Here is a 144,179-nt window from a genome sequence, read left to right as displayed (position 1 = left end):
TTTCAATTATTGTACTATTTTCTTATAGCTACTTCCCATTTTGTGAAGCTCAACAACCTTTTGCCATACATCACAGGTATATTCCTTGGTCTTACCCATTGTTATGGATGACAGGGAATTTTTCCTATGTGTTACCTCATATTTATACCCCTGTGAAAGAGGAAGTCATGGTTGAACAATTTCCTGTTTCTAGACACCCAGGTGTACTAAAATGTATAATATCAATGGGGATGTACTTAAAATATATTTGTCTCATAGGAATTCATAGGGGTGCCAATAATTATAGCACACCTATATTCAACAAAAACCTTTTGTTGGCTAAACCTGTGTTGTGTTTGCAATTGTTTGATATCCATGAGAGCAGAGTATATTTGTGAATATTTTGAACAAAAGAACAAAAGTTTAAACAACAAAGACAATTTTTCACAGCCTTCTTTGCTCATATTTACCAAGGGTGCCAATATTAGTGGAGGGCTCTGTATTTACAGATGTACATGTAGCATTGCAGGAGTAATTTGGGAAGGTAGACATGCAACCTCTCTAAAGGATGCAGTTGGTAAAAATGAAATGGGTGGCAAAATATGGCACTAGGGACTTGGAGAAGAAAAGACAGAAAAATAAATACAATAAGAAAATAAGGAAAAACCGCCTATGCTATCCTGGTGAACATACCAGGGAAATACCCAAAGGACACACAGGTTCAACTTCTCAAAGAGGGACCTTGAGACTTGGATATCATTACTAAAAATGTATTTATTAGAGCAACAATAAATAGTTTCAGATAAAAATATTTTCAGATTAAGATAAAATGCAGAACTTCATGTCAATTACACTCAAGGACAATCAGCACGCTCACAATTTGCTACTGCCAAAGCAGGCATCAAACAAAAGGCACTTTAAACAAATTACAGGGCTCAGGTTTACCAGCAGTAGAGTGGACTTGGGTTATCTCCTGAAACAATGCATCACCCACACGTTCACACTTCACACCCACACGCACATGCATTCAGAAACGGTTTGCACGCAGCACGCCGTATAAAGAGAACCACCACAGAAGAGATGGTCTGGGGTTCACCTCCAATGAAACATAGTGCAGTAAGCATCAGGTGGCACTGCATACCGAGCAACATTTGGTTTAATTTGTCGCATTACGTACTGTTTCAATGACAGTTGGAAAAGGTTTATTGCAGTACAGACTGTAGGATGAAGGCCTTATTGATATTTAAAATAGCCTTTCATAGGACTGGAGCACTGTAATTAACTCACCTTTGACATACCATGCATTTAAAAAGCTCTGCTCTTCATTGCTAAAATGTGTGCGATCAACAGTTTGGATGTGTGTGCAAACCTGTGATTATTAACTCCACCCCCTCAACAAGCACAGAAATGGTTCTGGGTATGGACTCAAGTATTCAGGCCAAGTGTGAAATCGCCCTTAGTCCACTCAACTTTTTATTCAAGCTCCAGTCTAGTTTCTAGACTTAACTAATGCAACTCTCTACCTGCTGGTTTCATACGCAAAATCTCCTATTCAGAGCATTCAGAATGCTGCTGTTCACCTGGTTCATAACCCCTTGAAATTCTTTCATCTGACACTCACTGTTGAGGTCAATCGACTGTCTGCTTATGGCAGCAAGTATACATTCAGAACTCCACTTTGCATTCCAAGCATCAAAATGCTCTGCACCTTGTCTGTGCACCTTGGTACAAAACTACACACATATTTGACACCAATATAAAAAATGATGCAAAATTCATTAAAACTACAATTGTTTTGGAATTAGAAATGCAATTCTATAAAATGATAATGAGCTAATTATATCAAATTATTTAGCATACGTGTGCAGGCTATTGCTCCAGCTTATAGCACTGTCCTTTTGGTTTTTCTTATACAGTATATAGTTATCTGACTGTTACATCGTAACTTTACAGTGAATTATCTCCCTGTGTTTATTAAGTCTGAGAGGTTTTCATTTTTTTTAGCTTCTGTATGTTATTTCTTTTAAGCATTGAGGTTGAACTATTTTTGAATTAGTTAGCTACCTGACACATTTAACCTGAGCTGTTTTAAGTGGGATTTTCCATACAAAAATAATTTACAGAATACCTTTCTCTTACATTACCTAGGTTAAAATTGCTCTAATAATTGCTCAACACATGTGGAATTATCTGATTGCTTAGGCTATGTAACATGTATATTTTGTATGTGTTCTCCTATCATATTAATATCTTGAGTTTAGCAAAACTGAGGCAGTTTGGGTCACAGGCACATAATTGGTCCAGCAGCAAGTAGGTTTTTTATGGTTTTAAAGTGACTGGAATTATTTTAGGTCTTTACTCAGTAGAAATATTGTGTGCTGTACTTCTTTGTTTTTTTTTTTTTAGCTGAGTGTTATTTCTAGAGCATTAATGATTAAATTCTTTTAATTTTGGAAGCTAAGGTCAGTCTGCTGCAGCCATTTCTGAGGTGAGGAAAGAGTACATTGATTATGTTACATGTACAGTGGGGTTAATTTTAAACCTTAGCCCAGCAGTTCCCTGAATGAAGGTGCTAGCTTATGTCATTCTGAGTGCGATAACAGCATACACAGGTGTTGTTGGTAATTGGGGAAGGTGGCGGGTTGGGGGGGGCGGGGGGGGTTGATAAAACAGCTTGTTACACAAACAGGTAGCAGTTGAAACTTGCAAGGTCAAACTTGTAATTCAGTGAGAATAATTCTCTTTATAGATCTGATTCAAAGCCATAGTCTCACACATTCATGTCACCCCTGCTCCAGAGCCAGCTGTAGGAGCTAGGATGGATCCTCCAGGTGAAGATAATAGTGGTTGGATTAATGATAGAAAGGCTAGAAGGTGTGCCTTCAGAGGCTTCCTCCCTCAATCTGTACCATTACAGTGAGGCTGAGTGCCAGGAGCTACAGGAGGAGGCTACTTACTACTGTGACACAAACAGAGGTTCAATGGTGATTATGTTGTGAGGAATGTTAGGGTTAGTGGTAAGCTTGTGTCTTAGTATATATGTGCTGGGCATAAATAAAAAAGAAGAAATTAAACCTTGCTTAAAAGGCTTAATTTAATTCCAGTTTATAGTCATTATATGGTGTATTCGCGCTTGCAGTGAAACTTCTGTTGTTTATTATAACGGAAGTGATGTGTTAGTAACGAGCCCGCGTTGCTCCTCATGCACGATGTAGACGCGGTGATACAGAGTGTAGCACGAGTAAGATCTGTAATGTCTAATTAAATCACTATGATCAAAAGTAAAACATGTCTAAAGGCAGTGAGTAACAGAAACCACAAGGTGCAGTGAAAGGGAGTTTTTATTATTCATTTAGGACTGTAGTTTAATTCAGTGCTTTTTGTGCATCCCTAAAAAATAATGCTATCTATCTATCTATCTATCTATCTATCTATCTATCTATCTATCTATCTATCTATCTATCTATTTTTATATATATTTAGTTAGTTAGTTAGTTAATATTTATATTATATATAAGTACTTATGCATTTTTTAATTTTTTGGATTCACAAAAAGCACCGAATTAAACTACAACCCTAAATTAATAATATATATTCGTGTGTGTGTGTGTTGGGTTCTTTTCTGTTTTGGACAAGCAGTTGTGTAAAATTTTAGTCTGAATTTATATTTGTAACACTCAGTTTGTGGATTTTATTTGAAATAAACACAAAAAATGGCACTGAAAGTTTGCCCCGCCCCATCCGATTAATCGATTAACCAAAAAAATAATCGGCCAACTAATCGATTATGAAAATAGTTATTAGTTGCAGCCCTGGTTTGAAACATGACCAAATACATCAACCAACAATTTCCATGGGGTGTACTTATTTTGTCACATGACAAAATAAGTACCCCCTGATATCTTTCTAAGACCTTTGGAGAAAGTTGTTGCCCAACAGCTATGCTGTTTTCTAAGTAGTAATAGCAAGCACAATTTATTTCATCTGGATTTTGAAAGCATCATAACAGAGTCCGCACTAGCTAAAAGTGGTCAGTGGCATATTGATTGCCTAAGACTGTGGATATGCTTGTGTTTTAGTACTTTTGGACTTAAGCACAGCATTTGACACTAGTGACTATGACAGGCTTGAAGACACAGTTGGGTTAGACAGACAAGTTCTTACATTGAACCTAACCTCTGGAATAGTGTTTGAGAGAACATTTGAGAACAATGCTTGTTCTATAGGTAATGAATAAAAACATATCGGGGTGTAGTGTTACAGGAAAATAATCAATCAACACCTGGGTGGTGCTGAAAATTGCAAAATCCTCTTTCCTGAAGACTCTCCTGTGGCCAAAAACGTATGGAACGTTACAAAACACTGACACCCAAGACTATAATAGAAATCATCTTACAGAAAGTTTTGCCATATCAACGATTAGAGATGTGTTAAATTACATTTAATTTTTTTATCCATGTATTATTAGAAATACAAGTGAATGAGTTACTATAGAAATATTGATGTACTAGAATGACTATTATTATGAACGTGTGATCTGAATTACAGCCAGTACTACTACAAGAGCCGTGCTGAATCAGATTCAAGAATTAAACACCACTCTGGTATAACTGGTTTTAAAGTCCCAGTGAAGTGCTTTTAAAAGGTGCAGCATTTTTCAATGTATTGAGGTCATTTACACTGAAACAGGAAGTCAGGTCGGGACATATCGAGTGCCCCCCCCCTCCTTTGTAGATAGCCAATAGCATTTAGCTTACATCACAGCCCAGGCTAAGAGGTACTTGACAGTACCCGAGCAGTAAATTGAATGAATTCAAGCCATTTCCTTCTTAACCAATTTACAGTTGGAAAACAGAATAAAACATGCACGTTCGAAAAGCAAAAGACTCATTTACAACCCATGCTTGCTGATATGATTTCTCTTGCTCAACATCAACTTCGGCAACGTGATTTTTAGAATGTTGGCGGGGGGACACTTCATATTCTAGAAAGTATTTGACTGGACAGAAAATCTGATGAGAAGCTGAAGTGCAGAATGATGTCATCAAAATTGTTGATTGGTGGTAGAGAGAGACTATATATTTTGAATGCATATATCTTCTAAATGTGATTCTTGTCATTGTTTATGCACACTATCTTAAAAGCTACAAAACGTCAATTCCGACTTCATAAGGACTAAATCTAATAAAAAGTATACTTCTTTAACATCATCTTACCACCTATTCTTGGACTTGGGACTTACTATGTACAAATTCTCATGGTGCATTGTAATTCTCATAGACTATGTTATTTCATCGTGATTTACATTCATTCTTTAAACGTGCTTTATCATACAAAATGTTTTGATATTGTAATAATTTGTATGTAAAGCACTTTGAGAACTCATCATAAAAAAGATTATTAAGACTTACACCAACATGCCTAAAAGGGGAGCACTGCCACAAGCACTGCCACACACACACTCTAACCTTCTGTGAGGTTGACGCTGTACAGAAGGTCTTGTCTAAAGGGGCTTTTCAGGATGTCAGAGCAAAATGAGCTACGACGTGTTGAACATTTGGCAGATGGCTCCCTTCACATTGCCAGGCCCCTTCAGTGCTGCTCTCAATTAGCTGCTTGGTTGCTTTTTTCATGTATCATTATGGGACTGTGTTATACGTGAAAACGGAACAGGGAAGAATTTAAAGTCAAAGCTTTGTAAACTTTAAACCAGCCCACCAGAGAAGAAAAAGGGTTTCACTTAAAGAAGTCAGATCAAGCATGAACAGAGAACCAGCTTCTGTCCATAAACTGTAAAACTAGAACCAACTAAATATTTCAAAATTGCTGATTAATGCGTGTTCTATAAGCTTAGAGTAGTAAGACAAAGCTGCACAGACCTCCAGCATGACTAATCACCCAAAAACTGAGAGGGCATATAAGAGAGAATGATATATTTATGAGGGTTAATGATGTGTCTAGAGAACTGGAGAACTAAAGAGAGACAGACAGAGAGTGGGAGGGAAAGAGAGGACAGAGACAAGAAATGAAATAACAAGGAAAGTGAAAGAAAGCGTCAAAGAATGAGGGAGAGAGAAACCAGTTCATAAGGAGCTACTTTCAGACTCAGGATTCTTTGTAAATATGGCTTGTAACAGTGAAGCCAACTCATGCAGGGCTGGAACCTTGGTCTCCAGGGTTTGGAGGCAAGAACTCATTCAAGCAAATCATCCACAAATACAGATACAGGGCTCAAGTGCAGAGCAAGCCAAAGGCCAAAGGATTAACTAAAAGCTCAGGCTTATTAAAACCTGGGCTGAGAATTTTTTGGCCCCACTTTTTTTTTTTTTTTGGTGCATATTACCAAGATGCACCCAGGATTTTTTTTATTATTATTTATTTTTACCAGCATTACCAGCTAAGAATTGCACCACAAAGCAATGTTAAAACGAGACTAAGCACTGATTAAGTGGAGGGCTCTTCTTAAATACACCCAGGCACCGGTGGATCTGATTAAGACAGTGCTCTCTGCCTCAATATGGTGGCAGAAGACAGGCTAGCAATGTTTCTGGCAGCTCTCTGCCTCCCTCTAGAGATAGTACGAGGCAGAGCCAGCTGTCCATTTATAATGGCCCCTGGTCTCGTTCACTACAACAGTGTTAATCAAACTGGGGGCCTTGGCCCCCTTGGTTTGGGGGGTGGGGGGTTACCAGTCACATGCTGATAAAACCTAAGATAAAACCTAAGAGTGTTTAAAATGGATAAGTCTTTAGATAGAGGACATATTCTCTTCGCTGAGGCTCAGAATAGCCTAGTGTGAAAAAAAAAACACGAAATTTTGCCAAGATAACAGCTCTGAGTCTTCTTCTATAATCCTGATGAGGTTGGAGAATAATTGGAGAATACATGGTATGGGATCTGAGACCATTCCTCCATACAGAATCTCTCCAGATCCTTCACATTTCAAATTCCACGCTGGTGGGCTCTCCTCTTCAGTTCACCCCACAGGTTTTCTATGGGTTTCAGGTCAGGGGACTGGGATGGCCATACCAGGATCTTGGTTTTGTGGTCAGTAAACCAGTTTTGTGTTGATTTTGATGATGTTTTGGATCATTGTCCTGCTGGAAGATCCAACCACGGCCCATTTTAATCTTTCTGGCAGAGGCAGTCAGGTTTTCATTTAATATCTATTGATATTTGATAGAGTCCATGATGCCATGTATCCTAACAAAATGTCCAGGACCTCTGGCAGGAAAACATTAAAGAATCACCACCATATTTAATCATGGGTATGAGGTACTTTTCAATATGGCTACCTCTCTGTGTGCAGCAAACCCAACTCTGGTGTTTATTGCCAAAAAGCTCTATTTTGGTTTCATCTGACCATAGAACCCGACCCCATTTGAAGTTCCAGTAGTGTTTGGCAAACTGAAGATGTTTGAGTTTGTTTTTGGATGAGTGTAGAGGCTTTTTTCTTGAAACCCTTCCAAACAACTTGTGATGTAGGTGACTTCAGATTGTAGTTATGGAGTCTTTCTGACCCCCAAGACGCAAGTAACTCTGTGCTGTGATCCTTGGAGATTTTTTGGCCACTCGAACCAACCTCTTCACAGTGCATTGAGACGATATAGACACATTCAATTCCAGGTCGATTCATAACATTTCCAGTTGACAGGAACTTCTTAATTAATTACCCTGATGGTGAAATGGGCATTTTCAGTGCTTGTGCTATTTTCTCATAGCCACTTCCCATTTTGTGAAGCTCAACAACCTTTTGCTGCACATCACAGCTATATTCCTTGGTCTTACCAATTGTTATGAAGGACTAAGGGGATTTGGCCTATGTATTACAGTCATATTTATACCTTTGTGAAACAGGAAGTCATGGTGTACTAAAAACAAAGGGAATATACTGTACTTAAAATATATTTTTCTCATATGTATGCATAGGGGTGCCAATAATTGTTGCACACTTATATTTAACTTATATATATATATATATATATATAAATTTGTGTGTGTATGTATGCATGTATGTATGTATGTATATATATGTATATATAAAAAGAGATGCACTGATGCCACATTCCGATAGCGATAGTTCTGCCTTTTATGCCTTCTTTTAAATGAATAATAATTCATTCCATAATTCTAAAGGGAATGCAAATAAAAACTTTATTCTCTCCATTTCACCAAGTTGTTTCACAGTAACTGGTCTCATAAACAGAAAACACATTACTTTACATGAACACAAACTATATTCTGATGATTAAAGTAAGATTTGACCGAATTGACTGAATTGTAAAAATCCTCCTGTTAGTCTCACATTCACTCGCCACAAACACAAGCATTTCTATATCATTGACATCAAACTGGTCATATATAATATAAACTTTTTATATATATTAACTGGATATGAAATACACTACTCTACAAATATATTTTTTCTGTGCAATATATACTTTTATATCAACTCATCTTCATTTAAATCTTTCAATGTTGTACTGGTCCTTTAAATCAGCGTGGCAAAAAACAAAAAAACAAAAAATTTGACTCATCACCAAAACTTCCGCCTCACTGCTGCTCACTTCTGGTGTAAAATTTTAGCGGTGCAGAGATTACAGAGCTTACAAATTGCAGTTTTCTCATCATTCCACACAAGAGACATCTTCTTTACAAACGGCACGATATCTATGTGTTTTCCCGCCCTCTTTTGATTGACAGAATATAATCGGCCCTGAACATTGGATGTTTTTAAACGACCGATGGCGTGAAAAATTGCCTTTATCGGCTGATACATCGGTGCATTTCTCTCTCTCTCTCTATATATATATATATATGTAAAATTATATATTGGATAAACTCGTGTTTTGTTTGCAATTGTTTGATATCCATGAGAGCAGAGTATTTTTGTGAATTTTTTGAACAAAATATCAAAAGGTTAAACAATAAAGACAATTTTTCTTTGCTCATATTTACCCAGGGTGCCAATATTAGTGGACGGCCTGTATATGTATACAAATTGAGCAGTGCTTTTGCACAGCAGGTAGCCTTGCCACCTCACAGCTCTAGGGTCCCTGGTTCAATCCTGAGCTTGAGTGTTTGGAGTTTCTCATCTTTCCACATGTATGCATGGGTGTCCTACCAGCTCCCAAACACATTCCAGTAGGTATATTGGCTAGACTAACATAATAATTGAAATAATGTTCCTGTTTATAAATAATGGTCATGTTTTTGAATGCATTTTTTTGTTGCCAATGTGTACAAAGTGAGGCAAGAATGTGGAAAAAATGCTCTCCAGACTGTTTGGTAATGATCTTAAGAAAGTGGTAGTTATGTTTCAATGGTATTCATCAGGGAAGATGTCAAGACACACGACCATGTTCTTTTGTGCCTCACTACATTAATATCACACGGAGTTTAACATTCCTACTCAGACTAGTCAAAGCATGTCAAGAGTATGACAAAAAAGACAGAAATATGCCTATTGTTCCCCAAATTTGCCTGTCAAACCTCCATTCACACAATTTGTGCAACCGAAACAAAAAGATTGAGGGATATCATATAAATATTTTAATCTTCCTATGTCATAAAATTCATTTGTTAAAAAACATTTGAGACGTGACAAAATGTACCAGACTGTATTTACTTCATTAACACACTAGTACAAGAATAATAGTGGTTTGTCTATTCAGTAGATGGATTCCTGTTCTGTATTCCCTTCATTTAGAAGATGTTTTAAAAGTCATAGATCTTCATAGAAATGCTGAATAAAGTCAATGTATATATAATGTGGACATAAATGTCATGGAGTGTATTTGAAACATTATATTAGACAAAAAGGAGGGCTGCTAAGACAAATGACACCTGATTGAAGAGGTTAAACAACATGATCTGGACATTACCAAACGTTGAGGCTTAGAAAAATAGAATTTCAACAAGATTTCTTATCAGAAAATTCCCTTTTTGTGTTATCAAACAACTTTACATTATAAATTTTTTTTCTGTTATTTATATACCTACACTTATAAAATAATTAAATTCTTCATCATGTGTGGCACTTCATTAAACTCCTTCATTAAAATAACATGACTTCAGTGGAAGAGGGCTACTCAGCCTAGATGTCAGGACATTATTGATTAACTTGATTAAATGCTTCAGGGCATTATTTCGGTTGCTTGGGAGCAAACACACTGATCTGAGGAAATGAGAAAACAGATCTAACTGTTTGGCCTGGAATGACAAGTTACTCAAATACGAATTGTACTCAATAGTTAAAGAGAGTTTATCACTCTCAGTTAGAATGTTAACAGGCATAGAATGTCAGAAACAGGCATAAAACCAGAGGCCCATATACACAAAGCATGTCTGCACCTTTCTACTAAATGCTTTGTAAATAACATCTCAACTCTGAAATTAGCACCTGCTTTTAAACATCATTAATGCTAAAATGTGTTTAAAATGTGTTTGAGAAGTGAATCAATTTCCATAATAAGCAGTGTAAGTACATGTAGTGTGTAATCATTAATTTCACAGAACCCTGAACGAGATGCTCATTCAGGCTATATCCTAGTGTAGTGTTTTCCTTTGTGCATAGATACACAATTCTATGGAGACACGAGTTAACGGATTTAAGGTAGAGTAGGAGTTCTAAAAAGGTTCATCATACAAGCTGGACCATTGCTAAGCAGTGTTAATCATCATCCCCTGCATCCCCCGGAGCACGCGTGATTCTGCGGCCCCCCCTCTTCCCAGTGGGACCCTTGGGTTTGGCGAAGGCTTGTTTGTGCGCATGCTGCTTTGGGTGCACTTCTTCATACATGTAGTCACTGGTGAGTTCATCACCATTATCAATCTCCAACTATAGAAATGTAGAAATGGTTTTGAAATAGACAATACCCAAGGTGTATTTTTAAAATTGCTTGTGCATGCCATGTCTTTACCTTTTTAGCAATGTCAATCTGCAGTTTGTTTTCCACAGTGTCTATGAGGGGGTTTTTGCAGCTGGAGTACAACATCCTCTCCCGAATGCTGCATTTGTAACCAGGCATCGAGTATATAAACACTGCAAAAATGCACAATGCATGACTGGCATTAAAGAATGTCATTAATTACAGAGTGGGGAAAAACTAACACAAAAAAAAACACTACACATAAAAACAGTATTAGAAAACGGTATTATTCAAAACATAATTAACATGTTCTCCCTGATAATCACAAGTTCCTAATTTTACAGAACATATCTCAAGACCATTATCACAGAATCACACATTGGCCTTAGAAAATTAGGAAAATGTTGTCTTAATAGTTGTTGTTGGGGGGTAGAGGGAGGGGGGGTAGGGAGGCACAGACCTCCTAGAGCTGCATGCCTTTAAGTATTTCCTATGACTAGGACATGCTAGCTATTTCAGATGCTTGCAAGTTCAACACTGGTTCATGACTGTCGAATTCTGTGTGAAGCTGGCAGAATTAACTTATTCTTCTTTTTTGCGTATCCCAGAATGTTAGGAGGTTGGGGTTAGAGAGCAGCGTTAGCCATGATACGGCGCCCCTGGAGCAGAGAGGGTTAAGGGCCTTGCTCAAGGGCCCAACAGTGGCAGCTTGGCGGTGCTGGGTGCCTGAACCCCCGACCTTCTGATCAGTAACCCAGAGCCTAAACTGCCAAGCCACTTCCCCTGCTGAGTATGTATACATACATACTCAGCAAATATATATATATATATATATATATATATATATATATATATATATATATATATATATATATATATAAATTCTGTATAAATTTCATATATTTTATTTCGAGCAAATTTCTTATTTTGTAAATATTTGTTTTTATCATAAAAACATTCAACAACTGAGACATGAACTGAACAAGATTCTGATCTGATTGGTCAGATCTTGCTGTGAGATGTTACTCCACTCTTCCACCAAGGCATTTGCAAGTTCTCGATCACGTCTGGGGGGACACACGGTTACACGTAGTTTGCCACTGCAACGATGATCAGCCGTCCTTCCTGTCTCCCTGTAGCACTGTCTTAGGCGTCTTACATTACAGACATTACAGTTTATTGCTCTGGACACATCTGCAGGTCTATGGCATGTTCACGCAGGTGAGCAGGAACCCTAGGCATTTTCTTCTGGTGTTTTTCAGAGTCAGTAGAAAGGTCTCTTTAGTGTCCTAAGTTATTGTAACTGTGACCTTAATTGCCTACCACCTGTACACTGTTCGTATCTTAAGGACTGTTCCATAGTTGCATGTGCAATATTCTTTACAGTTCATTGAACAAGCATGAAAAAACATTGTTTAAACCTTTTTCAATAAAGATCTGTAAAGCTTATTTGGATTTTACAAAATTACCTTTAAAATACAGTCTCCTGAAAAAGGGACATTTGTTTTTTTACTGAGTATATTTGTAAATGAAGAGCAAATGTCTTACCTGTGGACTCGAGGTAGTCTCCTTCATGTGAGTGTTTGTAGAGGAAGAAGTGGTACCGTGCAGCATCTTTAGGGATTCGTTTAGGCAGGTCACGTAACTCTGTCGGAGCTGTGTTGGTTAACTTGATGCACTCTTTTGGAAAATCAATTTCCTGTACCAAGCAAATGCAAATTATAATATACACTATACAGTTGCAATCAAAATGATTCAACCCCTATTGCAAATCAGGTTTATTGTCAAAATTTACAGAATTTCAGCTGTTTGCAATGAACAAATCAAACAAAAGCAATTGGAATAGTTCAACACAACAAATGCTTCAAGTGGTTTCCCCAAATTCAACTGAAAATGCAACTTCTAATGACTTCTCCAGTTTCAAAATTAATCAAACCCCTGAATACAATCCCTCACAACAACAAAAATATGCAAAATAGGTGCTTTTTCTAATCAAGAGCTTCATTAGTTGCACCAGGTGTGCTTGAGCTGGAACACATGAAATACCTGAACGGGCTAGGGGCAGAAAATTCCTGAAATTATTGGACAGGACAGAAAAGGGAAGCTATCAATGGCTGCAACCAGATTTCTGAGAATATTACTGAACTGGAGGCCATTGCTCATGAGGAATGGGTTAAGATTCCTCAGGAACATTACCAGAAGCTTTGCATCTCATTTGCATCAGGTCATAACAGCAAAAGGGTGCTCTAAGAACCACACAGAAAATCTCTGGTGGGACAGCACGCAAACCCAAGAATATTACTGAACCGGAAGCCATTGCTCATGAGGAATGTGCTAAGGTTCCTCAGGAACGCTGCCAGTAGCTGGTGTCTGGCTATGCATCTCGTTTGCAGCAGGTCATAACAGCAAAATAGTGCTTTACTAAGGACTAAAGATGCTTTCCATGAAGGGGTTGAATAATTCTGAAACTGGAGAAATCATTCTTAGTTGCATTTTCAATTGAATTTGGGGAAACCACTAGAAGCATTTGCTTTTGTTTGATTTGTTCATTGCAAACAGCTGAAAGTTTGTCAATTTTGACAATAAACCTGATTTGCAATGGGAGTTGGATAATTTTGATTGCAACTGTAGTAAAAGGTTGTGCTTAAAGTTAATCACCCTCACAAGAAATTACTGTAAGAATTCACTAGAGGTCAGTGTTGGGCATCGATGACACCTGGAGACATTAGCATGCAACAGAAAACACTTCTGACAACACTGATATGTTCATGTGTTGAGTTTGTCAGCATCTCAAAGCAAATGATCAAATTACATTCTCAAATGCTCAGTTAAAGTGAAAGTCATTATATAGGTAGATATACGACAGTGGTACATTTGTGTAATAAGTAGGAGTTGCTTACGAGCTGAACATAGTTAATCCTTTTGTCTCTGAATTGCTCCAAGGCCTCAATGGCATCTCTTTGCATGGGGAAAGCTATGCCCTGCAAAGTCTGCTGCTTTGTGTCCAAGTGGATGTCTGTCTGCACCTGTAAGAGCATACAACACACACACATACGCATGCATGCACACACGCACACACAATTAATGATGATCACGCTGACTACAGTTGTGCTGGTATAAATTTTGAGTACAATTTCAACATCAAAATCTGCTCCTATTCCAAACACATGTAGGGAACAGTTTATATAATGACAAGTGCTTCCGCAAATTCCTCCATTCACTACACAATGCCTCCATCTGTATTTGTTTAGAACACATTATCTATTCATCCTGAATAAAGTATTCGTCTCTACCATACACACAACATACATTTTACAGAGGCTGCAGGAGATGGAACTGCTTTTATGTCCATCTACTTAGTAAAAGTGGCCTTACTCTGCCCCAAATATAGCTTACTGCACTGAGATCTGCCCTGTGAATCTCAATATAATGTTTTGAAAATGGCTGCCTGTTAAGGCTGTCCATCTAACATGGTCACTTAATGAAGACAAGCTGTATTTTTATTTGTCAGCATGTACGTTATGTGCTGCATGCTCCGAATTTGGCTCCAGGAGTTGGTGCGAACAAGAGAGCATCTACAGTCAGTTCCAGAATTACTGGCATCCATGGTAAACAATGTTTCTGTCATCAACTGCTGTTTTCCTTGGTCAACCTGTTCGATGTCTGGTTGTTAGTAGACCAGGGGTTTCTTTCTTTTTCAGGACATTCCAAATTGTTGTACTCGCTATACACAATGCTTGTGCATGTCCATGGCTCAAACCATCAGTAGACATTCAGTGTTATTAATTGTTTAAACAATATATCTAACAGGGCACACCTTGGCAACATATCAGTCACATGCTCCAGTATTTTTGATCACCTTAAAAATGGATGGGTTCAAACAAAATGTTGCCATGTTCTAAGTCTTTAACAAAACTAGATGTACAGTATCTCCCAAAAGTGAGTACACCCCTCACATTTTTGTAAATATTTGATTATATCTTTTCATGTGACAACACTGAAGAAATGACACTTTGCTACAATGTAAAGTAGTGAGTGTACAGCTCGTGTAACAGTGTAAATTTGCTGTCCCCTCAAAATAACTCAACACACAGCCATTAATGTCTAAACTGCTGGCAACAAAAGTGAGTACACCCCTAAGTGAAAATGTCCAAACTGGGCCCAATTAGCCATTTTCCCTCCCCGGTGTCATGTGACCTGTTAGTGTTATAAGGTCTCAGGTGTGAATGGGGAGCAGGTGTGTTAAATTTGGTGTCATCGCTCTCACACTCCCTCATACTGGTCACGGGAAGTTCAACATGACACCTCATGGTAAAGAACTCTCTGAGGATCTGAAAAAAAGAATTCTTGCTCTACGTAAAGATGGCCTAGGCTATAAGAAGATTGCCAAGACCCTGACACTGAGCTGCAGCACGGGGGCCAAGACCATACAGCGGTTTAACAGGACAGGTTCCACTCAGAACAGGCCTCGCCATGGTCGACCAAAGAAGTTGAGTGCACGTGCTCAGCGTCATATCCAGAGGTTGTGTTTGGGAAATAGACGTATGAGTGCTGCCAGCATTGCTGCAGAGGTTGAAGGGGTGGGGGGTCAGCTTGTCAGTGCTCAGACCATACGCCGCACACTGCATCAAATTGGTCTGTATGGCTGTCGTCCCAGAAGGAAGCCTCTTCTAAAGATGATACACAAGAAAGTCCACAAACAGTTTGCTGAAGACAAGCAGACTAAGAACATGGATTACTGGAACCATGTCCTGTGGTCTGAGGAGACCAAGATAAACTTATTTGGTTCAGATGGTGTCAAGCGTGTGTGGCGGCAACCAGGTGAGGAGTACAAAGGCAAGTGTGTCTTACCTACAGTCAAGCATGGTGGTGGGAGTGTCATGCTCTGGGGCTGCATGAGTGCTGCAGGCACTGGGGAGCTACGGTTCATTGAGGGAACCATGAATGCCAACATGTACTGTGACAAACTGAAGCAGAGCATAATCCCCTTCCTTCGGAGACTGGGCCGCAGTGCAGTATTCCAGCAGGATAACGACCCCAAACACACCTCCAAGAAGACCACTGCCTTGCTAAAGAAGCTGAGGGTGAAGGTGATGGACTAAACCCTATTGAGCATCGGTGGGGCATCCTCAAACGGAAGGTGGAGGAGCACAAGGTCTCTAACATCCACCAGCTCCGTGATGTCATGGAGGAGTGGAAGGGGACTCCAGTGGCAACCTGTGAAGCTCCGGTGAACTCCATGCCCAAGAGGGTTAAGGCAGTGCTGGAAAATAATGGTAGCCACACAAAATATTGACAGTTTGGGCCCAATTTGGACATTTTCACTTACGGGTGTACTCACTTTTGTTGCCAGCGGTTTAGACATTAAGGGCTATGTGTTGAGTTATTTTGAGGGGACTCACTACTTTACACTGTCTCATTTCTTCAGTGTTGTCACATGAAAAGATATAATCAAATATTTACAATAATGTGAGGGGTGTACTCACTTTTGTGAGATACTATATATATCAAGAAATGAAAGCTGAGACTCCTATTGTCTCATATTCATCTTTTGATCTCAAACCCACATGTCTTCAGTGAAAAGCAAAGACAAAAGCATTGGCATTGCCGTTCGAGGGGATTGTACAGTATATAGCCATTGCCTGATTTATGAAGGCCAACACACTCTTATCTCATTTCATATGTGCATTCTCTAATCTTCCCCATGTTAATAAATGACTAAGGAAATTTGGCCATAGTTACCTCAGATTTATACCCTGCTGAAACCTGAAGTCATGGATGACCTTGCAAGAGTTCCTAAACACTTTTTTATTATTATTTTTTTTAATCAATTTGTTGATAATATTTCTACTGGTGAAAATACCTGATATGATGGTTTTGTTAAAAATAAATTTATATATATATATTTTTTTTCATAAACCTTTTCATAATCCTTCACATCTTTACCAGGGGTGCCAATAATTTCTGCCTGCATGTATTTTCAGGCACGCGAAACACAACACTGAAACGTGCTAGGAGTATGAGCATCACCGCTGGTTGCCATAGCTGTAACATGCAGGCACGGGAGATATGGAGACAGATGGGACCATCCACAGCTGAGAGAATAAAACAATGATCAAGGCCAGATCTAAACCAGCGAGCGATCTATTCAACATGCAGTGCAAAATCAATGGTCACATGTTCGCTCCCAGCCACCATTTTGAAGGACAACGTTTACTCAGTAAAGCCCGTGTGTGTCTGTAACTTGTAGAAATCATAAAGTTGAATCAATATAATTGGTGCGCTTATTTTACTTGAGCCTATTAGTACACTGTAAGCGATGACTTTATTTATTTTAGGCCGACAAAATTAAGTTCTGTGCATCTAGGTCTTACTAGCTGTCATGCAGCGGTACCTCACTGAGTTTGATTTGCCTCAGTTCCTCCTCAGCAGCAGTCAGTGGGAGTGGAGCAGCCTGGGACGCCAAGTACCTTTTATAGCCGTTTAGTGATACATCATCCTGCACAGAGACAGGGCTGTTAGTATTCTTTTTCCTCTTCTTATTATTATCATCAGCAACAACATACTATAAAAGCAACAATAACAACTTGTTTATTATGCCAAAGTCTTAGAGGATACAAATCTAAATAAAATAAAAGTCACAAAGTTCTCACATTATATACACACACACACACACACACTCAACAAGCACTTTATTAGGAACACTATACTTATACTGGGTAGGGCCTCCACTTGCTCTCAATTCAGCCTCAATACTTTGTGGCATTATTCCTTAATCTCTCTCTCTCTGTCTCTCTCTCTCATATACATTATATATACATACATATTATATAAGATTAAGGAATAATACACTACTAATAACATAAGGAATTACATACTAATTGAGCATTTACAGACAATCAAAGTTAAATAGGTAAAAGGTAGCTGCTTGATGTCTTCATCTTTGATTTTATATGACACTCTATGAAGACATATAATAGAGCACTAGCCTCTCTGTCAAGATTAAAATGAATTGCACTTTGCACTGCTCTTGCATAGTGAAATATGACATTAGTACATGGAGCTCACACTTTGGATTAGTTGAGTTTTCATAACTGTTATTACTGTATTATATACACATATAATACACCTGTAGTCACAAATCACTTTAAAATCACGATCTTGATTAATTTCTCACTGCAATTAGATTCAAGAGCTCCCTCATTCTCCCCTCAATGACCTTTAGCATTGCACCATATGATAATAACCTAAAGTATCGTTAGGATATGAAAAAAAAAAAAAAAAAAGAAGTGGAGAAACAATCCTGGAAAGCTAAACTATGACTGACTTTTGTGTAGTGTAGTGAGAATGAACTCATTTTTCCTAAACAGAAATGTAATAATATGTAGGGGATATTAAATTCCCAATTAATAAGCAAACAACATATAAACGTATGAAAAAAAATGAACGGGGCGAGTGACGTGATACACATAACCTACAAGATACTTATGATTTGCTATCAGCAATAGAATAGAAAGAAATTATGACTTTGGGAGAACACTGCGCTCTTGGCATCTTAATTCAAATTTTGTTCTCAATAGCAGTTACTGTTGTCTTTTTGCTCTTTAGGCTGCTCCAGTACAAATGTGCAGTACATCAATAATTCAAAATGTAAACAAATTGTATTCACGAACATCTGCTAGGAGAATACCATGCTCTGCTGCAGTGAGAATTTAATAAATAGCAATTCTAAGCCAAAAAAAAAAAAATCATGATCCTTATATCATCAAGAGCCGAAATGGGAATATTTAACATTTTGTCTGCATGTCCACTTTAATCTGTATTACTGCTGTCCCCATTCCTATCCACAATAGTGGCTAAGCAGGGATATTGTGTAATTTGTTTCACATTGTAAAATGTCCTCATGCATGTGAATTCAAAGGTTTTATAATAACTACACAGACGCAATCTGCCTCCCTTAGACAGTACCTTTACTGTGCCGAAGAGCTCCTCTTTTATGTGGCTGCCACCAAATTCCTTTTTCAGTGTGGCCCTAGTAGCAGCATACAGCATCTTCTGACGAACCTGACAACACCATTACAATGGGCAAAACAAATCGAAAATTAGTTGAAGAATAAGTAATATTATAATAATAATAATAATAATAATAAGAAGAAGAATTTAGAATCTATATCCTGAATTTATATGTTTCTGTAAAGCTGCTTTGGGACAATGTCCATTGTTAAATGCGCTGTACAAAAAAAACAATTGAATTGAATTGAAAATAAATGTAAATATAATACATATACTAACTGAAGCATGTGCAGGAAATGTTTTAGTTTCACAGTGATGTGTGTTTTTGGTTTTTGGAACTTGCTATCTTCCTGCTGGCTGTGAAATACAACTGGGTTATTGAAACCCGGCGGGAGAAAAATTAGAATTGCAAATTTTCTATGCAAAGCAGGATGAAATCACAACAATCTATTTTCTGTGTCTGACCCCGCATCTATATGAATAATACTTCAACATTATCAGCTACATCATAAAGTTTTGGAGCAATGTAATGTTTAGTTATTAATAGATAATACTGCGTGCCAAAGAGTTGAAACTGAAGTGGTTCTCAAACAGAATTCAGGCCTGCGGAGTTCATTTGTAATTACTACGGTGCCAAAGCACCATGTGTGGTCTTTAATAGCTACTCTTAGGAGAAAACTTTTCCAGCCCGAGACACTGCCCACAACAAAAACCATGGAGCCTGCTGCATCTGTATAAGTATATATTTGTAATTATATGTCTAACTCTCCACATCCACAAGGCAGTTATACTTCTATTTTTAATGTAACCAGTGAGTAGTTGGGCGTTATGTTCTTATATACACAATTTACTGTTTTAATGTTAAAAAATGTGTGAAATATTTAGCTTATTTTTAATAATGTTATCATTATACACTGAATGACTGTTGATATTTGGAAAGCCTGTTTCTACAGACGGGTGTCAAAATAAAAAAATAAAAAACAGCCCTGTTATGCTGTGTTTTTTGTTTCTTGCTTGCATGGTTTGGGTTGACTCAAAGGGAAGCATCAGTGTCAATCAATACAAAGTTACTCTGACTGATCACCTTTATCTTATGATGAAACCTTTTTGTTCTGTTTTGTTCCAGGATCAATGGCCCCATCTACATGCATCAATGAATCATTTGATCTTGCTGTGACCTAGGCCCTGATTGGATCAATTCCAAAATCTAATCAGCTCATCCTCTGGTTACAATTATAAATACATATGAATCATACAAACATTCAATTTTATTCGACAAATGGATAAATGAACAACCTGAAAACAAAATGCCTCAGCTACCTACTGCCGTGGGCTAATAATAAAAATTATGTAAATAATACGCTATGGCCTTCGCAGTCATGAGATCTCAACCCAGTTGAACAACTACAGGAGATGTTGACAATGCTAGACAATGATCTTCAACACCATCATCATCATCAATATCAAAACACCAGTTGAAGGAATATCTTTTGAAAGAATAGTTAGTACAGTCAGAGAGACTTGTAGAACTCTGGCAAATGTGTATTGCAGCTGTTCTAGTGGACCTGTAGTGACCAAAAAACTCAACAACACACACTATATAGCTTTTTCCATCTGTATATTTTACATTCAACATGGGTCTTTCAAAGTATAGGTTTCTAGCCAAGCTACAATGCTTTTATGGCACAGATTTTGGATGTACAGGGGGTAAGTAAGTAAGTAAATAAATAAATAAATAAATAAATAAATAACATAAAGGCAGCTATTTTGCCCTGGTTCACAATAATGAATCCTTGAGGACACATTTAACCTGTACCTCAGGGAACAAAAACAGTGTCTTATGTACTGATAAGTGTACCATAACCGTTTTTTTCCTCAGAGAGGACTCCATTCAAAGATGAATGTGTTTCAGCTTGTTAAGTTTAACTAAACATATAAAATCTTGTCCTGTATCTTCCTGGGGACACTATATTTACACTACGTTATACTCACGGCAGAATGATCCGGGGACCATGCTAGGAAGATCCACTCATAGCCCTGATTATTGGTGCTGTCCAGCCTGTAGAGGACATACGAAGGCATGTCATCCTCCAAGAGAGGCAGGATGTAACTGTCCCATTCCAGCTCCCATTTTTGCGCTGCAGTTCTGGTTCCTCCCAACACAAGCTGTTCTGAAGAACACAGCAGAACTGTAGGCTCAACACGGAGATCTCTCTTCACCTTATATGGATTCTAATAGTCACAAACCAAACCACAGAGCTTAGAGTCAGCCTTCAAACCTACCGTTTTCAATGACCACCTTAATGAGTCTGTACTCTCCATTCCGTGCCTTGGTGAAGATCTCCTTCACCTCTGCTGTGGCTGTTGATACAGAGCAAAAACAACAAAACAATCTGACCACTTGTACATAAGAAAGTATTAATGAGATCAATAAGTTGACTGATTGATCGTTTTTGGCGATTAATCAGCACCAATAAGTGATTTCAAAATCCAAACAGTTTTTACTGGTTGTCTCTGTTGTGGGAGAGATGGAGAAGGGTCTGCTGTCATTATACAGTATTAGAGCAGCCTCTAGAGGCAAAATAAAAACTAGCAAATTTTGTTGTGTTATTTGAAGTGTCTTTTTTTTTATTCATTTTGAATGTCTCCATTTTTATTTGTTATTTGGAGTGTATATGTGTAGTGTATATATAGTGTAGTGTAGTTATATATATATAACTATTTATACATTTATTTAATTTTAAAAACTACAGTACATTTTCTTGGTACAGTCAGGACTTTTTATTTTTGTAATAAAGTTCAGCAATATTTTTAGGGATGCACCAAATGTTCGGCAACCTAAATTATTCGGCCGAAAACAGCAAAAAAAAAGCATTTTCGGTGTTCGGCCAAATAAGTGAAAAGGCTGAATAAATTAGACCGAACAATGACGTGTTTGATGACGCACCAAATAGCCTAGCAACCAGAGTGAGACGCACAAATTTCACGACCTCCACTTCCGGCAGCGCGCTTGGAGCGATGAGGGGGCACGCGCATGCACAAGCTACGTGCACGAGCGCATGCTCTTCGGATGTTAACAACCGTGACATTGTTTACTGTGGACACGTGCGTTTGTTTTGTTTCTGTTCCGGAGTATCCTGTGACGTTGCGAGACGTAAGAGAGTAGAGTACGGAAGCAGGTAAAGACCTATTTATTTAAGGGAACATAACATTAACAACACATCTAACTATACTATATCCACTATAATACTCTGCGAGGTGTACAGGGATGCGAGCGGTATATATCCCCAATATAATCAGCCGTATAGAACCAAATAGAACCATTTTCTGCACTCTTGTCAATGCACTTTTTAATGCACTTTTTTGTTGTAGGCTACAGAGTGTTCCATTCTTTCAGCAGTCAGTTATAGGCCTAACACCGGCTATTCAAGGGGGGATCAAAGATGACCACATCAAAATATTTTTATTTTACTCATTTATTTATTTAAAGTTATATTGTGCCTTGTTGGTAGCCTATGCCTGCTGGAATGGAAAAAAAATGTTCAGTGTTAAATAAATACTTTGAAATTGTAGTTTTTGTAATTGATTTTTTTCTTTGAAAAGCAAGACAAAATAGTAAAAAGCACATTTTGACTATTTAATTTATGCAATAGTGAAAAAAATGGTATAATAAATGGAAAAAACGCGGAAAAACGTGTTCGGTATTCGGCCGTTATTCATTATATTCGGCTTCGGCCAAGAATTTTCATTTCGGTGCAGCCCTATATATTTTACTTTGAGTGTTATGTTTTCATTCAGTGTCAATTTTAAAAAATATCAATTGATTAATCGGTTATCGGCAGGTACTGCCCAGCTTAGTTACCTGTATGAGTCAAATCCACTATCGGTCCACCTCTAGATAATTCTCTCACACACATAATAGAGTTAAGAAGTAAAGTAGAAACCTCTGAAGGGCCACTGTTTATACATTTGTATCCCAGATTTTGCATTCTAGTGGTTCATAACATCCAAAAACAAACGATTTTTGATTTTGCAGTCAGTGTGCCTCATGAAATAAAAAAAAAGAAAGAAAAGAAAAAGTTAAAAAGTAATATCCTGTTATCTAAAAGACTGCGACCATTCTAGAAATAAACAATAATATGATTTCCTAAAAAGGATGCCAGGCAGTTAAAGAAGTCCAGAGTCCAGTGCATTATTATCATTATTATTATTATTATTATTAAAGAAAAAAACCTTTGACCGCTCGGGGAAACGAGCTGTTGATGCAGCTGCACTGACGACCAAACAATCTTTCATTTGCATGGCTATATATGAGCAATAAAACTTGGATGACACTTGGCAGAGATTGCTCTGTCCATGGATCTGGTCCTGGTTAGTGTTTAACACTCTCTCCCAATGAAACGTTAACTGACGCCCGTGCGCAGCAGCGGATACTCCACAACCCACAATACAGCGAATTAAGTCGCTTGAAGCGGCTCCTAACAGAAACTTTTTTCATAAGAACTGATGAAAGAGTTTACCTTGGATGCCGGTCTGATGAGACATTTTACCGCTTCCTCAGCCTTTCGCAATTAAAAGCAGAAGAAACGCGGAAGTGAAGAACTACACTCGACTTAGCCCAAGAGAACCGGCCTCTGTCGTGACGTCACCGCGTAGGGCGTCCCTCAGTCACGTGACGTGGCAGAACGTCGTTGACAGATTTTCCCCACCAGATAAGCTAACTATGCAAAACAGGCTACATCCCGACCTGGCCGGAATTACCAAATAAAAAAAAATTGTAAAACAAAAAACAAAAAAGAGTGACTAATTTAATAGCGCTTGTAATAGTGTAAAGGAAAGGCGTTATGTAAATGAAAAAATCTCTAGTGTGTACAGTGCCTTTCATAAATATTGACCTCTCCTGGTCGAAAAGCTGTCTCACATTTTGTAGTGTTAGAACCTGGAATTTAAATTTAACTGGGATTTTATTTTACCATTTCATTTACACATCATGCCGAACATTTGAAGATGCATAGCCTAGTGTCTTTTTTGCTATGTAGGCCAGTTTCAATTCATGAATGCACATACCATAGCTGCATTATCACATGTTGTTGTCATATGATGCCAATGCTTTTTACTGTTAAATTTTACTATTTAACAAAATACTCAATATTATTTATAAATAATTACAACTTGTTCAAATTACAAAAAGAGAGAGAGAGAGAGAGAAATGCTAACTTATTTCAGATAGTGTTTCAATTTAAAGTAGGTTGGCCTATATATATTAAATAATCACATTTTGAGAGCCCTCTACGGATGACCTTCACGTTTGTTACGTTAGTCATGCGAACCAGCGCTACTGCACATGCGCACGAACTCATTAAGTGTGTCCTTTAACTCCCTAGCAGAACTAGAACTTCATCTCATTTGAAAAGGCATGTTGAGTTAGTTAATGGGTTATTTACATGATATAACTTCTGATAAATTCATTAGTAAACTATGTAGCATTAGTCAAGCATATGACCAACAAAGCTACAGACACTTTGATGTTTTCAGGCAAAATTGTATAGCCTAGTTGCTTTATACTAAATATCATCTTCTAACAGTTTTAGATAAGTAATAATTAACTTCGTAAAACGCACAAGAGTTTCTTTTTAACATTTGAGTATATTTAAAACTCCGGTACCCTTAGTCCAACGACATACACTGTAGTCTGATTGGCATCTCCAAGTTGGTATGTGTATGTATGTATGTATTTGTGTGTGGCCTGTGATGGGCTGGCGTACACTGACCTGAGAGAGGTCGACTGTAAAGCCTGCCCACGGATAAAGATAAGATAATACTGTATTAATCCCCAGATGGAGAAATTAGGGAAAAACTTATCGTTCTAGTTATCAGAAAAGAGACCAATCAGGATACGCGCTCTATCACACTCTCTTTCTCTCTCTCTCTACCTCATGTCACTTGCTCTCTCGAGAGCCAGTCTTAAATGTATTTATTTTTATTTTTAGTAGTTTTTCTTATTTATCATAACAAATCATAACAATCATAACAAAAGCAACAAAAAAACAAGCCATATATCACGTAACCAATACAAATAAAACCAAGAGCCAGAAGGGAAGAAAAAAAAAGAAATATTTTTTTCTAAATTTCTACATTATTTAAAAGTGCCCCTCTCGACGTTAATGATAATGATAGAGTCTTTATTTAATCAAATATACATATGCACAGTGAAATTCTTTTCTTCGCATACCCCAGCATGTCCAAAAAAGAAGAAGAAGAAGAAGAAAATACATTAAATTACATAAAATGTTGAGGTGAGATTAAAAGTTAACAGGTGTCATTCGTTCAAATAATTTAAACACTAAAGACAGCATGTGATACTTTGGTGGCATTTGTATTCCTCCTACACAGTGTTAGCTCAATAAGACAGAAATTTTTCCCATATCATTCCTTGAGCCAGACAAAGAATATTCCCAACTTGCTGACCATAGAGATGTTATCATAGGTGCATATTTCTCAAGTTAAATTAATGGTTTAATTAAAGACCAAAGACTCTTCATTTTTATCTTGTTTATCTTGTGGTTAGCTACAGAGTGAAATTTAAATGAACACTGGCCTGAAATCAGGCTCCAATTAAGATAATGGTGTAATTATAAGTGAAAATATCTACTAATGTTCAGTAGTTTTATAGTAATATTTTGCCTGAATTCAATAGTTTAATAGTTTAAGCAGGCTGTGTTTCCTAAAAAAAGATTGTATGAATTCATTCATAGTAAAAATAACATGAAAGTGTAAGATAGATATCTATTTTCTACTGAATCACTGAAAATTATTAAATCAGTTTATGGATTAGTTGTCTTTTTAAGAAGATTCCTCCACAGTTAGAATATTAGTTATGATAAAGTAGGTGGAGCATCTATGGGAAAACCTCAGCCACAACAATAAAAGACAAAAACACATATATCATAATCATAACAATTGTATTAATATTCGCTATATTATGCATTCTAGCTAACTTATTACATTAAATGTATAGTTAACAGTCTGGAGGTCTGGACAGGGGTCAGCATGGACAGTCTGACCTGTCTGTGGCTACACAGCCCCATACACAGCAAGCTGTGATGCACTGCGTTCTGACACCTTTCTATCATATCCAGCATTAACTTTTACAGCAATTTGAGCTACAGTAGCTATTCTGTGGGATCGGAGCAGACGGGCTAGTCTCCTCTCCCCACCTGCATCAGTGAGTCTTGCGTGCCCATGAGCCTGTCGCTGGGTTTGCTGGTTGTCCTTCCTTGGACCACTTCTGGTAGGTATTAACCACTGCATACCGGGAGCACCCCTCAAGACGTGCTGTTTTGGAAATACTCTAACCCAGTCATCTAACCCCTTGACAGGTGTAATTGTAATGAGATAATCAATGTTATTCATTTCAACCTGTCAGTGGTTTATATGTTATGTATTATTTTTAAATTTGTACTTGAGTTAGTTTCAGTATTCTAAAAATGGCTCCATATATTAGATGGACTGCGTAAAACAAAAGAGTTCCTCTAATGAAAGATTTTATATAAGCTTTTACTCAAAAAGAAAGAATAATTACTGAATTATTCCCAGGACAAGGTTATCAGAGGCTGTGTTCAGCATTTTAAGCAAAGTGGCCCATGAGGTATGTATATTGTAGTCTACACAGACCATGAAGTGCAGGGTGTGGGACTGTGCACTCCACCCTACATCTGGCTATATAAATACGTTGTTTCACTTTAGTGTTGGTTTTCATCTGCACTGCCCATCTGTCTGTCTGTCTGTCTCTGTCTCTCTCTCTCTCTCTCTCTCTCTCTCTCTCTTCCTGTGTGTATACCACAAAGAGGAGGAAGGGGTGGTAGGATAGCAATGAATGTTGTGGATTAGAGGTTTCTACAGTATCTCCACACCCAGTCTGTAGAACAGAAGTAGAATAGACTCAACACCCTGTGAGTGTCCCAGTCAGCATAATGGCGTAATTACTACAGTACAGACTTAACAAGTTTGGTATTTTATTCTAATTTAATTTTAGCCAAGTTTACAGGCCACTTGTGTAGTGGACTTTGAAGTCAAATCTTTTTTTCAAACTTTTAAAACATGACTCAGAACAGCTCAACATAGCTGTGTACTTGTGCAGTTTTGTATGTACACCCACCGCAGACTTTATTAGGAGCACCTGTACACCTATTAATTCATAGAAATATCCAATCAGGCAGTCATGTGACAGCAGCTCAATACATAAAATCTTGCAGATAGAAGTTAAGAGCTTCAAATTAAACATCAGAATAGGGACATATTGTGAGCTCAGTGTTTGCTGGTACCAGATGACTTGTTTTGAGTATTTCAGAAACTGCTGATCTCCTTTCACGCACAACAGATGGTAGCGTTTACACAGAATGATGAGGACAACCCAACACATCCAGTGAGTCACAGTTCTGTGGGTGCAAATGCCTTTTTGATGAGAGAGTTCAGATGAGAATTGCCAGACATGCTCGAGCTGTCAGGAAGGATGCATTAATGTATAGTTAACAGTCTGGAGGCCTGGACAGGGGTCAGCATGGACAGTCTGACCTGTCTGTGGCTACACAGCCCCATACGCAGCAAGTTGTGATGCTCTGCGTTCTGACACCTTTCTATCATATCCAGCATTAACTTTTACAGCAATTTGAGCTATAGTAGCTCAAAGGATGCATTAACACAAATAACCACTCTTTATAACTGTGATGAGTAGAAAAGCATCATGGAAAGTACAATATGCTGAAACTTGAGGAAGGTGTGCAACAACAGCAGAAAACCGCATCATGTTCCACTCCTGTCAGCCAAGAAGACAGAACAGCCAGAAACCTTGGGGTGACTTTCGATGACCACTTGAACTTTACAGACCACATTTCAACAACTACATGGTCCTGTAGGTTCATTCTGTATAAGATTAAAAAAAATAATAATAAATCAGACCCTATCTCACTGATCATGTCACACAGCTAGTAGTCCATGTTCTTGTTATTTCAAAACTAGACTACTGCAACGCACTATTCACGCCTCCCAGCCAGCTCCAAACCCCTTCAGACGATTCAGAATGCAGCAGCACACCTTGTCTTTAACCAGCCCAAAAGAACCCATGTCACACCCCTCTTCATCTCCCTCCACTGGCTTCCTGTAGCTGTCTGAATTCAAGGCCTTGATGCTCACATACAAGACCTTGTCTGGTACAGCACCCCCCTACCTCAACACTCTCCTTGAGGTTTATATTCCCTCGTGCAACCTGTGATCAGAACCAATGCCTGGTAGTGCCAACTCAGCGAGGCATGAGGTCCCTGTCCAGAACCTTTAAACTGACTGTCCCTCAGTGGTGGAATGAATTTCCAACCTCAGTGCAGACAGCAGAATCCATCACAATATTCAAAAAACAGCGTAAGACCCATCTTTTTTACATGAACACTTAACTATCCACTAACTTGTCCTATCTCAAAATAATAAATAAATCTGCTCTTACACCTCTACTCTTGTGCACTTTTCTCCTGTAGAACTCAATTAACAATCTTGTATGGTAGCACTATTTCTACTGCTCTCTGCTTGATATATCGCTTGCTTGTATTTCCTTATTTGTAAGTCTCTTTGGATAAGAGCATCTGCTAAATGAATAAATGTAATTGTAAGAAGAGGAATCTGAGGCTACAGTGGGCACAGGTTCACTGAAACTGCAAAGTTAAAGATTGGAAAAACATCTCCTGGGCAATTTAGAACTGCTGCAGGAATGCGTTTAGATAATTCACACACCACACAGGTAAATGTCTTCTGAATACATCTTCAAAATATGTTTTAATATTTTGTACTAAAGCAATTACACTACTCATTACACTTTAGACGCACACACTATATATGTACACACACACACACCAATGGTAGCAGAGCTGCCATGCAAGACATTAACTTGCCATCAGGAGCAACTTGGGGTTCAGTGTCTTGCCCAGGGACACTTCAGCATGTGGAGTCATGTGGGCCGGGAATCGAACCGCCAACCCTACGATTAGTGGACAACCCGCTCTACTGCCCCCATGGTGTGTGTGTGTGTGTGTGTGTGTATACTATAGAAAAGCCAGTCAGTAAGTCAAATTAAAAAATTTTTTTAGCTCTCCTAGACACTCATGATGAGTGAAATCATCTCTGCCTATTCGTAGATCCTCAACAAAGGGTTTACATGAGATAACCACTAGATGTCAACATTTTCCAAATAATTTATGGGGAGCACTTCAATAAATTGGTATCAGCCCATGGATGAACAGCTCCTGTTTAAAAAAGTGAAAACAGAAAGAATAATAAAGAATCTTCCTTTTAATATAGAGAGAATGTATAGCACTGACGTTTACTCTGACCAATGACTGTTCATGACTATGTACCTTTAAAATAGCACTCAATCAATAAACTTTAAATCAATGACTTTAAGAAAACACACACACACACACACACACACACACACACACACAACACAAATTAGTCAAAACAGGGCATCAGGTGTTTATGAAGGAGTGTGTTTGTGTGTGTGTCTGTGTGTGTTTGTGTGTCTATGTGTGTGTGAGAGAGACAGATAGTTACTACTAAATATTTGAAATGCACTACAATAGATCATGTAACAAGACATGTTTTAAACGCGGCATGTATTGTAAACACATACAGCACAGTAAATGATATACATATTTGAAATGTGCAAGCTAACCCAAAGAGACATCATGTTTATATAAAGCACCTAAAAAGGCAAAATCATTGATGCATAAAATGGTTGGCTTGGTATTATGTCTTTGGAAAAGCTGTGAACGTGCTTGTGTCCATCTGTCACCGCTTTTACATTGGCCCTGCTTTTAGAATAAGCTGCAGGGTTGCCAGATTGGATGAGTGTTACCAGGCCATTGATGGTTTACAACACACACACACACACACACACACACACACACACACACACACATCAGGTAATCAAAAGCCATAAAAATAATATTGGAATATTATATACACAAGCCCAAGGCCATTTTTGTTTGTTGAATTGTGTGGATGTGTCCATGGATGCATTCTAATGAGAGCGAATACCTGAATCAGTCTGTTCCTCTATTAGAGCAAACTGCACCTTGCAGTTTTTCAGAATGAAATGAGACACAAAGAACACAATAAATCATCAGTCATATCAGAAAAAAAAAACTGTGTACTTTGTATTTTGCACTGTGGTACATGTGATATGTGTTATATGTGTGTGATATGATGTATATTAAGTCACAACACTAGGTGTCAATCTGGGAATTGTTACTATACAATAACAGGCAGACGATATCAAACGACTATTGCTGCTATTAAAAAGTCCCAAAAGACTCCATACACAGGGGACTATGTTTGCCAGCACCACGTCGGTTGTGCTTTCGTCAGTGGATGTTGGTGGACGTCCACTTCTTGGTTGGACTGCAACACTTCCAGTCTTTTTGAATTTTTTAATCAGTCTGGCAACAGTGTCGCGTGTGATATGCTCGCCATGTTTCCTGTTAAAACCCATCACAACCTTACGACAGCTTCCTGATCCAGCCATGAGAATGATTTCAGTACGTTTTTCTTTTGTCAAAGGCGTTCTTAAAGACTATCTGAAAAGAATTATATATAAATATAAACTAAGTGTGAAAAAATCTGGAAGACATTTAGCTAAAAACTGTTAATTTTGTTTGGAGAATTTTGGGACATCCTGTATAAAGAAATCAGCCCCAGTATCTGCTTCATACAATTCTGTGTATTTTTACTTACAACCATTGATGGAGATGTTGTGCTTGGTTCTACAAAAGTACAACATATTCTACTTTATTTATTTGTGTTAAGAGTAAATAATACAATGTGGATGCGAATCACTGAGTCTAGTATTTATATATTTTCTCCTTGAAGGCCCTCTGGTCCTTTTAATGACAAATGAGAAGCGTGCCACTTTAAAATGTACAAATCTGAATTTTTATGGCTTCAGTTGAATTTGTGAAGTTTGGGAGTTGAATTACATCAAATTGAAATTGTATTCCACAATTATTTAAAAAAAACAAAAACAAAAACAAACAAACAAAAAAAACAGGTGCAGAAAAGAAGAGGAGCATAGTTTTGATCATCACCATTTCAGCCAATAAGCATTGAAAGAAGATTCATGGCAAGGATAACCAAGCATCTCAAAGAGTATTAGCATGTATTATCATTACAGTTGTGTAGTATATAGCAGCCACTAGCTGTTAGCTAACGTAATCACAAACAATAATCACAAGCCTAAACAACAGGCATTGTAAGATATCATTACTCAAATTAAATTCACATTGTAGTGGGACTGTTCTCATTCCATGTATTGCTATCTTTGAAGTGAAACTGTAAGAAGTCATTTTTATATACTGTATACAGTATATATCTTCATTTTTATCCTGTTGAGGGTGGCAGTGGATCCAGAGTTTATCCTGGAACCATATATACCCAGAAATATACCCAGGACATGGTGCCAGTCATTGCAGGGCACCATATATACAGTCAAACATAATTTAAGCAATTTAGAACAGCCAGTTTCACCAACTACATATTTTTGGGAAGTGACAGGAAACCAGAGTGCCTGAAGGAAACCCATGCAGAGATGGGGAAAAAAAAACATGCAAAACTCTGGATGGCACCCTGGAGCTATGAGGCACAGACATTTCCTGCTGCATCACTGTGGCAAGCCAAGTTGTAAGCAGACACCAAAATATACCAACAGCATTTATTTTGAGTAATTCTGTTCTCATACTGTGAATTTTCTTATTTTCACGCAACCCTGTTGGTGAAGTGTACCAAGATTGAGAGGATTACTGTAGAGTTGCAGTTTTTAGCTTCAAATAAAACAATAGCTAACCTACTATTTTCAGAAGAATTCTCTCTCTCCTCTATCTTCTGTCTCTATTCTCATAGTGTTGTAAAATGAACAATCCCTCACTCTCAGTGTGCTCTTGTGAAGTACGGCAGTATAGTTGAACTCCCTACAGTATTTAAGTTATCCCTGTATGAGTGATGCTGGAATTCTGGCACAATGCACCACAGCCTGTGTTATTATACTCATATATTTCAGCAGCATCCATTCCAGAAATGGATGGTAGTGCACATGTTTAGTTCCGCTCGTGGAGGAAGAGGTGATTTTTCTTGTCCCTTTTCTTATCATTTTTCTTTTTTCTTGGGGGAGGGGGTGGGGGTGGATATGTGGATGCATAATCACCTCATCTGTCATGCTGGTCACCATGGAGTCAGATTCATTCGTCACAAGAAATAGTCAGGCTGTCCTACGGGACCTAAAGTGATAAACTGCTATTCAGTGCACACTTGTGTGCTAACTCATGGCTGCCATTGTTAGCATGTTCCCGAGTGTTAATATGCCAGTAAACCACAATTCAATTTAGATATGTGGAATACAAAAAAAAAAAAAAAAAAAAATTGTGCAACCATTTTATTGTAAGTTTTTTATTCATCACTTGAATATTGTTAGTTGCTGTATCTCATTAAAGGTGGAAAAATATCTGGCATGATTTATCTTGGTTTCATTTTTTTTACATCACAAGAACCTGCATGTTTGCCTCACACCTCCAGGGTTGGTGTCCTCCCCATGCTTTGGGGATTTCCTCCGGGTACTTGGGTTTTTTCCCCTAGTCCAAAGACATGCATTGTCGGCTGAGTGGCATCTCTAAATTGTCTGTAGTGTTTGAATGGGTGTGTGAGTGTGTGTGCAACTGCCCTGCGATGGGCTGGCACCTCATCCAGGATGTCCCCTGCCTTGTGCCACGAGTCCCATGGGATAGGCTCCAAGCTCCCCTGCAACCTTGTATAGGATATGTAGTATGGAAAATGGATGGATGGTTTTCTACACAATTAAATTTGATACCTAATTCACACAGTCATGCAAGTAACAAATCTCTGTCACATTTGAAGAAAAAGATCGGATTTGGACCACTTTTGCCTGCTGTGTGAATGTAGCCAAGGAAACAGAAGGGCTAAAATAGAAAACTGATCAGAAAGTAATACAAAAAAGGAGAGAACATGCAATATACAATAGGGCAATAAACCAATAAACCTTTGGTGACTTCAACATTCATCATGACTTTCTTGTTCTCTTTCCCACATTTGACCTCAAACAGTTCACCACACCAGCAACCTACAAAGCCGGCAAACAGCTCGACCTCATCCTCACACCTAATTTCACCACACCCAATCTTCTCATTACTCCTCTCCACACCTCTGACCATTTCTTCAACCAGTTCTCTATTTCTCTCCCTTCACCCCTTCACTGTCTGCACATTCTATCTCTTTTCGTCGCAATCTTCGCTTCCTTTCCCCCCTCACATTTCTCCTCCATTGTCACAACCTTACTTCCCTCTGATAGCCACCTCTCCTCACTGGACTTAAACACTAAAACTGACATGCTATGTTCCACCCTAACATCTTCTCTTGGCAGCATCTGCCCCCTAATCTCTGCTCGCACATCACCCTCTAGCCCTTGGCTTTCAGAAGCTCTGTGTAACAACCGGGCCAAACTAAGAGCATCTGAAAGGAAATGGCTTAAATCTAACAATCCAACTGACCTAACCAATTACCAAACACTTCTCTCCTCTTTTTCCAGTAGCATCTCCACTGCTAGCCACATACTACCAAGAGAAGATTGGCAGTTCTCCCAACACCCATACTCTTTTCAAAACCTTTTCCTCTCTTCTCTGTCCCCCTCCTCCCCTTTCCCCTACCTCTCTCACTGCAGATGACTTTGCCAATTTCTTTTCCAACAAGGTTACATCAATCAGGAACCAGTTCTCAACCCCAGACATGCATAGACCGGCTCCTCCTCCATGTAACTTCCAACTGACTTACTTCTCTCCCCTCTCAGAGACTGATGTCTCTAAACTCCTCCTCTCTAGCTGTCCCACAACCTGTCCTCTTGACCCAATCCCTTCTCACCTTCTTCAGTCCATCTCTCCCACACTATTACCTGCACTCACACACATCTTTAACACATCCCTCTCTACTGGCACATACCCTACCTCATTTAAGCAGGCCTGGGTTACCCCACTGCTTAAAAAACCATCACTTAACCCTGCTGTGGTTGACAAATACAGACCTGTTTCCCTCCTCCCTTTTCTTTCCAAAACTCTTGAAAGAGCCATTTTTAATCAACTCTCCAATTTTCTCACACAGAACAACCTCCTGGACACCAAGCAGTCTGGCTTCAAGAGCAATCACTCCACGGAGACTGCTCTGCTTTCCATCACTGAAGCCTTACGTCTAGCAAGAGCAACCTCTAGATCATCTGTCCTCATCCTACTCGACCTCTCTGCTGCTTTCGACACTGTGAACCATCAGATCCTCCTGTCAACTCTCTCCAGCCTTGGCATCACCGGGACGGCTCTGCGTTGGGTGGAATCCTATCTCTCAGACAGATCCTTTAAGGTATCATGGAGGGGAGGTATTTCTGAAACTCAGCAACTCACAACTGGTGCTCCACAGGGGTCAGTTCTGGGTCCACTGCTCTTTTCTATCTACACTACATCTCTAGGGCAGGTGATTGAGTCACATGGCTTCTCATATCATTGCTATACTGATGACACCCAGCTCTATTTGTCCTTCCAGCCTGACGATCCATTAGTCTCTGCATGTATCTCTGCTTGCCTGTCAGATGAGGGAACACCATCTTAAGCTCAACCTGGCAAAATCTGAGCTTCCTGTCATCCCAGCCTATCCCTCAATCGACCACCACCTCACTGTACAGCTTGGCTCAACCACACTCAAGCCAACCAGGATGGCCAGGAACCTTGGGGTGATTCTCGATGACAGCTTGAACTTAACAGACCACATCTCAACAACTGCATGGTCCTGTAGTTTCATCCTGTACAACATCAAGAAAATCAGACCCTACCTCACCGAACAGGCTACACAGCTACTAGTCCAGGCTCTTGTCATCTCAAAACTGGACTACTGCAACTCACTACTCTCGGGCCTCCTGGCCAGCTCCATCAAACCCTTTCAAATGATTCAAAATGCAGCAGCACGCCTCGTCTTCAACCAGCCCAAGAGAACCCATGTCACACCCCTCTTCATCCCCCTCCACTGGCTTCCTGTAGCTGCCCGCATCAAATTCAAGGCCTTGATGCTCACCTACAAGACCTTGTGTATAACAGCACCCTTCTACCTCAACTCTCTCCTGAAGGCTTAAGTTCTCTCACGCAATCTGCGATCAATCACCGACCGATGCTTAGTAGTGCCTACTCAACGTGGCTCAAGGTCCTTTCAAGAACATTCACACTAACTGTCCCTCAGTGGTGGAATGAACTTCCAACCTCAATCGAGACCGCAGAATCTCTCACCAGCTTCAAAAAACAGCTAAATCCCACCTCTTTCGTGAACACCTAACCAACCCATAAAAAAAAATAATAATAAATAAATAAATTACTCTGGCACTTACACCTCTACTCTGCGCACTTTGCTTCTTCTGGAACTCAATTAATGGATCTTGTATGGTAGCACTACTTATATTGTTCTCTGCTTGATATATCACTTTGCTTGTATTTTCTCATTTGTAAGTCGCTTTGGGTAAAAGCGTCTGCTAAATGAATAAATGTAAATATAAATGTAAAATGTAAAGGACTTGAATCAAAACCAAATGCACAGGAGCAGTGAACAAATCAAAACAAATGGAAGTGTGTTTGTTTGCACTAAGGGGGAATTACATGACTTCCAGTGTGCAAACAATACCTTAAATAGGTGTTGGTCCTAATGTTCCTATTATTTAATGGTGGATTGTTTTTGTAAGACAATTTACCATAAAACAATGAAATATTAAAATGTCATAACATCCTTAAAGACAACCAGAGTCACAACTTGGCTTTGAGGTGCTCAATAAAGAATCTCAGTGTCATCAATTATTACTTTTTTTCTTCTTGAGTTTGTACTCTGTCTGTCTGCAGCCCCACCCCTTAAATGGCTCTCTGCAGCAGACCCCTTGATATTATATCGCATATTTACCGAGTAAATTATGCTGCACCGTAGAACTCCCATCCAGTCTCTCCTCAAGAAGTGCTGCTTTCAGCATAAATCATGCTTTAATCCCCCACACACGTTTAATGAACATCAGCCCATTTGCACACAGCACATTCATCACTCACTGTTTCTAAACTCTGCATGTTTAAGCAATAGAACACAGCGTGAGGATATATTTCAGTATGTGTATGATGTATGTATGACGAGATCTTTGGGGGATGATGTATGCATTGCCATGGGGGGGGGGGGGGGGGGGGTCTGGGCTGGGTTAAGAGCAATTTCTACACATTTATTTTCAATATCGCTGCTGATAATAATCTCTCATACTCATCAATCTGCTCTTGTCCTCTTCTTTTATTCTCAATCCTCATCTTGTTCTTACAGACCTATATTAAAACTGCCTTCCTAAGCTTAACAAGCCATTTAAATCGCAAACCTCAGCATAATGTGGGTTTGCAATTTAGTAATTTAGCGCTATAATTTGGAAAATTACAGTGAAATGATATTATATTGTTTATGAAAACTGTTTGAAGGGCAACTTTCATTCACTTCATAGATTTCCATGTTTGTTTCCTTAATAATCTATGCAATTCCACCTTTAACTTGGAGTCTCCTCTACAATTTCTCAGACTTTGCACTTAAAATCAGGCCAATTTATTTCTACTCCAAGCAGGGGGTACATTGTGTATTCTGGCCCAGGCTTACACAGAGTCAGGAAACGTGGCACTAATGAAGACCCCAGAGGGTCTGCCTACTGAGTGATGCATGACATCATATGAACAGGCCCATTCCGTTCACAAGGGGAGGCTGGAGGAACTGCTGAGAAACAATTAGAGAGTTGGAAACGTAATACTACACCAAGTTAATGGAGATTTTACAAGCTGGCCTGTAGGGAAACAGGGATCTTTCCTTGCAGATATTGAGCTTGTCCTCCATTCAAGATTGAGGGGAGTAGAGGACGCTTAATAAATGAGAGCGACTGCTGTCTGTGACAGCTTTATATTCTCTCTGTGGAGAGAGTAGGTCATACATACTAAGCAGGGTGGTTTAGTAACAGCATCTCCAAGCATCTGCAATATTGAGTGCTGGTAAATGACCACAGACCTGGTGCAGTCCATTGGGTTTTATCCTTGACCAGTGGTTTGGAATACTTATAAATTTTTTAATGAATGAACATTGTTAAATCAGTCCTGCACATCTGAAGCTGTAGCCTATTCGTGAGCACATCATGTTACTCCAGGGTATATGATTTGTCCAACAGATAAGTGGTCATTTCTCAGACTGCACTTGATGAATGAACTGCCACAGAATAAAATCATATTTAATCACAAACTGATTTTGCTGGGCATCAATGAATGGTCTCCATGAATTACAGAATGCCCCCTGTTGCCCTTATTGAATTACCATGTTAATTCAACCCTGCAGGAGCTCTTTGGAAAAGCCTGTGTGAGTTTAAGTGAATAATATGGACCTGAGATCATTGATGAATTGCCATGGTGAAATATATCTACTTGGATAGATATTAAAAAGCAAAGTTGAAAAGGCTGCTATGTATAAATGTAAACTCAATGATATAATTGTATAGACAATTTAAATGAACATCACCTTGAACTCTTTGACAGGTTCCTCAAAGCAATCCTGAACAATATTTGTAGTGTGGCAAGGCGCATTATCCTGCTGAAAGAGGCCACTGTCATTATGGAATACCGTTGCCATGAAGGGGTGTGATTGGTCTGCAACAATGTTTAGGTAGGTGTGCCAAGGTAACATCCACATAAATGCCAGGACCCAAGGTTTCCCAGTAGAACATTGCCCAGGACATCACACTGCCTCCGTCGGCTGATCTTCTTCCCATAGTGCATCCTGGTGTCATCTTTTCCCCAAGTAAGCGACACACATGCTTTTGGTCTGCATACCAGGAACACCCCACAAAACCTGCCATTTTGGAGATGCTCTGACCCAATCATCTAGCGATCTGCGATGGATCTGAGTGACCTCACCGAAGTTACTCAGATAATTTATGCTTGTCCATTTGCCCTGCTTCCAACACATTAACTTTGAGAACTAACTGTTCACACGCTGCCTAATATATCCCACCCCTTGACAGGTGCCATCGTAACGAGGCAATCAATGTTATTCACTTCACCTGTTAGTTATTTTAACGTTATCGCTAATCAATGCTGATGTGTGGAGTGTATGAGAATGTATGAGGCTTGTCTTGATTTGAATTAAACATGGAAACCTGCATAAGTGGGGCAACTACATGAAAGAAAGACACCTGCGCGAAAGTTTCCCTTCAGCCAGTGCCGGCTCATTAATGTTTCAGCCGCAGCAATAAAAGAAGAAACATTCACAATTAGGCCAGTCTGGAGGAACAGGTTACAACTGACACATTTTGCACTTTGAGTCCAGCGTTCTTCACACTAGGCTAAGGAATTTTTTTTCTAAAGAATTTTGTAATCATTTGAAATGTAAGCTTTTCATGCAGGAACACCAAGAGAAGCATCAAAATATAGAAAGAAATCACAGGCAGACATTAATGTGATAAATGTCTGGCCTCTCTAGAGGCCCAAGACAGACACCAGTACTGTATTAGATGCCTCTGTGTTGATCATCTCAGAGAGGCAGTGGATGGAACAGACGTTTCATTTGCAGAATGCTCAGTGATGACATAGTTCACTCGCCCGGTGGATCTACAACCCAGTTTGGAGTAGGGCTGCACAATTAATTGAATATCGATCGCGATTACGATTTTGACTGCACACGATTAATTGAACATGATCGACTGCGATATTAATGTTTAAACTTTGTCCTCCACTAATAGAAAACTCTGCTGCAGATCAAATCAAGCGCTTCCTACAATTACAGCCAATCACCATAGAGCGGCGCAGGGATGACGTCATTTTGTAGTGTCAAAACCCCGAAACGGAGTTAGCATTTTAGCCCTCGGGCTGCCAGCTATGCTTCGAGCTCCAGTACTTTGCGAGAGGGGAAATCATGACATTAACATGATGCTAAATGGCACTACAGCGGTTGTGGGGGACATTAGACGTCATCACGCCGAACGGAAAAAAACTTTGCAGATAAAGTCAGGGCTCTACAGTGAGCCCATTTCACTCGCATTTGTGATGGAAAAGTATTTTGTGCGACTGTGAATAAATATTTATTCGCACTTGTGCGAATGACCTGTTCGGAGTTGTATAATACAATCGGGATAAAAACTACAACTCCAAAATGCATCTACACCTCGCAACAGTTACTTTCACACTGCTTTTCAGCACCTCGGTCAACCGAATAAGTGTGGAAATACTGCAAAGAAGCCATTATTATGACAAGTAACTGTGTACATCATCTGCTTCAACTTCCCAATCATTTCTTGATCCCGCAAAATGATCTGAACTTGCACCTGCTCGTGTAGACACAGCAGCTTCGCGCGGAGTAAATTAATAATAACACTAACGCTACAAGGTGGGTTAATTCAAACTTCTTTATTAAAAAAAATCCTCACCAATCATAATCAAGAGTAGCTATTGTTCAGTCTGTAAATATAAAGTACACTGCTGCTCTCCTTCACTAACTCTAATTCACTTCATTTAAACTCACGGTTGCCAGGTATGAGTAGAAAAGTAAACTCCAGTTTCCATGTTTTGATTTAATCCCCCCAATACACAATATTATCAGCAGACATGGACACTGTACTGGGGAACCGATCTAAAACTGATAAACAAACAAAAATAAAACTACTAAAATGTAAAGACAGAAAATGTGCTTAGTCATAAATAAATCATTTGATATAAAAAATAGATATTATAATAACTTCATAAAATATAAATAAAATAATGTTTAATTAATATGGGTTGCATTTAATATAAATTTGATATTAAGATTAGTTTGCTATTTCCTTAGAAAGCTATTAGCCTTTTTCCTAAATGGTAAATGGCACACTTATATAGCACTTTTATCCAAAGCGCTTTACAGTGTGTTTCATTCACACACACACACACACCAACAAGGCACTAACTTGCCATCGGGAGCAACTTGGGGTTCAGTGTCTTGCCCAAGGACACTTCGGCATGTGGAGTCACCCAGGCCAGGAATCGAACCACCAACCCTACGATTAGTGGACAACCCGCTCTACCCTAGAGTCCTAAATAAATACTTTTATTTAGGACTCTCTATTTTTTTAAAGATATTTAAAAATAAATATTGTATGCTTGTTTATATATCAATTAACCAACAGTATCTCATTGCTATGATTTAATCTTAATTAACAGTGACCATGAGCAGACAGCTTACATTTAACTGTTTATGATAGACCTCCTGATTAAAGTTTAAACAAAAAAAGATTGGTATCTGGATCGGTATCGGTCGTAAAAATCCTGATCGGAGCATCAGTAATGAACACCATTAACCTAAAGCGCTTCCCATCTGATGGGTAAATGAACTCATCCGATCACATCCTATATGAGATTATTCAGATATATATACAATATACACAGAGCGGTTCGAGAACTGACTCCAGCCCAGAACCATGACAGCGGAAAATGTATAATAGTGTAGCTTTAAATATATTTAAGAGGAGCAGACTTCAAACACTGAACACTGATGTTTATTGTATTTGTTTACAAGGTGGAACAGGTTAACGGTTGTTGTTTTTTTTCCCATACAGTCTGTATAATTAACTGAAAATATTAAATTTAGTTTATCAGCAGGTAAATTAATTTGTCATCGCTCACACTATGTTCCTAAATTCTGTCATAATTGACCAGCTCAAGTTTTCTCATGCCTACTTGTATGTTATATTGTGGCATGAGAAAACTTAATAAATGAGAAAGTGCAATAAAAATATGTTGTCACTAAAATCAGTGAATAATCGTGATAAATAATCGAGATCTCAATATTGATCAAAGTAATCGGGATTATCATTTTGGCCATAATCGTACAGCACTAGTTTGGAGTCAGAAAAGACCTGAGCACCACAGCCCTGGGAGGCTGCTAGGCACAAACGGGCAACAATGACGACAAGAGCAGGCCAAAACCCAAAAGTAAGCTCGGAGCAGGTGGATGTCAGTTAGGAGGGGTGAAATAGCATGTAAGGTTATGCAGGTATCTGGAGTTCACAGAACATGGTTACTTGCATAACCTAACATTAAGGTGCACAAGGACAGACAATAAATGCTAGTCTCTAAATGCTGTTTTATTATTGTTTTATTGCTATTCATCTGAAACATGCACATAGGATGTCATGAAGGACATTTTACCTACATGTTATATACCTTTTATCTTCAAATTACATACATATTTGTAATTGTAATATCACTGGGAAATTCTGTAAATGACACCCTAATCATGGAATCATCCATTTAATGTTTGATAGATTGAATATATTTATGTCTGCTTTTCTCAATCTCTGCCTCCATTTATTTTATCTTATTTTAATTTATTTGAATAATGGAGACCAAAGCAGGAAGAATGGCAGCAGGAGAGAGATAAAACTGAAAGCTATAAAAGGAAAAATGGCAGAGAAATCCATGATAAAGTGTTTCATCAATAAAAAAAAAAGCACACTGCACTGGCACAGAGAATGGTGTAATGCGTGTGTGGGCTATAGTCAGCTGCTGCTCCCTGGGGGGAAAATGGCACACAGAAAACAGCATTTTGATTCAATAACTTGTCCATTTTTCACACTTGTCAAGTCAAAGCTGAAATAGTATGCAGTCTGAGAAAGTGGAATGATACATTTGCATTTATTTTGTGTTCTATGATAAAAGTTCATGTTTTGAAACCTGTTTCTCTAATCGTAGGGCAGCAATGAGGGTCCAGGCTTGCCAACTTTGGTATATTTGCATGAAACTGCTACCCAAGCATAAATGGTTGGTCCATTACAGACACACACACACACACACACACACACACGCGCACAGACAGCATTTTGATACACTGTCTGTCTCCTTCTTAGCAGGAGAAGCAGTGGGGGAACTCTCATAATGTTCCATTTCTGGCAGACCAATGCCTAGTACCACTAGCCTAACTAAACATGCCCAATATTTAAACAAACCTTGATTAAAAGTGAAACAATATGAAAGGTTTATGCTCTAGTAACTATATAACTGTGTGGTGGCTTAGTGGTTAGAATGTCTGCCTTGCACCTCCGGGGTTAGGGGCTCAAATCCAACCTCCCTATGTGCATGGAGTTTGCATGATCTCCCTGTGCTTTGGGGGTTTCCTCTGGGTACTCCAGTTTCCTCCCCAAGTCCAAAGACATGCATTGTAGGTCGACTGGCATTTCTAAATTCATAGTGTGTGAATGTGTGTGTGATTGTACCCTGCGATGAGTTGGCAGGGTGTCCCCCACCTTGTGACCTGGGATAGGCACCAGGCTCCCCCGCAACTCTGTGTAGGATAAGTGGGATGGATGGAAGACATATTGTATAGTTTTAAGCATGTTTATTTTCAAACATAAACAAGCAATTTTTTCTACAAAACCCAGATTTAAAAATGATAATTTTTACCATAAATATTTTGTGTTGCCTGGAGAGAATAACAGCACTGAGTCTCTAATGTCTAACAGACTAGTAGATTCTGGTACAGTTCTCCATGCAGCTCCATTGGATTCAGACCACAGATATTCATTAGTGTTCCAATCTGGAGACTGAGATGACTGTTGCAAGGATGGATTTCTTTCCTGTAATTCTTCCAAGCAGTCGTGATTTGACAACAAGGATCAACTAAACTGAGAACTCCTTCACCACTGTCCACACAGTGAACAGTATATATAGTACTGTACACTTTGGTTCCAATTCCTGGGACGGGAATAACTGCTTATGAATTTTAATTTTCCTTACCTGTAATGTCCACTTTCCTTGCACAGCTGATGATGTCATGTTTCACTGTAAACATTGGTATGTTTTTAGAGAGATATCTAAAAATCATATCTAAGATGTCTAAGAACACAGCCTTGTCTAATACAGTGGACAAGAAAAAGATTAAGAAATTACATTACAACACTGAAACATTTACATTGTGCTTGTTAGATGTGAGGTATTGTATCAAAACATTCATATGTGTAAAATGAAGAAGAAAAAAAGATGTTCTGCTTAATAAATTATATTAATTTATATACTATATTGTGTTGTTTGCTCTGAGAATCAGGGCAGGATGGCACATGGAGGCATTGTGGAACCTGATAGCAGTGGGTAGAAAATATGCCCCAATATATCGATTAACCTTACTCCTAGAGACCATGCTATTGGCATTAGATAGACAGAAATGTTCAGAACGTTTCCCAAAACTGTTATCCTCCTCTTCTCTATGCCTCTTCTCTATGCCTTCAGTTAGTTCAGAGTTACATTTTATCAACCTACCTATTCTGTATTCATACCGATGTCATAAAGTGGTTTAGCTTGCATTTTAATGGTGTGGAAACTAATGGAATTGCTTTTGTCTGGTTAAGTATTTGAGCTTGTGAGAGAACATGGTGCAGTTTGATAGGCACATTCGTTATGTAACAGTTCTGGCTTGGGTTAATGCAGTCTGCTGTCCCTGGTAGTGGGATGGAAGTGTGTGCCGGTGATTATCTCAGTCCTACACATACACGCACTCGCACACACACACACACACACACACACACACACACACACACACACACACATTCACTGTCACACTTAGCTATGGCAACTGCCTCTCACTGATAAATCCCTTTCTAATTGGGCTGTCTTGAGCATTTTCCCTAACTTTTTCTCCTGCTTGTTCCTTGTTGATGACCAATATCAACAACTGCATCTACATCTATACGTCAGCGGCTTTAGTGGCAATAATAACATTATAATAGTAACAAAATTTCACCTATAACATGAAGGAAACCCATTCCTTTATAAGCTAGTTTACTTCAAAGGGCCTCTCAAGATAAAGGTTAGCTAAATGGCAAACCATTTATCCAAAAGACACATGTAAGGAATTTCAGTGTTTGCCAGAAAGGTGGGTTTTGATCTGCTGCAGTCAGAATTTGTACACTCTGAGTTCCTCTCTCACACATGGTACAGCTCATAAATCATTACAGCAAATGTCCCAATCATCACAGTCACAAAGAAAAGTCCTCACATCCAGCCTTATATTCATACTTACTTCAAGAAGGTATGCAAATCATAGCATGGGAACAGAAGCAGAATAAAAAAGGAGGCCAAATATTTCACATACAGGTGATCATTCCTGCTCAGGACACTCAAGATACCAAGATACCATACTGTATGGTAAAAGTTTTTGATGGGCAGGGTTCAGACTGACGCAGTTGACTCCTAGGTGCTTTTCACACGTGCTTCACTCCTGCTGTTACTGGAATAAAGATTTTCACCAAGAAGTTATTTTTTCCTTACAGATAGGACACAATCCAAAGATACATCTGAGCGTAGTTTGTTTCATTTATATGCCTCTTGTGTTTGATGAAGTCTTGCTTGTGATTTTCAGTTCTAAGCTTTGCTTCTAGTTCATCATTTAAATTATCATTTTTAACATGAGTGTAAATTAATAGCCTGAGTGACAATGGTAAAACCAGGAATTGTGTACAAATCGTTTCACAGGTTCCTGTTGTGTATCAGTGTAGAGAAACTGTTGCAGAAACAAAGAGGTGCAAAGAGAACACTACACGCAATACTCTGCAGTGATGGTTGATAAACTCTCACTATACCCCTACCCCTGTCTGTGGACTTATTGCAACTGTGCAACCGCACTAATGTGAAACACTGTAAGTGTGACCGATGTGAAACTGATGCCACAGATTTATCAGTAGTGGTTTCAGGAGATGGTAGGCAGACCTGCTGATAAAGCACTTGGAGCTGTCAGCTACAAATTGGTCTGGTCCCTGAAAATGCACTCTCTCAGAATGGCACGTCACACGACATCATCCAGCTCAGCGAGGTAAGCCATACTGCATTCATTACCATGCTGACTTTGTTAATCTTTTCTTTAATAGGATTAAATCGTAACTAGAAACAGCTATTTACTTAGCAATAATTACATCTAAGCAAAAAGCAGTAATTGATTTTCACAGATAATTCAAATGAATAGTTGTCAAGACCCATGATTAAACAAGCTCCTTTGCAAAGTGCTTCTGAGTTACGGCAGTTTACTTGTGGATTAATTTTTTTTTAATGGCTAAATGCTTTGCATATGTATGGATAAAGCTGTGTATAAATATATGCACAAATCTATGCAAACTTGATCAATTTTTTTTGTTTGCACACACAACATATATGCAGATTTGTGCTTTCCACAATCACCACATTAATAAACAGTGGCCTTGATCTTTTCAAATCTGATTTGAGCCACCTTCATATGGAGTTTCAAATACATAGCTGATGCAACCTGTTGTCATAATTTGGTATTGGCACTATGTCAACATCAGCAAGGAAGGATTTCCATTAATACATGCACAAACTATATACTCAGCCTACACAAAATACAGCATAATCTCAGTATGAGCTCAATTACATTCAAATTTAAATGACTACAATGCAGTGTGACTCTTCTTTGTCTTATTTCCTTCTGTTTTAAAAGACAGCAGCTAGATTACTTCCAGCATGTAAAACATTGAATACATTCTTTCAGTTCTTGTTTTTGACCATGATCTCACAGTACACTTTCAAATTTGATTTAAGGTTGTATTATTTGTTTTTTTAAAAGTGCATTAGCTAAAATCAGGGCTCTAGCAGTTACAAGGTGAAGTACAAAAACATCAGAATGATTGGTTTATTTCCTGATCCCAGCTGCATCCTTGCCCATGTATTGTACACAAAAGTACTGTACTGTCCTACTACTGTACTATGGTGATTGATGGCGTTCAGTTTAGATTAGTTCAGTTTGATGGTTAGAAAATAAGGCATTTTCATCAACAACTGGGGTTAAAAAATTGGGTCTTACTTGGACAAACTTTTTGACATAATTCCAAAAGATATATTTGTCACAAAAACAAGACAGTTTACAATCCACAGAACAACATACATGTTGCATGGTGGTGGCAGCATCATGCTATGGGCTGCTTCTCTTCAGCTTGGACTGGGGCTCTAGTCAAGATAGAGGGAATAAATACCAATCCATTCTTGATACAAAACCTGTAGGCCTCTGTTAGACAGGTGAAGATGGAGAAAATTTGACCTTCCAGCATGATAATGATCCAAAGCAAAAATCGAAGGCAACAAAGAAATGACTCTAGAAAAAGAAGATCAAATTTTTGGAATGGCCAAATCAGAGCCAACATCTAAATTCTATTGAAAACCTATGGAATGACTTGAAGAAGGTGGTGTAGAGGAGATCCTCTCACAATTTCAAAGACATGGAGCATTTTTGCAAGAAATAATGGAATAAAAATTGGCAAATCAAGACGTACTAAATCGGTAGACTCATACCTAAAAAGACTGAGCACTGTAAAAGTGCTTTAACAAAGTATAATTAACCAGATTTGTCTTCTTTGTTTTTTCTTCTTTTTTCCCTTGAAACATTTCTATTAGTTTTTCACTTGAATTTTATTCATTGCTATACACATCACATATCACATTAAACGTGGAAAAAGTTCTGACTTGATTTATCTTGCTTTAATTTTTTTTAGATAAAAAAAAAGAACCCTGCAATTTTAATAGGGATGTGTAGACTTTTTATATCCACTGTATTTCTTTTGTTCGTTTCTTTATCTACATGCCTGTGGCCTGGAGGAGCTGTGACCACTGTTTCTGAATGTAGAGACTCACAGTTCTTATAAAGATGCATATAGCTGCATCCTCCCCCAGTTAAACTGCCTACAGTGAAGCAACACATGCTATTTCTAGAGTCCCACACACATGCTTGCCCACTAACATCAAACTACACCCCCACTCACAGTGCCCCAAACGTAGGCTGATTATACTCCTTCTTCATAGCATGGCTGTCCCACACTCTTGACAGATCACTGTGTGGTGTTCAGATGCCTCCCTTTTACTTCTCCCCTTCCCACTACTTTTGTCAATATTTATTACTCCTTACCTCCACCATGTTTCTAACTCTATTGATAAAAGGCACAATGACATCAACACTCTCCCGTTCAAGAGCTGCTTTAGCAGTCCGACTCTGATGACTCTAGAAGTAAATAGCCAATTTCTGTGTTGCTATACTGTGATTTTAACCAAGGCTGAGACATCGAGTCAGATGCCTGTTGAATACAAATGTACCACTGGTTCTACCTCTGGTAATATATCTGAGTCATTCCACTCAATTTAAGCACTTAATTTAAGCCCTATTCTCAGTTCTAGCTATAAGAAGCATAGAACACCTTCACCTTTTCTAACACTCATCAAAACACCAATAATCAGGTAAAGCAAAATCTAATGTATTCTATTCTAATCTAATCTAATCACTTGGGCATATCATTAAATTAATCTAGAAATCACTTCCAATCTTGAACATTAGCTATGATACATACATTATTACACTGGAGAATCATAAAATCATAATCAAAACATAACAAATACTTCTAAGTACCCTTTTCACCTTTTGACCAGAGTGACCCTTCCTTATTATTTGCCTCAGTGCATTTCCAAGTATGTGTGCATACATTTGTCTATCTAGGTATGGCCTCGTTTCTTTTAATGTTACCATTTGAGGTGATTGATGACCTGTCTTGCTTGCTCGTTGACTGTATCATTCATAGTGTTATTGACTGCATAGTGATTCATTCTGTAGCTCTCCTGAGTATTAGCAAAATCTAGCATGTGCTCCTGTCTTCATACATATATATAAATATAAAATCACAAAAGGTAGAGAGGCAGAGCTGTAAATAAACCATGATCTCTGACCTCAGAGTGACGCTTTGCAGCACCATAGTGCAGCTCAACGATGAAAGGTCTTCAGAGGAAGAGAGAAAAAAAGTAGAGATAAAGAAATGGAGAGTGAGGCTGCTTGTAAGATGGCTAGAGATAATGATGGGTTTGGGCTATGTTTGACACGAAAGCACTCTGACAGTTTTAAACTTCCATTTAAAACTGCCCTTTCCTCCTCTAGACGCAGAGACTGGAACCATCTGTCAATATTCCTTCTGCTGCAATCTTCCAGCAGAAAGAAAGTTCTGACAGCGCAGTGTTAAACCTGCATTAGCATTCAGAGTGCACAGAGAGGGAGAGAAGTGTGCACTTTGTATGTTAGGGCAAGTCATAGTGTTAAATCCTGTCGACGAGACATGGTGACATTATTCAATTTCCACATTAGACAAATGTGTGATTTTGTGTTTTTTGTGCTTATTAAAATGCACCATCCTGCAACTGAAACACAGAATTAATTGCCATATAAGTGATAAAAAAGAAGTGCAGATTAGTTATATCAGTAATGTAACACCAGTTTGTGACATCATACAAAAGTGAATTGTTTATTCTGGACATAAAATTCTTAATTAGTAAAATTGGTTCTATGACATCTGTCTCAAATGGTCTTGTCAGTGATTCCTGATTTCACAGATAATTTGGGTCAAAAGGCATTGATTGGTATTATTTTATGTCGTACTTTCACATTCAAAACGTCTATTTTTATAAAAAATAAAATAGAATAGTTCAATCAAATATGCTAACGTTTCCAAGATTATGACCCATGACCCTTGGCTAATCAAACCACAGTGTATCTTTTTTATTATTATTATTATTATTATTATTATTATTACACACACACACACACACATATATATATATATATATATATATATATATATATATATATATATATATATATATATATATATATATGTGTGTATATATATATATATATATATATATATATATATGTGTGTGTGTGTGTGTGTGTGTCTAATAATAATAATAATAATAATAATAATAATAAAATTTACAATTTTAGATGTTTCTAAATGTTTTTGTTTTATATTTCAGCTCCAAAATACTATAGGTCTTGAATGCATAAGTGTTTCTCCACATTATGCGAATACCACAAGTTGTCAGAGAACCAACACTAACATTAAGTTATCTATAAGCTTCATAAAACATGGTTTTCTTATATATGGTATCTTGTTAATTATATAATGTAGCTTGTGATGCAAATTACAAAACGTGCTTCATAACTACCTATAGAAACATATTTCGTCAAGCATGATGGGGGGTGGGAGAGGGGTCTTTGTCTCTCTAAGAGGAACCATTAAGGAACCTATGTATAACCTTAAGAAAAACAATGCATTATAATACTGGGGAAGAAACAGAGTTATGGTGCACTAGTGACATGAGGTATGCATATATGAATTAATAAACAAGCAAGTATACTTCAAACATGACATTTATGATAGGGACCCATAGATTAGATGGCAGACTGACGCTTGAAAAATGAAGAACATTACATTATGCAAATTGCATTATGTTAATCAGTGGCTACTATGTTCCTTGTTGCAGTCAGCCGCAATTATCATGCTTGGTGAATTTCTTCAAAGCTGAAATGTCTTTTCTTATGCTCTAGTTCATCTGCACATAACGGTTAATGTCCAGTGAAGACATCCTCTCAAAACAATTATACTTTAATTTGAACCAAAGAATCAACGCCTAATCTCTGAAAACTAAATCACATGTCTGAAAATCTGCATTTCACATTGTGATGACAGGAGAAAAGAGAAAAGGTTAAAAACAAGCAGTAAGGGAGATGCTGACAGCCTCCATGAAAGACTCTCTAGAATAAATTATTATTCTGAGTTCAACATATCTATTCTATTACCAATACGATACCAATTCTATTCATGAATTCCTAAGCATGAGTATGAATAAATGTATGATGCACACAAAAAACTCTGAAGTTTATACTTTACACCCGACGGACCTTGGGAAATGTATAAGTTTGAACTTCTACGGCCCTGTCCCAAATGGCAGACTTCATGTGGACTTGTGGTCTCGTGGCCTTCAGTTGCGCACGCTCACGAAGTCTACGAGTCCATATCGTGTCCCATGTGAGGGTTCTCGCGAGCTCCCCGTTTGTGCCCTCGATGCGCTCTTCATTGATGCCCACACTGCTGCATGCTCATCACTGTCCCCTACCCAGTGCTAACAGTGCTTGCCACAGACCAATCAGAAAGCAGAGGAGGAATTTTGTTGACATGGGAAGCAGAGGAGGAGTTTCAATTGGAGGTTTTAGCCAACACGACAGACACATTTTTTAAAATAATTAACAATGATTTACAATGTAATTGTACTGTAACTGTAGCTTTTATTAATATTTCATTATATAGTTTGAAGATTAAAAACGTGAAATTATAGTCAATTAAAATGGATGGAACTTCAGGCTGTGACCATTGTCAGTGGTTATAAAAACACTGCTGATGTCTCTGCATAGCAAGCCATCTGGCTAGTACCACAGTGAAAACAACAACAACCGGCAACATCTTCCTCTTTCCTGTCACAACGTTGCGTCCACAAGCCATCTATTAATAGCCCCATCGTCCTTGTGGACTCGCAACGTAGCGCCCCATAGGTCTGCGTTAGCTGACATCACCCAAGTGTGGACTCGGAGGAGGGCCACAAGGGTGGAGTGTGCCATTTGGGACAGGGACTATATATAGACAAAGACTAGCTGAGCATTATGGTATTATGGCTGTTTTACATCTTCATTTTCTGACCCGAGAGAGAGAGAGAGAGAGAAAGAGAGAGAGAGAGAGAGAGAGAGAGAGAGAGAGAGAGAGAGAGAGAGAGAGAGAGAGAGAGAGAGAGATACTGACTGACTGACTGACTAATATGATTTTGGACCTCACCAGTACATGCTATCCTTAAGCTAAACTGCACCCATTAAGACATTTATGTTTCTGTTTATTATTATCTTTATGCTTTCATGCATAAAGAAGTACTTAGACACTTGTTTTTGTTAGATATTATACTTCCAGTGCATATATCCACTTCATTTACTCACAGTGTCTTTTGACTTTGCACTTATAAATATGAACAAAAGCAAATGTATTCATAAGGATAACAATGATACACTATATGGCCAAAGGTCTGTGGACACCTGAACATCACACCCATATGTGCTTTTTAAACATCTGGGAAGGCTTTCCACTAGATTTTGGAGTGTGGCTGTGGGGCGTTGTGGTTATTCAGCCACAAGAGCATTAGCAAGATCAGGCATTGATGTTAGGTGAGGAGGCCTGGGGTGCAGTTGGTGTTCCAGTTCATCTCAAAGGTGTTCAGTGGGGTTAAAATCAGGGCTCTATGCAGGACACTCAAGTTTTTCCATTCCATCCTTGGCACACCATGTCTTCATTGAGCTCACATTGTGCACAGGGGTAGCGTAAAGCTGGAACAGCCTCTTTGGGCCTCTTAGTTCCAGTGAAAGGAAATTGTAATGCACAGAATACAAAGACATCCTATAGAATTGTGTGCAGCTATACAACTTTGCAGTTTGGAGAAGAACCACATAAGGGTGTGGTCAGGTGTTTACAAACCTTTGGCCACATAGTGTAAGAACAAAATTTGTAGGTATTCAGACACCACAAATTACCAACATTAGTACAGTTGTTGGCAGTTACAGCTTTGAGACGTCTATGGTAAGAAGTTATAAGCTTTTTTCAGCACTGTGGTTAAATTTTTGCCCATTTCTCTAGCCAAAGCATCTTCAGTTCTCCAAGGTTACAAGGGTCTGACTGATGGACTCACATTTTCAAAATACTCCACAAAGTTTTTAATAGGATTCAAGTCAGGAGAGTGACTAGTGACCTACAAGCCTTCTTGAATTATTTTGGCTGAATGTTTGGGGTCAATGTCTTGTTGAAACCTACAATAAAATCTTGGCTAATGAAATATAACATGTCCCAATTGTTCCATTCATGTTTCCTTCAATGATGTGTAAAGCCAGAGTACTGTTTGCGAGAACCAGCCCCATATCATGATGCGTCCATCTCTGTACTTTACTCTGGGTATGATGTTCTTACTATTATACGCACAGGCTGTGCATATGATCTCAAGAACATCATTCTTTCTCCAAAGATTTTTGCAAATAATTCTGTTTTTGTTTTGTCTGACCAGAAGATTTTATTTCAAAAGTGTTCTGATTTGGACAAATTCTTTGAAATGTGCATCTCTGTGTTTCTTTTTTTTCTTTAGCAGAGGAAGGTGTAGGCATAGAGATGAGTGCAGTGCAGTTCATTGCTGATCGTTCCTTGTGTAACTGTTGTTCCTGCTGCTTTCATGTCATTCTGCAACTCTTTTTAAGTGACTGCTGGCTTCTCTTTTACCTTCTTTACTATTAATCCTGTGTGGTGCACCTATCCGGGGTTGATAATTGTTGTTTCCATTAACTTTCCACTCGCATATTACCAAACCAAGTGTTGTGACAGTGTGTCTGTGAATTTCCAACAACAATAATAATAATAATCATAATAATAATAATAATAATAATAATAATTTGATATATCAATATGGCTATACTGTTGACTGGTTTGAATTCTTTGATTAATCATGCTTGAAATTTTGAATGCAAGCCGACTGCGCTTGACACAACTGATAGCACCAAGCTTTCCATCCAAACTCAACCTTATCCTAACAAAATTTGGTCCGAACCCAAACATGACCACCGGTAAAACAGTTCCCATATGTGTATTGTCGCAGCACCACATTACATGTTTAAGCAGGTTTGCACAAGGTTTGCAGTGGACAGAAATAATTATTAATGTGCCAAAAATAATCCTTTGTGCTTTATTTTTTTATTTTTAATAAATTTGCAAAGATTTCAAACAAGCTTCTTTCGTTATGGGGTATTGTTTGGAGAATTTTGAGGAAAATACTGAATTGAATCCATTCTGGAATAAGGCTGTAGCATAACAAAATGTGGACAAAGTGAGGCACTGTGAATACTTTCCAGATGCACTGTACATAGAGTAACTTGCCCCGTGTTAACTAATATGGCAAATTTAGTCCTGTAGCCTAAGTGATATGAAAAATTGTGATATAAAAAGACAGTTCAGCAAGCAATGCTGCTGTCAAATGAAATTAATAGTTTTACTGACTTGCAGACATTACTGTGATCACACACAGTCTGTTTACAATGTCTACCAGGTTGATAAGAATATGTAGTTGAATTAAAGTTAGTAAAGTAGTAAAGTAGTCAAATTAGCTATTTGGTGATATGCCCCCCCCCCCTTTTTTTTTTTTTTTTTTTTTTTTTTTTTTACATTTGAGCCCCTGCCCTTGAGGTACTCTCTGCACGTGCACATCCTGCTTAATAACTGAACTGAATTAGGCTACTCCCTAACCTCACTCATATTCACTCCTAATGTGACTGTCGGAAGTGCAGGCTAGAAACCATATCAGTACTCTAAGATACTTTTTTTTTTAGACCAAAGTTTAAATATATATATATATATATATATATATATATATATATATATATATTAGTTATGTCTGTCAAATATCATGCTTTCATTATAAGGTTTGTGCTTGGATGTCTGGATGACTGTGAAATTGGCAGCAGCATACTGAAGAGTTGTCACATGCGTCAGGCCAAGGGAACACATTATACTGGCATACATTAGCCGTATTCTGCAACTGATTTACATTTAAATATCTTCCTTTATTTCTGTTATTGTCATTTTAGCTAAGTTTTATCTGAGAAACAGTTGCACAGCACACCACGCTCTCACACCTGCGTCCTGAGTCCTTACTTTTCCCAACCTCATCAAATGTCACAGCGGATTATTAGACAGTGACTTTTATTTTATATCATTTACTAATGAAAAAATGTGAACAGTAAGTTTCAACTGCTCCACACACCAAATGCTCACTGAAACAATTTTCTACCATATTTCAAACATATTAACATGAAAGAATATTGTCATTTGCGCTCATTACTGCATAAAGATTATTCATGTCTCTGTCAATATTAGCCTCCTCTGCAACCCCAAACCACAATTCCCATAATCCCCCATATGTCAACAAATGCTAAACCACATCACATGTCACATATTGCTTTTCGCTGGACTTCTGATCACGCCATAAATAGCCCAGGCTTTCACATAATCATTGTCTTGCTCTTGCAATAGTGTTACTAAGCTTTTTGTCTTGTGTTCCTAGATTTATGACTTGCATTTTCATTCAAACCTGTGTCTGAAGCAGTTTTTATAGTGATACTCTCACTGCACAAGGTCCTCCATGCCTTTACCATTTCATATATACTGCTTTCATCTCCTCTCCCCCCTGAACTCTGCACTCCACCATCTTCATTCCTTCTCCCTTACTTTCACCCAGGGATAATTTTTCAGTAAAACCTGGCCATTTCCTGTTCTCAGACTAGACCTGCAGACAGATATTATGCCAAGAAGCTCTGCTGGCACTAAAGGATAGCGTCAGTGACATGTTTTTGGCAGGAACCCAACTCACTACTTTAGCAGGACTCCATACTGTGCTGAAAATGTCAAAATGATTAAAGGAAGTTTACTTAGCCAGAAAATGAAAAAAGAGAAGAAATCATGAGCAGGCAGCTACAGCGAACACTGACACCCAGTTAAAAAATGTTACATCAGACAAGTTTCCAGATAAAAACTGCTTAGACTTCTGTTCACAATAACCTTAAACCTGATTTGGAATTGAATACACTCGATGTTAAACCTGATTTGGAATTGAATGCACTCAATGTTAAAAAACATTTTTAAAAATAAACAAGAAACCAGATTATGACGTAGATATGTACACACGCACATACTGTGTGTAACACATTTGTCAGCTTGGTGGTGTAAAGTGAGGTGTGCGTGTTCAGTGGATTTTCTATGCCTGGCTTAGTATTTTTGTAGTATACTCAAATAAAAATAAACTAATGGGTAAATATGTGAGAGACAGAATCTACTGGATGATTTATACACTGTAGTGTATCCCATCTTTGATGGGTTCAATGTCCAACTTTAGCTTCTATACAGATCGGTACACATTATTCCATTATACTGCTTATGTTTAGAAGCACATGCGGAACATACAGTACAGAAGTCCAGAAAAAACATGCATTGTTATTTTTTCCTTGTGATCTCAAGATAACAAAAGCTGTTTTATTGAGATCACAACACATTTTTCTATGTTGAAATGCATTATTTGACATACATAGTATGCATCAGGCTGTACCTTAATGGAAAGTAGCTGGTGCCATGGTAGAGTTATGGCTTTACAGCTTTAAGGTTGTGGGCTCAAGCCTGGGCTTAGGTGACCATGTAGTGTCTGACTATATTTTTCACTTTGGGATTAATAAAGTGCATCCATCCATCCATCGATCTATCCATCTAACCATGATGTCCCGGTCCATCAAACTGACTGGCAATGAAACTGAGCACCTGTTCAGGATCATTAAAGTGTGGTATAATTGCAGATTTCTACGTTGCCATCTCAAGTGAGGGACACTAATTTGGAAATAGTCTAGCACTGACTAACATAAGGCTAGTTGGATAGACAGATCGATAGATGTACTTTATTGATGAAGAAGTTATAACAGCTAAATGGCATAATCATTGGCATATTCTATATGATATATATTACAAATATCCTGTAATGATCACATTTTTCATACATTTTTGTTTTTAAAGTCTTTTACGTCAATAGTGTAATATGTTACTGCAAGTTTGGGGTGAGATTGATTGTCACAGGAATATAACAAAAAATACATTATTCTTCATGAGTATGGTACATCATAACATCATATAAATCTACATCCAGATTTCTGTAAAGTCTATTTTGAAAAGCCCTGTGGAAATAAAACTGAATTAAATTGAATTCAGTAACATTATTACAATAAGCATGTTGGTTGTCTACTGAAATGAACAAATAGTTAACATGAAGTTGTAAAATATTTTAGTGAGTCATTAGTGAAAGATTTATAATTAATGTCTGAAGTTTTCTGTATTCAGAGTTACTTTAATATTTATGCTGGAAGTTATGCATATTCAGGGTCTGGTTATTCACCAATTTTCTTGGCACCAGAATATTAAAATCGCCTGCATGTAGTTTATGCCTCTTCGGTTGCCAGATTTTTTTTTTTTTTCAGTAGATGTGCCAGAGAAAGAATTTTTAAATAGCATTTAGATCATGGCCTTTAAACACAAGCACTTGCCTTACATCCTCTCAAAACCTCAAGGTAAAAAATATGGGCCGAAAAAGCAGATCACTTTTTTCTTCTTTGCTGACACATGTAATATGATGCATCAAAAAAGCAAGAGACAATGATATAAGATGAATGAGAAGATGGCAAGCGTTAAAATAAACATCTAGATTGTAGTCTATAGTTACATGTGAGGTCCGAATGAGTGTGCATGTACGTGAGTATAACACATCTCGGGCCTTTGTAATTACGGTAATTAAATTCTATATGCTGTTCACTTGTTAACGAAACATTTAGTGTAGGAACTAAATCAAGTCAGCATTTCCTTTAACGTTAGCTAAAAGAGTTTTGTGTGTAGGAAATTAGTAAAAAAAACTGTCCATTAAGATCAACACTTGCATCTTTGAGGATACATTTAAATTGTTTGTATCTTGGGAAATAAAAATGTGCCGTACTTTTTACTGGCCCTAAAGCCAGTATAATAATAACAAGGCCAACATCTCTGGGAATTGAGTTAATAATGAGCTAAATGATGAGATGCCAAATTAATGATAATCAAGGTTATTCTTTCAATGGAAATCTTTATTTCACTATTACACAATACCAAGCCACTGAATTAATTAAACCTCAGTTCAAGAAAAAATACAACATAAAACAAAAATGTAGGCTTCAGGTTTAAGAAAAAGTAAAAACTCAAGCAAGATAACACACCAAAGTCTTTTATGTTCTCTTAGAAATGGATAGCTCAGCAATACTGCAGAATGGCTAATGCTGGATTGAGTCATGCCCATGGAGTGATGAAAGTGGTTATTTTACAGTGGAATGCATGGACTTCTGGATTTCTGATCATTACGCTTAAAGCCTTTTTCTCCATGCATTAAGAATCTCAGGATAGTGTCTTGTAGTCCAAGTAATTCAATCTGAGTATCAAAAGCTGTTCACAATGTAGCTTGGTTCTGATACATGTGATCCATTGCTGTAATCAGTAGCAGAATCTTGTGAAATCTGTTATGTCTTTTTGATGCAGTACATGTAAGAGAGTAAAATAAATAAATAAATAAATAAATAAATAAATAAATAAATAATCTGAAAGCGTACATAAAGGCAAGAGCAGAGAGACAGAAACAGGGAGATACAGAGGAAGCAAGGAGCAGAGAGACAAAGAAATTAGAGGGGACAGAAAAAGAGAAAAGGGCAGTGAGATAGACAGTTGCCTTTTGAATGGCACTAGAGGCACAAAGGATCCACAGAGCAACAGACATGCCCATTCTGTAAAACAGAGAGAGAGAGAGTGAGAGAGAGAGAGAGAGAGAGAGAGAGAGAGAGAGAGGGAGGGAGAGCAAAGAAGTCAAACAGAAAATATCAGTATAGAAAACTTAACAAAGTTAAAACATTTTCATGCCCTCTAGCAAATTATGTTATATCTTTGCTTGCTATAGCAATGTGTAGGTGTGCGTAGGACTGTAAAAGCCAAGACAGTCTAAATAAGAAGATCAATATGCTTTTGACTCTGGAGACCTGAGACCTCTGCACCATTAAATATGGTTTCATAACTGCACCTTTCAGAGTCTTGGGTCAACTTGCTGCTTCTAATCATAAAGCTTGGACTTGAAATAAATAGACTGTCATGAAGAACGCGTATTCATTTAAAATCCTTTTTTTTTTTTTATCATCTTTGCGACTAGACTGCTTTTTCACACTGAGAATCTCTCCATCTCTTGGTAGTTTTCAGCAGAGTAACACATACAGAATGTTCAAAAAAAGGGTTCAAAAGCCCTGAGTAACGAAGGTCTCAAAGAAAGAATGATAATTTGTGTGTGCAATCTGAAAAACTGTGCCTGCAAACATTTAAAGCTGGCAGAGAAGACGATGTTTAAAGAAGGTTTTTTGCATGACTGGTTGTTCTTGATAGCCATGGTGACTCCTGGAAGACTAAAAATGAAACCTGCCATGCATTTACATAATTGCATATGAATCCATTGCTATTGTAGGTGCGAGCATGCAACCAATCCCAAATATACATGTACAATTAACTTTAATACATAATGAATAAATAAATAACATGAAGTCATCATTTAGAAAAATCATATGATTATTTTGAGAGATATTGATTTAAAGTGCATTTTTTGTGCAAAATGAATGTATTTGTAGTCATCACCCTGTATATATATATATCATGATTTTTAACTGGAAAAAAAACAAAAAAACAACTTGGTTGTTATTTAACAGTATAGAGATGATCATGCTTAATGTGTACCGCAACTGTGCGGTGTTTGTTTCAGTATGAGATTTTACCCATTAAGAGACAAGAATAGTTAATGGTAGGTGTTAGATGCTCATGTGTCTTACCACTAGGATGAACGACATGACCAACAATATAAGGTGAATGGCGATAACATGATATATTTATTTAAATATTGTATACATTTTATATGCAACCAGGTCCATAAATATTTGGACACTGACCAATTTATTATTATTTTAGTTGCTATTTTTGTTTTACATGGTGAACTGTGTAGGAATTACAGCACTTTTTATATATCCTTTGCAGTCAATGACTGTCTGAAGTCTGGAACCCATAGACATAACTAGACGCTGGGTTTCTTCACAGGTGATGCTCTGCCAAGTCTTTGCTGCAGCTGTCTTCAGTTCCTGCTTGTTCTTAGAGCAAATTGCCGTTAGCAAGTGAAATGCAGCACAGTTGGATTCAGGTCAGGTGACTGCCTTGGCCATTGCAAAACATTGTCTATCACTGCCCATCTGCAGTGTGAAGCAATGTCCACTAAAAAGTTCTAAAGAATTTGGCTGAATCTGATTAGATATTATAGACCGGTGCACTTCGGAGATAATCCTGCTGCTTTTGTCAGCAGTCACATGATCAATAAATCTTCCAAATGCCACATTTGAAATCGTCTCTGGACCTTTTATCTGCTTACTTGCAAATAAAACGTGGTAAATGGAATACTTATATAGTGCTTTTATCCAAAGCACTTTACACCGTGTCTCATTCACCCATACACACCAATGGTAGCAGAGCTGCCATGCAAGGCGCCAACTTGCCATTGGGAGCAACTTGGGGTTCAGTGTCTTGCCCAAGGACACTTCGGCATGTGGAGTCACGTGGGCCAGGAATCGAACCGCCAACCCTACGATTAGTGGACATCCCGCTCTACCACCTGAGCCACAGCCGCCACATGAGGGTTATGAGGGAATAACACACACCTGGTGTTACGGAACAGCTGAACAGGCAATTTTCCAATTACTATTAGTCCCTTAAATAGGAGGGGTTCACATATATATATATAAAAAAAGTGCTATAATTATTACACCGCTCACCCAATTTGGATGTAAACACCCTGAAAAGCTCATATTCATTACATAATTTGAACGCCAGTATCTTGTGGTAGTCAACTGTAATAGTAATAACTTTGTCAATGTCCAAATATTAATGTACCTGACTATATATATATATATATATATATATATATATATATATATATATATATATATATATATATATATATATATTTTATAGATATTTCAGTTCCATAGGACAATCTTGATTATACATCAAACATGAGTAAATTACTCTTGGCATCAATTACTCTTGGTATTGGGAAACTGGACTCTACAACATCAGCTCTAAGAAAAAATTCCAATCAACTCCTGTTAGTTCATACTGGTAACTGTATTTATTAGGATATGTAAAGAATATGAAAAAAAAAATGAAAATAGATGCAGTAGTGAATAATTGTAAAGCTGTATGTAATTGTGTGTGTCTTACCTTGCACTGGCAGATGGAGCACTCGGTGGCATGTTTATTCCAGGTAGAGCCACTTAAGCGTGTGGCACCGTGTTCATCCACACATGTTTTGGTGACGTCATTGAACAATGTGTCTGCCTGACATGGGTCAGAAATGCAACGGGGGCAGCACTCGCCGTCAGGCACTGCCACAAATTCACAGTCGGTCAATGGAGCGCAGGGCATCGGCCAGCAGTCCACCTCGCCATGCTGCAACAGAAAGATATGTACAAATAGCACCAAACACACACCTGTTTAGGAATCAGAAATCATATACCATAATTAAAACATCGCCTGGTCTTTTTCCAATCTTGGTTTAGTGAGCCTCTTCCTACTGTAGCCCCAGATTCCTGTTCTTAGCTGCTCAAATCACACACACAAGCACATATTTCTCATGTCCAGGAAACGTGTGAATTCATTTGGCTATTGAGTCTCCAGGGCTCCAAGTTACTAAACAGCACCACATACAATAGTATGTCTATTCGCGGTAGCACACTGCATCTACAGTGGTTTGTTATAGCGCTCTTGGGACAAACTCCTCATTCAAATATCATTACAGGTTTACAAGGAGGAAAAAAAGCTCATTATTTTAGTTCCCTGAAGGAACTGTGCAATAGGATTCTTAAAGACAAAGACATTAAGTGTTTTATCCTGTTACTAGTTTTATGGAGATCAATGTAAAAGACTGTAGCGCAAAGATGCCCTCAAAAATAATAAAAATTAAATGTTTCTCCATTAAAACATATATTTAAAGAGCAGTAAACAGTAATAAATGAAACAAAGGCAATATTTGGTGTGACGACCCTTTGCTTTTAAAAAAAAAAAAAAAAAAAAAAAAAAAGTAGTCTCAGGTACAATTTGTGCAGTTTTATAAGGAAATGAGTTGTAAGTTTTATTGAGCATCTTGCATAACCAGCTACGGTTCTTCTGGAGACTTTGACTGTTGCACTTGCTTCTTATTTTTGCAGTAAAATCCAGCAGCCTTCATTGTGTTTTGTTTGTTTGTTTTTTTGGTCTGAAAAGTGTCTCTTACCACTTAATATGCTGGTTTCTTTAATGACACACAAACATTTTTCGGTAAACTTTTAATTTTGTGCTAGAAAACTAATGTTTGGAAATCTAACATGTTTTTATATATGTTTGTATATTTTTTTAAATTTTCAGTTTAATCTCTCATTTCTTAGTTATCCCTTTCCTATTAGACAGCGCACTAACTCCTGCAAAGTTTCTGGTTATAATGTACATGATGTAATGTTTTTCTTCCCCTTCCTCATTTGTCTGCCACTTCTGGCGCAGCGTCTTTATTCTTTTATTCCATACACACGCAAACATAGACCTTCTCATGACACTTTTCATCTTTCATTTCGCTTTGTCTCTCATCATCGGCATTCTTTCAAGTTCTTTATTTCATCTTTATTCTACTTCGGAGGGAGAGATATTAAACAATCTAATAAGCAACATGGCTGAGAGATTCTTTCAAATCAGATCTTTCTGTGACTTCAACTAGAACAGAGTGGCATGTTGTGACACTTGAAAAATTAACAAACACGACAAAAGAACACAGAATGAGAAATGAATAATTGAAAAAAGAAGAAGAACATGATTCAAATATTTATGAATCGGTGAATTAAAGCAAGATCAAATTAGTATTTAAAATAGAGCTGCAACAATTAACCGATAAAATCGATAATAATCGATTATGAAAATCGTTGTCAACGAATCTCATTATGCATTAGTTGGTCTGCGCGCAGCACGGGGGAGATTTACTCATTACATAACTTCTGTACTGAAAACACGCTTCGGAGAGTAAATACTAAAGTTGTGTCCCAAATGATGTCCTGTACACTTACACTGTGCACTCTGCACTACCGTCTAGTGTGTGTGGATTTTAGAAAGGTAATATCATCTCAAATGGAGCGGGTTTTTACTAACCAGAAGTATATGCCGCTTCCTACATGACGTCACACGCACGTAATGCGACGGCGCTAGCTTTGGCCTAATACCCAGAGTCACCGTATATGACTTTCTTTTCTCTCAATGACCATCGAAAGGAGGAGAAATCGTCAAGTGACTGAGGAAGAAAATGTGCGACCTCCAAGTCCTCTAAGGCAGTGAAGCATTTTATATTAAACACCGCAGAGAAGATTTATAAACTTTATAAAGTGGGGTTTGTGTATCACCAGCACGACAGTGATACGGTCGCGAGATGCTTAAAAGGTTTAGTTTAATTTAAGTTTATTGACATTATATGCTGATTCGTTGTAACTTATGTTCTTTATTATAACGGTAGTGATCTACTAGTAACGAGGCCACGTTGCTCCTCACGCGCGGTGTAGACGCGCTGATACAGAGAGGGCGCGCGAGTAAGATCTGTAATGTCTAATTAAATCTAAATATTTATGCATTTTTTTATGGCACTGAATTAAACTACAGTCCTAAATTAATAATATATATTCTGATGTGTGTCTGTGTGTATTGAGTTCTTTTCGGTCTTATATAATTAGACAAACAGTTGTGTAAAGTTTATTTATTTATACAAATATTAATATATTCGTAACACTCAGTTTGTGGGTTTAATTTTTAATAAACGGGGAGAAAAAATGGTACTGAAACTTGCCCCGCCCCCATCCGATTAATCGAAAAAATAATCGGCCAACTAATCGATTATGAAAATAATCGTTAGTTGCAGCCCTAATTTAAAACCAGAAAGCATTACCAGGATTTGCACAGATGATATCTGAGGCTAAAATCCTGTGAGCTGGCAGAGCAGAGAGTGAGCTGAAAAGAAAGATGGTGTTGTAATGCCTTGGCAACCTCGAAACCATTAAGTACGTTGGGATATGATAAAACCAAAAGCAAGAAAAGCAAAGAAAGCAAGAGAGTAACCTGTATCTGTGCCCAGATCGATATAACACTTGAGATTTACTGTCTATGATCAAGCTGAACTTTATGATTCAATCTCGCATGGAGAGGCAGAGGCTTTGTGAACAAAAAGAAAAAGACAAATCCCCAGGGGAGGCCGAGGCTGAGCTGGAGCAGTGGCATTATCTGGAAGATCTGAGCCTGTGATTTGATGCACAAACTCCCTACACCTACATTTATTTCTGCCAGACAGCCCTCATTTTAAAGAGCTTGTACAGTTATTGCTTTATCCTCACTTGCTGTTCCATGTTAAACGTAGCAGAGTGATTCTTAAGGAACTGTGTATTAAATGACAACACATGGCTGTGAGATAAAGGCTGGCAATAAAGCTTGTCTTGACTTGAAATACAGTGTTTCACACAAATAAAGTAGCCGATACGTAGTATAGTGACGACAACTCAAGTATATATATATATATATATATATATATATATATATATATATATATATATATATATATATATATATATATATAATTATTTATCAATCCACTCCAAGAATGCTCATTGTTTCCAGTTTGGAGGTGAATGTAACTTGGGGGAAGAGAATGAGAGAGAGAATGAGGGAGAGAAAGAGAGAATGCAGTGAAGTGAGAGAATGCAGTCAACATAACTAATGAGAGAAGAAAGAGATGGAGCTAGTCAGCATTCTCCTTTCCTATTAATGCTTTAATGTTAATTACTCTATTGCTTGATTGCTATAGCCATTAATATAATCTAGCAAACTGACAAATAAAACATTCTACATATTCCCCACTGTCATTCCCCTGACCCTCACGAAAGTATACTCCAGTGAAACACTGAAATATGTTAACCTTGCCCATCCAATGGCAATTAATAAATCTAGACTTCTAAATCTAGAATTAATAGTACTTTCACAATTTGTTTCACAATCACTAATCAGGTGATGTTATAGTCTACCACATCCATTCACTATAAAATTACTACCAGTAAAAGTAAGAAGTATTTATTTTATTCAAGACTACCCTAAATATTTCATAAATGCCAAAAATAATGACTACCTTAAATAATTATTAAATCAGATACTTATTGACAGACCTATAAAATGTTATAGATTAGAGTAATTACGAACTAAAGTCCTGCAGCAGATTAAAATCCCGAAGATGCCACAGTCATCCATGGCAAGGAGTCAAGGGAGAATAATTGGCCGTACTTTCTGGGTGGGAAGGGATAACATTACTCTCAACACTACTCTCACAATCTGTGAGCTCATGTATGCAGAAGAGAGTAGATAGTGTTTCCTCTGAGTGTGTTATGCTGCCATGTGACGCAGCAGATCTAAAACACACAGAGGTTGGCTTCAGCTGTCTTGGAGGAAGCACATGTTTGCCCCAACTTCCCTTGGTCGGTGTTGGGGGATAGAGAGAGGTAGCTGGTAGGTGGGAATTGGTAATACCAAATGGAAAATCCCAATGGCAATATGACAAATGCCAATACTCAGTTCTGCTCATTTTTGGGGGCTTAATTTTATTTATAGTCTTAATATATCCATTCATATATGACAGACTAATGTTATGCAAATATTATACAATATCTTTGTATTTGCGGTTCCAAACACCTTAGCAGTTTCAGCATATTTTTAATATCATAACAGCATATCAAATGCAGCCTTGAGGCAGAAATATCTGGAACTGATACATTTCAAATAATTGGATTTAAACACTCCATAAACAACGGAACTTTATAATCTAATTTTAGAGAAATTATCAGAATGGAACTTCCCAATCTAATTTTATAGGGAAAAATACTCACAATGAAGGCTCGGTACTCTAATCTCTGTTCATGATCTGGCACAATATTGCCTAGTTGTAGTTTTGCACCTATTTTGTTACTCTTATTCTGATGCTATCCTTCTGCACCTTGGATTTTCTACCTGTATTTTTGCACATAATTACTGATGCCTCGCTGCGCCGTGCTAATTGTTAATATATGTTGACTGTTATACCTTTGTCTAGTACTTCAATGACAGTTGCTGCTGTACAGATTAATTAAAACCTGTTTTTTTGTTCCATTTTATTCATTAAGCCTGCCTTTTATCATGCAAATGAACCATAAAACTCTTTATGTCCTTTTTGCAAGAAGATTCTCCAAAACGTGAAGCCGACTAACAATTTGTATAGAACCATTTCACAACGCTTCACCTTGATTTACTCGAAGGAAGTGATATGTGTATATTCTGCCTAACTTATGTATTTAGAAATATAATAACAGCAAATGTTTGTTTATCCTTGTTTATAATTTGCAAGTTTACGTGTGGTAATTTACATGCATCCGAAACCCTTTTCCGTGCATTTTAATGTTTTAATTAGTGTGTGAAATGAGCAGAGAAGCAGTGAGGCAGTGCAGTTAATGTACGAATGCTGACAGAGGGAGACTAATGGAGACATATAAGAGACACACTGTCCTTAGAGAATGTGTGAGATGTTCTTATATGTTCTTAGCCTTATACAGAAAAACAAACAAAAAAACCTGCTAAACAGCCTTCAACATGATTCACACGTATTAAAACTTTAGTTCCTCAATCTCAAAGTCTACCTTATTGATAGAGCACGACGTGGCTTTGGTGTAGTATCTAAATTATGTATGATGACATCTAAAATGACCATGATGTGTCTTTGGTGTAGCAAATAAAACTAATAAAAATGTAGCAAATGCATTAGGATGTGTTATAGAATTAGCATGCTGTGGCTTTGGTAAAGGTTGTTAGCATTCTAATTGGCTCACTATGCATTGGCACTGCTGGCACTTCTCCACCCAAGTGTCACCGCTGTTGTAAGTCAGAAGACCACTGTAGAGCACACACTGAGAGCTGAGACGAGGGTCACACTCTGGACAGCAGGAGACGTCCACTGTCGGGTTCTCGCAGTCACACACCATCCGCCTACACATCACCAAGCCTGACTATGGAGAGAAATTAAACAAATACATCCGTTTCATAAATCCTATAACTGATACACTGATTAAACACTGATTAAAGTTCTCCATCACCATCATGGATTTCCATCTTATTGTATTACTGTGAATTCAAAGAATGTTCATAAAACAGTGGTCTTCACATAATTAGTGGACATTACACAGTACTAAAATGGTATCAGACTTATCTGAAGTTATTTTTGCAAATCTCTGGAGGACCGATAAGACATTTGTGTGTGGTAGTTTTCATTTTCTAGTGTGATATGGAAAGGTGAAAATCTTGTTTGAAAAATGTTCAGATATTTTAAACATTATATTTCATAATGTCAGTGCCACTGCACAAAGAGCAAATCCATCCATCCATCCATTTTCTGTACCACTTATCCTACACAGGGTCACGGAGGAGCCTGGAGCCTATCCCAGGGGATTCAGGGCACAAGGCAAGGAACATCATGGACAGGGTGCCAAGCCATTGCAGGGCACAATCGCACACATACACATTCATACACCATGGACAATTTGGAAATGCCAATCAGCCTACAATGCATGTACTTTATACTGTGGAGGAAACTGGAGTACACGGAGAAAAACTGCCGAAGCACAGAGAGAACATCAAACTCTGTGCACACAGGGTGGTGGCGGGATTCAAACCTCACCCCGGAGGAGTGAGGCAAATGTACTAACCACTAAATCACAGCGTCCCCAAGAGTAAATCTATTTCTAAATTGACGAAAGACCTAATAATATGATCCGATTATGTTAGAAACATTTACGCAGTGCCAAATGACAATACACATTGTTAATCTAAGTTTAATTGATATCTTTAATGTCAATATAGAATGTTTCGAATCCTTCTTTTCTTCCTTCTTTGGTTCATTCATTTATTCATTTTCAGCAACTGATTTATCCTGGTCATGGTTGCAGTAGATCCTGAGCCTATCCCAGGAATGCTGGGCATGAGGTGAGAATACATCTTGGAGGGAATACAAGTTCATCAAAGGGCACATTGCAAAAAAACAAACCAATCTACCTACTGGCATGTTTTAGTTGTTGGGAGTAAATCGGAGAACCTGGAGGAAATCCAGACGGACATGGGGAGAACATGTGAAACTCTACACAGACATTAATTCGAGCTCAAGTTCAAACCAGGGAAATTTAATCTGTGATGAAGCAACGCCACTAACTGCACCAACAAGCTGCCCATTTTACAATATGTCATGATATTCTATATAGCATAAATAAACCCTGACAGGTTTATACATTTTGTACATGACTATGTGGCTGCAACTAACTAAAATAAAAGTCAGTAGTCACTAATAGATCTATAACCTAATAAACATTTAAACAGACTAGAGAAAGAAAACGTAAGACTAAGATCACTCCATCATGCTTACACTGTGTGCACTTGTGCTTACCTGGCAGGAACAGACAGCGCACCTGTCCTCTTCCAGCACCCAAATCTGCCTGTTGTGCTTCACCTTTCCATCATGAAAACAATCGCCTGTGCAGTTTTTCCCATGAGGACATCTGCAGTCATAGCCTCCATCCATGTTAAAGCACACTGTGTCATTAGCACAGCTGTGCCTCCCTGCCTCACATTCATCAATATCTGCAAAACAGCCAACAAACAGGGGCTGCTGTTAGCTCAAATCTGTGTGTGATAAACAGCGGTTATAGAAGGGCCTAATTTTTCTAATGAATACTAAATTATATTTTAAATAATACATGAAAAGCAGTAGATATCATGTTCAGGGACTCTGACTTAAGAATAACGAGAAAAAAAAAATACAGGTCTTAAACCATTTTTTTGTACAATCTCTAACATTTGAAGATTTTTACTGTGATAAGGTTAATTAGTTGAAAAGGCAGACATTTGCATAATTGTTCACGGCCCTTCCCCTTTCCCCCAGGCCAACACTTGGTGGAATCACCTACAGCTGTAATTACAGCTTAAAGTCTTCTGGGATATGTGTTAATTAGCGTTCTGTTTGCTGCATTCAAGCTGTCCGATTGAATGGAGACATTTGCTGAACAGCAAGCCTTGCAACAGATTCTCAGTCAAACTGAGGTCTGCACCTCAGCTAGGTCTTATTCAGGTTCAAGGTTTTGAACCACTCCAGTCCAGCTTCGGCAGACCTGTTGTCCTATTGGAAAGGGAATTTTTAATCTTTGTTCAGACTGGAGCAGGTTTTCTTTTAGGATTGCCCTGTTTTTTTTAACTCCATCCGTCTTGCTGTCAACCCTGACCAGGTTCACAGTCCCTTTTGAAAAGAAAAAAAAAAACATCCCCACAACATGATGTTGCCACCACCATGCTTCAATGCTTCAGTATTCTTAGTGAAGTGAAGCATTGGGTTTCTGCCAAATGTAGCACTGTGTGCCAAAGCCAAAATGATAAATTTTGGTCTCATCAGATCAGAGAAACTTTTTTCACATGTTTGAGGAATCTCCTAAATTGGAATTTCATATGACTTTTGTGCCCTGGCTCTGGTTGTTCTGTGAACATCTTCTCTTTAGACCTGTGGATCTCCGCAACTCTCCAGTTACAAAAAATGTAATAATTCATCAGTACATATTGTACATTGCAAATTAGCAAACAAAACATGACAGTAAAGCAGGAATGGTAGTAATTAAAGTCAAGGTTATGTACAGTGTTGTGAAAATGTATTTGCCCCCATCCTGATTTCTTCTGTTTCTGTGTATATCTCATACCTCTTATAGTTTTAGATCTTCAAACGAAATACAACATAAAACAAAGGCAACCTGAGTAAACACACAAATACAGTTTTTATTTATTTATTTATTGAAGCAAAAAAAGTTATCCAACATCTATCACCAATGTGAAAAACTAATATTGCCCCTTAAAATTAAAATCTTGTTGTGCCACCTTTAACAGCAATAACTGCAACCAAATGCTTCAGATAACTGGAGATCAGTCTTTTACTTGCGTCTAGGACTAGGATTTACTCATACGCTTTGGAACATTGTCTTGCTGCATAATCCCGGTGCGCTTGAGTTTCAACTTATGGACTGAAGACCGGACATTCTCCTTTAGGATTTTTCTGGTACTGAGCAGAGTTCATGTTTGCATCAATTATGGGCAAGTTTCCCAGGCCCTGAAGCAGCAGTGCATCCCCATACCATCACACTTCCACCACCATGATTGACCGTAGGTATGATGTTCTTTTTGTGGAATTTGGTGTTTGGTATATGCCAGATGTAAAGGGACCCCTGTCTTCCAAACAGTTCCACTTTCAACTCATCAGTCCACAGAACATTCTCCCAAAAGGTTTGTGGATCATCAAGGCTTGTGTTGGTAAAATTCAGACGAGCCTTGATGTTCTGCTGTGTTAGCAATGGTTTTCACTTCGCCTCTCTTCCATGGATGCCATTTTTGCCCAGTGTCTTTCTGATGGTGGAGTCATGAACAGTGACCTTTTATTTATGCAAGAGAGGACTGTAAGTCCTTTGTTGTTGTGTTTGGCCCAGAGCCTTTTAAATAGCTTCGTAACCCTTCCCAGACTGATGTATTTCAATCACCTTCCTCCTCATCATTTCTGGACTTTCTTTTCATTTTAGCACAGTGTGTTACTGGGTAAGACTTTTTAACCAACTTCTAAATAGAAAAACTTCTATTTAATTGTTGATGTGATTGAACAGGGTTTGCAGTAATCAGGCCTGGTTGTGTCTAGTCCAGCTGAACCCCATTATGAATGCAGTTTCGTAGATTTGGGGAATTTGTAACAGTTGGTGTTGGATAACATTTTACTTCAATAAAAAACATTATATTTTAAAAACTGTATTTTGTGTTTACTCAGACTGCCTTTATTTTATCTTAGATTTTGTTTTCATTTCTGAAACAATTTACTATGAGATATACACAAAAACAGAAGCAATGAGGTTAGGGGCAAATACTTTTTTCACAGCACTGTATAGTATACATCTGGCCTTTAGAAGAAAGATGTCCAAGATAAAAACTAGAGAGATCAAGAAAATCGTTTGGATCATCCTACCTTCACAAGACTCCCCATTTGATAAAAACATTCCATTATCATGGTAGCCATCACGACATTCACAGTGATACCAGCCTGGAAGGTTCACACACGTGGCTCGACTGTCGCACTCCACAAAACCGTTCAAACACTCGTCAATGTCTGTCGCACGTCAAAGAACAAACAAAGGGACAAAAGTGAGACAAAATTTCTATAAATTTAATTTCTGTCCTTTAGATTTTAATATAGTCACTTCATTAATAGAATATAATGCCTACCATTTGAAAGGTTTTTTTTTTCTTTTGCTCAGATAGGAAATAATTTAATTAGCTGCTGAAATCCCAATTCTGCAAAATGCCAGTTCATCGCATTTGCCATTGCAAGTGTTAAGTCCAGTGTGCCAATCTGGCATTGAAAACAGTAGCCCAAATACACCGTCACTGCAGCAGAATCTGAGACTAAAGCTACTATCTCCACCCAAACTACTTGATTCACCTCCACACAAATGGAAAAAAAAAATCAAGGCCATCCTGCCTGCAGTCACCACCACTGAGCTCAGTGGAGTCTCCTACTAACACGTATTCAAGTAGCTTTTCTTTTATCCTCTATGTCCTTGAATCTTGCAATTATAAAGGACTATTATTAATGGCCTTGATGGAATGTATCAATTCAGCTGCCAAACTATTCAGTTAAGAGGAATAGAGTGGTTACTGGACATACCTGGAGTTTACCATTGGGCATAATACTGCTTTTGAATTTGTCTTGGTTATCGCAGATAATATACCTCTGGGGCTTATTTAAATTGTAAGGTGTGTGGTTTTTAATGAACAATGAGAGTTTGCAATCATGACTTGTCTCCAAATAGCAAACATGGCAAACAGAAAAGCTGCGCTTCCAGTTAGCTGTTTTGCTAAGTGAAAAATTATTATTCTTTCGTTTGTTTTTTTTTTGTTTGTACTTTCACTGGACAATAATTTCTTAGTTTATTTACTTCTAGTTTCTCCAAATACATTTTGAAAAATCAGTGCTTGAGAAAGAAATCAATGCAATGTAGGGGTGTTTCACTAAGTTTAATCACTTTTATCAACAGCTACATAAAGTTACAGTCTGGGCTAGAATAAAAAATCAGTCCCAGCCTCTTGGTTTCACAGAAAATAAAAATGATCTACTTTCAGCATTCAGTTTAAGCATACATCCATCCATCCATTTTCCAGACCGCTTATCCTACACAGAGTTGCGGGGGAGCCTGGAGCCTATCCCAGGGAACTTGGGGCACAAGGCGGGGGACACGCTGGACAGGATACCAACTCATCATCAGGTACAATCACACACATTCACACACTACAGACAATTTGGAAATGCCAATAAGCTTACAACGAATGTCTTTGGACTGGGGGAGGAAACCAGAGTCCCCCGAGGAAACCCCACTCACACAGGGCAGAGGTGGGATTTGAACTCCCAACCCTGGAGATGTGTGGCAAATGTGTACATAGTAAATACTCAACAGTGTCATAATTACATGACATAAGTGTTACCCATTTCTGCTTATAAGATTTTTCTTTATACCTAGAGCATTGAGCTCTTCAACTCTAAATTAGCCATGATGCTTGCCATGTCACATCATGACCATTATGTGATTGAAATACCAGAAGCTATAATACTCTAAGTTATTAAGCCTGTTCTCATTAGGTTCTAATTTAAATTAGCCCCGAATGTGTCATAACAGCCTTATGTAAACAAAAATCGACATCTCTTGAGACAATTGGTCAATATTGGTTTATCTTAAGATGTCAGGTGTTGGTGTTTTCTGTTTCCCAACCTCATTCATCAGTATATGGTCTACTCTGATCAATATATTCATTTGCTTAGATTTTTTTTTTTAGAATACAGTTTACCACTGTATATACCACCACACTTCCTCTGAATCCTGCTTCTGTATATCCAAACCTTCTACCATGATTGGTAATTTTCCAACCCTGAAGTCTCACATATGACAAGTGGGTACACCACACTGTACTGTGGCTGGGTGGTGTTAGTCCTGAGTATCCTTAGCATACATTCTGTTTACACCTCTGTCACATTCGCTGTCACTGTGAAATTGTAGCTCACGGGCTATGACATCTGTATGCCCCTTTTTATTAGACATCATCATTACTTTAATCGCTCCTCAAGATACGCATCTGAAATACACACTGCTCTTTGTCCAGTATAATTGAGCTATCTTGCTTGGTCTTGCACACTTATTATTCTAGGACATGTGCTTCAGACACACCAGTCTCCTAAGACTTCTAACTAAAGACAAAAGTTAAATCAGGAATTTTTAAGCAACCACATAAATCACAGTTCCCCCATTTACAGTAGGGGAAATATGGATTGAATGCATCAACATTTTTTTCAGTAAATATATTTCCAATGAGGTTATTCACATGAAATTTTCACCAGACATCAGTATTAACTCAAGAAATCCGCAGATATAAAGAATTCACAACATTAAAGTCCATAAATAAAGTTATGTGTAATAAAGTGGAATGACACAGAATAAACCTATTGAACATGCTAAGAAAAAGCAGTTCTCCAAGGCAAGGTAAAGCGAGGAACCAGCTGAAATCCGTAAGTAATTATACCCCTTATCTATGCAAATTAATATCAGCTGGGTTAGTAAATTGATGGTCTATAAAAAGGCTTTCTGTTACCAAGGTCACAAGAAGCATCTCATAATGGGTGAAAGCAAAAAGCTCTCCAAATACCTTCGCAACATTATTCTTTTGAAACATATTGATGGAATCGGATACAGACGTATTTCAAAACTTCTGAATCATCCAGTAAGCACCATTGGGGCCGTTATCCTCAAGTGGAAGCGACATCACTCCGTCATCAACCGGCCACGCACAGGAGCTCCTCGCAAGAGTTCTGACCAGGAAGTCAGAAGAATAGTCAGAAGAGTAGCTCAAGAGCCAAGGACCACTCAGAAAGAGCTCCAGAAACACTTGGATGCAGCAGGTGCCATCATCACAGAGAAAACAATAGGCAATGCACTTGACTGTTCATGCTCACACTGCAAGACTCCATTACTAAAGAAAAGGCATGTCGAAGCTCGTTTAAAGTTTGCTACAACTCATTTGAACAAGACTATGAAATACTGCAAGAGTGTAGTCTGGTCAGACGAGAGCAAAATTGAACTTTTTGGCTGTCATACTACACACCATGTTTGGAGAAGAAATGGCACTGCACATCATCCTAAAAACACTACACCAACAGTGAAGTTTGGAGGTGAAGCATCATGGTGTGGGGCTGTTTTTCATCACATGGTACTGGCAGACTTCATATAATTGAAGGAATGATGAATGGAGCCCTTTACCAGGAGATACTTGACAAGTTTCAGCTGCCATCCACCAGGATGATGAAGATGAGATGTGGGTGGACCTTCCAGCAGGACAACAATCCAAAGCATACAGCGAAGGAAACTCTCAATTGGTTTCAGACAACAAAAAAAAAATCAAGCTGTTATAATGACCCAGTCAATCACCTGACTTGAATCCAATTGAACAAGATTTAAAGACAATATGTTTAGATGAATGGGCCAAAATCACACCTGAATACTGCGGCTGATTAATTTCTTCATACAGGAAGCGTCTTGAAACTGTCACTACAAACAAAGGCTACTCCACTAAGTATTAAATAAATTTCAGTTAGCGTGTTCAATAATTTTTAATACAATTTTCCTGTCATTCCTCTTTATTACACATAACTTCATTTATGGACTGGTGAAAAGTCTGGTGAAAATTTCCTGTGAATAGCCTCACTGGAAATATATTTACTGCTTATTTCCCCCACTGTAGCTTTCTGTTGGCTCCAAAGCCTAAGGTACATGAGTTCACAGGTCAGCGTTCACTTAAATAAATTTGGCGCAAAGCAGAAGTATCCGCTACTAAAAGCAAAAGCATGTCTTTCTTATCTTGCATCCTTTCCCCTTGACTGAATTGGCTTTTCTGCTTGGTGAATTTTATTATACTACTACTATTAGTTGAGAGCAAAAGGTCAAAAACTGTAAATGCTACAGCTAAACCACAGATGCTGGCACCTCTATTTCTCTAGTCTTTAATAGTCTCTATGAGTCTTTTAGTGTGTTTATTATTTCATCCATTTCACCTTGACATGAGTGCTCTCCTTAGTGCTCTAAACATTATTCTCTTGGATCTTGGCTCTGATTTAAATACTGCCACAACACAGTTCTTTCCCACCTCTCAGCTATTGGTTCCTCTGGCACACCTTTCTCCAGCTTTACAACAGTTTATTTCTATTCCCAATCAGAAATCCTCTCTTGCTCTGCTTACTTGAATTGTCCTGCTTTCCTTTACGATTTACATGCTTCCATTTGGTTAATTAATTTGGTGCCAAGCCATTAGTTTTCATTGCTATGTAGTTCTACCACAGCCATATCCACAATATAAAATCCATTATCTGAAACAATTAATGTCTTCCAATTTTATTACAAAACAGATGTTATGATCATTTGTATCTGAAACCTGTCTCTATTCTGTTGGATCATGCAAAAGATATCGACAGAACTCTAGTCAAGCCCTCCCATTTACAGAAGCTTCCAATGTGAGGTTCACTTCTACTCTGCATAAACTGAACAAGCTTCACAGATATTTGATGAACAGAAACTAATGTGTCCCTGAATGGGGGGGGGTCAATATTAAACGTAACAGTCAGTATGTGGTGGTCACCCGCTGCTTTAAGTACTACAGTGCATCTCATCCTCATGGACTGCACCAGATTTGACAGTTCTTGCTATGAGACGTTACTCCACTCTTCCACCATGGCATTTGCAAATTCTCAATCATGTCTGGGGGGACATGGTTACACGTGGTTTGTCACTGCAAGGACGATCAGCTGTCCTTCCTGTCTCCCTGTACCACTGTCTTAGGCATCGTACATTACAGACATTGCAATTTATTGCTCTGGACACATCTGCAGTCCTCATGCCTCCCTGCAGCAGGCCTATTGCATGTTCACGCAGGTGAGCAGGAACCCTAGGCAGCGTTATTCTGGTGTTTTTCAGAGTCAGTAGAAATGCCTCTTTAGTGTCCTAAGTTATTGTAACTGTGACCTTAATTGCCTACGACCTGTAAACTGGTCGTGTCTTAAGGATTGTTCCACAGGTGCATTGAACTTTCACTGAACAAACATGAAAAACATTGTTTAAACCCTTTCCGATAAAGATCTGTAACGCTTATTTGGATTTTCAAAATTATCTTTAAAATGCAGTCTCCTGAAAAGGAACATTTCTTCTTTTGCTGAGTATATATATTTCACACATTTGGTCTCAAAAATGCCGAAACTTGTATTCATTCCTTCAGAGTAGGCCTTCAGTTGTAATGCTTTATTTATCAGTCATAATGCTAAAATGACTGATAGACTTCAGCATATTCAAAATCCAAATTTCTCAAGCAGAGACCATGTAGTGAGAACTGTTGGGCAATGTCGGGCAATGTCATGGTTAGACGGCCCTACAGTATGCCTAATTTCTGTCTTATTTTCCCACAAAGAAAATGAAACTTAATGGCCTAATATCATTGGTGAAACCATTATTTTCAGTGAAAAAGACCACAGAAAAATGTATTAATGTATACAAATAAGTGGATGTTAGTGGAAGATAAATATGCAAACACTACATAATGATAACCATGCATACCATTATCAAGTGTTACAATAAAGAGGATAAAGTGTCCTCATTTATCATATATAAAGTGTCCTCAATTATTTGTATACATTTCTAGGCTAAAGATTTGTTTATTTATTTGTTTTATCTTGGGCATTATCATGGTCATAGTGGATCCAGAGAAACACTGTGAAAGAGGCCGAAATAAACCCTGCATCAGTATCCACCACAGGGTACCATATACACTGTATACCTTCGCACACTCATCCGTGCTTAGGAGCAATTTAGTATAGTCAAACCAACTACCCGCTTGTTGTTTGGGGACACCAGAGAACCCAGAGGAAACCCATACAAATATGCTGAGAACATGTAAAACAGTAACCTGAGCTCCTGACCAAACCATGGACTGTGCAGCAGAACTGTTTTGTAGTGACTACACGGTCCTTTCTGAACAATGTACTGTAAGTGTAACAAATTAAAATTCTCTGAGGCTGTTTTTCAGTATTCGAATGAAAATAGAATAACATTTGGATTCACTATGCAGTTCAAATGTACCAAGGCCATGAAAAGCATGGAAATGGGTAATGAATAACAGCTTATCTGCAAATACTTTTCATTTCAAAGCCAAGGTGTTAAGGCGCTATTGAAATATTTCCTAGTTACACATTTTTCCTTAATTTTTTTTTCCATTCAGAAAAAGTATTTGCTTTCATTCCTTAGTGTCACAACTCACATCAAAGACTAATGTTCCCTGTGGATGCATATCTTCCTCTGAGTCTTCTCAGTGAAATATGCTGCATTGTTCCAAGATGCACCAAAGGTTGTGCACTCTCCGAAAAAAATTTACTGCTACAATTATAATATAGAATTCAAACGCTTGCCTCAAGGGTACACTTTTATAGCTTTAAATGAAGGAACTAGAGGATTTACTGTGCCTTTCAAAGATATATAGCTCAAGCATACAGGCATTGGTGTACCTTTGAAATAATTTTTTAGAACCTAATTAAAGGGTATTTCAGCCATTCATGCTTCTATACACATGATTGTTGCTGTATTTGTAGTTAGTTTAACAAAAATATGTATTTGGTAATAAACCTATCATAGCTCTTGCTCCCTATACAGGGTGAAAATTCAGTTTGGCTGAACCTGTCATTCTGTTGTAGATTGTAAATGATTAAAACATCTCCACAATGTGTTTTAACAGAGAAATGCTAAGTCTGAAGGCAGCATGAGAGGTTTTTTAAAATTCATTAACTGTAATAGGAAACATGGTTAGCGTTAGTACTCAATAACGCGCACAAAAGAGGAAAAGCGCTCCTCCTGCAACTGACACTGTGGTGCTGAAAGAACAGCTGCGCTTCAGCACCACTAATGTTTTGGACAGCCTGAGAGCGCATGGCTGCAAGACGGGGACGCATAAACACACACGGCTGGCGGCTAATGATCAGCGCAGCAGCTCTCCACCATTCAGCAGCCGACGGGAGCATATAAAAGGGTCTTCTTCCTCTAACAAAGGGAGCGGCCGTCTCAAACACCCTACTTATGCATTTATCTTTGTATTCCACAGAAGATACCGCCTCAGAGGAAGACCATGCTCTCCGGCTGCCTCCCCAGAGCTCCCAGACCTCCAGAAAAGGTCTCAAGCCCCCTGGGAGACCACACCATGCCACCTACACCAACGAGGAAGACACCAACCCCTGAGCACCTCATTCCACCTCCCCATTTCCCACCTTCAAACACTTTTTTGAATAAAAAAACCTCCTCCAAGTTCTGCACCTAAGTGGCCTCCTATGTGTTTGTGCTCAAACTGCCACAGCCTAGGCTCACTACACAGTCCTGAATAGTACACAAGCATACAATTTGAGACACAATGCTAGTTTGTTTAGTGGAGGTAGATGGACAGGGATATTGGTCCATTTTTATTGCTAAACTATGCTAGTGCAGCTTGTCAGAACAGTGAAAAAGACTACAATAACTTAACATGTACCCTATTCATTTAAACATGGCTTGTCTCAATGTGACTCCTAGTAACATTTCAAAATATTAGCACATAAAATCTGTCTTCAATATTGTTAATATTCACTTGCAAACGATTGAAGAGATTTTGAGTTGTCCTAACAATCCCATTTGTAGACCAAACGATCCACATGAGGTCGTGATCCCTGGTTTGGGAACCCCAGTCTTATGCTCTTCATGATTAAGTTTTATTCTCTTCAACACATTTGGACTGAGCATTTGTCATGTTGAGGATTAGATAGAAGCTTTATTCCTCTCTCTCGTCTGTTTTATGACCGAGTCATTTCTATAAACAGTTATTTGCAGGGTGCGTCGCTATTTTTTCCATGTGCATAATCGGTATTACAAATACAGCAGCGAACGTAACTAAACCAAAAAACTGGCTTCATTCCATATAGCTCCCTACTTCCTACACAAGTGCATTAGTATGAACTTAGCATAAATGATGGCTTCCACAGTGCATGTAGTGTACCATAAAAAGCTATTTGGGATTCAGTCTGTCCTCAGATTCAGTTTCAAATTTAGATATGTAACTATTTAAACAGCCACGCTTGCATTTAGGTGTAATCAGGAAATGGAATTTGATGTATAGACACTAAGACCCTTTTCAGATAATCACCACATGCTGAAGTATACTGTACATCCACATGGTGGGAGATTTGGTCATAGAGGACCAAAAAAAATATTTATTTATTAGTTATTTTAGGGCCTATGTATGAAAAAAGATGGTAATTCTGGTGATCCTGTCTCCACACACACACACGTTGTGTAACAGCTTTATTCTTTAATCTTCAGAAAATACAGAAACTAGCAAAAGTCAAGGCTAGACATATTCTTTAACTCTAAGACTGAGGAATACAAATGAATGCAGGAAGAACACACACAGAAACACCACAAAGAAACACTGCGAGCTCAGGATTGAAACAGAGACCCTTGAGATGTGAGGTGGCAACACATCCCACTGCACTAAGACAAAAGATCAAAACAATCAGCTTGTATTAAAATCATGACGATGCTCCCATCGATTTATAGCGACATCCCTTGTACAGTAGCTTGCTAATCAATTATAATTACTACAGATGTCCTCCATTACATTTAACATATGTTATTGCGGGATGGTGCAACAATTAAGGACTTGTGAAGTAACAGAATTATGCACCAATAATGGGACTGTGCAATAACTGTGGGGCTGTGCAATAATTATGGGGCTGTGCAATAATTATGGGGCTGTGCAATAACAACAATTGTTGTGTAACAATAACAGGCATGTGCTAACCAGCAGGGTGGCTTTGTAGGCTGGCTCGCTGTGAAACACTGTTGTTTTAACTCAAATGATGACAATAGTACATGTAATGTTGATGTATCTACGTATGTGAATGTGTGATTGAATATGCTGTGTGTACAATTGCGAATGTTGTCACTCAAAGGATTGCGTCTAAGAAAAAATTCCCTAAGTATTATCCCTAATAATACTTAGTCTCATAATCAAAGGCTTGCTTTACTGGTATTAAATATGAGAACAGACAACAGACTCCAGATACTTCAAATTCTACCTCCAGACCTTTAGTTGTACTGCTATGGATAAATTGATGCAACAACATCTTTTGGTCCGTAAAAAAGTGCACTATTTATAAAAATGCCACTATGACACAAATTATGACACTGTCCAAGGGTAATTATTATAGTTAGAATAAAATTGCCTTGTATAAAAATAACAATTATATATATATATATATATATATATATATATATATATATATATATATATATATATATATATATATATATATATATATATATATATATATATATAATACTATTAAATCAGCCACTTATTATCTTTCTGCATATAAACCATTATCACCTAAGGGGCCTCATAAGGGACCGTCTTAATTACACAGGGAGCTCTTGCTTCCAAATACATAGATACCACTAGCTTTATAGCGCTGCATTATGAACAAATGGCCCTTAAACGCTGCATCATTAAAAGAAATGACCATGGAATCGTTGAAGGGCTCCAGAGTCTCGAGTACGAAGATTAAAACACAGTAGTCATGTCTAGTGGCATTATATCTAATTTAGAGTAAATACAAGGTTAAACAAGGAAGTTCAGGGCTATTACCCCAAAAACAACATTGCTGTGTAAAACATTCATTATGTGAGGATCTTATTAGCACTATTTTTCAAGACACTGCTACAAAATATTATTTGTATATTTTTGTTTACTCTATTTTCCTAATAAAAGTGTATTAGTTTGTAGCAAACACTGTTCTCATTGTAAAACATCACTTCTTGGTTTCAACAGAAGTAAAATAAATACATCAATTATTTAGATAGATAGATAGAGATAGATAGATCGATAGATACATAGATAGATAGTTAGATACTACCTTTTCTTATACCTATTCTACCTATTCTTACTCTGGCTAGGGTGTCTATGGCAGCCCATAGAACCATCCGGTGAAAAGATTTTTCCAGTGCTAGAAATTTAGCACTCTGATTGGGGAGGAACATTCTGAACAAATTTGGGCCAAGTGCTGCCAACACTCTAGCGCCACCATTCAGAAGTTTGTTTATGGTCATGACTTTTGAACCGTGTGTCCAAAGTTCAAAAGCCAGGCATCCCTGAATAATTCGATTTTTGACCATCTTAGATTTTGTCAAAAAAATATTTTTCATCACCAATCATCACCAAATTCAGCAGACATCATCTTCAGAGTAAGCCTCACAAATGTCAAAAAGAATTTTGAATACTCTAAACGATTTGGGCCAATGAAACTGACAGCAACACCACCAAACAGGAAGTGAGGCTGTATCTCAGCAACAACTTTGCGGATGACATAGGTCATTGCAACAAATTTCATGCCAGCACCACCGGGCAATATTAACAATTACATGCTAAACATTCTTACATCTAACTGCCTTTTTAGCTACTCCCATCCAAATTTTGTCCACTCTTCACCAAATTTGGCTCCTATCATCTTCAGACCTGCCTGAACAAAAGTCATCAAAGCAATATTGATATTCAAAACTGCTAATTACTTTTAATTACTGTTAAATACTTTTATTTTTGCTTTTATTATTTATTTTTACTTTTATTTTCAATTTTTACTTGAGCATGGCACACTTGCTCAACCACTCATTCCTAGTACGTTCCTTTACACTTGTTATTCCCTAACCCTAACCCTAATTTTTTCATGATTTTCTTTCTTTCTGCCTTTCTAAATGCTAAATCCCACCATAGGAAATGTTAATTCATTCGTAGATATGAGTTTATCAGTGAGATGTGAGAGTATGAGATTCAATATATAAGTTATCCAACTCCTGAAGCTCCCTGAGTTGGAGAAATATCTGAAACTTGCATCAAATATCTGAAAATTTGATTATGAAAGAATTTAGTGAGATTGAGTCACCAGCATTTTCAGGTAGGCCTGCTATCATCTAATTTTATATCTGTCCTCTATCGACAAAGCCTTTAGGCCGGCTTTACTATACAGTCTTATCTAAAACAGACTAAAATGTGATTAGCTTTGCTCTTGCTAACAACATCAAAATTCTGTGTTCTGCTACATGACGCTAAGTTACATTTTAATTCAATCACCTATCTGTCAAGTCCTGTCCTGTCTTAGAACAACAGATTTAATCTCAGTAAGTGCATGAAGTGTTGAACTGAATGTGCCGGAGTAGATTTGGAAATATTTATATAGGTTTAGTCAGGCATCCTGCCCTTGTGACACATCTGCCAATCTGCACCAGTTAAAAAAGCAATTTCCACTCACTTGCTCTCATCTCCTACAGCCTCATAATAAGAGATAATAAGAAAGAGAGAGAGAGAGAGAGAGAGAGAGAGAGAGAGAGAGAGAGAGAGAGAGAGAGAGAGAGAGAGAGGTTTACTCCTGTGGAGGAAACATTCATTAAGTTTCTCTGCTTGACTGTGCAGCTAGAACATTACATGGTGGTGTAGCTTTTCATTAAGGACACATGCTGCATGCTGAATAACTATATTTATTATTATTATTATTATTATTATTATTATTATTATTATTGTACAAGACCTATTAAAATGAATAGATTGTTTTCCTCTAATCTGAGCAAGCACATATTGTCAATAAACAGAAATCTTCTAGAATTAACAAACAAGGTTCACTGCCAAAGGATGAAGATTATTAATGGGAAGTCTTTGAGTTGACAGAATAAGATGAGCATGCCCCTGAATGAGCATGCCCCTGAATATTTGAATAATATATATTACTGTCTAATCTACTTATGGAAAAACAGCATTAACATCACATTTTGCAGAATTAGAAGTCCATTTCAAGTCTCAAGTCTCTGAGGTGGAGTCCAAGTCAAGTCTCAAGTCTCTGAGGTGGAGTCCAAGTCAAGTCTCAAGTCCCTGAGGTCCAAGTCCAAGTCAAGTCTCAAGTCTCTGAGGTGGAGTCCAAGTCAAGTCTCAAGTCTCTGAGGTGGAGTCCAAGTCAAGTCTCAAGTCCCTGAGGTCCAAGTCCAAGTCAAGTCTCAAGTCTCTGAGGTGGAGTCCAAGTCAAGTCTCAAGTCCCTGAGGTCCAAGTCCAAGTCAAGTCTCAAGTCTCTGAGGTGGAGTCCAAGTCAAGTCTCTGAGGTGGAGTCAAAGTCAAGTCCCAAGTCCCTGAGGTCCAAGTCCTAGTCAAGTCTCAAGTCTTTCTTCTATTTTTACACCCTGGACAGGGTGCCAGTTACTTCTACAGTCTTTTTCATTTATTCAAAATTGCACACAAGGTTTTGCTTAAATCATTCATTATTTTTTTATACACAATCAAAATACTAACACTTTCAAACTATTAATAATGGTCACTTGGAACTCAATTTTTAAGTCAGTTTTATTGGAAATTCAGTTTGAAGCAATCTTACAGCATGACTAGCTTGATTACTCTCCCTTCAAAGTGCCCTTCAGAGGGTGATTTATACCATTTGGAACACAGAGACTGTGTATTTTGAGCTATTTGAGTTGCCGTAGTTTGCTGTAGTTTTCAAGCAGTAATGGGTAAGGTAGTCTTCCAGTGAGCGCTACCAAAACCCCCATGTATAGATGCAATTTAAGTTAGTAAACTTATATAATATATGCATATGGTAGCTAATACTTGGGGGGGAAAAAACATGAAGAGGACGTGGAAACATTTATACTTCTTGAAAATGGACAGCAAGCAAGCCCCTGACAGCTATTTAACACCACAGCTTCCCTTTGGATTAATTGATTGCTTTTCAAATTAAATGACACGAAGATTATCAAGAGGTGATAGACTTGGCTATATTGTTATTGTTTGTTGTTCATTTATATTACAACAAGGTTTTAGACATCTTTAGGCTGACCACTTAAAGGCATTTAAACACAACATGATCTTTGCAAGCAGATAGCCTAATGATTTTGTCCTCTTTTTTTTTTTTTTTTTAAAATATAAATGTCAAAGTGCTGTATACTATTGGGAGAAAAACTCATTTTTGGTCAAAAAAACTTTTTTTTTTTTATCTTTCTTAATTTTCCAGAATTCATCCCTACCAACTAACTACAGATTTTCCCAAACCGTCTCACATGTATTATCATCCTGGGAACTAGAAACAGAGCAGAAACAAATGCACTCAGTACATACTTTAACAACTGACATATTCACATGCACACTCATCTGTCAAGAGAGAAATAAAAGATAACTGTCAATTTATGAGTGTCATTGTCAGTGCTCTCCAAGAACACCAGAATTACACACCCAGAGAATGCCAGCAAATTTCACTCACACACATCCTGGCTGCTCTCACACCATGAACTTTTCAGTCTTTCTCTCTAGCTTTCTCTCTCTTTCTCTTTTTCTCTCCATGTGTCCAATCTCTCTCTCATGGCTCTGTCCCTCACACATAAGTGTGTAGGTGTTGTGTTGCCACTCTTTATGCTGGTGAACACTCCAGCCACATGTCCTGCTGTGACAAAGTTACGCAATAAGCAGTGACATTACCTAACCTGTTTTGGCACAGCTGTGGGTCCCTTAAATTTTCTACACGCACCCTTAAATAATGAACAAAAAATTGTAATCTGTTTAGTCATTGTGATGGATTTCAATGAGTTTGATTACAAGAAGAAGAATTTGTAAATTGCATTCTTCAGTAGTACTGGAAAAGGCTCCAGCTGATCGGCCAATCAGTCATGTTGTGAATGCTCCAGCTGGCCATTTTCTTTCAGTATTACTATAAATATCTTTGGGTTTGTGTGTGTGCATATGTGCGTATGTATGAGAGAACGTTTTGGGTCTTGGTATGTGGGGTAACTCGGTGTATTCAATTTGTATGCTGTTAACTCTTAGATCCATTTTTTTGTTTTGTTATTTAATGTAACACTTGGCAGTGGTAGCTCAGTAGTTAAGACATTGGACGACTGATTGGAAGTTTGTGTAAAGTTGTATAAATGTGATCTATATTCATCTATAAATGTAAGTCGCCCTGGATAAAGGCATCTGCCAAATGCCGTAAACATAATTTTAGAAGGATTTCTGTGCAAATTCTTAGCTTTACATATATATATATTTTTTTTTTTTAGCGCTTCATTAATATTAAACTAGGTGCCACTGGGCGATTAAGAAAACAAGTTCTCTAAAGAAAAAGTCTCCCAGAAAAGTCAATGTTGTTTTATCTTCAAGTATAAAGCTAATTAAAGGTGGTGAGACATGTCAGAAATACAGTGTAACTGTATAAAGCAGGAAGACACAAGATAGCATTTTGTTAATAAGGTAAATACTGTATGAATGAGAACCCTTTCAAAGACCCTGTTTACATGCTGTTGGAATATAATGAGAAAGTGGCAGACACAGTGATGTGAAAAAGTATTTGTCCCATTCTGATTTATTCTTTTTTTGTGTGTGTATTTCTCTACTAAATTGTTTCAGGAATTAAAATAAAATCTAAGATTAAACGAAGGCAACCTGAGTAAACACAAAATGTAGTTTTTAAATGATAATGTTATTTATTGAAGCAAAAACAGTTATCCAATACCATCTGAGCCTGTGTGAAAATGTATTTGACCCCATAGTTACCAATTCCCCAAATCTATGAAACTGCATTCATAATGGGGTTCAGCTGGACTAGACACAGCCAGGCCTGATTACTGCAAACCCTGTTCAATCACATCTACACTTAAATAGAACTTCTTCAACAGCATGAAAAGGTCTTACCCAGTAACACACTATGCCAAAGTTGGGGACTCCAAAGAACCACAGTGAGAGCCATTATCTCCAAATGGAAAAAAAAAAGCTCGGCACAGGAGTGAACCTTCTCAGAAGTGTCCGACCTTCCAAAATTCCTCCAAGAGCACAGCAACTACTCATCCAGGAAGTCACAAAAGAGCCAAGGACAACATCAAAGGACCTACAGTCCTCTCTTGCATCAATAAAGTTCACTGTTCATGACTCCACTATCACAAAGACACTGGGCAAAAATGGCATCCATGAAAGAGTGGCGAGGTGAAAACCACTGCTAACCCAGAAGAACATTAAGGTTCGTCTGAATTTTGCCAAAACACACCTTTTGGGAGAATATTCTGTGATTGATGAGTCAAAAGTGGAACAGTTTGGAAGACAGGGGTCCTATTACATCTGGCGTAAACCAAACACAGAATTCTACAAAAAGAACATCATACCTATGGTCAAGCATGGTGGTGGAAGTGTGATGGTGTGGGGATGCACTGCTGCTTCAGGGCCTGGGAAACTTACAATAATTGAGGCAAACATGAATTTTGCTCACTATCAGAAAATCCTAAAGGAATGTCCTCTCTTTAGTCCGTAAGTTGAAACTCAAGTGCAACTGTAATATGTAACAAGACAATGATCCAAAGCATAGGAGTCAATCCTAGTCCTAGAAGTAAGTGAAACACTGATCTCCAGTTATCTGAAGTATTTGTTTGCAGTTATTGTTGCTAAAGGTGGCACAAGCAGATTTTAAGTTTAAGGGGGCAATTAGTTTTTCACATTGGTGTTGGATAACTTTTTTTGCTTCCATAAAAAAATAAAAATAAAATAAAAACTGTACTGAGTGTTTACTCAGGTTGCTTTTGTTTTGTGTTGTATTTTGTTTGAAGATCTAAAACTATACTGTAATCAAAAAAACAAAACAAAAAAAAAGAAAACATCCCAAATGTTGTTCTAAAAAAACATTTTTTTGAGGGTGTTGTCAAGTCTGTAAATGATACATACAGTACATAATCATTTAGTAAATCAGTGCCTAAGGGTTCTAGGGCTAAAGATTCCTAAAAATAAGGCAGGATTTCTCCCATACAACTAAATACTTCACTGGCTATTTCAAAATTGTGAATAATACAGTCTTGATATTCAGGACTGTGAAAGGAATAGGTGTAATACCATAGCATTTGAATTACTGTAGATTTCTTAGGGTTCTTTCATATATGCAGTGTTTAGTCCATTTGAATCGAACCCTGGTGCATTTTAATCTTTGGGGTGGTTCATTTGTGCAGGTGAGAACACAGCAATTGGATTCAGGTACGGACCAAAACAAGTGATCCGAGACCTTCTTGATGTAGTTCCAATCCGTTTGATTAGAGTGAAAAAGCATTTTGATCTTGAATCGACCCAAATATATTACGTGAACCAAACACGCCATGTGTTTTGGGTTGCGATGACAATTTTCTGTAGACGTGAGCTGCTAAACTGAGCCGCGAGCCACAAACCAGAGCCAGAAGACTGAGCTGAGTGCTGCGGAAATGTGATGTGACGTGAGATTCGAACATATGAACAAAAAGAGAAAATAAACAGTGGATGTGATACACATGTTATAAACTAGTAACTAGTATAGAGTGCAGCTCTGCTGGGGTGATTTTTAGGATTTCCCAGCACATTTGGCAGAAGTTTGTTTACTTTTTTCCATTAGTGTTTTCCTGAACAATGAATGACCAATAAACTCTTCAGCAACACTTTATTTTTTTGCTTTTTGATTTGTGTAATTGCTTACAGTAAGAAAACAAACCAAAGCAAACAAACCAAAAGTATCAATTTCACTCTGACTCGGATGCAGGAACTTAACTGAACAGATGTGAAAGCACCCTTATTTTAATGTTGGTACAATGTTTTTTTAACAGCTCTGCTATATTAGCTTGTGTTTTTTCATTTGATCTCATCGGTAATGTTGAAAACGTATGTCAATTTATTTATTTTTATTTTTTTACATTTTTATTTCACATAGATTTAGAGGCTGTAATTTTCCAGTATAGGAACCCCTATTTAGACAAATGACCAGAGGTCTAGAGATATTAAACAACACAGACAGCATCCTACACGATAAAAGAGTGGCAGTAAGAGCTTCTACCTCATTCTGCTGCCCCAGAATGCACTGTATAAATTGTGTGTCAGATTCTACCTCAAAAGTGTTTTCCAGTATCATGCAATATCTAATATCATGCAAAGAACCTTACAAATGCTAATGGAAGTTCTGATCATTTTTAGAGTCTCTGTCAGGCTCCTCCACATCTCATCACATCTATGTGAGCTGAGTTCAACCTAGCATTTGGTCACACAAACTCACCTGTTTCACATCTCTTCCCAGTAAAGCCCTGTAGGCAGACGCATGTGTCTGGAGCCACGCAGGAGCCTCCGTTGTGGCACAATCCATCACACTGTGCTGCAGCAACAAAGACCAACATATACACGTACTTAGGACCAACCCAATTAAGAGAAATCAATTAAAAAATATACATCTTTAAGGATGTTCTAATAATTTATGAAGGTTTACAACATTAAAATGGTAACAGTTGGTAATAATGACAATGATAAATTGTGACAGCTAGTGATACATGTAATGAAAGAGAATTCAGTGCCACTGTAGTGTCAGGCCACCATGAGCCGCCAGAATAAAGTGGTTCTTGAAAGTGGTAGTTAGAATGTTCTATATTTCTGAATAAATATGACCTAAAACATAATCAGCTTTTCACACAAGTCCTAAAAGTAGACAAATAGAACCCAATTAAACAAATGAGACAAACATATTATACTTGGTCATTTATTTATTAAGGAAAATGATCCAACATTCCGTATATGTGAGTGGCAAAAGTATGTGAACCTTTGCTTTTTTTTTTATTCAGATATATGAAACATTCTAAAGGTTTCACAAACTTTCAAGCACCATTGTAGGTTCAGTGTACCCTGGCATTAATTCTATATGTCTCAGTAATGGTAGTGGAGAAATTAACACCATTCTTCCCTCTGTTAAACATGTCAGCCCAAAACCTATAGGTGGTCAGTTGGTGACTGCATAGACCATAGCATGTGATTTCCACCATTGTCATTCTCATCAAACCATTCAGTGAGTTCCCATGCCCTGTAAATGGGTCATTATCAGTCTGGAAGAGAGCATATCATCAGGATAGAAATGTTTCATCATAGGATAAAAGTGTTCAGTCAGAAGAACCCTGATTTGATCTGCAGTAACCCATCTCTGAGTTCAAGTCTCAGGATGGGCAGGGATTGATGTGAGTGCCTTTAGCCCTCAACTACTAGAATTTAAGTATTTGCGGGCTAAAGGCACACACATCAATCCCTGCCCATCCTTAGACTTGAATTCAGGCATTATTACCATTGATATGAAAGATAAATCCATTAACGTTTTTAATGTTAATCCATCTTTCATGGATGTCTAGTCTGGTGACGTGGGTGCTATGCAAATGGTTGTTAGCTCACCTCTACAGACGGTACCATTACCCAGGTACCCTGGTTTGCAGGTGCAGCTGTGTCCTCCCACTGTATTAAAGCAGAGTGCATTCTCATCGCAGCTGTGTAGTCCACTTATACACTCATTATGCTCTGAAAATATACACAGGCACCACAGAACTATGAGAATTTGCATCTCATTAACCCACACCTCCATCAGCTAACTAAAACCTGAATGAAACCTCTGACCTAGCCTACAAGGGGGAAAAAAATCAGGTGTCTCACGAGCTCATTAATATTTGTGCTTGGGAAAAAGAGCCCAAAGGCTGCCCATGGGTGTAGAGTGAAAGGAAAAACTTCAAATTCTAAAGCAGTCATTTCTCAAGTGTGAGAACAGAGTAAGCGCTCGGCTACAGGGAAATGAGTCTCATTAATATTAACGAGTCTTGAAATTCACTGTGCTGTATACACAAGTCAGAAGATCACTGAATTATATAATAAGAATTAATGTATATACAGGATTAGGAAACAATGCACAGTAAGAAACAGTGTACCTGTTAAACTTATCCCAGATGGACAACACTGCAATAATGAAAAATGATATATTAGGAAGTGAAAATATCTTAAACATAGTCAAATCTATCTAGCATTTCCTATTGTTTCCTATTTATTTTAAGATTACTATATATTTCTAAAAAAGAAAAAAAAAAAAAAAAAAGATAAATAATTCTGTTATACCCACAGAATAAGACAATTTAAAGCTTGAAATGAGTCATGGCTTTAATTATCTAATTTTAATGGCTTTAATATAATACTCAATTAAATATAATACATATATAAATTGTCTTATTCTGTCGGTATAACAGAATAATTTAGCTTCTTTTAAGAGATAAATGCTTAAAATTAATGCTTACAATTGGTTTATTTTTAACAGGAGGCTAAATGCTATTCTGCGTTTAAATTATTCTTGGGTTTATTTTTAGCATTTATTTCCAAAAAGTTACATTATATTACATTATCCATCTTCTATAACGCTTACTCCTTTTCAGGGTCACGGGGAAACCTGAAGCCTATCCCAGGGAGAATGGGGCACAAGGCGGGGTACACCCTGGACAGGGTGCCAAGCCATCGCAGGGCACAATCACATACACTTTCACACACCCATTCATACACTACAGACACTTTAGACATGTCAATCAGCTTACCATGCATGCCTTTGGACTGGGGGAGGAAACCAGAGTACCCAGAGGAAACCCCTGCAGCACGGGGAGAACATGCAAACTCCTCACACACAGGGCCACAATGGGAATCGAACGTGCTAACCACTAAGCCACCATGCGCCCTATGTTATATTATATTATATTGTATTATATTATATTATATTATATTATATTATATTATATTATATTATATTATATTATATTATATTATACCAATAAAATAAAAAAAATGAAAGGCTTTAAATGAGTAAAAATGACTTGATATAGCTTTAATAATCTTATTTTTGGTTTATTGTAATCTTAGAATAGAAAAGACTAGCTTAATTTGAATATATTTAAGATATTTTCACTTGCTAAGATGTCTAGGCTTTTTTTGTTTGTTTGTTTTGCAGAGAGTATATAACAAGTTGCTCTGTCATCTCAGAATATAACAAATGGCTTGAGCTCTAATGAAATCTTTTTGCAAAAGCTGCACACAGCATTAGCTGGTAATCAGAAAGATAACTAACTCCTCTCCTCTCCAATTTTCAGAGAGAACAGAACAACTAAACAGAGCCTAGTCCCAAAAGCAACAGACTAGCCTGTATTCATAAATCATCATAACTGTCCAAAGTTCCATATACTTTACCTGTACTTAAACATTAATAATGCTTCATAAAGCTACAGTGAAATACAAACATAACACAAATTCAACTATACAAACTAAACAAGCTATACAAACACAACACAAACCTACCTGACAGCCCATATATATGAAAAAGTACAAATAATAGTAAATAATAATGGCACAATAACAACGTGTTAATTCTGCAAAAGGGAATTAACTGAAGTAATTTGCTGAGACTTTATGGGGTTTTTTTTTTTTTTTTTTTGAGTTTATAAAAAAGCTTTAAAAGTACTCTTAACAAATCAGAGATAATTATGCACCCATAAAAAACCTTGTGAATCAGGGCTTCACAGTACCACTGAGCACCAGAGCATTCAGGAGCCACAACCTAGATGTTCATGGTTGACTTTTAAAGTTCCACTCCACTGCATGAAGCGTTGTAGTTAAAAATAATTTGATACTTTGAACTTAAATGCAAAAAAAAAAAAAAAACTAATTATGATAGCAACAGCCAGAAATGATACCAATGGCCTTCATAAAGCTTTAATTACTTCAGATTAAAACTCTTTTGAATCCACAGTGATTAAACTCACACACACACACACACACACGCACACAAACGCACACAAAAGACATGACATGAAAGCAGGGAAACTGGAACCATGTTCAAGATAGCAATTAAACCAGTAATGCACTCATTCTAGTTGCAAGGAGGGATGTTATTACAGTAGCACTACAGTAGTTGCGGTGTAAATACCAAATATCAGCACATCAGATATGGACATGTTTGCCTATTTAAATATAATTATAATTTCACTTTCAATTATAATTTTCCATTTATTATCAAAAATGATACTGTGGAGGTGGAATTTTATTAGAATTTTTTGAGGTGGTTGGGGGGATGGGGGTTGATGAGGGTATATGTGTTAGAGGGGTAATGGAGCACTAATGTGACACACTTTTTTTTTTTATATATATATATGTTTTTTGATATGTCAGATCTTTCATGTCATTTCAGGTCAGACCTTTTTCCACCTTTAATGAGATATAGCATCCAACCACACTCAAGTGAAAAACACATTAAAATGTTTTAGGAAAAAAAGAAAGAAACAACTTACATTGACCTGGCTGCATAAGTGTGCACTCCTCATAATTAACACTTTGTTAAAGCACCTTTTACTTGAATCAATTTCTCAAAAATTTAACTCAAACGTGTTATATTTAAGTGTATTTGGCTTAAAGAAACTGATTATCAACTGAAAATTTTTGAGGTAATTAGTTTCCTCAAATTTTTGGAGTTAAATGAACTTATCCGGTTTTACAGTGTTGTAATACAGCACTCTGTCCTGTACATACTTTGTAAGCTCTGTTTAGAAAGTTTTATATTACTGTCTATCCATGGTCCCAAAGACACTAGCACAAATAAAAAAGCCCATGGGTCTGCTGTGTTCTCTGAGCTGCTGAGATTGTTGCAGAAATTTTACAGGTAATACTACTTTAATCCATTCATCAGGTTTTCACACTTATTTCTAGCCTGTAGATTATCTTATTATTATCCCCAAAGAGTAATAGACACTGTTCTCTGTGGGCAGTTGTGCATATAAATAATTGAAAAGTGCTAATGATTCCCTGTTTTTTTGCACAGGGAATGTAATAAACAGTCCTAATGCTGGAATTAGTTATACGCTGCCATCATCGGTTTAGTAGAAGAAATGGGCGCAGAGCAATTTAGCATTCACTCTTGCATTAATAATAGAGTTAAATTCCACTGGCTTTTTTCATAATTCGATTTATGAGGTAACATATATTAAAAACAAAGAGAATAGTAATGGCATTATATTCACCAAGGCATCTCTAAACTGAATGGATGATTGGCTTTTGAAAAAAAAATAACATTACTCAGTGGAACTAATGGGATACACAACACAAAGAAGTCTTTAGCACGTCTCGGTGCAATTAAGCCCCCAGCTACAGAACAGAAGGCTTATTCCACAACAATTTAGCAGAAGGAGGAACACAATGTTATACAAAAAGAGAAAAATATATATATTTAGAGACACAATGCATACTCATGTGCCGTGCCTTCTGCACATGCTCATACACACACACTCGCATGAAACCTTACAAGAAACTACCAAGCAAAATTATCGCTTACTCACCAGTGCATGAATAGTCATCAATCCGGATGTAGCCTTTGTTACACACACACATAAATGATCCTGGCGTGTTCACACACACTGTGTTCTCTCTGCAGTAGTGTTTCCCCTCTGCACACTCATCAATATCTGCAACCCAACACCCAAAAATGAATGAGCACGGCACCAACATGAACTCACACAAGACTTTATTAGGATTATATTAGAACATGTAAGGGTTTCACACACTGCTTCCTAATGACCTAACAGTCTTTTTTTTTTCTTGGAACACAACAAACAACTTTAATGTACTGATTAGGAGGTCGTGAGTTCAAATGCCATCTCTACCAAGCTGCCACTGTTGGGCCCTTGAGCAAGGCCCTTAACCCGTAACTACTCAGTTGTATAAATGAGATAAATGTAAGTCGCTCTGGATAAGGGCATCTGCCAAATACTACAAATGTAATGTACATGATTTTTGTTGCGGTTTGGTTATTTAATATAAAATTATTTTCTCATAATATACTTTAAATTCATTACATACACTAATTGTCTTTTGTTGTTGTTTTTTTTTTCTTCCTGGGACTATGCTTAGTGGAAAATAAAGGAATGAAAGTCCAGGTTTATTGTGCCACTGTCAGGGATTTCCCCCTCGCGTCAAGCGCTGTGTGCAGAAGCGCTCAGCGTGTATGAGCAGCCCGCACCACTATGACATGCACTTCCTCGTTGTTAAATGTTTGTTTACATTGCCATTTGTGGGGTTTTATTTTATTCATGTCTTGTCTCCACCCCTGTCTTGTCATTGGTTGACTCCCGAATGTGCTATTTAACTTACTGCATATGTTGGGTTTTGAGTATGAGCGCTCATAATACATTTACTGATTCAATCACTCAAACACACACACACACACACACACAGACACACACAAACACACACACACACACACACACACACACACACACACACACACACACAAACATTCCAGCATGTGCAGCAGCGCATTGATTAGACACACAAGGATGCTGGTCATAATGATATAGTCATTTACTGGGACAGTAAGTATTCACCAGAACTACTTTTCTCTCATTAGAAATCTCTGAGCCTGCTTTCTCTATAATCTGCATGAGATGGATCTTCAGCACCGTCAAAAGCACAAATCAGTTAAAGTTCTGGGAAAAAAGTGCTGCCTGATTTTCTGTTATAACCTGCTAAACAAATATTCCGAATTTAAGATTTTGAGGTTATTTAGGCTGCTTTCTTTTTTCTTACTTAAATACTACATACATTATGTTCTGTATATCTATATATCTCAGTCATAGCACTAAAACCACTCACAGATTAAGTGAATAACATTGTTTATCACAATACAATGTCACCTGTCAAGGGGTGGAATATATATAGGCAGCAAGTCAACAGTCTTGTGTTGGCATGTTCTGCTGGGAAACCTTGGGTCCTGGCATTCATGTGGATGTTACTTTGACATGTACTACCAAACCTAAACATTGTTACACACCTTCATGGCAACTGTATTCCTTAATGGCGGTGGCCTCCTTCAGCAAAAATAATGCGCCCTGCCAGAAATGTTCAGAAATGCTTTGAGGAACATGACAAAGAGTTCATTGTGTTGACTCAGCCTCCAAATTCCCCAGATCTCAATCCGATCGAGTATCTGTGATGTGCTGGACAAAAAAGTCTGATCCATGGAGGCCCCACCTTGCAACTTAGAGGACTTAAAAGATCTGCTACTAATATCTTGTTGCCAGATACCACAGCACACCTTCACAGGTCTTGTGGAGTCTATGCCTCGACGGGTCAGAGCTGTTTCAGTGGCACAATGAGGACCTACACAATATTAGGCAGGTGGTTTTAATGTTATGGCTGGCTGGTGTATATATATATATATATATATATATATATATATATATATATATATATATATATATATATATATATATATATATATATATATATATATGTGTGTGGATTCATATATACGCTCTGCTTTACAGCCTTAATAAAAAAAATTATTTCCAGAAAATGTGCTCCAAATGTGTCTGATATTACTGTAAACATCTGCTGATGCAGGTTTGCTCATTTCATGAGCACGTATTAACTACCATGGCAATATGCGCTGTCATCCCTCACTGCCCGGTAGCCATCTTTGCAGCTGCAGCAGGCTCCTGCCTCCAGATTCACACACTCCGAGTTCTCCACACAGCTGCTGCTGTAGCCATCCGCACAGAAATCATGTCCTGCGAGAGAGACAGTAGATAAACCACTTAAAAACACATTGGTTTGTTTGTGTGTGTGTGTGTGTGTGTGTGTGTGTGTGTGTGTGTGTGTGTGTGTGTGTAGGGGAATATCTATGTGTTCTAAAAGTAGCTTGGCGGTGTCAGGGACATGAACGGGTAAACAATGACTATGCTCACTGTTTATGTTTATAACGAGCTGAGGTAGCAATCTGAAACAGGAACTAATTAGCAGAAAAAAAGTGTGTGTGTGTGCGCGTGTGTGTGTGTGTGTGTGTGTTTCTAAGAGAAAGAGACAGAGAGAAACTGTTTCCAAGTGTTTAAATGTAAAACTTTCTATTCAAATACCTTCATTACCCATATGATTTATTAGAGATAATTAGAAAGTATTGTTTTCGCATTTCTTTGGGTCAAAAATGAAAGTTTTCAAAGAAAGCACAAACAAATAACTAAATAAGTAACTGCAAATAAGTAAAAGCTACAAGGAATATTATACAAAAAAACATGCCATCGATTTATCAGTCATTTTTTTATGTTTTTGATCTGCAGTGTGGACTGCTGTTTGCAATGTAGAACTTACTTTCTACTTTCATTTCTACTTATTTCACTGTAAACACTTTTACAGAGAATTATGTAGCAAAATAATAATAATAATGAAAAAACGCATCTCCGCTTATGTACTTATTAGGCTGTGTCTTAGAATCTACACACATGTGCAAATGTGTGTGTATAAAGAGGATATGTGTGGTGAAATTTTCTAGTATGTAGTTCTAATATCTATTTCAGAAAAATACAGGCTTCCCTAATCTGAAAAAAAAAACCAAACATCTGAAATACATTTCTCTTTTGCACGTATTTCAACCATAACTTTTTAGGTTACCAAAAAAAGCCAAAAAAAGTTTTTACTTTATTTACCACACAGGAGCATCACAGACATTTTGACAGATGGTGTCTGATTAGAAACTGAATTAATTAGTCTTATGTCTGGTTCACTGTGCCATGTATCTATTTGCCAACTTGATCCAAGCCTGACATTTACTGTGTGAGGAAATAACACTTAGGAAGCAAGGTTTTCAACATCTTTAGGCAGGCTGACTGTTTTCACCACCATGTTCATTACCACAAACTGCCACATAACCCAATGTGATCTCTGCAGAAAGCCTAGACAAGTTACAAAAATAAATGAAAACTTTTTTTTTTAAGTAATTTTGGCCAAAACCCAATAATTGTTGTCAGCCACAACAACATCCAGTGGGTTTTCCCAGACCACCATATAGATACAATATGCACAGTATAAGAACGTATCTTTATACTGTATATATGTGTAACATAACCAGTGGCCTGGAAACCTTGGCTGCAAACGGGCCATGATGGAATTACACATACTTGTCTCTTAAAGAAAGATCAATGCAGGAGTCCTGTACCTTATTCACCTCAGTTCTGTACTCAACTCTACCATCTGTGACAAGTTCTAAGGCTCCTTGGTTTTTTACATACACAAGTTTACTGTTTTGTTTTTACTGTTATGATGTTGTTCTATGTAGTTTGTGCAGTGGATATAAAAAATCTACTACTAGTCAAATAAAGATCAGGTGATTCTGTATGATTTTCTCATTGTTGTAAGGTATTGATCAGGAGCAAGGTACAAAAGAATTTCCAACAAGTGGAAAAAAATGGGGCACTACAGTGACGTTACCAAGAACATTACCCTCCAAACAAAAAGACAAGACAAAGACATACCAGGGAGGCTGCCAGGAGACCTTCAGAAACATTAAAAGAGCTGCAGGAATATCTGGCAAGTACTATTCATTCCTTGCATGTGACAACAACCTCTTGTATTCTTCACATTTATGGGCTATGGGGTAGGATGGCTAGAGAAAGATTTTCTTACAAAATAAAAAAAAAATCAAAAAATAAAAATCTAAGCCTGCATAAAGCATCCCAAACCATGTGGCAAAATGTTTTAATTAGATGACACCAAGCTAGAAGCTAAAGATCACCCAAAGAACAGAATCAGCCTATGGGGCTGCTTCTCTTCAGCTGGGACTGGGGCTGTAGTCAATCAGGGAATCATGGATAGCTGTAAACACTGTACCAATTTATTTTGGCACAAAACCTGCAGGCCTCTGTTAGACAGCTGAAGATGAAGAAAAGTTTCACCTTCCAGCACGGTAACGACCCAAAGCACAAATCCAAGTCAACAATGGAACCCAGTGTTCAGCATGTGTCATCAGGTGAACATGGCTGCTCACACTGTCACCAGTAAATGAAATATCACATCTCTACCACTTCACTTCCCTCACAGTTCAATGTTTAGGGAATGTAAATGCATAATAAACTCATGATCGCTAATTTTAGCTGGTTAACTTGTTGCTAAAAAAACAAACATGTTTTCGTGGGGGCGTCCATGTTGTTTCCCAGTTTGTAGCTCAAACATGCTGAAATTGTCCTGTGTATATATTGTAATGTGTATTGATTGTCCTGCACTCGTCTCACACTGTTGTGTATTTGCACTTTATGTAGTCTTGCATACAGTTTTGTGTTGCACCACGGTCCTGGATAAACGACATTTCGTTCCAATGAATACAAGCTAGAGGAATGACAATAAAAGCTCACTTGACTTGACTTATATGTAACTACGTAATAAAGTTCAGACTTTTGAGTTAGTTCGAATGTAACATTAATCAGTTTCCTTTTCTTTGACCATGAGCATGATCATGATCATATAACAGAAACAGAGTGTTTTTGTCATTTTAATCACCTTTGGTATTACACATGAGTGACTGCAACACACCATGTCTCTCGCCTCCACATTAATTAGCTATGATATACTATAGTTAGTGAAATTATGGCAATCCGATGAAATGTGATCGAGTTATACATGATTAATCCAGACTCTAAGAGGAGAAGACAATGAACAATCTTTCATTACTAATAGATTATTACTAAGAGAAGATCTAATAGAATATTACTATTACAATAGTAATCTACTACTTTTGTATCTACAATCTACTAATAGATTGTTAATATTCAGTTTTAGTCATTTCAGGTTTGTGGCATTCATTCAGCCTTATTTCTTCCGATTTATTCTGTCCAGTAGGTGCCTTCAGGTGAACCAACATTTTTCTGTCAGCTCCTGTGTGTGTGTGTGTGTGTGTGTGTGTGTGTGTGTGTGTCTTACCTTGACACACTTTACAGCAACGGTCTGTGAGGGTTATCTGCTCTGATTCAGGGCAACTGAGCTCTGGACAAGCAATGCTTTCAACTCTTCGCATTTTACGGTCCTGCCCGCCCACACACAAACACACACAAACACACACACATAAGTACCTTAAATTGGTGTTAAAATTATGTTATGAGATAAACTACACACAGAAAATCACTCTTCCAGTAAACTGTTCTAAAACATAATAACATTTAATTACTTATAACTTAGCAGGGAGTTAATGAACAATCTGGCATCTGGAATCTTTCATTTTAGAATAGTGTCTAAAACTTCATATTCAGTAAAAATAAACTGAGTATTATGCTAATAAGCTGGAAGTTACATTGTTGAATTAGCTTCTTTGACCTCTAATTGACCATGTTTTATTTACAGATATCTAGATATATTTAAAAATTTCTCAAATTTGTAACAAAGACAAACCTTGTAGACTGATTTTATTGTAAACATGCTCTGAATCAGGCATTGATGTTAATATTTCATGCAGCTCCTGCTTACCCTGCACTCATAAAGCAGACAGTTTCCCGTAGAGTCACGCATGCTTTTCCGTTCCCCTTCCACATACACCCTCCCCCTGAAAATACACAGCGCTAGAGACACACACAAACACAGAGAAAGAGAGACATGGAGAGACATGATCAGCATTTTAGATTAGTTAGCGTTCCACTGAGTTGCGTAACTGATTTAGTCATTACTCAAAGAGTCATTAACTATGTTTACTGAAACATGTCGCTGCTCAGTTACACATTATCTTTGAATTATTGTGTGATCGTGTTTAGAGGATTCGGTGCATTCTCTGTGTGATGGCAGGGAAGCTAACTTGGATTTAAGGTCGACAGAAAGCTTTATAACAAAAATCATAATTCATTCATCTTCAGTAACTGCTTAATCATGGTCAGGGTGGCAGTGGAGCCTGTCCAGAGCCTATCCTTGCATCAGTGTTGCCAATCCACCTGCTGACATGTTTTTTTGGGTTATAGAAGCAAACAGGGGAAAGTGGAGGACACAATCATAATAAAATGTATATTCATTTATGTTCTAATGCTGTTCATGTAAACTATGATAACCTTGCTTAGTCTATAATCTGGTTTCTGAAATAACAACAACAACAACAACAACAAAAAACACTATTCATCCAATAATAAAAGGTATTTGTTTTATCATCAAATAGACCATCATGGGGGTCTTTAGGTGGATCGATATTTTTCTGGAGCCTCGGCTCAGACCTTTTTGCCAAGGGAAACCCTACCAGGAGTACTAGCCTCCAGACAACATAGCTCCAAGTTTCACAGGACCGCACAAGCCCTTCCACCACAACAAGGTTACAATCCAATGGAGAGTAACGATGGTGACTTTTAAGATAGAGAGAACCTCCCCCAGAACAGGGATACCAGGACCCACACCTGTAGCCAGGCCTGGGGGTGGTGTTCATCAGCGAGCACCTGGTGGCCAGGCAACCTTCATAACCTGGCTGGGTTCAGCCCGAAATGGATGCGTAGAGACACCTTGTGGGCCCACCACCTGCAAGGCGAAGGGTTGGGGTTGGGTGCGATGCCAGATTGGCAGCAGTATGGATAGACCTAGATGGACTGGACCTTGACGATGGGGACTGGCTTGTGGGATGTGGAATGTCATGTCACTGGTGGGGAAAGAGCCGGAGCTTGTGAAGGAGGTGGAAAGGTACCGACTAGATATAGTTGGACTCATCTCCATGAATAGCATTAGCTATGGAACGAAACTTCTCAATCGAAGTGGTCTCTCTCCTACTCTGGAGTGGACCTACATGAGCGGCCCCGGGCGGGTGTGGGATATTCACAAGTGCCAGGCTGGGTGCCGCACAGTTGGAGTTTGTCCCTGTAGACAAGAGGGTCGCCTCGATGAGGCTTCGTGTTTCAAAGAGGAAAACTTTGACTGTTGTCTATGCACATGTGCCAAAAAGCAATTTGGTGTATCCGGCCTTCTTAGAGAAGGTGGGTATGGTGCTTGATAGGGTGCAGCCTACTGACTTTGTAGTCTTATTAGGAGACTTCAACGTGCACATAGGGAACGATGGAGATACTTGGAGGGGTGTGATTGGGAGGAACGGCATCTCCGATCTGAACCTGAGCGGTGGGTTGTTATTGGACTTCTGTACTAGTCATGGACTGTCCATAACAAACACCATGTTCAAGCACAAGAATGCTCATAAGTGTACTTTGGTTCCAGAGCACCTTGGGCCGAAGGTCGATGGTTGACTTTATAGTTGTATCATCAGACCTAAGGCCGTATGTTTTATACACTCATGTGAAGAGGGGGCAGAGGTATCAACTGATCACCACTTGGTGGTGAGTTGGATTTGACAAACAGGACACGGGGCGGATAGACCCAGTAGAAACAAACAAGCAGTGAGGGTCTGCAGGGAACATCTGGTTGACGATGCTGTGAGAAAAGATGTCTCTCACCTCCGGACAAATTTCTCCTGTATCCCGAGGGAGGTCAAGGACATTGAGACTGAATGGATCTTGTTCAAGACCTCAATTGTGAAGGCAGCCTCAACAAGCTGTGGCATGAAGGTGGTTGGTGCCTGTCAAGGTGGGAACCCCAGGACTCACTGATGCATACCGGTGGTGAGGGAAGCTGTCAAGTCGAAGCAGGAGGCTTTCCGAGCGATCCACGCATATAGGTCTCCAGAGTTGATTGAGAAGTACTGGCTGGCCAAGAGGGCGGCAGCAGGGGAGGTCACCACAGTGAAAGCTCGGGTATGGAAGGAGTTTGGAGAGGCCATGGAGAATTACTATTGGACAGAATTACGAAGATCTTATGGCAAACCATTCGGAGCCTTAGGAGGGAACAGTGGGACAGCTCCCAAGCTGTTCTCAGCAAGGGTGGGGAAACACTGTCCACTACTGGGGAGATCGTTGAGAGGTGGAAGGAACACTGTGAGGACCTCCTCAACCCAGTGGGCATGTCCTTTGTGCAGGAGGCAATGCTGGATAGCTCCAGCAAGATCAGATCTATCGCTGTAGCTGAGGTCGAAGGTCTCTATGGTGGTAAAGTAAAGAGACTATCCAGTTTGGGGGCTTGGAGGTGGCATCGCTGCTGTTCTGCTGATGATGTTCTGTTTCTTGCCCCATCCAACACGCACTCGAGTGTTTCGCTATGTGAAGCAGCTTGGATGAGAATCAGCACATCCAAATCTGTGGTTATGGTTCTCTCTCGGAACAGAGTTGATTGCCCTCTCCAGGTTAGAGGGTAGCAGCTGCCTTTAGCGGCGGAGTTTAAGTACCTCAGTGTTTTGTTCATGAGTTATGGTAAGGGGGGTGGGAGATTGACAGAAGGATTGCTGCAGCGTCTGCAGTATTGCAGGTGCTGTATCGGTCCATGGTAGTGAAGCGGGAGCTGAGTCCTTGGACAAGGCCATTTATACGCCAAATCTACCTCTCCATCCTCACCTATGGCCATGAACGTTGGGCAATGACGGAAAGGATGAGATTGCAGGTGCAAGTGGCGGAAATGAGGTTTCTCCACAGGATTGCTGGATTCACCCTTAGCGATAGGGTGAGGACTTCAGTAATCCGGGAAAGCCACGGAGTAGAGTCTCTACTTCTCCGGATCAAGAGGAGCCAGTTGAGGTGGTTTGGGCATCTGGTAAGGATGCCACCTGGGAGGCTACCTCTGCAGCTTTACCGGGCATGCCCCAAAGGGGGGAGACCATGAGGCAGACCCAGGACACGCTGGAGGGATTATATCTCCTAGCTGGCCTGGGAATGCCTGAGAATCCCCCAAGAGATAAGGAGGTCTGGTTTGCCCTACTTAGTATCCTGCCACCGTGATCCTCACCAGGACAAATAGTGTAGAAAATGGATGGATAGATGGATCAAATAGACATGAAATGTTTGTATAATGTTTCTTTCCTATTTACGAATGCTTTGCTAGCTGGATACAACTTTATATTTTACATGTTTTTTAAAGTCTAAAAGGCTCTTGTAGGCTAATTATACATTTATAAACATAACGGCCATGTAGTCCAATTATAATGACAAATGCAGTCATTCTGCAGTCAAAATTAAGTGCATTTTGAAGATGGAAACTAGGATTTTTAAAAAGAAGGCATTTTTTCAGACATTGTATTAAATAAGACTGATAAGACCTAGGGTCTCATTATCAAAACATGTGTAAATTAAGTTCTACATTTGTTCTTACGAAAAGCCAGCATGCACAAGAAATGGTATTTATAACATAGCGTACACACAGGTCTACACAATGGCCGGTGATACATCCCACACATTCAAACATGGTGGAGGTAGTGTCATGACTTGGGCTTTCATGGCTGCTTCTAGCAGAGTAGAGTAGTAGAGTAAAACAAAAAATTGTTTATTTGGTATTTTTTATGAGTGGTTGTAGTCTAAGATTTAAGTAAGAAATATTTATGAATGCTTGTGTCATAATTCAGCTTGTAGTTGGTTAGAAAATGCCAGACCTGTCTCAATTTTTTTTTATGTATGGTCAAGTGTAGACATAAAAAGTGTGTATAAACATAGACACATGTTCAAGCACAAGATAAACTTGTTAATTCACATTAAATGCATTGAAACATGCGTATACATAGTTTACACACAAAACTTCACATACATACTGTTAATAAAGGAGACTCCTGGTATATACATGATGGTTCATGTAGACACAGCAGCAGTGTAAGAACCATTGTTCACACACTTGCCTAAATACCGTATTTACGTCTGGGGATTAAAAGCGACATCCACAAGATGACATGTCAAAGCCAAAACATCCCTTCTGTCAGGTTTCCATGTCATCCTGTAAAATGTTTACCGATCTCATTCTGACTATTTTGGGACACGTATTTGTCTCTGTGCAACAGAGGGTGCAGCAGTTGAACACATGTCCAAGCTCTGTTAGATTGTCTTTAACACCATCCTCTCACGTGAATCCTCTGAATCTCATATAGAACATTATGATAATCTAGAAAATCACAATTGGTAAACAGATCCTTTCGTGGCTGAATGAGAGGGTTTTTTTTTTTTTTACTCAAACACTATAACATCTATAACAGGGATATCAGTTAGCATTCATACACAAAAACTGTCTAGAATTGGATAAAACAAAGCAGTTGCAGACTCAGCTCTAGCTTGTTAACTCTGTTTGCAGAAATTGCGTCACATCTTGCTACACTGCCCCTGCTATTTACCGTATGTTAATATTATTTTTTTGGACATTGATAAACAATGCACAGAATGAACACAGGACATGCACAGCAGCCATCTTGTGTATGCCTGGTTAAAAAGCAAGCTACCTAACCTAAGTTGGTAAAAATGTGAAAAATAGAAGTTCTAAATACAGTGCATGTCTCTCCTTAACTGTCTCCGGTTCCCCAGCACCCATCATGTAACACAGGCTCCCAAAGAGTATTTCATCAGCAGCTAACAGCTTCCATCCAGTTTTAGCTCAGTCTCCGTGACTGTGTGTTAGTGTGTGTGTGTGTGTGTTTGTGAGTGTATACTCACGCTGACACTCTTTACAGCACGCTCCAGGAATGTAGGCTGGCGCAGTATCTGGAGGACATTGTGGTGCAGGACAGAAGATGCTCTCACACTCAACACTGCCATTCTACAGAGTACAAAAGGTTAAGACAAAGTTAGCATAGATAGTGCTAACCTTCTGCATTGCTTCAGAGGCTAAAATAGCTTTTATTTATAGGAGGCAAATAAATAAATAAGTAAATAAATAAACCCCATACCAAACATGTGCAATTCTTGCATCCGTCTATCCAGACATCCTCATCTCTGTAGATCTCTCCGTTAAGTGAGCAGGTCCTTTCACAGTAACAGCCATCCAGAGTCTTCATTCTTTCTTCTGCACGGGCGAGCTGCCACCACACACAACAGTATTACATGATGAGAGGAGAGAAGAACAGAGTCTCAGTACATCAGACACCTGCACACATGTTCAAACCAGATTTAAAGGATTTAGACTCGTTTTTAACCCGTAAGAACGACGGAAACACCTAAAAATATTTTGTTTTCAACATGAAATGTTGAACAAAACCTATAAAGCCTATTGACTGAAATATCATTTATAATGATCGATTTGTTCTGGAAATAAACACTTATACATGGATTTAAAAAAAAAAAAAAAGATTTAATTTATTCAGTTACTATTATATGATAAAGCTCTAAATCTGTGTCTAATAATCTAAAGTCATAATCAACATAAACACATAAACCCAGTATGTTTTTATGATCATCCTTTAGTTTATGCCTGATTTTATTACTAGGGTGCCATTTTTTATTTAGATATTCCAAATCTTCACAGTGTAGCCAACCTTTCCGTAAGTAACAGAATTAATTTGTACATGCTACAAAATAAATAATGCAGAAAATGCATATTTAAGCCTAAGGTTTATCTGTCATAAACATAACACATTTTTTTGCTTTAATAAATAACTACTAAGCTAAAATGTACTACTCCGTCAGTAGGCAATCTTGGCTGCTCCGTACAGCAAAAATATAGCTACCTTTCCAGATGTTTTGGCCAAAATGTCCTGCAGCTCCATGATTTTCTGTACCAGACTATGGAAATCATTGCAGGTTGGACAAGCTGAAACATCAACAAAGGATAGCTTAATGAATAATTAGAATGAATTATAGCTCATTTTAGTGTATTCTAGCAAACCGGTTTATTATAACCATACAAAAACATAAGAAATAGGCCTGTCACAATAACCGGCAATATAACAGTAATTGCAATAAACAACATTATTGACATTTTAAGACCATGATATGCCACCGATATAATAGCAAATGACTACTAAATGTAGTCACTATTTCGGCATGTTATATTTATACATTTTTATTAAACTTTACTCTGACTAAAATGGCAGTGAATATTAGTCAACGGCATTTTAGTTGATAAGAAAATGCAAAAATTAAACCAAATATTCACACATTTTATATATTACCTTGAACATGTATCAACTAAAACATGTAAAGACTGCCCTTGTTGTGAAAACCTGATCTCTTGAAATAATAACATTAAAATGAGTACACTGCTATAGTAAATATTGTGAATTTTTTATGCTTTAGTTATTTATTGTGCGTGTTTTAGTACGTTGTTATGGAAAGAGCATATTCACAACTTGACTTAATGTTCTACCTAGCGCCTTACTTGAGTTCATTTTGTGCAGAAGCAAGTTGTAATATTAGGTTTATGTTTTGTATATGTCTGATTAATCTCATATGTGTATAGGATGTGTGTATATGTCTGATTAAGCTCATACGTGTATAAGATGTGTGTATATGTCTGATTAAGCTCATACGTGTATAGGATGTGTGTATATGTATGATTAATCTCATACGTGTATAGGATGTGTGTATATGTCTGATTAAGCTCATACATGTATAGGATGTGTGTAAACGTCTGATTAATCTCATACGTGTATAAAATGTGTGTATATGTCTGATTAATCTCATACGTGTATAGGATGTGTGTATATGTCTGATTAATCTCATACATATATAGGATGTGTGTATATGTCTGATTAAGCTCATACGTGTATAGAATGTGTGTATATGTCTGATTAATCTCATACGTGTATAATATGTGTGTATATGTCTGATTAAGCTCATACGTGTATAGGATGTGTGTAAATGTCTGATTAATCTAATACGTGTATAGGATGTGTGTATATGTCTGATTAAGCTCATACGTGTATAGAATGTGTGTATATGTCTGATTAATCTCATACATGTATAAGATGTGTGTATATGTCTGATTAATCTCATACGTGTATAGGATGTGTGGATATGTCTGATTAATCTCATACGTGTATAGAATGTGTGTATATGTCTGATTAATCTCATACATGTATAAGATGTGTGTATATGTCTGATTAATCTCATACGTGTATAGGATGTGTGGATATGTCTGATTAATCTCATACGTGTATAGGATGTGTGTATATGTCTGATTAAGCTCATACGTGTATAGAATGTGTGTATATGTCTGATTAAACTCATACGTGTATAATATGTGTGTATATGTCTGATTAAGCTCATACGTGTATAGGATGTGTGTAAATGTCTGATTAATCTAAAATGTGTAAAGATGTGTGTAAATGTCTGATTAATCTCATACATGTGTAGGATGTGTGTAAATGTCTGATTAAGCTCATATGTGTATAGGATGTGTTTGGGTGAGTTAATTAACCCGCTAGTAAAGCGCTTCACTTCACTGTTCAGCTTCAGTGTTTGCAGTTTAAGCGACTCAATCCCCAACGTTATTGACAACGACTAGATTATTTGAAACACTAGAACTATTCTTTCTAGATTTTTGTTCTTCAAAAAACATTGTTAGTGCATTGTTAATATCTTGCGTGTCATTTTTCCAACAGTATGTTTTAATTAAAATCGTTGCTAGTGCTTGCTACACATCTAAATTTTGAATGCAGTTTTTGCATTAGAATGTGCATTTTTATCATAAATTCAACTAATATTCAAAGTTAAGGAAGCATGGCGAGAGGACAGAAGCAGAGCGAATGGCGAAAACGTTGGTGACATTCATTCTTATGTAAACGTGCATGTAAACACAATGTACAAATATCAAGCGCAGCACAAATGATCGAGGTCATGTCCATATATCGTATGATAAGTTGATAAAGTAATTATCGTGACAAGCCTAGTAAAAAAATATGAACGTGTTCTTTGCAATGATGCGCACTCACTGCGGTTGAGATCAGGACACTGTGAGATGTATCCTTGAGGCATGAACACCAACTGAACCTCCTGCATCACACCCTAGGAATGGGAATTAGGCAGAGAGAAAACTAAATATGGGCAGACAGAGTCTGACACTAATAACTATTCACTGGAGGTCTAACAGAAGTTCATTAACGTCAACATTTTGACAGAAGCTGGCTTAATCATAGCCCCAGATTAAAATGGGTTTCCTCATTTAGGACACTTCATTGGCATGGCAAAATGTTTCTGAATATAAATCACACAGAGTTGACATCAAAGCAATAACCATACCTTAAAGAATCCATGAACGTTATTTCTTTGCCCGAGCCACACAGTTGTACCTGCAGGAATGTCCATAGATGGTGTCTCCACAATCCTCTCATAAATTCTAAAAAAAAAAAAATAATAAATAAATAATTTTGGGTTTTATTTGTTTCAAAGTATGCTTGCTAGACAAAGTGATCAAGCCGTATAAAAATAATGTCAGCATCTTGCCCACCTGCTGCAGTCTACATAAAGCACAAGCTGGGTAGTGCTGAGTGTCAGGGCAACTCTATGCCAGCGAGCATCTGCCAGGTTGTAGGGAAAAATCTCTGTGCGGTTCTGCTGTTCTGCCATCCGGTAGTGCAGCCGGATTTCACTGTGCTGCCCGTTGCTCTCAAGCTCCAGATACCTGTAGGTTTGATTGGCTTCAATTTAGCACATGGTTAAAGGAATACATTCTTATCTCTTTATATACGTAATAGTAAACTGTCCACATGTCTGTTGGATTCTCAATTATGATTGGTCAGAAGGTGTTATAAAATTAAATTAATTTTCTACAGTCAGTCTATACAGGATTTCAGAGGTTTTTTGTGATTGTTGTGGGCAAAAGTGCTTGATTTTTCTGTGCTTTTTTCTTCTTTTTGGTGCTTTTTTGCCAAAAACTACTCGAGTTGGCGAAATTGCAGTCTTTCACAGAGATGTTTGTTGTTAAATGAGAACTTTTAGCTGTACTCCCATTTGACGCATGTGAATCGAAGAGGGCTTTGACTGTATGTGTGTTGTGATGACATCACATGACCTGTTTTGCCCAAAATCTCCAAAAATACCAATCTCTTCCAAATATTGCGGAGTGTTTTTGGATGATTTTGTGTCCATTTCTGTGATCCCGGAGGGACTGGACAACAGCAGCTCTGTCAAGTCACGGGTCACATGTTTTTCTTCAACACTGAAAAAAGTTTGAGTATTTAAGAAACTGCTGAGCTCCTGGGATTTTCATGAACAACAATCTGTAGAGTTTACACGGTGTGAAAAACTTCCAGTGAGCCACAGTTGACAGGAAGACAATGGTCAACTCAAGTAACCACTCATTACACATGTGGTGGTTGGAAAAGCATCTCAGAACGCACAACACATTTAGCCTTGAGGTAGATGGACCACATCAGGTTCCACTACTGTCAGTCAAGAACAGAAATCTGAGGCACAGAGTCACCAACACTGGACAGCTGAAGATTGGAAAAATATTGCCGTTCTGATGAATCTCAATTGCAGCCACAACCTGCAGATGGTAGGGTCAGAATTTGGTGTCAACATGGACCCAACCTGTCTTGTGTCAACAATTCAGGCTGGTGGGGGGAGGTGGTTTAATGTTGTGGGGAATGATTTTTCAGCACACATTGGGCATCTTAATACCAATCAAGCACTGTTTTAATGCCACAGCCTATATGAGTATTACTACTGACCATGTGCATCCTTTTATGGCCACAATTCACCATTTCGCAAAGCAGAAGTCACTTCAAACTGTGAATAAGCCATGAATATGACAGAGAGTTCAGTGTACTTCAGTGGCCTCCTGAGTCACCAGAACTATAGTCACAATCCACTTTAATAGGAACATAGGAACACCTGTACACCTGCTCGTTTATGCAGTTATCTAATCAGCCTATCATGTGGCAGCAGCACTATGCAAAAAAAGTAAGCAGGTATAGGTCAAGAGCTTCAGTTAATATTCACATCGAACATCAGAATGAAGATAAAGTGTGATCACTGTGACGTTGATCGTGGCATGGTTGCTGGTTCCAGACGGGCTGGTTTGAGTATTTCAGAAACTGATGATCTCCTTGGAATTTTACACACAACAGTCTCTATAGTTTTCACAGAATGGTGCAAACAAACAAAAAAACACTGAGTGAGCGACAGATCTGGCCTTGTTGATAAGAGGAAAATGGGCAGATTGGTTTGAGCTACCAGAAAGGATAGAGTAACTCATATTGTCACTCCCCGTGACCCTGAAAAGGAGTAAGCGGTAGAAGATGAATGGATGGATGGATATTATCACTCTTTACAACCGTGGTGACCAGTAAAGCATCTCAACATGCACAAAACATCGAACCTTGAGGTAGATGGTCTACAACAGCAGAAGCCCACATCAGCTTCCACTACTGAACAAGAACAAGAATCTGAGGCTATCATCTGCACAGACTCACCCAAACTGGACTGCTCAAGACTGGAAAAAGACCAGATTTTTTTTTTTTTTATTTATCTTCAACCTCACGGTTGGCAAAGACAACTCTTTGGACTTCATATTGAGAGTTAACACCAAAAGATTCCAAAATGCAAATGCCACATTTGAAATCAACTCTAGACCTTTTCTCTGCTTACTTGTAAGTGAATTAATGTAGGAATAACACACATCTGATGTTATTGAACAGCTACGCATATAAAAAGTGCTGGTGAGAACATATCCATTATTTAATTTTAACTCCAATATTCTGTGGTAGACAGCAGAAATAACAATAACTTTGTCAATGTCCAAATATTTATGTACCGGACTGTACATAGTTTTATGTTTGCCACTTTTGCAAAAACAGTGTGGTGACAACAACTTTTGTTTAATGAAACCTTTTTTTTTGTTTGTTGACAATTTGGTTTGAACTTGGTCTCTCGCACATCTGGTTTAAAATGACCAACTGTAACAATATGGGCCGGTTCTAAAGACAATGGATCAGTGCAGCTACACACTTGTGATTGCAGTGCCAAAGCTTAAAAATGACAGCTAACGAATTTATATCTAGATGTGGCTCATAATTAATTTGGACACATTTGGAATCGTTGGCCATCGTTCTAGCTATTAAGCCCCAGTGTGGTACCAATCAATTAGATTATGTCACATATATCCAGCTAGTCATTAAACTATCACACTGTCAGGCTGTGTGTGTCTGATTATTTAACTATATATTTTCCCATTGATCTGCCAATCCATCTTCATGACAGCAAGAACCCATGCAATCAGATACTCAATCGAAATCAGAGGATCAATCAATCAAACTTGACAATCAGCAATACCTGCTTAATCATTGCCTAACCCTTTGACATCACAATTCTACAGTTGGGTCAGCATGGTGAAATAATTATAAGTGTCTCCTGGTATTGCGAACCATGAGGGATTTAGTGGTGTGTCTACGTCTAATATAAATTACAGCAAAATTTCTTTCTTTGCAAATCCCAGGTTGTTAGGGTCAGCCATGATTGAACCCCTGACCTTCTGATCATTAACCCACCCAGAGCCTTAACTGTTGAGCCACCACGGCTCACGTGTCTGCATTGATTCTAAAAATTATGTACGGGCAACATTTTAGTGCCCTAAAGCAATTTTATAATCCTCAAAGATCATTTTGTCATGTAGTCGACTCTGTGCATGTATACTGACGAGACCTTAAAGATTTGTTTCAAAATCAAATATTAGATGCCACCTCCATAACAACAAGCTGTTTGGATGAGCTGCGAATAATTTGCCCTTTCTGAGAGAACAGAAAAAATGCAGCTCACGAAATTCCAAGTGTGTGGAACCAAACATGAAAACTTATGTTGTCGGAGGAGGAGACTATAATCAAAAATTTTAACCATGATCACTATCAGCATGTTTGTTAACATAAGGGGACTGCATCCACGGAAAACCATCTGATATCCCACTATAAATGTCGGGGGAGGATTAGTGATGCTTTGGGGCTGTTTTATGGCTGAAGGTTCATGCTTGGTAAAACCAAGTACAAGGATAGTTGATATTTGGTTGTCTCCGGAGGTTCTCCAGCCCTGGGTTTTGCTCTTGTGTGATCTGGAAGCTCTGATAAGCTGTGACACCAAGCAATTCATCATAGCTACACAGAAAAGTCCTCAGACACCTCAGAAGAATCATTAATACTTCCATCAGGATGTTATGTACTATAAACTATTAAGAGTAGACTGTAGTAGAATCAGATTCCATTTATACTCATTTATAAGGATTAATTAATACTGATACTGGAACTACAGCATCTTGCCACAATACAATTAACCTCATAAAACATCTTAAACATAAAACTCAGCATGAGGAGCTCGTTACTGTTCCTTAATTAAATATACATGTACTTTATTTACAGCTAGGACTTTATGGAAGCATTTTTCCAATGTGAATGTGTTCCAAAGACATGTATTTGGTCTGAAAAACTGCTACAGATGCATAAAATAAAATATGAACTTACTGCAAAAGTGATTGCAGCTGGTACTTAAGAACCTGGATAATATCATCTTTTTAGATGTTTGAGGCTTCATGTGTTTTGTTACAGCTTCACAATAATCAAGAGTTTTTGACAGTTTCCCCTTCCACTGATCTCATTTCAATGCAGCATGTACCTTTGTTCTCCATGATGGATGGACAGCAACACTCCCGAGTTGAATTTATCTTGTTTGAGTGTCAGCAGTAGGGAGATCTCCACTCTGCCTCTGAGCTTCTGCAGAATTCGCTCTGCAACTCCTGCTGAGGCTCGCACACTCCTCCTCGTCCCTGTGAGAGAGAGAGAGAGAGAGAGAGAGAGAGAGAGAGAGAGAGAGAGAGAGAGAGAGAGAGAGAGAGAGAGAGGATCAGCAGTGCAGTTTATTGCACAAGTGCAAAAAATAGTGCATAAGAACTGTGCATTATAAAATGTGGTTAGACATGCTAATTAGCATGTCCCATTCCTTTTAAAAAGGAGTGTGTGCACAAATGACCATTTAATAATGATATATGATTCAATTTTACACTGCTTTTTTTAAACCAGCTAAGATAAATTATTGGCTAAGAAAGGTTATAAAAAAAATATTGCCTTTGTGATTAATTAGCTTAAACACACTTAAAATATGAGCCTAATGAAAGTTTTATTTGAAGCATATTTTATTTCACTTCTCCAAGTCAATCCAGAGCTCAGGTACACTGGCAAAAAAAATATATAATTGAATTTACTTAATTGAAAGGTGTGTAGAGTTCCACCTGATTCAACTAAGTTAGATTAACCCAATTTAGATTAATTCCAACAAGATTTGATCATGTATTCTCAAAGCCCTGAATGAGATTCAACTCCACAGTCTCACACAGTGTCAGGGATTTCCCCCTCACGCTGAGTGCTTCTGCAAGCGGCGCATAACAGCCATGTTGTTAAGTTTGTTTACATTACAATGTGTGTTTTTGTTTTGATTCATGTCATGTCCTGTCTCACTCATGTGTCCTTATTGCTCCCACCCGACTTCAGTTTCACCCTTCTTTGGTTTGTATATTTAAACCCCCTTTCGTCTTTGTCCTGTGCAAAGTAATGTTCAGTGTTTTTCTGCGTGTCTTTACTAAACCTTTTGTTTCTGCGCTCGCTATGTTGGTTCATGATCTTGTTCTGTATCTCATTTTTGTGTGTATTTAGGATGTCCCCTTGACATTGTTGTTCACTGATCACCTGACCTCTGCCTGTTTCCCGCCTGCCTCTCTAATAAAATGCTTAAACTGCAATTGTGTCCGTCTCAACTCCCTATACATGACAATCAAACCCAGGATGTGTGTGTTCTACAACAGCCACATTACAGCTGCACTATCTACCACACTGTTTAACTGCATTAATAACGTAATGCGTAATCTAATTGGTTTATGTCAGTACCATGTGAATTGATCACGCTCACTCTACATAATTCAAACTAGTACACAGTAAAATCACTAGTGTTGAATTAACACCCAGAGTGTTTATATGAGTCCAATGGACTTATATATACACTGTAGGGTGTGAATTCAACACTGTGGGTGTTAAATCAACACTGGTGATTTTGCTGTGGAATTAGAAACTTGTTTAATTTTAGTATAATCAATGATGAGAACATTTTGCTGAAAAATAATAATATTTTTATATATTCTATACGTAATATTTTTTTCTTGAATCTGACCGACCAGGTACTTAATTTTTTCCATTGTACTGTTAATGTTGAGTTCCTTTGCATCTTCTCTTTGTCTTTATGGGATTGCTCCAGTTTCTCCGGGTGCCTACTATAACCTTATAAAATGTTTAGTACGTGGGAATGTGTGTTATCGCTATCTGGATCTACTGCAACAATGACCAGGATAAAGTGGTTACTGAAGATGAATGCATACATTACTCTCATATATTCAATGTAAGACTAGGCTAATTAAACACAAGGGTGCCAAAAATTATGGACTTGAAATTACAAGAAAATGTATTTTCTGTCTTCTCTATCACTTTAAAGGCTGTATTACAAGCACGGCTTCCAAAATCCAGAGATCCAAAGGCAATAAACAGAAAACAAGTAAAAGGTCAGTGAACAGAAAATAAGAATTATTACAATTATTACAATATCATTATAGCACTAACACTGTCATACATTAAAATAATTAGCCGTATCATTAAAACCACCTGCCAAATATTGTGTAAGTCCCTCTTGTGCCACCGAAACAGCGCTGAGCCGTCGAGGCATGGACTCCACAAGACCTGTGAATGTGTGCTGTGGTATCTGGCAACAAGATATTAGCAGCAGATCCTTTAAGTCCTGTACTGTAGGTTGTGAGGTGGGGCCTCCATGGATCAGACTTGTTTGTCCAGCACATCCCACAGACGCTAGATCAGATTGAGATCTGGGGATTTTTTCAACACCTTGAAATCTTTGTCATGTTCCTCAAACCTTTTCCTGAACAATTTTTGCACTGTGGCAGGGCACATTATGCTGCTGAAAGAGGCCACTGCCATTAGGTAATATTGTTGCCATGAAGGGGTGTACTTGGTCCGCAACAATGTTTCGGTAGGTGGTACGTGTCAAAGTAATATCTATGGGACCCAAGATTTCCCAGCAGAACATTGCTCAGAGCATCACACTGCCTCCACTGGCATACCTTCTTCCCATAGTGCATCCTGGTGCATCTCTTCCCCGGGTAAGCAACACACACGCACCTGGCTGTCCACATAATGTAAAAGAAAACGTGATTCATCAGACCAGGGTACTTTCTTCCATTGTTCCATGGTACAGTTCTGATGCTCACATGCCCATTGTAGGTGCTTTTGGCGGTGGACAGGAGTCAGCATCTGACCAGTCTGCGACTATGCAGCCCCCTGAACCCGTGATGCACTGTCTATCATAGCCAGCATACACTTTTTCAGCAATTTGTGCTACAGTAACTCTTCTGTGGGATCGGACCAGACGGGCTAGCCTTCGTTCCTCACAGGCATCAATGATCCTTGGATGCCCATGGCCCTGTTCACCAGTTGTCCTTGCTTGGACCACTTTTGGTAGGTACTAACCACTGCATACTGGGAATACCCGGTCTAGTCATCACAGTTTGGCCCTTGTCAAAGAAGGGGGGGGGTTGGGGGGTTATGGCTCAGAACCTTACACTTGCCCATTTTTCCTGCTTTCAACACATCAACTTCAAGAACTGACTGTTCACTTGTTTCCTAATATATCCCACCCCTTGCCACATGCCATTATAATGAGATAGTCAATGTTGTTCATGTCACCTGTCAGTGGTTTTAATATTATGGCTGATTGGTTATGATTTTAAATATAGTTTAGATAGTTTAAATATAGAAAGTGGAAATATGCGATTTAGCTGAAAAAAAAAAGATATCTTAGCAAGTAAACATCTTGAATATAGGCAAATTCAATTAATATTTCACTTAATTACATTGTTTTTAAACAAATATAAGATTTTTAAACCTATTTCTAAGCATTTTACTCAAACTTGAAAAGAGTAAATACGTCAAGAATCAGGTTTAATGGTCTTATATTTATATTTATATTCAAGTTTAATATATTTGTTAGGTAATAATAATCTCCTAATGGTAAATATTAGATTACCTTTCCTTTATTCAAAACATCTTTACTTGCTGAGAGATCAATTTTCCAGTGCTGAATAAATTTCTATGGATGTTGCATCAGGACAGAATGGTGGTGATTTCATGCATTTCAATGAGTTGAATTTAAACTCTGGTTAGAATGGAAAAGGATCTGCTCTGTAAGATGGACGAATAACAGCATCTCAGAAATGTTTTCACTGTGAACTGGCCTTGAGGCACTCTACGACAACAGCACTGTCACCATAGGAAGCACGTAAAACATTATACCAACATTGACATTGTGATTATAACTGCTAATATTGTCTCCCAACAATGACAAAGAATTTGGTACGCCTGGTATTTCCTGAGTTTTTTTTAGTCAATTTATTGATTATTAACTAATAATATAATGTCAGGTGCATAATAATACCTCTGTAGTTGTCTGATTCATGTTTAGTAGACACTACTAGGTTCATTCATTTATTTATTCATCTTCGGTAGCCACTTGGAATCACAACGGATCAGGAGCCTATTCTGGAAATACTAAGGTAGAGCAATTCAAAGCTATTCAAAACAAACCTATAAATGAACACAAACACAACTAGACATTCAATCAGGACAAAAGAAATGATGCCATATAAAATGAGAAAGAGCTAGTGCATATGTTTACACTGTAATGGCTGAGCTGCTTTACTGGGATATTTACACAATGGATTATTTTCAGCTCTTTGCGAGTTTTGCCTTTTATGGTATTCTGTGGGCATCACTAAATCCAAATCAGTTGTGCTGTGAATGTTTTTGGTGCTTTAAAGGTGATTGGCATTTACCAGCATACCCATGTGAGTAGAAAGACAATCAGCATTATCTAAATGCTAAATCTGGTGGAAATTTATACATACACACAACTTTACTATATGATCGATACACTATATGGCCAAAAGTATGTGGACACTTGACCATTCACACCCATATGTGCTTTTTGAACATCCCATTCCAGGTTTAGTCCCACTTCGCTGTTATAATAACCTCCACTCTTCTTTGAAAGTTTTCCACTAGATTTTGGAGCGTGGCTGTGGGGATTTGTGATCATTCAGCTACAAGAGCATCAGTGAGGTCAGACACTGATGTCGGGAATGAAGGACTGGCACACCGTCAGCATTCCAGTTCACCCAAAGGTGTTCAGTGGGACTGAGATCAGGGCTCTGTGCAGGACACTCGACTTCTTCTACACCAACCTTGTCACACTATGTCTTCATGGAGCTCGCTTTGTGCACAGGGGCATTGTCATGCTGGAATAGGTTTGAGTCTCTTAGTTCCAGTGAAGGGAAATTGTAATGGTATAGTATACGAAGACATCCTTTACAATTGTGTGCTTCCAACTTTGTGGCAACAGTTTGGGGAAGAACCACATATGGGTGTGATGATCATTTTTGACTCTGACTCTATCTACCTGCCAGACTGGACTGATCCTTCCTCTAGTTCTGCCTGTTGCCTCCTTCAGCTAAGAATCACTCGCTGCTTTTGAGGAGATTGCCAAGAGTTAGGTATACATGGATAGCCTAAAGATTGCACTTACTGAAAACATTTTACACTCAAGTCTTGTTCATTATTAAGTGGATAACATGGATACTATTGATTTAAAGTTAAAAACACTAATGAAATAAAAAATGACTGATGTTCATACTGAAGATCCTTTCAATGCACTTTGTACTGCTTGAATTTATAGTATACATTTGTGGAGTTTTTCCTTGCCATAGTCAGCTCTGGCTTGTTCTTTAGGAATAAATCTAAATTCATATCCGGATTTCTGTAAAGCTGCTTTGTGACAATGTCCGTTGTTAAAAGCGCTGTATAAATAAAATTTTATTGTATTGAATTTAAACGAACATTTTCAGTAAATAAAAAGCTTGTTCTTGCAGGAAGGAGCCTTAATGCAGAAGACAGACAGCTTGGGAGCAGTACTGATGGCTGATGTTTGAATAGTGAAGGTTTCAGATGAAGGAAGTACAGCAGATGGACAGCTATCCATAGCAGCCTTGGGCTCTAAGGAGCTTTGATGAGTGAAATGGAGAAAATAGGGACTCACTGTACAAATGGTAAAACTCTAAATAGTCAGCACCAAACCAAATCCAACTTGATACTACAAAATATGAGCCACATCAGGTCCAACTTTGACACCAGTGTAGCACCAAATTACATCCATTCATCAGACTTACAATCCCAGTCATAACAAAATCGGATGATAAATACCCAGCATATAGTTCCCTTGATAATCATAATATAAATTAAAATGCATATTACCATCTATATTCAGTCCATTAGTTCTCTCAAATATTGTTGATCTAGATCTTACACACCATTAATACATCAAAGACATCTCACAAATTGCCGCTGTGATCAGGAGGAATAGTAATCTCGTAATGTGGTTCTCTGAAGTGATCAAATCTAAAGGCTGCTTTTATCACCTACTGCCAGCCACTGACGTCAACCAACACACATCAGCAACAACACAAATCATCCACAGAGATTATTCAATAATGTAGTGAGCAAGAGAGAAGTAACACACGTCCACACACACACACACACACACACACACACACACACACACACACACACACTCACTCAGGCACTCACATACATATACGCATGCAGAGTGAGGTGGTGAGAATAGAGCTGAATGAGAGAAAGAGAGAGTCAACGAGGGGAAAAAAGAGACAGTGTGTGTATAAGAGTGAAAGGTAGATAGATAGATAGATAGATAGATAGATAGATAGATAGATAGATAGATAGATATATAGATAGATAGAGAGAGTGTGTGGGAGAGAGAGAGAGAGAGAGAGCATTATTTGCACGTTGTTGGCTGTCTCCTTTGGGAAAAGTGTTTAAATCAGCACTGTGAAAACACTGTAGACGTTTGCCTTCTGCCTGTCTCCACATTCACTTACAGTGCATCTTCTGCTCATTATTTACACTCTGCCCTAGTGAATCTCTAAACTGAGTGAAAAAGAGCTGAGCCTAATCTGTTTGTTCAGACACAGACTTTGCTAATCTGACTTCAAGTAAACATCCTTAGCCATCAAGTCTAAAGCACGCTGAGGTAAGTTAGCGTTATGCTTGGTAAATATGCTAGCTAATTTTGTTTTGTTGTTACTGCCACTTCAGCATCCAGTCAGTGAATTAAAATTCACGTCTGGATTGTTTAAATGTTAATCCTTTTTAAGTATAGTTTCTATGTACTTTCTTTTAACTCTGCATACACTACAGTTATGTTAGTGGTCATGTGGATTATAGCTAATGCTAGGTATATTTCATAATACCTGTTAGCATGAGGTCAGATTTAATTCTATAGTATTACTGAGGCACCAATATTGACCTGCTGTTAAATACTTCTCCCATGTGTATGAGCTTCACACAACCAAATGGTCATAACTTCATCTGCTAGCTAGCACCCAGTTTGCTAGCTGGCATAATGTATGACAAATAATAAAGCCCCTTTCCAACCACGTGAAATCTTTGGGATAATTCAAACCCGGTGTTAACATCTAAATACCACTGTCAAATGAGTTATGTGATCCAATTACTCAAACATGGAAGTTAAGTAATGTTGCATGTGGCCACATTACATTTGTAGAATATGTCAAAAATTCTAATATGTCCTAAATGACAACAAGAAGGTTGAACCAAGGTTGCCAGGTTAATGGTTTTCGCACAATATTAGCCTGCTTTTGAAATGCTCAGTAACCCTGAGTTGACTTTTCATTTGCTGGTTAGTCAATTCTCTCTATATGACATTTATTCATGACAAAATAGCCCTGCTGAAAAATAAAAAAAAACTGTAAAAACCATCACACAAATTCTAATGGTTTCCACTACAAATACCATTACAAGCCATCAGCTAACCATTAAAACCATTACATTACCATTATTGGTATCCACTAGACATAACATGCCACCAATAGAAGGCAACCCATTACCAGTAGAGACCCAAAGCAACCATTACGGTTTCCATTAAAACCAATGCAATTCCCATTATAACCATTAAAAGGTTGCTTTTTTTTGTTCAGCCAGGAAATTACAGTACAATAAGAGACCATTTTAACACGTTATTGAAAGCACTACTTAGACAAAATGGCACTCTTGGACCTGATGTTTGTTAAAATAGTGAATAATTCGTTAATTTAGGAGGAGAATATTTTCAGTTTGGCAGTGTATATCAGACATAGAAATATTATCATCTAGTCAGAACACTAATTCCTGTCCAGACATACGCTGTTGAATATGTTTTAAAAGCACAAAATGTATAACTCCATCACAGTAATCACCATATTTGTCCAGAAGAATGGGAACAAAAATCAACCTGGGAATTTGTTCTAAAGTGGTACCCTACATTTGTCCAAAATAACATGAGATGAAAATGTTCCAATTAGTATTACAGCACTGGGTGACACTACTGCACAGATTCTGTTCTACTGGACCCTGCAATGGCTTTGATTTGCCCATTTTAAGTATCACCTGCGTCCACGTAAACAACAGAAATCAACAAAAAACTGAACATGAAGCAAATTATCTATCTCATTTTGTATATTTGATTGACTGCTAAACGATTATTCTGCTGCTACAGTAAATGATTTTAATGCAGGGCTCAAAATCATACCATGGGCACCAACTTACCCAACAATAAGGGGGTGGGTATTTTTGTCAGGACAATCACAGGCTTGTGGTTTGCACATAGGTCCTGCAGCAGCTAGTGTTAGCCACATGTAGTGTACATGTACTGTAGATCTTATGGTTAATTGGACAAGAGTCACGTGACTTTTGTTCACAACTGGCTTAACTGCGACTAATAAGCCACTTGTCCATATTTGCTTTGAAATTAACTAACACAAGGTAATGTGTTCGCTAACTAGCTGAAACTCATGCTTTCATAAGCAATGCCATATTCCAATGAAAGATATTTAAATTAATGAGGAAGGTACATGTTTTACCATCCCAGCTTTAGGTCTGTGACCCAATAAACAATCTCATGCTATACAGTGTCTCTGAGGGTGATTTTACACCTATAGGTCCAAACGAGTGCAAAATTATACTTTTGGTTCGGTTTGGTTTAGTTTCAAAATCCACTGTATGTATAAACAGACCAAAAAAAAAAACAAAAAAAAAAACAAAGAGTTGGCTGAGGTGTGCGAGTGTGTGTATCATATCCAGCTTTTATTTTCTCTTTTTCTATATTGATCCAAATATCCAGAACACATGGTATTTGTACAGCACTTCATCTGTTTCATTTGGCTCAGTTTGTACCTCACAGCTCAGTTTGGCAGCTCACATCTACTGAAAAATGTAGCCCACAATCAAAAGCATGTCATCTTTGGTTCACATCCTGAAAGTCAGGTCAAATCTAGAGTAGGAATCCACCTGAGACCATCTGAGAGAGGATATTTTGGTCCACAACCTAAGTGTTCTTACCTGACTAATCAAATTGGAACAAGGAGGAAATGCGCAGTGGTTTGATTCAGATGGACTTCAGATGGACTAGTTTTTAAGTGATGATGAATAACGTAATGAATCAGGAAACAAAGCACACTATCACAATTCAATAATGACACACACAGTTCACTACATAAAACAATGTAACCATCCACTGCTATTGTCTCAAGCTATTATCTCAATTTCCATCTCAGCTGTGTTTTTTAGCCTATCCACATTACTTCCTTGCTTTTGGTGGCTGAGTTTATAATCAATCACCTCATGTCACCCTCCACAATAACTCATTCAAAATGCAGAGGGACCAGATAAAAGATGGCTGACAACTAGGAATGAGCTCAAAACAGAATGATGCTAATGGCAGAATGGAAGTGTGCACTCAAAAAGTATGTCTCTGTGTGACGGGAAATAATGATATATTTTTCAGGATTATATACATATATACAGGGCCTCTATACCTAGAAGAGTGGATGGAGACGGAAGACATGGCGTCTCCTTTTACAGCACCATTTAAAAAATAATTAATCGGGACAAGAAGAACTTGTGTGTCAGTAAAGCATAACCAAACCATAACAACAAAATCTATGCTATCAAATGGATACATGCGTAATTGTAATTTGATCATTTGAGCGTAAATATATGTGGACATGCTACAGTAGTGTATTTTCTTCTCTGGTTTCAACATTAATACTATTTGGTGAAGCCTTCTCTAGAGTGTCACGATAGTGCAGAATACAGAGCAGAACTACTACCCATCAGCCCCAGCACATCACATGACCATGCCACATGCTTCACTTATCACCCGCACCTGTGTCCTGTTTCACCTAATTTACAGTAAGTTCTGGATCCTGTGTCTCACTGTCTAGCTTTCGTCGTTTGTAGGCGTTCTGTATGTCAGTTAGCTGACATTGTGTTCATGTTCCTGCCATGCATATCTAGTGCTTGTTTGTTTTGTTTCATGTTCCTAGTCTTTGTTTTTGGGTGTTTCAATAAAATAAATAGAATTCTGCACTTGCATCAGCCTCCGCTACCAAATCCCGACATATAGAGAACAAAAGAACCTAGTATTTTCCTGTAATGTCTAACAAGATTAGATAACTAGGCTTTTGCAATTTCATTAGCTCTATACTATATCATGAAATGATGTTTACTCAATTATATTACTGAAATTATATTTCTACTGTAATTACTATCATATTACCAGACCTACCAATCTTTACACATTTTGCTGCTAAATAAAACAAAGATAAGCCAATCGACATGTGAATCTGGAATAATTTGTGCAGGTGTTTTGAACTCTTCGATATTAACTGATTAGCCCCGCCCCCTTCCCCAGTCTCACATTATTTCATCTCAATTTTCCCACTTGAAAGACACCCTCTTCAGAAAAGCACCCTTTTCTGTCAAGGTAAAAGGAGAATGTTTTGAGTTAATTAATATGAAACAAAACCTATCAATGAATGTTCGACTTGTTTAAAATTAGACAAGTTTATAGTATATAACACTAGTTGGGTATTATGTATTAGGGATGGCATGGGAATTTTTTGGCCGAAAATGTTCATAAACTGCACTGGTTTTGTTTTTGGCAAGAAAAGTAAAATGGATGAAGAAGTTTGACTTAAAAAGATTAAAAAGTCCTACAATAAAATAATTATAGTGGTCGTGATAATTAGACAATGATTAAATATGCTTTTTTGGCTCTCCAAACACTTTAAGCAGAAGCAGCAGCAGCATCAACAGTGAAAAATGTCAGCCATGTAGACATTGGATTTGTAAATGGATTATTGAAAATGTACTGTTTTCTACAGTACAGGTTTTTTTTCTACAGTTTACTGAACATTACTTCAGAATCACCTAAAAAAAAATCTACCATCCAGCTGATTTTTTGCAATTGCCACTGCCAGCCAACAGTTCCTGACTGCACAACTGATTTTATTGTGCCCTCCCCTACTCTACTTAGACCTGGAATGGTGTAAATGCTTGCTTTCCTGTTTTTTCCTAGTTTTTTTTTTCCTGTTCTAGGATTCTCCTTTGCCATTCTCACAGTCCTCTGCGTTGTACAGGAAAGCAGTATGCTCACTGATGCCATTCCTGATAATCTACTCTAGGCGTTTGAAACTTGGCCTTAGTTGCCTACATGTTTTTTTTTTGTTCTGTTTGTTTGTTTTATACTGATTACTAATCTTTTGCATCCATTGCCAAGGAATCTCATTCCACTGTTTTCCCACCATAGAACGTTTTGGGTTGAAAATTCATTGTCTCTTTTTGTGTATATTCGTTGCTGTTTGAGTTCTCCTTCACCATGTTTATTTTACAGCCTTGTATGGCACAAACAAGTGTTTGTTTTCCTATTGCATGCGTTTAATCAGTATACTCCTGATATTATGATTATATTATTCAGTACATGCCCTAATAACTTGTTACATCAGCAATCATAACAAAATAGCAGCGAGCTCCAAAACAAAACTGAAAACGCGTATAAGTACAGCTATATATAGGTAGAGCTAGCTAGTTTGCTAACATCAACTTTAAATTAAAAAATTTGCTCTGTTTCACAAAAATAGTAGCAAGCTACAAAACAGTGATACAAAGTAAAACTATTGGTGGCCAATTAAAAAAAAAATTGTTATTGAGTTAATGTAGTACTGTAATGTTAGATAGAGATTTGGCAGACCCGCTCACGGCTCTACACCCAGTCAAGAGTGCTGCAAAACTCTCAGTTCCCAACTCTTCAAGTAACCTGACAAACTCCACATCCAGTCATTAAACTCACAAGCAACCTATGGATCACGATCACTGGACTTCTAATTACACACATCTGCTTTCAATTTGCACACTTTCAAGAAAGATGTTCATTGTGAAGTCATTCTCCATCTTGTCTGGGATGTTACTGAGTCACTCTATTTGCCTACCTGATTTAGTGTATTAGTTCAGGGATCTTGCATGGTTTCCCTTTTAAGTTGTCCAGTTTGTTCGCCTGACCTCATGCCTGTTGGTTTTGAGGATTACCTCCTGATTTGGCAACTTTCTGCGCTTACATCACTCTGTCAGTTGTACATACTGTACCTATCATGATACCTCCAACTGTAACACAACATGCTCAACAAGCAGCTAATAGTCAATCACAGCACAGCAAAAAGGAACAAATAGCATATCCAAACATCAAAACAGAAAAGTAGGAACAGCAATCAAACATGGCCAGATTATTGTAATGTATTTGGCAAGACATTGCAAAGTGTGTAGACAAACCTGAAACCTTAAATAGTGTCTGTAAATGAGATGAGTAATGTGTGAGTGATGTGTGATTGAGCTCAAGTCTGTATTCAGCTGAGGTTGCCCTTGGGCAAGCTGGAGATGGTTTTGCAACCATGGATGTTACGACAAAATCATATTTATACCTTTGGGAAAGGCATAGTCAAAAGTCAAAATATAGTTTCTGAATCCTTTTTAAACTTACAAATAACAGATTGTTGTTTTTCTTTGTTGTTTTTTTTTCAATGACGTCAAATATTTCTCAAATATTCTTTAAGGCAGTGAAAGATTTAGCATTTTACATTATGTCAGAGAAAATACTATTAAGAGAATTATATATTTTAAGTGCAAGTTTCTTAGTAATAGTATGTAAAGTATATTAAGCAGTTACTTAATATTGAACATTTTGAATCACTGTGTATAATTATGTGTGTGGCGTTTATTTATTTATTTTACACGTTTGCCCATTCTCTTGAAGGGAGTCAATAACTGTAGTTTTGTTTTGTTTTTTTGCCTGTTTGTTTGTTTATTTGTTTTATACAGCATAAATTTGTTTTGTTGCTTAACAAATGTCACATCATTAAAAACATCACCACTGAGCAAAATGTGATGCAAAAAAATGGAAACACTGGTGATGGCTGCCATGGTTGTGTGGTTTGCACTTGACTGGCCTGTCATCTATGACTCACATGTAAAACAGTGAAACCCACACTGACTCATTCACATTCCTTTCATAAAACTGCATATATTTGCATCTGATAAATAATTCATGCATAATTACAATGACACAGCAAACAAATGTCTCAGCTTCAATTAGCATGGAATTGACAAGGAGACATCACCCCTTCATTCTCCTTCTAACCACCACCAAACTAAAGAAAGGTTCACCGGGTAATACTAGAGGTGTGTGTGTGTGTGTGTGTGTGTGTGAGTGTAGGTATGTTAGTTTATGTTCAAGTGTGTCACTCTATGCGAAGGTACCGGTAATAAGTACATCACTGCAGTAGAATAGACGGAAGGTCAGGATGATGTCATTAAAAGTAGAGACGAGGTGTACTGTGTCTGCTGGCAGACTGCCTCAACACAAGACTTACACACACACACACACACACACACACACACACACACACACAGCTAACGTCCAGCCTTAGGCTTCAGTTTCAGACAGCCAGTAAATTAGCAGCAACTCGATCCTGCCACTTAGAACAACATCAAGCAGCTGCATTGTTTTTTCGAGAAGGTGCGACCTTGTGTGGATAAGCGGTGTGGAAAATGGATGGGTGGATGGAGTCACTGATAGATTTCATTAAATTCATTAAATGAATGAATTCATGTGCTTATCTTGAAGCATGAGATGGTCAAGCCAGTTTGCCACTTAATTGTCTTCCTGGCAGTGTTGAATCTCAGTACATCTATTATAAAGTAACAGAACAAACAATGGTGATTAAGAAGTATCTGGACGTGAGAGCGTGATCTGAGCATGTGGAGTAGTGTCAGTGAGCGGAGTTATTAAAAATTAACATGCACGGTGTCAGGAATTGTGAGCATATAAAGCTATTCACAAGCATTCATCAGTCAAGTTGAATTTTGGGACTTTATTGACTAGAATAAGACTTAGGTTTCTATGTCTATGATTGGTCATTCTCAGGCAATCCCCTTCCTTTAACTAAACTAAACCTGAATCATTAAAGAAAGTCTATTAATGGATGGAGTGAAATTTATGGTGAATAGTGAAGGTATATTATGTTCAAAGGTTAAAATACAGTATAACAACTTGTAGGTGTAGCTAACATGAAATTGAAGTTTATTGTTATCTCCCTCCACAATTAAGGTCTCTGTTTCCAGAAATAAGGGGACTGGTTGAGAGTGACCAGACATAAAATTAATGTAGTGTAGCTACTGCAAGTGAAATAAAAGCAAACCATCCATCCATCCATCTATTTTCCATACCGCTTGTCCTACACAGGGTCACATGGAGCCTGGAGATTATCCCAGGGAACTCCGGACACAAGGCGGGGGACATCCTGGACGGGGTGCCAACCCAATGCAGGGCACAATCACACACACTCACACACTAAATACAATTTGGAAATGCCAATCCTACAATGCATATCTTTGTAGTGGAGGAGGAATCCGATGTACCCGGAGGAAACCGCCAAAGCACTGAGAGAACATGCAAACTCTGGAAGCAAAACTATTATTATTATTCTTATTATTATATAACCCTAGTGGTTTCTGAAAGGCACGTAACATTAGTATTAGTATTCCTTCACCAGAACTCTAACGTCATACTAATCAACTACATTGGCAATACTGATCTTTTATTCCCTACTACAAAATTGTGCGTTTTGTTTTGATATATTTTTCAGTTGCAGAATTTTATATTATTTTCACCCATTTCTGCCTACAGCACTCCATATCTGCTGTGTAATAGCAGTTACTAAACGTAATAATGGATTTACTCGTGGAGCAGCACAGGTGGCTGTTGGCCTGTTTACCATCCTGCCTGCTGTTCAGCTGCTCTTATGATCCATATTTTATGAGAGATGAAGATTAAGTGGAGAGCAGATCTGTGCCATTCCGAAGCAGCTGCACGCTTAGCCTGGCAGCTTTTCAGCCAGATGTTTGCTGTGAATTGACTATTTCAATGTCATTTTAAAATCCATTTGGGAAATGAAATAGTGACCTTCCCTTACATAAATACTACGTCTTCATCAATTGTGCAAGCAAAGTGCATCAGAAGGTAAAGGAGAGGATCCAGTGGGCATTTCTTAATAATCAAAATTTAATAGTCAAAATGTCCTAGAGCTTCAAAAATATTTTTATTGTACTGTTAATGAAAGATGTCTGCATGAAGCATCCTGCTTCTCAGTTAATTTTTATACTACTCCAGAATTTTTCCAACTTCTTCATTTATAACTGCATTATTCTGTAGCAGGGTTTTAGACAAATTATGCCTGTTGGCCACCAAGCCTATTTTCCTTTTAAACATTTTGCTTTTAAAATCAAGGCTATTATAGAGTATTAGATTTTTTGAGACTCTATAACATGTAGGATTTCCTGTTTGTTTAATATTAATGGAGTTGTAGAAATTGTGCAGTCAAGCAATAGCCATGACAATATATATTTGAACTTGGAAAGTGGATGGCTTATCCCTTTTAAAAGCATAGCTATGAGTACCTGAGAAGTGGATTCAACTGAGATCCTAGGTTTGCAGTGCTGTGTGTTATATCTGCGTCAGCTTAGCTGATCAGAGGAATGCCAAAGGATTTGGGTTGAACATTGGGTGGGGTGAAATGTGAATGGGTATGCTTCCTGATATTTTTTAATAAAAAAATAAAATAAAATATATATTTTTTAAATCGGCTTTATTATATATGCAGAGTCATCACGTAATTTCGAGCTGCTTATCTATCTTTCTATCTATCTACCCATCCATCTATCTGCCTCATCTAGCTATCTATCGTCCACAAGGATTTATGATCAAATGATTGTTTCATTAAAACAAATTACACAGGGCATAAGAACAGTCCAACTGAATGAACATTGTAACTGATTAAAACTTAAACACATCATTTATTGTGAGATTTTAACATGCCACTGTAGTGCACAGGTGAACACGACGTCCAGTGTGAATAACCTTGTTGTTGATGATAATGGGAACTATTAAAATAAAATGTAGCTAACATATCGCAAGGCTGTTTTTGATAACTATTTATATTGATAGTAATGGCTAAATTGCAATAAATTAGCTAGATAGCTACAATATATGTGGAGCGTCGTTAGCTACATTACACCATATTATCCTACCTCCTTCTGGGTACATGTTTTGTTTTGTTTTTTACTGTCCCTCTCTGTCCACCAAAGTAAAATAGCTTCACGTAATCTTTAAAGCTAACTGTAGTTGTGTTGCGAGGCAATTGTTGGGCAATACCAACTTGTGCAACGGAGGTGGAGGGTTTAGTATTGTTATCTCATTTATTATTATGACAAACTCACAACCGATTCAAAACACCAATAATGTTACATAATAAATGATTTCTATATATGTTTCATTTGATCAAGGTGTAAATATTGTGGGAGTTGTAATTGCAAGTTCTGATTACTGGGAGGGTTAACTCCCCCTACGCCCCTGGGAACCTCTGTCTTTTATTAATTGGAACGGTAAAAGGAAAAGCCTGCAATTGTAAACTGCAAACCTCATACAAGTATTATGCTTATTAAAATAATGCCTGTGATATATGAAGAAAATATTTTCACTACTATCCTCAATTGTGACAATTGCTTAATTACTTTTCCATTATTATAGCCAGCAGAATTGGAAGGTTGGAGATTGGACTAAAGTAATTAAATACAACAAAGGCCATTTAGCTTTTATTTATCAAGAGCCTGACAATAACTGTTTTAAGGCAATGGGGATACATGCCTTGTTAATATGATTGGCTGAACACATTCTGATGAGTAATGAGGTTAAGGCTTGCTTAACCCCTTAAGGCTTCAGCTCATTATTTAGTTATTCCTCTTAAAGCATGTAGTCCAGTAAGTGCTGCTATGAATTATTCAGTAGCAGCTATTATTTATTTAATAACTACAGTGAAAATAAATGGATCCGGTGTGTAATTTTGAGAGTGAGAAATGTCTGTATGTCAACAGATCCAGGTGACAAGTTTAACGTAGGAGGTTAGAGCATTTAAAAACAATTTTGTGCAATTGCAATTTCACCAATTCATATACAACCCCAATTCCGAAAACATTGGGACAGTATGGAAAATGCTAATAAAAACAAAGAGGAGTGATTTGTTAATGTACTTTGATTTGTATTTAAACAAAAAAAAAAAACGTATAAAGACGAGGTATTTGATGTTTTACCTAATCAACTGCATAGTTGTTGTTGTTTTTTTAAGATGAATGTTTATTTTTAAATTGATGCATGCAACACATTCCAAAATCGTTGCAACAGGGACAATTTAGGACTATTAGCAATGTGACAAGTTGAAATAAGAAGGTGATGTGAAACAGGTGAGGCAATCGTCTAATCATAGTATATAAGGAGCCCCCAAAAAAGGACTAGTCCTTCAAGAACAAGGATGGGTCGAGGATCGATACGTCAGTGAATAAGCTTTGAAAAAACACTTTGAGAACAGTATTTCCCAAAGACAAGTCAGTAGGATTTTGGGCATTTCTCTACAGTAAACAGTATAATTAAAAGATTCAAGGAATCCGGTCAAATCTCGGTGCGTAAAGGGCAAGGCCAAAAACCGCTTTGGAATACGCGTGATCTCCGAACCCTCAGATGTCACTGTCTTAAAAGCAGTCTTGAGTCTGTAATGGAGATCCTGACATGGGTTCAGGAATACTTTGGTAAAGTTTTGTCAGTCAACACCATTCGCCGCTGCATCCACAGATGCAAGTTAAGGCTTTAATATACAAAGCAGAAGCCATACATCAACACTGTGCAGAAGCACCGCCGACTCTCTGGGCTCGGTCTCATCTGATATCGACAGTAGCACAGTGGAGTTGTGTTTTTGTGGTCCGATGAGTCAAATAATTTCAAATAATTTTTGGAAAAATCAGCCGTCGTGTTGGCAGGGCCAAAGAGGAAAAGGACCATCCAAGCTGTTATCAGCGTCAGGTCCAAAAGCCAGCGTCTGTCATGGTATGGGGTGTGTCGGTGCTCATGGCATGGGTAACCTGCACATCTGTGAGGGCACCATTAATACAGAAAGTTTTTGGAGCAACATATGCCGCCATCCATAGCAGAACAACGCCAAACCACTTTCGGCCCAGATTACAAGTGCATGGTTGCGTAAGCAGAGAGTGCGGGTGCTAGCATGGCCTGTCAGCAGTCCTGACCTGTCTCCAATTGAGAATGTGTGGTGCATTATGAAGTGCAAAATAAGGCAATGAAGGCCCCGTACAGTTGTGCAGCTGATGAAATGTATAATGGATGAATGGGGAAAATTCTGCTTGCTAAACTTAACCAACCGGTGTCTTCAGTGCCCAACTGCTTAATAAGTGTTATTAAAAGAAAAGGTGATGTTACACAGGGGTAAACTGTCCCAACTTTCTTGTAGTGTGTTGCAGTCATCAGATTTGAAATGGGTGTATACATTCAGAAATGATGTTCACAAAGTAAAACTAATAGTGTGTATTCAATATAGTACAGGCTGAATTGAATTTTCAGATGACTCTTTTTGTTTGTTTTTTGCATTTTCCATACTGTCCCAACTTTTTCGGAATTGGGGTTGTAGTTTTCCAGACTCAGAAATGCAGCAGTGAACAGTATAAACAAATGTTTCGCAAAGCATGCATGGACATTACAGGTGATTATATACAAATAACTAGCTTAACGTCAGTAACAGTATCCACCTTTTGTTTTTTCAAAAAAGTACTGACATTTCTGCAACACCACAGCTCTGTCCTTAGTTTGAGTCTTGTGTGTCAGTTTAGCAGCACGTCCACAAGCTATAAATATGCAGCATGTCTGGTTCACTTCCTCCAGTTGGGGATGAATCAGGGTTTAATCATGTTCTCACTGAGTTGCAGTAGTGTAAGTATAGAAGTGGACCAAGTCTACCTCAGGATTAAAACTATGTGGGAGAAAATGCAGAAAATATAGAAAACTATGAAAGTGAAACAATAAATAATTAAATAAATGGATCGAATGAATAAAATACAACCTTAGAAGCCATGGGCACACGTACAAGAGCTTTGCAATAGGTTATCTGTTAAGACAAATAAATCAGCTGCCTTCATGGTTTATAACTACCCAAGAGGAAACAATATTTTTAAATCCTCAGTTTTGTCTGGTTTCTTATTTATAGTGTACCGGTAAACCTCTCGCCACTACCTGATCTCTAAAACTATACATTTACCAGGCCTGATGTTCAGTGATCTCTCACTAGTGTCAGGTAGATGAGCATGTTTGTGTTTGATAGACCAGCACAAAGGTGTGTTTTGACAGTGTGGGAATGAGCAAGCCCTGCTCCCTGACTGAGCTAATGTCACTGCCCTCAAGGCCAACCCCCAACATTTCTTGAAAATACTCCTGTAGTGGAGCATATCTAACGTTACTTTAGTTTCACGAAAATAAATAAATAAATAAATAAATAAATAAATAAATAAATAAGATGCACTCTTTGGCCATGGGTTTGTGGATCCCTGACCATCACACCCATATATGGGTCTTCCACAAAACGTTAGAAGCACACAATTGTATAGAATGTATTTATATGCTGTAGCAATACAATTTCCCTTCACTGGAACCAAGAGGCCCAAACCTGTTCCAGCATCACAATGCCCCTGAACATAAAGCGCGCTCCATGAAGACATGGTGTGTCAAAGTTGGAGTGGAAGTCCCCCCACTGAACACCTTTGGGATGAACTGGAACACTGACTGCACCCCAGACCTCCTCAGTACCTGATCTCACTAATACTCTTGTAGCCGAATGATCACAAATCCCCACAATCATGCTCTAAAATCTAATAGAAAGCCACAGAAGAGTGGAGTTTATTATAACAGCAAAGGGGGAATAAATCTGGAATGAGATGTTCAAAAAGCACACCTGGGTGTGATTGGTAAGGTGTCCACAAACTTTTGGCTATGCAGTGTAACACAGCTTAAGGTCATGTTTCTGTCACATCTTTTCATGAAATTCAGTGGCATTTTTCTTTTTATTGGGTTTTAACCAGCTGCATTCATTCTCCAAAGAATGGATTTCATGAAAGAATTAATCATTGGCTGTTTTATGCCGTGCAGTTCAATAATACAAGAGACAGGCAAGGGGATAGAGTGAGAAGGGGAAAAATAATTGGACTGCCCGAACGCCACTCCTGAACCCTTCATCAAGACTCTTAGTCCTCAACCTGCTAAAAAAAAAAAATCCAGTTTAGTCTTAGCAGACACAAGCTGGAAAACCATGGGTCAAGCTGGTCAAACTGGTAGACCATCTTCGTCAGCTGGTACGTGTTGGTAAAAAGGAAACCCTTTCTGTATAACTGCTACTATGGCTACATTTTTGTCAAAATAACACAACAGTAAGGTAATTGGAAAATCTCAAACATTTATTGATTAATTTAGTTCAGTAATAAGATAAGTAACCTGGAAAATAACTCACCAGTTGATAAAGATGGTCGACAAGCTCTAGTCTGTGTTTTGGCAGCTGGTAGCTGGTCAGACAATGTACTTGAACCATACAGTACAATGTGTAAGTTGCTTTGCATAACCCTTTCGTGCATAAATTATTTATACACATATCCAGATTCTTCAGATTTTCTCTTGTTTATTTAAACTTAGAATTGTAGGATACATGAACTCAATCAGGAGGCCTGGTAGCTTAGTGTTTAACACGTTTGCCTTGCACCTCCGGGGTTGGGGGTTCAATTCCCACCTCTGCCCTGTGTGCACGAAGCTTACATGTTCTCCCCGTGCTTTGGGGGTTTCCTCCCCCAGTCCAAAGACATGTGTTGTAAGCTGAATGGCATCTCTAAATTGTCTGTAGTGTGTAAATGGGTGTGTGATTGTGCCTTGTGATAGGTTGACACCCTGTCCAGGGAGTCCCCTGCCTTGTGCCCCAAGTCCCCTGGGATGGGATCCAGGCTTCCTGTGACCCGGTGTAGGATAAGCAGTACAGAAAATGGATGGATGGATTGATGAATTCAGTCTAAATATCAAATATTAAAAAGTAAATGGATTGTCCATGAGTATGCCTGAAATAAAGCCATCCATTTTCTTTACCGCTTATTCTAACACAGGATTGAAGAAAGCCTGGAGCCTATCCCAGGGGACTTGGGGCACAAGGTGGGGGACACCCTGGACAGGATACCAACAATCACACACACACACACTATTTGAAAATGCCAAACAGCCTACAACACATGTCGTTGAAATGGAGGATGAAACCAGAGTACCTAGAGGAAACACCCAAAGCACAATGAGAATATGCAAGCTCCGCCCCCACCACACACATAGGGTTGATGCAGGAGTCAAACCCCCAACCCTTGAAGTGCAAGGCAAGCATGCTAACCACTAAACCACTGTTCCCCCCAAATGTACACAAAATGTATGCAATTTAGGACTGTTGCATGATAAAAAAGAATTATAATAATAAAGTTTTAAAAAATAAAAATTAAATAATATGGTAAAAAAAAAAAAAAAACTCTAAGGCATTCAGTGGAGTCTGGTCCTAAAACATTTTTCACTTCTTTTTTTATTATTATTTATTTTATGCAGAAAATGAGTAACGATTGAGAAAGACAATACGTCCTGAGAAGTCGTCATTCATTTACAGTAATGCTCTGCTCTCAAGTGATCTGGAGGTCATTTATCCTACATCTGATATTTTCCTAATACATATTGAAACTGAATGAAGTGTAGACTCTATGCATGAAAGGGATGACAGTATGATAATAAATGTAAGCGCACTTGTGTAATGGAGTACCTTTAAACAGAAATGCAGTGGTGTCAATGTGGAAACCCTGCACTGGGGAAACTCCAGTGAAAGATTCTCCTACATTCAGCTCCTTCAGGATGTCCACACGCAGAGCAGGATCCAGCTCCACAGCACACACTGAAGCAAACAAACACAAGAGGATCAGTACATCACACCAGATGAAATTCTAGCTAACTGCATAACACTGACGCCATTGTGAGTCTGTTTGAATACGAGCTCGCGCCAATCACAATTAAAGTAGGCTGCGTTATCATCAGAACCTGGAGCCTGGACGCTCACTATATCATTATATAATAGTTCAATTAAATCACTTACCGGATAGTACACAGAGTGCAAAACAGAACTGGAATAAAGCCATTGTGGATGAAAGTGATTAAAATTTTAAAAAATAAAATAAAATAAAATAAAATAAAAAAGCAAGGGGGACAAAACGACTAGTCCATTTGCTGGTGCGCGAGCGATGAGGCGCGCCTTTACTGAGCACTCTGGAACACAAGCACGCGCGCGAGCATCCCAACAGTGCAGAAACTTAGTGGAGGAGAATACAGAAGAACAGGATATGATTCCACAAGAGACACCATGTGTGGTCCGGTGTAAAAGCAACAGGGCGTAAATGTCCGGTTCTCATAGAGGGATGACCAGGAGAGAGGCAGGTGCATAGACACTCCTTTCCGGCCCGGGTGTGAAGGGAGTGCGTGCGCTGCGCGAGCTCAGTGTAACAGACACTGACACGCACACACACTCATTCCTGCCCTCTTCCGGTAGACTGTGGTACATAACGAGAGAAGACTGATTTGGAACGGGAAGTACTAATACACCGATTTTTCAATCAGTCGAGACTTTTTTTTTGTTTTGCTTTTATTGCGTTAGTGTTTCACTGAGGTAAATGTGGCTAAAGCAGACTGCCTCACACATAGAATACACTTTTAACCCTGACAAGGTAACCTACACAGATAGCAAAATTTGTCTGGCCCACGTGTGGGCCACATACTTGCTTTAGTTCTGGCCCAGTGTACGCCTGGGTCCCCGGCCCAAAACTGGCCCACACACTGAAAACCAACACATACCGTTCGTTTCCTCTGGCCCAGATCCGACCCAGACACTGTAAAGTGACATAACGACCTGACTGTGACTTAACGAACTCGGGCCGAAAGTATATACACACAGCTACACCGAGTATGGACCTGCCCCGAGTACACCTGCTTTCAGTCGAGATTGGCCCACGTAGCAAAAACCATCTGTCAGCCAGAAGTGGTGTGAACAGTCTGAAGGGCTCTGGGCAATTACCTTTCCACCGATACCGGCATTTAGCCGACAGTGGCGCATTTCTATCTGAATCGGTCCAAATGTGCTTGCTATCTGGGTAGTAGCTGAAAATGAATGAATAAATTAATATATACCCTCACTGGCTACTTTATTAGGAACATGTCTACACCTGCTCATTCATGCAATTATCTTACAAGTCAATCATGTGGCAGCAGTGCATTGCTTAATTAAAATCAGGTTCACATGAAACCTCAGAATGGGATTTCAGTGCCTTACTGATACGGACGGTCAGAGGAGAATGGCTAGACTGGTTTGATGTTCAAACAGAAAGGCTATGGTAACATATCACCACTCTTTACAATCGTGGTGAGCAGAAAAGCATCTCAGAATGCACAACATGTTGAACCTTGAGATGGATGGGCTACATCAGCAGAAGACCACATCGGGTTCCACTCCAGTCAGCCAAGAACAAGAATCGGAGGCTATAGCGGGCAGAGGTTCATCCATACTGGACAGTTGCAGATTGGAAAAAGAGCAGCTGATGTTTTTCCTTCAAAATATCTTCCCTTGTTATAAGTACAAGATATAGAAAGGCATATATATACACATGTTATTATTATTTATTATTATTTATTTATTTATTTTTAATAGACATTTATATGATATATTTTCGGAGCATCTGAATCTTTCTAGCTGACTCTGTTACAAATATAATAAATCACATATCATTTATGAATGCATGGCAGTCCTCTGATATTATCATCATGCACCGAATGTCCTAGCTTTGATGGTTGTGACCTTGCGTCAATCTTTTATACCTTTAACGTGTAGCACAAGTCATTAGTGAAATAAGAAATTCATGTATTCCACATGAACAGCTGGATTGATGCAGCTACAACCCACTTTGAAGAGCATTTAATATGTTGCTCAACTGTTGGCTCCAAGCGCCATCAGAGGGTATTAAGCACACATCTGTTACCTGCTGATGAGTTTGCAAAGGCAAAACACAAGACTCATTGCCATTCCACAACACAGAGAGAGAGGGGGAAGGGTGGAGGAATGATAGATGATGCTGAGAGAGCCATTGCCCCCATTTATTGACCTCTCTAACACTTTAATTATTATATCCACCCCAGTCTTGACCTGCACGGAAAACACGGGAATGATACAAAAACAAAATGGCAATGTTAATGTAGAGAACACAGCTGTGTGATAAATCTATACTACACTCAAGGTCATGAAAGATCATCATGTATGATAAATATGCATGTTTACTGTAATCTGGTGCACCACAATTATTGTAGTTATTACATCTTATTTAATTTTGGTCAATCTGGATCAAAAAATTCGACAGAAGTATCCAACAGTGCATCTCTGAGGAATGTATACGGGACATTGTATTTTCTTTAAATAAACCTGGTTAGTTTTTAAATATATTAAGTTATTGCCAACCAACCATTTATTAACAGTGTTTTGCATATTTGAATAAATATCGTTATTAGTAGTAGTAATCTAGCCTACTGGAACGATGTATTTGTTACAGATGCAGTGAACCTAGGTTCTGGATGAGTAGATAGCAGATTGGCAAGAAATAAATGAGCTGATATATACCATCTGGCATGAAAGTCAAGGGACGTTGATACACCTTTTAATACACAAAAACACTATATACACATACTACTATGTGCATTTTGTATTTAAAGCCCATGTTAATCTTTTCAGTCATGCTTTTTTTTAAGTTCTTTTTCAATTTATTATAACCTTTTATTGTTGTACTTACTTCTCAAATAATAAAATGGATTGATGTTGACAAAGATATTGGTGGTGGTGTGTATGTGCACCTTCTGAAAAGTCCATAAAGGCACTTCCTTACCACAAGGGACAAGCAAGTATTACATTTCACACATCAAGTCCCTGGGGTACCGGAGTCAAAAATGCAATTACACTATATCAACAGAGACCATTATATATTAAAGTACTGTGGGGACAGAAATGGTATCTAATGCTTCAAATCAAACTGTACTGGCAAAGAGAGAGAGAGAGAGAGAGAGAGAGAGAGAGAGAGAGAGAGAGAGAGAGAGAGAGAGAGAGAGAGAAGTGAATTGTTGATTTCTAATCACTGGAGTCATCGGCATGCACCCTCCAGCACCTGCTATTATAGCTTGAGGCATCACAGACAGATGGCAGCATTAAATGCAATATACACAGGGAGCTGTGTCCTCTATTCCGACTCAGGTTCTTCATAATGGAACACAGGAGACCGAGAGCTGTCTGTGATGGATAGTTATATCTACAGCAAGAGCTCAGATTACTCTGATTTTACCATCAAATTTATAGGATTTATTGAAGCACTTATATCATCAACACACACACACACACACACACACACACACACACACACACACACACACACACACATATACTCAAATGTTTCACATTATGCCCTGATCTGAGAGGAAAAATATATATAATGTGTGACTTCCCTGAAAATGTACACATAGCACTTTTAGCCATGGTGTTAGGCTTTTAGAACAGCAGAAGGCAGATCGTGACATAATTATAGACGCTTCACAGGTTTCACTTAATCTTTGTGATGACAGCTCCAGTTCACCACCTGCTGGAAAAGATCACATGTTTCCTTATTTACCAAGCACTCAGCTTGAACTGTTAAACATTACCAGGTACTGCTGTAACAGAAGATCAAAGGTCAGGTAGTTTTGTGATTAGAGCTACCATTATGGGGAAAAAAACGAAACATACACTGCAATGATCTACGTAAAATAATCCACTGTCCTTGTCCACCTTTGTCTGCACTTGTTTGCCCTTGACCACCTTATGCAGCTTCAGTCTACATTCGGCCGCCATTGACCGCCCTTGTGTGTCATTATCTGCCCTTGTTCACCTCTGTCCACCTTTGTGCACCCATGTCTGCCCTTGACCACTTTTTTCTGGTCTTTTCTGTCCTTTTGCCACCTTTGTCCTTATCTGCTTTTATCTGCCATTGTCCACCTTTTTCTGCCCGTGTCTGTCTTTTTCTACCATTCTCCACTTTTGTCTGCCTTTGTCCACCATTGTCCACCTTTTTCCGCCTTTGCCTGCATTTTTCTACCCTTGCCCACCTTTTCCCGCCTTTTAATTTGCCATTGTCCATGTTTATTGATGTTCTTCTGCCATCGTCCGCCTTTTTTGCCTGTGTTTACCATTGCTCGTCATCCTTTTGTCTGCCTTTTTCTATCCTAGTTCTAAGTTTTCTGCCTTTGTTCTCCATTGTCCATGTTTTTCCGCCTTTGTTTGCCCTTGTCCGCATTTTTCTGTCTTCCCCTCGTCCACCGTCCTCCTTTTTCCACATTTGTCTGCTTTTTTCCGCCCTTGTCCATCTTTGTCTATATTTTTCTGCCATTTTCACACCTTTTTCACATTTTCCGCAGACCCTTGTCCACCTTACGCAGCTTTAGTCCGCCCTTGTCCGCTTTTCTCCACCTTTGTCCAACATTGTCTGCCCTTGTCTGCCTTTTTCCTCCTTTGTCTTTCTTTGTCTATCTTTTTGTAGCCCCATCCACTTTTTGATCCCTTTTCTGCTTTATTCGCCCTCATCCAGCCTTGTCTGACTTTGTCCACACTTGTCCACCTTTTTCTGCCTTTTCCCCCTTTTTCTGATTTTGTCCACCCTTGTCCACCCTTCTCTGCCTTTGTCCACCTTTGCAGCCTTTGTCTGCTTTTTCCGCCCATTTCCACCTTTTTCCGTTCTTACCTGGTTTTGTCTGCCATTCTCCATCTTTTTCCACCTTTGTCCCCCCTTGTCCACCTTTGTCTTCACTTGTCCGTCTTTGGCCCCCTTGTCTGCTTTACTCTGCACTTGTCTTCCTTTTTCCACCCTTATCCACCTTTTTGTAGAGGCAAAAGGCCAGACAACAAGAAGGTTTGTGACAACAACAAGGCTACAGTAACTCAACTACTCTTTACATCCATGGCAATCAGAAAAAGTATCTCAGAATGCATAACGCTTCAAACGCAGCACAGGCTCACCAAAACAGGAAGATTGGGAAAAGATCATGCAATATACAGAGTGGTTATCGAATTATTTTATTCACTGTGCTGATGGCCACACGACTGGTAGTCTGGATAATAACATGAATGAGCAAGTGTACAGTTGTTCCTATAAAAGTGGCCAGTGAGTGTAATTGTCAGTATTATACAGCTTTGTCATTTATTCTGGAAGCACTCTACATCTCATTCTTAACACGTGTATAATTTCTTCTTCTGTTTTTACCACACAAGAATTTAAACAGAGTGCTGGAATGTGACACATATTAAAATCCTTTTTATATCTGGAACAAGATGTATATACGCTCCTGCTCAACAGAGAGATGCAATGCTCCCATCATGTGGTAAAGCAGAGTTATTACAGCTAGGTGGGAACTGCTTGGAAGCTATAATATTAATAATAATAATAATAATAATAATAATAATAATAATAATAATAATAATAATAATAAAATTTATGATCATTATCATGTGATTACACAAAGAAGTGCATTCATATCTGAGAAATGTGCATGAACATGAATAGTGATGAATAAAAAAGGACCAAGTAAAATTAGACATGGATGTTTAAATATTAATTTTGTCTCACTCAAACTCTAAAGAGTAAAAAAATGTTGGTTGATGCTCTGTTTAAGAAATTCATTACACTCGATTAAAATCCCACATGCCAAATCATATTTTGAGTTCGTTTTACACAATAAATTGTGGAATGTATAAGATGTGCTGTATTTATTAGTAAAATATGCATTTCTTAATAGTTATTTATTTTCATTTTTTTTATTTGAATATTTTCAATTCCCTCAAGATGTACAGCAGCTTATAGACATTCCACACATTTAAAAAAAAACATGCTTATACAAAATCAAGTCAAAAGAAACGATTGCCTCGTAATCAATAGTTAACATTTCTAAAAGTGTTTCCATATTTTATCAATGTCATTTTTCCTACTTCTACTACTTTTTCCTAATTCTTGTTAACATAATCTCTAATGAACATTCCGAATTTTCATTTGTTACATGGGTTATTTTTCTTTTGTCCCCAGAGGATTAGCCTCCACTTTAAAATGTTGTAAAGGTTATTTAGCTTGCTAGATAAAAAGAAAAGAAAAGAAAAAAACACCAAGGAAGGACGAGGTTAACAGGCAACAGGGCCATGGGGGCCTAAGGCTCATTGATTCACATGGGGAGAGAAGACTAGCCCGTCTGAAGACTAGCCACAGAAGAGCTACTGTAGCACAACTTGCTGATAAAGTTAATGCTGGCTATGATAGAAAGGTGCCAGAACACACACTGGGTTGAGGCTGCATAGGCACAGACTGGTAAGGGTGCCTATGCTGAAAACAACACCTTGAGGGGTCCAGTGCAAATTGTCCCAGAAAAAATTAACCATCTCTCCGTGAAGCTTTGGTAAAAGTCCAACAAGCAGATCTACACAGACAAGTTTATTCCATAGAGAGAATCCCACCAGATTATTGATTATAAGTGTTGTGGAAGTAGCCATTTCCATCACCCATTAAAAAGGCCTCACTTCTTTCCCAGTTGGCTTTTGCAGAAGAAATTTTTTTAAACAACTGACAATAATCTCCAATTATTTAACATCATCAGAACCAGATATGAAAACAATTACATCATCAGCATAAGCGGAAAGATGCCTAGAAACATTACAGTGTGGCATAGTAAACCCACTTAACTCAGTTCTTAACTCATGGAGCAGAGGTTCAATGCCAGGGAGTATAACATTCCTGACATATCGCATCCCTGTCTAACTCCCCTCTGTACTTCAAAAGGGGCACTCAAACCACCACTGACGTTGAGTACACTCTCAATGTTACGATACATGACTTCAATCATGCTTATAAAGCTCTGACTAAAAGCAAAAACTTCTAAAACATTTCTCAGGTATGCGTGTTCTACTCAGTCAAAGACTTTTTCTTGGTTTAACGGAATCAGACCACAATTAACCCCTGATAGCCTTGCAACCGCTAGAACATCTCTGTCCAATGATATATTGTCGAAGATTGACCTATTGGGTATACAATAATTCTGATCAGAATGTATTATTTGACTCTGCTTAACCTTGTAGCTAGAACCTTTGATAATATTTTGTAATCTGCAGACAAAAGAGATATTGATCTCCAGTTACGTATGTTTTGGAGATCCCTCTTCTTAGGTAACAGAGTCATGACGGCTCTTCTACAACTTAGCGGTAGCAATCTTTTGTTCAAACTATCATTGAGAACCAAAAAGAGAGATCTGCACCGATCACTGGCCATTAAATTGTATACAAATTGTATACTGCTAAGTGGTGAGTTGGCGGTTAAGGCTTTGGGTTACTGATCGGAAGGTCGAGGGTTCAAGCCCCAGCCATGGTAAGCTGCCACTGTTGGCCCTTGAGCAAGGCTCTTAACCCTCCCTGCTCAAGGGGCGCTGTATTATGGCTGACCCTGCGCTCTGACCCCAGCTTCCTGACATGCTGGGGTAGGCGAAGAAAAGAATTTCACTGTGCCGTAATGTATAAGTGACCAATAAAGACTCATTATCAAATCAGCAGGAATCCCATCAATGCCAGGAGTCTTCCCTTTTTCCATACTCATCATAGCTGTGTATAATTCATTTTGTGACAGAGGTTGTTCAAGCACAGTATTAGACTCCTCATGAATCTTTGGAAGATCATTAAGAAAAGTAGCGTCATCATTTTCTCTTTGAAACAATTCACACTTATTTAAATCCGAGTAGAACTCAACGGCACGTTTGGGTATTTCACTAAGCTCATAAGCTCTTTTCCTGTGTCAGAGTGTAATGAGTGAATAATACATCTTTGAACATTTTTATTTTCTAAATTAAAAAAAAAATTTAGTCGGTGCATCCATCTGTGTGATACTTTGAAAACGCGAACGAATTAGTGCCCCATGTGCTTTCACACCCAATAAGTCTGCAAGCAAATCTTTTTTGGAGTTACTGCTTTCAAAACAATCACTATCACCTGTAGAAGCCGTTGTACCCGAAAGCTGTTCTACTATTTCATTTTCTAACTCCTTCACTGACTGGTCCATTTCTTTAGTAACATTAAGAGTATACTCTTGACACACTTGTTTAATATGGACCTTGCCACAGTCCCAGCATTGTTGTAAGGAAGTATAAAACTCATTTTGTTCCTTAAAAATTTCCCAGAACAAATTTTTTAAAAAATTCAATAAACTTCTTATCATTTAAAAGTGACGTATTAAAATGGCAGTGAGCACTCTTTAACTTCACAGAATTAACAAAAATATTACAAATGACTGAACAGTGATCAGAAAAACCGACTGGAATTATTTTGCATTACAATCTCTAGCGAGATTTGCTTGAAAATTAATCAAGTCTTGCCATTTGGCCTATGTGTTACTTCATATTTATACCCCTGTGAAACAGGAACTCATGGTCGAACAACTTCCTGTTCCTAGTGTACTAAACAAAATGTAAAATATCAATGGGAATATATTTCAAATATATTTTTCCCCATATGAATTCATGGGGTGCCGATATCTGTTGCACACCTATATTTAAGAAAGATATTGTTTTTTTGTTTTTTTTTATAAACCTGTGTTGTGTTTGCAATTGTGTGATATCAATGAGAGCAGAGTGGTTTTGTGATTTTTTTTTAACAAAAGATCGAAAGGTTAAACGATAAAGACAATTTACACAGACTTCTTTGCTCATATTTAGCAAGGGTGCCAATATTAGTGGAGGAAACATATGAGGAAATGTCTTGTATGCAATGGTAGGTGGTTAAAGTAAAATAGACAGTATTTAACCATTCAAAAAAGATACAAAAGATCCAACCTAATCCATGCATGCAATGCTTTTTATGTACAGCAGGAGTTTCACTTTCACATTCATTCATTCTTCTCTCTCTCTCTCTCTCTCTCTCTCTCTCTCTCTCTCTCTCCTTTCTCTCTCTCTCTCTCTCTCTCTCTCTCTCAATTCCTGGGAATTGACATTCTGTCTTAGTGAATTACATCTGTGGGTGACTAAAGCCAGTAACTCGGTGACCGTGAGCATGCAAGGGGTCAAATATTAATGCCAACATCTCTTTCCTTGCTGCTGTTACTCGGGTTATTTCATATTTAAAAAAAAAAAAAAGATGAGCTGAGCAGTTTTGGAACAATGCATCGTTAGTGGTCATACATTAGCATAATGTAGGAAGTAGTGTTAAAAATCTAAAACACTAATAGAGATACTGGTCCGGTACTTTGCACTCAATTATTATGCTGTATCTCTCACATCTCTCTATAATCTTAAAGAACAGATAAGCAGAAAATGGATGTTAGTTCTGCTTTAATTTGTATAATTCTGAAGGCAGCAAAATGCACAAAAGCATTACTCTAATAAATTATAGAATTAAAATAAACTGATTATTAGAGACTGTTTAAGTTCTATAGTCATACATGCACACACATGTTCATACAGTCATTCACCTCTGAGTAATTTAACTTCGTCAGTCCACCTATTGAAATGGGTTTTTTATACAACCCCAATTCCAAAAAAGTTGGGACTCTGTGTAAAATGTAAATAAAAACAGAATGCAGTGATTTGCAAATCTCATAAACCCATATGTTATTCACAATAGAACATAGAAAACATATCAAATGTTTAAACTGAGGAAACGTACCATTTTCAGGAAAAAAATAAGGTTATTTTGAATTTGATGGCCGACAACACGTCTCAAAAAAGTTGGGACGGGGCAACAAAAGGCTGGAAAAGTAGGTGTTACCAAAAAGAAATAGCTGGAGGTTAACTGGCAATAGGTCAATAACATGATTGGGTATAAAAAGAGTACCTTAGAGAGGCAGAGTCTTTCAGAAGTAAAGATGGTTCACCAATCCAGAGGTTCACCAATCTGTAAAAAAAACAACTTTCTCTGCAATTTGTGGAACAATTTCAGAATAATGTTCCTCAACGTAAATCTCATCATCTACAATACATGATATCATCAAAAGATTCCAAGGATTTGGAGAAATCTCTGTGTACAAGGGACCAGAGCGAAAATCAATATTGCATGCCCATGATCTTCGGGCCCTCAGGCAGCACTGCATTAAAAACAGGCGTGATTCTGTAATGGAAATCACTGCATGGGCTCAGAAACACCTCCAGAACTCATTGTCTATGAACACAGTTCACCGTGTTATCCACAAATGCTGGTTAAATCTCTATCATGCAAAGAAGAAGCCATATGTGAACATGATCCAGAAACGCCGCCGTCTTCTCTGGGCCAAAGCTCATTTAAAATATACTGAGGTGAACTGGAAAACTGTTCTGTGGTCAGACGAATCGAAATTTTTAATTCTTTTTGTACGCTGTGTCCTCTAAACTAAAGAGGACTAAAGAGGAGAGGGACCATCCGTCTTTTTATCAGTGCTCAGTTCAAAAGCCTGCATCTCTGATGGTATGAGGGTGCATTAGTGCCTATGGAATGGGCAGCTTGTACATCTGGAAAGGCATCAATGCTAAAGGGTATATAAGGTTTTAGATCAACATATGCTTCCATCCAGATTCCATCCCATCTTTACTTCTGAGAGACTCTGCCTCTCTAAGATACTCTTTTTATACACAATCATGTTACTGACTTGTTGCCAATTAACATAATTAATTGCTAAATGTTCCCCCAGCTCTTTCTTTTTAGTAACACTTACTTTTCCAGCCTTTTGTGGCCCCGTCCCAACTTTTTTGAGACGTGTTGTGGCCATGAAGTTCAAAATTACCTTATTTTTTTCGTAAAATGGTACATTGCCTCAGTTTAAACATTTGACATATTTTCTATGTTCCATTGAGAATAACATATGGGTTCATGAAATTTGCAAATCTTTTTATTTACATTTTACATAGCGTCCCAACTTTTTTGGAATTGGGGTTGTATGTACTGTACACTGGGGTCCAAAAGTCTGAGAGCGCTAGTGAAAATGCTCCTACTTTGCAATCTTTTCTAATTTGATACGACAATTTTCATTACAATTTTATATTATTGACAGCAAATTAAAGATATTTCGAAGTAGAATCTTTGGTAATATTATCATCAGTTTCAAAGTTTCTTAGTATTTGGTACGTCTGAACAATCGCTTCGGTAAATCAAATCGTCTGAACATACGCTTCAATGGAAGAGATTAGGCATGAGGAAAATCCGACCTTGTGTACAAAGCATTTATCATGGTCAGCATCACACATTTGCATACATTTAAACAGAGATCTACAAATAGTGCAGAATCTTCAATATTGAACACTTTCTAGGTTTTAAATATTTTTAAAATTCTAAAATCTGTTCATTTGTAATTTTGAATGAAAAAAAAAAAGATTTTCCCAGATTTTCAATATTCAGATGAAAATTTTCAGATTTTCAGATGGTCAATATGGACTTTTGGACACCACTTTATACCATACAGGCATTAGAATAAATTGGTGCTTAAAGAGCCCAATTCAGA

General features: G+C 38.1%; 2 protein-coding genes across 5 annotated transcripts; both read right to left on the bottom strand.

Moving 5' to 3' along the window:
* Positions 1 to 9,508: 9,508 nt before the first annotated feature.
* LOC108280122 (twinfilin-1) lies at positions 9,509 to 23,529 on the bottom strand. The gene is made up of 9 exons (XM_017494881.3): positions 23,384 to 23,529; positions 21,147 to 21,224; positions 20,856 to 21,034; positions 18,819 to 18,914; positions 17,245 to 17,349; positions 13,751 to 13,876; positions 12,399 to 12,549; positions 10,902 to 11,023; positions 9,509 to 10,819 (listed from the first exon to the last, which is right to left on the bottom strand). Exons 1-9 carry the CDS (start codon positions 23,406 to 23,408, stop codon positions 10,652 to 10,654), a joined length of 1,050 nt encoding a protein of 349 aa, XP_017350370.1. The 5' UTR covers positions 23,409 to 23,529; the 3' UTR covers positions 9,509 to 10,651.
* Positions 23,530 to 56,528: 32,999 nt separating this feature from the next.
* nell2b (neural EGFL like 2b) lies at positions 56,529 to 133,142 on the bottom strand. 4 transcript variants are annotated; one of them, XM_017493814.3, is made up of 20 exons: positions 132,731 to 133,141; positions 132,404 to 132,532; positions 110,788 to 110,938; positions 106,634 to 106,807; positions 106,426 to 106,522; positions 106,119 to 106,191; positions 103,914 to 103,996; positions 103,137 to 103,265; positions 102,904 to 103,006; positions 97,901 to 97,992; positions 97,361 to 97,463; positions 94,048 to 94,182; positions 91,954 to 92,079; positions 87,998 to 88,120; positions 86,847 to 86,942; positions 69,638 to 69,778; positions 67,040 to 67,233; positions 65,436 to 65,612; positions 59,752 to 59,979; positions 56,529 to 57,236 (listed from the first exon to the last, which is right to left on the bottom strand). In XM_017493814.3, the coding sequence occupies exons 1-20, from the start codon at positions 132,771 to 132,773 to the stop codon at positions 57,195 to 57,197; spliced, it is 2,439 nt and encodes an 812-aa protein (XP_017349303.1). In that variant the 5' UTR covers positions 132,774 to 133,141; the 3' UTR covers positions 56,529 to 57,194. The 4 variants fall into 4 exon arrangements, with proteins under 4 accessions (XP_017349303.1, XP_017349304.1, XP_017349307.1 ...); XM_017493815.3 differs by having other exon boundaries at positions 56,529 to 56,981; XM_017493817.3 differs by lacking the exon at positions 56,529 to 57,236 and adding an exon at positions 59,526 to 59,609.
* Between the last annotated feature and the right edge of the window lie 11,037 nt (positions 133,143 to 144,179).

Source organism: Ictalurus punctatus, chromosome 19, assembly GCF_001660625.3.
Source record: "Ictalurus punctatus breed USDA103 chromosome 19, Coco_2.0, whole genome shotgun sequence".
In the NCBI taxonomy this organism is placed as follows: domain Eukaryota; kingdom Metazoa; phylum Chordata; class Actinopteri; order Siluriformes; family Ictaluridae; genus Ictalurus; species Ictalurus punctatus.
The sequence above is the reverse complement of the archived record's forward strand: the minus strand, read 5'-3'. Positions and strand labels throughout refer to the sequence as shown.

What these genes read in the sequence shown, in the direction of transcription:
- LOC108280122 (XM_017494881.3), bottom strand. Translation starts at nt 23,408, where the DNA reads ATGTCTCATCAGACCGGCATCCAAG. An exon ending in GGCAAATCAAACTCAGTGAG is followed by an intron (nt 13,877 to 17,244) that starts GTACCGCTGCAT and finishes ATGCTCTTACAG; the next exon opens with GTGCAGACAGACATCCACTT. An exon ending in GGATTAACTATGTTCAGCTC is followed by an intron (nt 12,550 to 13,750) that starts GTAAGCAACTCC and finishes TGCTTGGTACAG; the next exon opens with GAAATTGATTTTCCAAAAGA.
- nell2b (XM_017493814.3), bottom strand. Translation starts at nt 132,773, where the DNA reads ATGGCTTTATTCCAGTTCTGTTTTGCACTCTGTGTACTATCCG. An exon ending in ATCCATCATGGAGAACAAAG is followed by an intron (nt 106,808 to 110,787) that starts GTACATGCTGCA and finishes TCAAACCTACAG; the next exon opens with GTATCTGGAGCTTGAGAGCA. An exon ending in GTGCTGTAAAGAGTGTCAGC is followed by an intron (nt 97,993 to 102,903) that starts GTGAGTATACAC and finishes GTGTGTCTCTAG; the next exon opens with CGCTGTGTATTTTCAGGGGG.